Source organism: Salmo salar, chromosome 09, assembly GCF_965601325.2.
Source record: "Salmo salar chromosome 09, fSalSal1, whole genome shotgun sequence".
Taxonomy (NCBI): domain Eukaryota; kingdom Metazoa; phylum Chordata; class Actinopteri; order Salmoniformes; family Salmonidae; genus Salmo; species Salmo salar.
This window is the reverse complement of record NC_138299.1, coordinates 127,744,558-127,865,806: the sequence shown is the minus strand read 5'-3', so window position 1 is coordinate 127,865,806 and position 121,249 is coordinate 127,744,558. Positions and strand designations below refer to the sequence as shown.

General features: G+C 43.3%; 4 protein-coding genes across 5 annotated transcripts; 3 read left to right on the top strand and 1 right to left on the bottom strand.

Moving 5' to 3' along the window:
* Positions 1-36,784: 36,784 nt before the first annotated feature.
* On the top strand, positions 36,785-48,010 carry LOC106612582 (vitamin K-dependent protein S). 2 transcript variants are annotated; one of them, XM_014213870.2, is made up of 9 exons: positions 36,785-37,094; positions 37,532-37,588; positions 37,752-37,867; positions 39,062-39,251; positions 41,745-41,906; positions 42,925-43,090; positions 43,986-44,134; positions 44,935-45,160; positions 47,416-48,010. In XM_014213870.2, the coding sequence occupies exons 1-9, from the start codon at positions 37,014-37,016 to the stop codon at positions 47,553-47,555; spliced, it is 1,287 nt and encodes a 428-aa protein (XP_014069345.1). In that variant the 5' UTR covers positions 36,785-37,013; the 3' UTR covers positions 47,556-48,010. The 2 variants fall into 2 exon arrangements, with proteins under 2 accessions (XP_014069345.1, XP_014069346.1); XM_014213871.3 differs by lacking the exon at positions 37,532-37,588 and having other exon boundaries at positions 36,787-37,094.
* A 1,200-nt stretch (positions 48,011-49,210) lies between these two features.
* Positions 49,211-83,325, bottom strand: fa70b (FAM70B). Its single transcript, NM_001141443.1, has 9 exons — positions 83,177-83,325; positions 81,935-82,077; positions 80,519-80,581; positions 68,485-68,574; positions 60,981-61,061; positions 60,720-60,805; positions 54,600-54,759; positions 50,506-50,622; positions 49,211-49,679 (listed from the first exon to the last, which is right to left on the bottom strand). Exons 1-9 carry the CDS (start codon positions 83,235-83,237, stop codon positions 49,584-49,586), a joined length of 897 nt encoding a protein of 298 aa, NP_001134915.1. The 5' UTR covers positions 83,238-83,325; the 3' UTR covers positions 49,211-49,583.
* Positions 83,326-107,351: 24,026 nt separating this feature from the next.
* rbx2 (RING-box protein 2) lies at positions 107,352-108,961 on the top strand. The gene is given in 3 exon segments (NM_001140739.1): positions 107,352-107,577; positions 108,070-108,117; positions 108,536-108,961. Coding segments are annotated over 3 exon segments (333 nt in total). The 5' UTR covers positions 107,352-107,411; the 3' UTR covers positions 108,655-108,961.
* Positions 108,962-109,497: 536 nt separating this feature from the next.
* Positions 109,498-119,879, top strand: LOC106612581 (rhodopsin kinase grk7a). Its single transcript, XM_014213869.3, has 4 exons — positions 109,498-111,001; positions 113,269-113,706; positions 117,577-117,854; positions 118,049-119,879. The coding sequence occupies exons 1-4, from the start codon at positions 110,408-110,410 to the stop codon at positions 118,383-118,385; spliced, it is 1,647 nt and encodes a 548-aa protein (XP_014069344.3). The 5' UTR covers positions 109,498-110,407; the 3' UTR covers positions 118,386-119,879.
* Positions 119,880-121,249: the final 1,370 nt, after the last annotated feature.

Below are 121,249 nucleotides of genomic sequence, written 5' to 3'. Positions count from 1 at the left end.
TGGACCTGATAGTACAGTACAATACAGGCCAAGACATGTTTTGAAGGTGAGTGGCAGTGATTTTGGTTGCTTTCATTAGGGCATGTGTGAAAAACCCCTTTGTCCAGATAGTTCTTAGTCCAGGTAGTTCTTCCCTGTTACAGTTCCTTCGTTTTGGTGTCTAATAAACATGACCCTGGTGACATTAGCTCAGCAGGCATGCCAGGGTAATTCTCACCATGTTGGCCAAGGCTTATCTTCCATTAGCGACCACGTAAGCGACAACAATCACTATCTGAGCTCAACTCGTAATGTACTGCGGAGGGGAGAGTGAGTGCTCGCTGGTATTTTTTTGTTTGTTTTTGTTCTCTCTGCCTCTCTCTGACACTTCCGAAGGCTAGGCAGCAGCCTTCACCACATCCGACCTGATAAAGACTTTGAGCGTTGGTTCACATGACAGCAAGCTGTGGCTTATCACACACCCTGATGCACACACAACCACTACTAACCTGAAGCCACCATAGAGAAACACTGGGGAGGTTAGAGGAGTCAGCCTTACTCATATCCACCACTTTAGAATGAACGTTTAACTCATTCATAGAGTAGGCTGCACTATGAATGTAACCTAACCTCTAAAAGTCAATTCTAAACATATGTTCAGAGAGGACACCTTTAAACCAGGCCTCTCTTTTGTAGTACCCGTTGTTACAGCAGCCATGGCTTATTTAGAATGTCTTGTGAATAGATTAATATAATAGATTAATTTTACTCATTTGGTAACTTTGACTTGCAAAATACTGTGCTCCACCTGTACCTCTCCCTCTGTGAGTGAATGAAGGAATGGGACACACCTACTCACCTTTTTTTCCCCATTTTCTTTAAATATTTTTTTATTTTTTTTTTTCATACAGTACTCATTTGCATAGGATCTGGCATTTATCACCAATGTTGATAGGAGAAACACTGACGAAATCCTGTTGACTTTTAGTATGCTCTGATATCGTGACGTCTCTCCTCTCCTAGGGAAAGGTCCACCTGGAGATGCGTCTGAATGAACTGATCATAGAGAACGGCTCCATGTGCCAGCAGCTACTGGTCCGGTGAGTATACTGATCCAGGGTCAGATTGGTTTCTTCTCCCTAGTGGGTAAGGTTAGGATGGGGGGGGTAATATAATCTGATCCTAGATCTGTGGTTAGGGGCACCTACTACCTCAAGAAGCATTGGAGGACTTTAACCCAAGTACATAAACATATGTGGACTTTCTCTATGCAGTCTTATTTGCTGTCAATATAGCCTTTTGTTTCTGGCTTTGTCTGGGCTAGATCACCCAACGCCATAAAGCCTCCCAGTCAGGCACCAACAGGCTCTAAGGAGCCAGAGCCCAGAGACCCAACCACGGTTTACCCTCTCTTCCCTTCCCTTACCGCAGCTGTTTTCTCCTACTCTGGAATTCACCTCTGCTGTGTTCATTTCCAACATCCTCCAGTCCACACATACACACACTGTACAGACCCACAGCTCTCACAAACAACCTGTGTCTCCTCTGTCGGAGTTTGACGCTGCATCCTACTGTAGTGCTGTCCCTGAGCACTACCTTTGGCATTGCGTGTATGTTTGTGCATTTCCAAGAGATCGTCATCTGGTGTGTGTGTGTGTGTGTGTGTGTGTGTGTGTGTGTGTGTGTGTGTGACAGTGGATGATGTTGTTGCTCGTCGGCACTCATTCAAACCGCGGTGAGCAGGTTAATGAGGAGGAAGTGATGGCATCTCGACAGGAAACTGCTCTAGCACTGCTCCCACCTCTGTGGCCGCTGGTGTCTCAGAACCACGGTGTGTCACCGATACCTCTTCAATGTTAATGGCCCTGTCTACCCTGCCCTGTCACTGTGGGAGGATTAGGGTTGCAAAGCTAACGCTCATTTACCAAAGTTACCAGAATCTTTGGTAATTGCCATGTATTTTCTGTTAATCTATGGTAACTTGGGCAATTTATACTTGAATAACTTTTTATTTTTAAGTATTCATTGTTAATATACGCTGAGTGTACAAAACATTCAGAATACCTGCTCTTTCCATGACAGACTGACCAGGTGAATCCAGGTGAAAGCTATAATCCTTTATTGATGTCACTTGTTAAATCCACTTAAATCAGTGTAGATGAAGGGGAGGAGACGGGTTAAATAAGGATTTTTAAGCCTTGAAACAATTGAGACATGGATTGTGTATGTGTGCCATTCAGAGGGTGAATGGTCAAGACAAAATATTTAAGTGCCTTTGAATCAGTGGAGGTTGTGAAGGGGAGGACGGCTCATAACGATCAAATCAAATTGTATTTGTCACATGTGAATGGTAGAGGTAGACTACCCTCTCGGCGACGGATCCTTACAAGGCACCCGGACCTTCATCCTCGATACCTCTTTCTCCTGCGAATGACTTGGATGAGGGCCTTGTCGTACATCTGAAGTAAGTCCTTCCCGTCTGACTCGTTGAAGAAAAGGTGTTCCTCCAGTACGGTGTGAATAATCACTGTCCTGATATCTAGAAGCTCTTTTCAGTCATAAGACACAGTGGCAGAAACATTATGTTCAAAATAAGTTACAAATAATGCAAAAAAAAACATGCACAATTGGTTACAGGATCGCAAAATGGCAGCCATCTCCTTCGGCGCCATTCTAATTTTTCCCAGCAGTGTTGGTACGGTGAGAATGGAATGGCGTCAAACACATGGAAACCATTGTGTTTGATGTATTTGATTACCATTCCACATATTCCCCTCCAGCCATTACCACGAGCCCGTCCTCCTCAATTAAGATGAGACAACAACCTCCTATACTTTGAGCGGGGTATGGTATTTGGTGCCAGGGCGCATGGGTTTGTGTCAAGAACTGCAACGGTGCTGGGTTTTTCACGCTCAACAGTTTCCTGTGTGTATCAAGAATGGTCCACCATCCAAAGGACATCCACCCAACTTCACACAACTGTGGGAAGCATCCCTGTGGAATGCTTTTTAGCACCTTGTAGAGTCCATTCACTGACGAATTGAGGGGGGGGGGGGGGTGCAACTCAATATTAGGAAGGTGTTTTTAACGTTTTTACACTCCGTGTGTGTCCATGAGTTTCTAGTGGATAGACCACATGGTTCAAGAGAATATTGCCTAATCACTGAAAAGCATCTAATCAACTATGGCATTATTTTCAATGTACTCTGCAACTCTTCCAGCTTTTGACTTTTTTCACAACTGCCACCAGTTTGATGGCAAAAAATGTACTAAACAAATACATATTGACATAGTGAAATAAGTGTGTAAAATATACTGCTCAAAAAAATAAAGGGAACACTTAAACAACACATCCTAGATCTGAATGAAAGAAATAATCTTATTAAATACTTTTTTCTTTACATAGTTGAATGTGCTGACAACAAAATCACACAAAAATAATCAATGGAAATCCAATTTATCAACCCATGGAGGTCTGGATTTGGAGTCGCACTCAAAATTAAAGTGGAAAACCACACTACAGGCTGATTCCACTTTGATGTAATGTCCTTAAAACAAGTCAAAATGAGGCTCAGTAGTGTGTGTGGCCTCCACGTGCCTGTATGACCTCCCTACCACGCCTGGGCATGCTCCTGATGAGGTGGCGGATGGTCTCCTGAGGGATCTCCTCCCAGACCTGGACTAAAGCATCCGCCAACTCCTGGACAGTCTGTGGTGCAACGTGGCGTTGGTGGATGGAGCGAGACATGATGTCCCAGATGTGCTCAATTGGATTCAGGTCTGGGGAACGGGCGGGCCAGTCCATGGCATCAATGCCTTCCTCTTGCAGGAACTGCTGACACACTCCAGCCACATGAGGTCTAGCATTGTCTTGCATTAGGAGGAACCCAGGGCCAACCGCACCAGCATATGGTCTCACAAGGGGTCTGAGGATCTCATCTTGGTACCTAATGGCAGTCAGGCTACCTCTGGCGAGCACATGGAGGGCTGTGCGGCCCCCCAAAGAAATGCCACCCCACACCATGACTGACCCACCGCCAAACCGGTCATGCTGGAGGATGTTGCAGGCAGCAGAACGTTCTCCACGGCGTCTCCAGACTCTGTCACGTCTGTCACGTGCTCAGTGTGAACCTGCTTTCATCTGTGAAGAGCACAGGGCGCCAGTGGCGAATTTGCCAATCTTAGTGTTCTCTGGCAAATGCCAAACGTCCTGCACGGTGTTGGGCTGTAAGCACAACCCCCACCTGTGGACATCGGGCCCTCATACCACCCTCATGGAGTCTGTTTCTGACCGTTTGAGCAGACGCATGCACATTTGTGGCCTGCTGGAGGTCATTTTGCAGGGCTCTGGCAGTGCTCCTCCTGCTCCTCCTTGCACAAAGGCGGCGGTAGCGGTCCTGCTGCTGGGTTGTTGCCCTCCTACGGCCTCCTCCACGTCTCCTGATGTACTGGCCTGTCTCCTGGTAGCGCCTCCATGCTCTGGACACTACGCTGACAGACACTGCAAACCTTCTTGCCACAGCTCGCATTGATGTGCCATCCTGGATGAGCTGCACTACCTGAGCCACTTGTGTGGGTTGTAGACTCCGTCTCATGCTACCACTAGAGTGAAAGCACTGCCAGCATTCAAAAGTGACCAAAACATCAGCCAGGAAGCATAGGAACTGAGAAGTGGTCTGTGGTCCCCACCTGCAGAACCACTCCTTTATTGGGGGTGTCTTGCTAATTGCCTATAATTTCCACCTGTTGTCTATTCCATTTGCACAACAGCATGTGAAAGTTATTGTCAATCAGTGTTGCTTCCTAAGTGGACAGTTTGATTTCACAGAAGTGTGATTGACTTGGAGTTACATTGTGTTGTTTAAGTGTTCCCTTTATTTTTTTGAGCAGTGTATATATTTTATATATTAAACACCAATGCTATTAAAGGTTATGGTTTATTTAGGATGAATGTTTTACAGGATTGTCATTCAATTTTTTGGGGTTTATTATTTAATTGTTTTACATGTGATAAGGCCACACAGGGCCAGAGATAATTACACACGTGTGATAATCTGAAGTACCCAAAAACGCCACTAAATGTCATTTTATAAAATTCCCCCCCAAAACTTTCAAGTTAACAAAATTCTGGTAGTTTACTGGTAAACTTAGAAAGTTTACAGTAATATACCCTCCCTTTGCAACCCTAGGGAGGACACACACACACACACACACACTGGCGTCACTTTGTGCACTGTTGTTGTCTGTGTCACTGCTACACACACTGACTGGGCTATGGCGACGTCATTCTTACAGCATCATAGAGAGCTGTTCATTAGTCTCATGGCTGAGTGAGTGGGTAGGGAATATCGTCATGACACCCTAGACAAACCATTCCTACACTTCCTGCCTTTCTGCCTGTCTCTTCTCTGACAGTTGCCTAATTTGTTATTCATTTGTTCATTCATTCACACTTTTGGTTGCGTCCTGTGCTACTAATTTGCATTGCATCCTGTCTAGTGTTTACCTAGCCCTTATTCTGGAAATATGACCTGCCAAGTCAGGATGTGCTGCTACCCTCAATCGAGATTTGTTTTGTCAGTTGGATACTTGTTGTAAAAGTGTACTAGCCTTACTTAAAAAATAAAAAAACAATAGGGATAACTTGACAACTAAACATCTCCTGCACCAGCAGAACATCAACATACACTATATACAGTGCATTCAGACCCCTTGACCTTTTCCACATTTTGCTACGTTACAGCCTTATTCTAAAATGAATTAAATACCCCTTCATCAATCTACACACAATACCCCATAATGGTAAAGCAGAAACATGTTTTTAGAAATTTTTACAAATGTATAAAAAATAAACTGATCACGTTTACATAAGTATTCAGACCTTTTACTCTGGACTTTGTTGAAGCATCTTTGGCAGCTGTAACTGCCTCGAGTCTTCTTGGGTATGACGCTACAAGCTTGGCATGCCTGTAATTGGGGAGTTCCTCCCATTCTTCTCTGCAGATCCTCTCAAGCTCTGTCAGGTTGGATGGGGAGCGTCACTGCACAGCTATTTTTTAAGTCTCTTCAGAGATGTTCGATCTGGTTCAAGTCCGGGCTATGGACATTCGGAGACTTGTCCCGAAGCCACTCCTGAGTTGTCTTGGCTGTGTGCTTAGGGACGTTGTTCTGTTGGAAGGTGAACCTTCACCCCAGTCTGAGGACCTGAGCACTCTGGAGCAGGTTTTCATCAAGGATCTCTCTGTACTTTGGTCCGTTCATCGTATCCTCGATCCTGACTAGTCTCCCAGTCCCTGCCTCTGAAAAACATCCCCACATGGTGCTGCCACCACCTTGCTTCACCCTAGGGATGGTGCCAGGTTTCCACCGGACGTGACACTTACATTCAGGCCAAAGAGTTCTTGGTTTCATCAGACCAGATAACCTTGTTTCTCATGGTCTGAGGTGCCTTTTGGTAAACTCCAACTGGGCTGTCATGTCTATTTTTACTGTGGCGTGGCTTCTGCCTGTCCACTTTACCATAAAGGCCTGATTGATGGAGTGCTGCAGAGATGGTTGTCCTTCTGGAAGATTCTCCCATCTCCACAGAGGAACTCTAGAGCTCTGTCAGAGTGACCATCGGGTTCTTGGTCACCTCCCTGAACAAGGCCCTTCTCCCCCGATTGCTCAGTTTGGCCGGTCGGCCAGCTCTAGGAAGAGTCTTGGTGGTTCCAAACTTATTCCATTTAAGAATGGAAGCCACTGTGTTTTGGGGGACCTTCAATAGTGCAGACATTTTATGTTACCCTTCCCCAGATCTGTGCCTCTACCAAATCCTGTCTCGGAGCTCTACGGACAATTCCTTTGAACTCATGGCTTGGTTTTTGCTCTGACGTGCACTGTCAACTGGGATCTTATATAGACCGGTGTGTGCCTTTCCAAATCATGTCCAGTCAATTGAATTTACCACAGGTGGACTCCAATCAAGTTGTAGAAACATCTTAATGATGATCAATGGCAACAGGATGAGCCTAAGATCAATTTCGAGCAGTGGTGGGAAAAGTACCCAATTTTCATACTTGAGTAAAAGTAAACAGCTTTTTAAAAGAAAATGACTCAAGTGAAAGTCATCCAGTAAAATACTACTTGAGTAAAAGTATTTGGTTTTAAATGTACTTATGTGTAAAAGTATAAATCATTTAAAATGTCTTATATTAAGCAAACCAGACAACACTTTTTTGAGAGCCAGGGGCACAGTTCAACAGTCTGCCAGATCAGAGTCTGTAGGGATGATCAGGGGTGTTCTCTTGATAAGTGTGTGAATTAGACCATTTCTGTCCTTGCAAGTATTCAAAATGTAAGGAGTACTTTTGGGTGTGAGGGGAAAATGTAAGGAGTAAAAAGTACATTTAGTTTCTTTAGGAATGTAGTAAAGTAAAAGTTGTCAAAAATAAATGGTAAAGTACAGACCTAAACAACTATTTAAGTAGTACTTAGTATTTTTACTTAGGTACTTTACATCACTGATTTCTAGTCTCAAAGCAAAGGGTCAGAATATTTACACTACCGTTCAAAGGTTTGGGGTCATTTAGAAATGTCCTTGTTTTTGAAAGAAAAGCACTTTTTTTTCTCTCTCTATCAAATTGATCAGAAATGCAGTGTAGACGTTGTAAATGACTATTGTAGCTGGAAACAGCTGATTAAAAAAATATATATATATATATATATATATATATATATATATATAAAAATGTTTTTTAAATATCTACATCGGCGTACAGAGGCCCATTATCAGCAACCATCACTCCTGTGTTCCAATGGCACGTGGTGTTAGCCTTTTTAAAATGATAAACTTGGATTAGCTAACTGATCATTAGAAACCCTTTTGCAATTATGTTAGCACAGCTGAAAACTGTTGTTCTGATTTTAAAGAAGCAATAAAACTTTAGACTAGTTGAGCATCTGGAGCATCAGCATTTGTGGGATCGATTACCGGGTCAAAATGACCAGAAACAATGCACTTTCATCTGAAACTCATCAGTCTATTCTTGTTCTGAGAAACGAAGGCTATTCCATGTGAGAAGTTGCCAAGGAACTGAAGATCTTGTACAAGGCTGTGTACTACTCCCTTCACAGAACAGCGCAAACTGGCTCTAACCAGAATAGAAAAAAAGAGTGGGAGGCACCGGTGCACAACTGAGCAAGAGGACAAGTTCATTAGTGTCTAGTTTGAGAAACAGATGCCTCACAAGTCCCCAACTGGCAGCTTCATTAAATAGTACTCGCAAAACACCAGTCTCAACGTCAACAGTGAAGAGGTGACTCTTGGATGCTGGCCTTCATGGCAGAGTTGCAAAGAAAAAGCCATATCTCAGACTGGTCAATAAAAAGAAAATATTAAGATGGGCAAAGGAACACAGAGGGACTTACTGTTGACGTTGAGACTGGTGTTTTGCGGGTACTATTTAATAAAGCTGCCAGTTGAGGACTTGTGAGGCGTCTGTTTCTCAAACTAGACACTCTAATGTACTTGTCCTCTCGCCTTCAAATTAGTGGATTTGGCTATTTCAGCAACACCTGTTGCTGACAGGTGTATAAAATCGAGCGCACAGCCATGCAATCTCCATACATTGGCAGTAGAGTGGCCCGTACTGAAGAGCTCAGTGACCTTTTCAATGTGGCACCATCATAGGATGCCACCTTGTCAACAAGTCAGTTCGTCAAATTTCTGCCCTGCTAGAGCTGCCATGGTCGACTGTATGTTCTATCATTGTGAAGTGGAAACGTCTAGGAGCAACAACGGCTCAGCTGCAAAGTGGTAGGCGACACAAGCTCACAGAACAGGACCCCTGAGTGCTGTAAAAATCTGTCCTCGGTTGCAACACTCACTACCGAGTTCCAAACTGCCTCTGGAAGCAACGTCAGCACAAGAACTGTTCGTCGAGAGCTTCATGAAATGGGTTTCCATGACCGAGCAGCCGCACACAAGCCTAATGCGCAATGCCAAGCATTTGCTGAAGTGGTGTAAAGCTTACTGCCATTGAACTCTGGACCAGTTTTAACACGTTCTCTGGAGTGATGAGTCACGCTTCACCATCTGGCAGTCCGACGGACCAATCTAGGTTTGGCAAATGCAAGGAGAACGCTACCTCCCTGAATGCATAGTGCCAACTGTAAAGTTTGGTGGAGGAAGAATAATGGTCTGAGCTGTTTTTCATGATCCGGGCCCCTTAGTTCCAGTAAAGGGAAATCTTAACGCTATAGCATACAATGACATTCTAGATGATTCTGGCTTCCAACTTTGTGGCAACAGTTTGGGAAAGGCCTTTTCCTGTTTCAGCATGACAATGCCCCCATGCACAAAGCGAGGTCCATGCGGAAATGATTTGTCGAGATCGGTGTGTAAGAACTTGACTGGCCTACACAGAGCTCTGACCTCAACCCCATCAAACACGTTTTTGATGAATTGGAACGGCGACTGCGAGCCAGGCCTGATCGCCCAAAATCAGTGCCCGACCTCACTAATGCTCTTGTGGGGCTGAATGGAAGTCCCTGCTGCAATGTTTTAACATCTAGTGGAAAGCCTTCCCAGAAGAGTGGAGGCTGTTATAGCACCAAAGGGGGGGACCAACTCCATATTCATTCCCATGATTTTGGAATGAGCAGATTTTGGAATGAGCAGGTGCCCACATACTTTTGGTCATGTAGTGTAAGTGAAAATTGCACGTTTCTATGTTTTGTAGTTAAAAAGATTGAGGAAGATAAGTGTTTCCAATGACTTCCTCAACCGATGTATTAGATCATTAATAGATAATGACTACTCATAATTGGTTGAAATCACACGATGCATTGGAAATGTATCTTTTTTTACTACCAAACACAGAAATGTGCCATTTTCACATGTTGCTTTTGGGGTGGTGCTGGAGGTGATAAATAGGAAGTTTAAAAATTGTGACATTTCCCTTTTTAATGAATATACAAAAATGTCATGTGCGTGTTTACAGTTTCTGTAGCATGCATATTTCATCTATGTGGCACATTGTGAGTGGTAGGTCAGATAGTCAGAACACCGTATATTGATATGAGAAACACTAATGTCAATCTTCTGTTGCTTTTGTCTCCCCCAGGATAATAGAATGCCAGGGCTTGCCTCTGATCAGTGGACAGAACTGTGACCCGTATGCCACTGTCTCGCTCGTTGGGCCTGCCAGGTAAGACTCGACTACCATCCTCTGCAGTGGAACATTATTATGGGCTCACTTCAATTTGAGGCATTATTTTATTTTTTATTCTTTCATATAGACCCCCGTGAGAAAGGTTTGAGTATATTTCTGACTCTTCTGTCTCCTTAGGTTTGACCAGAAGAAAACAAAGGTGAAAAAGAAGACCAGTGACCCTCAGTTTGAAGAAACTTTTTACTTTGAGGTAAATGTAATTTACATCTGGCAGCTCATGGCATCTCAGTTTTCTTCCAAATTGAAGAAAACTGACTGAAAATGGGAAGGGACTACCAGGACTTGTCCAATAAGAAATGCTCACATTAGTTTTCCATTCCAAAAACATTTCAACCATTTTCCGTTGCATTCCTTAATGAACGCAACTTACGTGTCTGGCTGATTTTTGACGGTTCATGAGTTGTTATTTGCTGGAGAGGACTGATGTAAATTCCATCTTGTTGTTGTCACCAGGTCACAAGGCCCAACAGTTACACAAAAAAGTCTCATTTCCAAGTAGAGGAGGAAGACATTGAAAAGCTGGAGATCAAGTGAGTGTGCCGTCTCTTCTTGTTTCCTCTTTTCCTTCATCTCTTGTTTTCTCTCTTCTCTTTCCTCTTTCTTCCTTTCTCCAATTTTCTCTTCTTTTTCCCCTCATCTTTCCGCTATGTTCGCTCTTTTCTTTTTTTCCCCTGTTCTCTTCTTTCTTTTTCTTCTCTTTTTTCCTCCATTTTCCTTCCGACCTTTTGACAGAACATCTGTGGGTTGGTTTTTCCCCACACTGACAAACAGACCACCATACCTCCATCTCTCTGGAGCGACTTCTCATCGGTAGTCGGGAGAGGGTTTTCAGTGTGTTTTGAATTAAACCAGATTTGATTGTAATTGTGTTTGTCACAACAGGTGTAGTGTGTAATGCAAAGATGGTGGTTAAGGATCTGTGGGGTCTGTGTCTCTGTTTGCATCACTCACAGCGGACTGACACATAGCTCACTGGGTTTACAGTGGGGTAAGACTAGGCTGGGCAGAGAGGTAAACACGCATGCATGACTTTCAGGGTTGGATTTGAGGTGATTTTAATCGCATGTGTATTTTTCAAGTGTACTGCAATTTGTATACTTCACACAGGTAAAGACCAACACTTCAGTGTATTTTGTGTTTGTGTTAAGATATATATGGGGTTGTGTTTTCCATGAGTGTGTCAGTCAGCCAATGGTGAAGTGGTGTGTTTGGAAAGGGAAGGGGCATTGGTCCCTTATTTGTAGATTTATTTATTTATTTTTATTAATTTGTTTTAATTTTTTTTTTAGGTGTATTTGCAAATATCACATTCAATTAGAATGTGTGATTTTGAATCTCTCTCTCTCTCTCTCTCTGTGTGTTCTTCTGCAGAGTTGACTTGTGGAACAATGGGAATTTGGCACAGGATGTTTTTCTTGGGGAGACGCGGGTATCTGTCAAGATCCTGCGAAATGACCACATTCACAGGGCCTGGTAAGAACAGTGACATCGCAGGTTCACCTCGCACATTTGTCTTCCTGATGCTTCCGCGCCAGGTTTCTCACACCAGCTTGGGAGATTTCACATACTGACACACCAATATGCAAAGGTGCACGTAGCATTTGCGTGCCCATAGGAGCCCACCGCTCTAACTTCTAACTACACACTCAAACGCACTGATTGCATCCTAAATGGCACCCTATTCCTTATGTACCGCACTACTTTGTACCAGGGCCACATAGTTTGCTAGGAAAATTGGGTGAATTTACACACTTTTCTCTCACATGGACACGTTGTGCACTCACTGCACGCAGCCACACGCCTGTTGCTGCTGCTGATCCCAACCTGAAGAATGTAATCTGACTGCAGCGCTAGCTAGCTATCTGACATGAATGGACTGATTAGCAGATGACAAGGACAGATACTGGGACGTGACACAGAGGCTCTTACGTACTCCGCTGCTGCTCGCCGCGTTTTATCAGCCGCCAGAATCCGACGCTCCTACGTCACACCCCTCACAGTGCTGAGTTTCTTTCCGCGTTAATCCATGGATGCTAGATCAGATCTGCACATTGTGGGGCGGCTGTTAAAGAGCTGGGCCAATACTCAGAAATAATCTGGGTAGGAGTACTGCTGATCAGGTCCCCCCCCCGTCCATATAATCTTATTCATTATTAAACTGATCAAAAATATAAATGCAACAATTTCAAAGATTTGACTTGGTTACAGTTCATATAAGGAAATTAATATAAAAATAAATAAATTAGTCCCTAATCTATGGCTTTCACATGACTGGGGGGCATAGGCCCACCCACGGGGGAGCCAGGCCCAGCCAATCAGAACGAGTTTTCCCCCACTAAAGTGCTTTATTAAAGACAGAAATACTCCTCAGCACTGAATGGCTGTAAAATTCTCCTATTGATTTCTCCTGCCGGAGCGGAATCTGTTGTCAAACTGGGAAAACTGTTCTGGCTTTGTTATCTAGTGGACAACTACAAATACCTGGCTGTCTGGTTAGACTGTAAACTCTCCTTCCAGACTCACATTAAGCATCTCCAATCCAAAATCAAATCTAGAATCGGCTTCCTATATCGCAACAAAGCATCCTTCACTCATGCTGCCAAACATATTCTCGTAAAACTGACCATCCTACCGATCCTCGACTTCGGTGATGTCATCTATAAAATAGCCTTCAACACTCTACTCAACAAATTGGATGCAGTCTATCACAGTGCCATCCGTTTTGTCACCAAAGCCCCATACGCTACCCACCATTGCGACGTGTACGCTCTTGTTGGTTGGCCCTCGCTTCATACTCATCGCCAAACCCACTGGTTACAGGTTATCTACAAGTCTCTGCTAGGTAAAGCCCCGCCTTTTCTCAGCTCACTGGTCACCATAGCAGCACCCACCCGCAGCACACGCTCCAGCAGGTATATCTTACTGGTCACCCCCAAAGCCAATTCCTCCTTTGGCCGCCTTTCCTTCCAGTTCTCTGCTGCCAATGACTGGAACGAACTGCAAAAATCTCAGAGCAGCTCACAGATCACTGCACCTGTACATAGCCCATCTATCTACCTACCTCGTCCCCATACTGTATTTATTTATTTATCTTGCTCCTTTGCACCCCAGTATCTCTACTTGCACATTCATCTTCTGCACATCTACCATTCCAGTGTTTAATTGCTATATTGTAATTACTTTGCCACCATGGCCTATTTATTGCCTTAACTTACCTCATTTGCACTCACTGTAAATAGACTTTTTGTTTTCTTTTGTTCTACTGTTATTGACTGTATGTTTTGTTTATTCAATGTGTAACTCTGTGTTGTTGTATGTGTCGAATTGCTTTGCTTTATCTTGGCCAGGTCGCAGTTGCAAATGAGAACTTGTTCTCAACTAACCTACCTGGTTAAATAAATAAATAAATAAATAAATAAACTAGTGGAAATCGCTCTGTCATTCCCTGGTTGCTAAAATTCGATACTGTTAGCTCAATTTCATTTTATTTGAGAAAACAAGCACTGAATAGTGTAGGGAATCATTGTACCATCTAAATTGTAACACAACAAATATAGTTTTTACAGCTGTTTGAAGCTGGTAGACCAAAACCGAAAGTTGCTTTCGGTTTTGGTCCACCAGCTTTAAACAGTGGTTTCAAACAGCTGTTTTCAAAATGATAAACAATTCCGTGTAGCACCTGGAGATGAACCTGTGCCAGATCCTATCCCCCGGGCTAGCAACTATACATCTGTGTTAACTTTTCTGACCGGTTCCTTCCTTTGTGTCCTCAGACTGCTTTGAACACTGCGATGGTGGTGTTCCGTAAACAGTGTGTGTGCGCGCATCTAGGTGATAAGGGATTATGCAGATACCGATCTATGCATTTGGCACGAGGGCCTTGACTAGTGTATAGAGCGAGGGAGAGAAGGGGAGGGATGATTGTTACATGCACACTGTAACATACAGACCCACAACTATACAAATATTTAGCAGATGTTATTCCGGGTGTAGTGAAATGCTTGTGTTCCTAGCTCCAAAAGTGCAGTAGTATCTAACAATTCACAAAAATACACACATCTAAAAGTAAAAGAATGGAATTAAGAAATGTATAAATATTAGGATAAGTAATGTCGGAGTGGCATTGACTAGAATACAGTATATACATATGAAATGAGTGTAGCATCACTAGGGTTGTGATATTATGGTAACTTTGCCCAAATGTGCAACCCTAATCACCACTGTCAAAAACAAATGTTTCGGTTGGCCATCACTCTGTATAGATGACTGGGTGTGTTTTTGTTGGGTGTCTTTCCCCTGGTCCACAGGTATCTCCTCCAGCCCAAAGGGAACGGGAAGTCCAAGACAGACGACCTGGGCTCTCTGAGGCTCAACGTAACCTACACAGAGGACAATGTGCTGCCATCCGCCTGCTACACACCGCTCCGCACGCTGCTGCTCAAGTCCCCAGACATTAAGGTACTAACCTCAGACCTGTCTGTCTGTCTGTCTGTCTGTCTGTCTGTCTGTCTGTCTGTCTGTCTGTCTGTCTGTCTGTCTGTCTGTCTGTCTGTCTGTCTGTCTGTCTGTTACATTATGCTCATTAAGGAACTTAAAGGAATTGCTAGCTGATAGGCTTCCAGTCATTGCACTAACGCTAGTTAGCATTGGCTCGTGAAACTGCCTCTAACTTCCTTCATACTGGACATAAAAATGTTATCCACAAGTTCATCTGACTCTGGGGAAGTAGATAAAGGGCATCATTGCCAAAATCCCGAAGTATCCCTTAAAGGAAGAAAGTTGTGAGTGTACAATCGAGGACGCATAGGGCCGTCAATCGGTGAAAACTGTCAGTGGCCAAACATTGCCCACAGTCCCCACATTGTATTCCACACCGTTGCCAGTAGTTTGTCGTGAGTGGAATTGCAGTCAACCAATAACCATTAGTGGATGACCAATCATCGCTCACAGTACGGTGCCTTTATCTCTGTCTCTCTTTATCTCTCTTCTCCCTCTCAGCCCATCTCGGCGTCAGCGGCCCACATTCTGGGGGACATCTGCAGGGAGAGGTATGAGGCGGTGCTGCCCGTGGTCCGCCTGCTACTCCACCACAGCCGCCTGGTGTCCTTCGTCTCCGCCATCGCTGCCCTGGAGCTGGAGAACACTCAGTGAGTACCGTAATTTCCGGACTATTGAACGCACCTGAATATAAGCCTGAATTTTTAAACAATTATTATTTTGAACATAAATAAGCCGCACATGTCTATAAGCCGCAGGTGCCTACCGGTACATTGAAACAAATTAATTTTACACAGGCTTTAACGAAACACGGCTTGTAACAAAAAATAAAAAATGAGCAGTAAGCTTTAGTTGTCTTTTTGCACTGAGTCAATTCCTCACGCTGCTGTTTCCAACGTCTTATCATCGACTCATTAAGACCAAGCTCCCGTGCAGCAGCTCTATTTCCTTTTCCAACAGCCAGATCAATCGCCTTCAACTTGAAAGCTGCATCATAGGCATTTCTCCGTGTCTTTGCCATGATGAGGGTGACAAAATGACTACTGTAATCAGAATGATGGGAAGTTTGAGAGCGCTCGATTTAATCTAAACAGTAAATAAAAAAGTTGTTTGACCTTAACCCGTTCGGCAATTTCATTGGTCTAATGAAAGCTTCATGCCGCCAAAAAACTGAGCACGTCACAGAATGTGTTTTTTTGGAGAAAAAAAAAATGTAAGCGGGAAAAATCCATATATTAGCTGCGTCATTGTTTAAGCCGCGAGGTTCAAAGCGTGGGAAAAAAGTTGCGGCTTATGGTCCGGGAATTTACGGTAGTACACACTTCTCCTAGGCCCTATGGGCTCTTGACAAAAGTAGTGCTCTATATAGTGAATAGGTATCCTGACCTCTGAACCCGGTCTTGTCTGTCTAGGGAGGCCAACACCATTTTCCGTGGCAACTCCCTGGCAACACGCTGCATCGACGAAATGATGAAGATTGTAGGGCGGAGCTACTTGACGGTTACCCTGAAGCCTGTATTGGATGAGGTAATGTACATCATATATTACCTAGGTAATGATGTGAGCAAATTGATTATATCATAGATTAACACCGATCCTAAGAAGTAAGCCGTGCTATGAACCACATCATAAAAGATCATTAACCTAGGAACAACATGTTTGAAAATGCATTCAAAACTCAGCATAACATCTTCAGTTTCTTTTGTAGATTTGTGAATCAAACAAAACCTGTGAGATTGACCCGATCAAACTGAAAGAGGGAGATAACGTTGAGGTCAACAAGGTACAGTATACATTTGTCCGGTGCATCGCGAGCTTGCTATCAGTGTATTGTGTAGTGGTGGGCTGGTATACAGAATGAAGTGTTAATAAGCGACGTGTGTGTTCACAACATGTGTGTCCGTCCTCTCTCCAGGAGAACCTGCAGGGGTACGTTCAGAAGGTGTTCTCGTCCATCACCCAGTCCAGCTCCAGCTGTCCCCCGCTCATGTGTGACGTGTTCCGCTCGCTGCGTCAACTGGCCTCCAAGCGGTTCCCAGGTGAGCAGGGCATCACACGCATCTTTATCCTCTCTCCTCACCTTCATCCTACCTCCTCATCCTCAGCAGGATTTCAACATTTCGGAAACCTTTCCAAAGTTCCCGGGTTTAAATAAAACTCAGTTTGGTGGTTTGCCGAACTTTCCGGGAAAGTTTCTAGAGTTTTGTAACCCTATTCCTCAGTCACAGCTCTCTCATCGATACTTACTGTGCCTCATCACATTAGAGAGAACGTCCACTAACCACAAAAAAATAATTCTGAGATGTTTTCATACCGCAAATATCGAGTTGATCTTGTGTTGATCCTGTTATAAGCATTTGTGTAGAAAGGTCCAGGTTTCTATCCAAAGGAAAAGATGATAGATTGGATACAGAAATATTATGCCAGTCTTTCCCAAGTATTATCTAGTTACTTTATCAGTCTTTTTTTTATAAAGTATCTCCCATCAGTAAGCAGTATGTTGTAGAGACCATGTCCACCATGAGGTGGAGCCAGAAGCCTGACTAAAGTGCAGGAGGTTGTCTCGTAGTATGTATTTTTATTTATTTCACCTTTATTTAACCAGGTAGGCAAGTTGAGAACAAGTTGACAGAGGCCCTTAAAGTAAAAGCTAGTGTTGGAGCTTGGTACTAGTCATGTTCTCATAAACCACCATGCTTATACGAATTGGCACCTTTTTTAAAGGGATAGTTCACCCAAATAAAAAAAACACATCCTTTTTTGTTCTTACCATTTGAGCAGTCAATGGATAAGGACAGGGAGCAGTCCGAGCTTTGGTTTTCTTTTTCCTTCACCCGTCTCCCCGTTCTCCCCGTTCTCCCCCTTCCTCCTCTCCCCTGCAGATGATCCTCATGTCCAGTATTCGGCGGTCAGCAGCTTCGTGTTCCTGCGCTTCTTTGCCGTTGCCGTTCTCTCGCCACACACCTTCCAGCTCCGCCCACACCATCCTGTGAGTACGCCCATATGCCTATATTTTTTACATTTGTGTCACATAGGAGGTATCCCTTGTGTTTACACTGTAGTGATATGGTATAGCTACTTAGAAGTGAAAGTTCTCCCCCTATATTCATTTAGCAGAGATGCCTTGCTGCTGCTAAATCGTTGCCTAAAATATTTGTAAAAAATGATTTGTATTTTTACAAAATATTTATTCAGAGATGTGCTTTTAAGATAGTGAGATATTTTTCAATTAAGCATATTTTCTACTTACCCAGAGTTAGTGCAAGATTCTCGTGGATACTATTTTTAAGTCTGCATGTAGTTTGAAGTTAGCAATTGCTAACTAGCATTAGCACAGTGACTGGAAGTCTTTGAAAGCAGCTAGTTATAAGAACAGCTAGCAGCAATGGCTAGTTAGCAATGGCTCGTGAAACTGCCTTAAACGTCCTTCAAACTGCACACAGAGACAAAAATGGTTTCCATGAGTTCATCTGACTCTAGGTAAGTTGTAAAGGGCATTTCCAAAATCTTGCACTATCCCTTTTCATGCATTTTGGAGTAAGATGTTCTTTAAAAAAAAAAAAGACCTCAGTCATTCTACAAAAAAAAAGAATTGAACATCCCAAATGAGTTGAAGATCCCAAATATCACACTCTTCCATGAATAAATCGCTCCAGTAGTGACCACGGCAGCAACAAATAAAAACTTTGAAATCCAGGAACACCTTTGTAAATTAGGCTAGGTTACAAACAATGGCTAAACCAGGCGCGAAACATTAGTCAACTGTTTTCTAATAAAGTTGCACTAGGCCTAGCCTACTACCGAACTGAATTGTTTGCTAAGTTATTCTAATGAATCCCATGTGCCTATGATATTATTGTGTTGATCTAATTATCATTTTACCATGTCATTTATTAGTAGTTGTACCTGTACTGTAGCCTAAATGTTAGAATTTGGTCCTACAGGTGATGGGCCTATTTTTTTGTGCAAAATCCCAGGACAATCCTTTCACTTAGATTACTGCAGTAAACCCATACCCGAGCTCTCTTAAGGGATCTGTGGTTGACCATGAGCATCGCTCAAAGCATTTCAGACCATTTAAATCCAGTAAGAGTCTGTGAATGGTATTTACTCCAGAAGTACATGCTCATTGGTCCTTAAAAAGGACATTTAGAGAATCTGTAATCCACATAGAAGGTGCGGTGAGGGACCAGAGGTGTGTGTGTGTGGTACTACTCTCTAATCCGCCAGCCAGTGGTTGCGTATGAAGTGTTGTTGATGCTGGAGACTATTAGACCTCTGAGGAGATGGAGGTTTGCCTTCTATCATTCCTAGAAGGTCATCTACAGATGGAGCTGAAGGGAGCGGTTGGATCCTTTTGTAACGGGGAGAATTCTGTGGCGAGCTGAAACTCCTTCGAAACCAGGGCTGATTAAAAAGCATGCAAAGAAGCTATTTAGCACAGCAGAACGCAGTGGCTTTACCCAAATGTAATATGTTTGTCAAATATTTGTTAGTAAAATAACTGTTCCAAAAATAAGAGATGACAAAGGCTGAACAAGACAAAAATGCTTAGTAATTCTTGAATCTCAAAAATGGCATATTTGGAAGGGTAGATTACATGGGTGTTTCTGATTCAATTCCTGGGGTATGCTCGGGGAGAGCACATTTTTATTCTAACCCAGCGATTACACACCTGATTAGAATACTCAACCTATCATCAAACCCTTGATTTATTGAGTTAGGAATGTTTAGTACTGGGTTAGAACAAAAATGAGGGTCCCCATGATTGATTTGAGAAACTTGATTAGATTCCAAAAATGTTTTGATGCATATTCACCTAAGCTGACTGTTTTTACACTGATTTCTGAAAAATGTGTTTCCCAATCATCATTTAGCAGTGGTGCCCACTGCTGTGCTGTTGTGATATAAACTGGGTCATATTCATTAGGGCATGCAACGGATAGATTAAAAAAAAAACATTTTGAAATGGAAAATGAGAACAAGTGTTTGTAATTGATAATAAGTTATTGGACAAGCACAGCTAGTCCCTCCCCGTTAATTTTTGATTTATTTTTTAAATGTATTCTGTTCGGTGCCTAAAACATGACCCTGGTATTTGACGTCTTTTGTACACTCATCTGTCAGGACCTAGAGGTCTCCCGAACACTCACTCTAATCTCCAAGACCATCCAGACTCTGGGGAGCTGGGGCAGCCTGTCCAAAAACAAACTGGTATGTATTCATGTATGTCTGTCTTATCAGCCTGTCAACATGCCCACCAATCAATTTATCAGTCAGTCAACATGTCTATCATATCTTTCATTCCCACTGGGCACAGACATCAGTTGAAGGTCTGTTTTTGATAAACATTTGGTTGAGTTGTCAACTAATGTGAATTCAACGTCAAATCAACAAAACATTTCACCGTGTCATTGGATTTATGTTAAAAGTCAGCAAATAAAAACACAATGCCCTTATTGATGACTTTTTGCAAATCCAATTAGTTTTCCATGTTGATTCAACATCATCATATAGATTTTTTGGGTTGAAATGATGTGGAAACAACATTGATTTAACCAGTTTTTGCCCAGTGGATTGTCTGTAGGTCTGCTCTTAGCAAATGTAACACTTTTTGTGTCTGTTTTTGTCTTTAGTCTAGTTTTAAAGAATCCTACATGTACGATTTCTTCAAATCATTCCAAGAAGACAAATGTATTGGAAAAGTAAAAAAGGTGAGTTGTTGGTTGTGAAGCGACCTTCCTATCACATTTAGATTTTGTAGACCACGTGTCAAAACTCAAAGTTTTACCAACCAGTTTTCCATGTTATTTTTTTTTTGCATTGCTGATTTAGCATGGTGTTTCCCTCTAACATTGTGTGTGTGTGTCTGTGTGTGTAGTTCCTAGATGAGATCTCCTCCAACGTCAGTAAGGAGTCCAGCGGGGTGGAGGACTCTGTGGTTCTCAAAGAGGGGTGAGTGGCTCACATCCAGCTGACACTAAGACCGCACTCAACAAGCTGTATAAGGCCATAAGCAAGCAAGAAAATGCTCATCCAGAAGTGGCGCTCCTAGTGGCCGGGGACTTTAATGCAGGCAAACTTAAATCCATTTTTACCTAATTTCTACCAGCATGTCACATGTGTAACCAGAGGAGGAAAAAAACTCTAGACCACCTTTACTCCACACACGGATGCTACGCTACAGGACTGTTTTGCTAGCACAGACTGGAATATGTTCTGGGTTTCATCCAATGACATTGAGGAGTATACCACCTCAGTCACCGGCTTTATCAATAAGTGCATCGATGACGTTGTCCCCACAGCGACCATACGTACATATCCCAACCAGAAGCCGTGGATTAAAGACAACATCTGAACCGAGCTAAAGGTTAGAGCTGCTGCTTTCAAGGAGCGGAACACTAATCTGGACGCTTATAAGAAATTCCGCACGGCTCTCAAACAGGCAAAGCGTTAATACAGGACTAAGATTGAATCCTACTACACCCGCTCTGACGCTTGTCGGATGTGGCAAGGCTTGCAAACCATTAGACTAAAAAAGGGAAACCCAGCCGCGAGCTCCCCAGTGACACAAGCCTACCAGATGAGCTAAATGCCTTTTTTATGCTCGCTTCGAGGCAAGCAACACTGAAGCATGCATGAGAGCACCAGCTGTTCCGGGCGACTGTGATCACGCTCTCCGTAGCCGATGTGAGCAAGACCTTTTAAACAGGTCAACATTCACAAGGCTGCGGGGCCAGACGGATTACCAGAACGTGTACTCGGAGTATGCGCGGACCAACTAGCAAGTGTCTACACTGACATTTTCAACCTCTCGCTGACCGAGTCTGTAATACCTACATGTTTCAAGCAGACCACCATAGTCCCTATGCCCAAGTCCCTGTAACCTCCCTAAATGACTACCGCCCCGTAGCACTCATGTCAGTAGTCATGGCTCAAGTCAACACCATCATCCCGGAAACTCTAGACCCACTCCAATTCGCATACCGCCCCAACAGATCCACAAATGACGCAATCTCAATCGTACTCCACACTGCCCTTTCCCACCTGGACAAAAGGAACACCTATGTGAGAATGCTGTTCATTGACTACAGCTCACCGTTCAACACCATAGTGCCCACGAAGCTCATCACTAAGATAAGGACTCTGGGACTAAACACCTGCCTCTGCAACTGGATCCTGGACTTCCTGGCGGGCCGCCCCCAGGTGGTAAGGGTAGGCAACAACATCTGCCACGCTGATCCTCAACACAGGGGCTCCTCGGGGGTGCGTGCTTAATCCCCTTCTGTACTCCCTGTTCACCCATGACAGTGTGGCCAAGCACGACTCCCAACACCATCATTAAGTTTGACGACACAACAGTGGTAGGTCTGATCACCGACAATGATGAGACAGCCTGTAGGGAGGTCAGAGACTTGGCAGTGTGGTGCCAGGACAACAACCTCTCCCTCAACGTGAGCAAGACATAGGAAATGATCGTGGACTACAGGAAAAGGAGGGCCGAACACACCCCCATTCACATCGACGGGGCTGTAGTGGAATGGGTCGAGAGTTTGAAGTTCTTTTGTTGTCCATATCCCCAACAAACTATCATGGTCCAAACACACTAAGACAGTCGTGACGAGGGCACGACAACACCTTTTTCCCCTCAGGAGACTGAAAAGATTTGGCATGGGTCCCCAGATCCTCAAAGTTCTACAGCTGCACCATTGAGAGCATCCTGACCAGCTGCATCACCGCCTCGTATGGCAACTACTCGGCATTTGACTGTAAAGCGCTACAGAGGGTAGTGCGTACAGCCCAGTACATCACTGGGGCCAAGCTTCCTGCCATCCAGGACCTATATACTAGGCGGTGTCAGAGGAAGCTGTCTTATCTATGCATAGTCACTTTACCCATACCTACATGTACAAATCACCTTGATTAACCTGTACCCCTTCTCATTGACTCGGTACCGGTACCCCCAGTATATAACCTCATTGTTATTTGTGTTACTTTTTTAAATATATTTTTAAACTTTTGTTTATTTTGTAAATATTTTCTTAACTATTTTCTTAACTGCATTGTTGGTTAAGGGCTTGTAAGGTCTACACCTGTTGTATTCGGCTCATGTGACAAATCAAATTTAATTTGGGTTTTGGCTAGTGGGGTAAAGATTTTGTGCCTGTTTCCTGGACTGAAAGTGCTTTTTAGTCCAGGACTAAATCTTTAAACTTCATGTAAAAAGTTGGGTGACTTGAGTTTGAGCTGACCAGAGGGGTTTGTCATTAAGAGGGATCATTAACTTAGATTTTTCTGGTTCATAAAGAAAGCTACACATAAAAATGGGTTGTTGGCTGTAAAGTTAAACTTACCGTGCCAATGTCAAGTCTATATTTATTTTACTACAGGGAGGTACAGAAGCGGGCCCAGGGAAGGAAACGCATCGGCAAGAACTTTAAGAAGAGGTGGCTTAGAGTGACCAACAGGGAGCTCTCCTACCACAAGCACAGAGGTGAGGCATGCACACACACACACACACTCACACAGATACACCATCACAACCACACACACACACCACAACCACAGAGTCCCCCATAGGGGGCAGTGTTGGACCAGATCCCTCCATGGGCCAGGTTAGCCAGTTGTTTTGAAATTGTAGATTTTCTAGACATACAACATTGTTTGGAACAAGGCTCTTAGCTTTTATCTCCCAGGGGAGATGATGAATATATGGAGCTCTATCCACAGGTATCTATTGATGGGCCACCGGCCTCCCACAGAGAGGGGGAGGAATGCAGGAAGTAAGCTCTGTTCATTATAATGAGAGAGCCAGAGAGCGGCAGAAGAGGAGGAAAAGTGAGAACCCTGGTCATTATAGTGGGGCCTACCTGGCGGGTGTCCAGTACTCTACTACTCAGCTCACCTCAGTGGAGCACAGCCACACACACGCACGCTAGGCTCCTGTAGTTCTTGAAGAGAGGGTGGCTATGAGACGCTGGGGGCTGCTGCCATAGCAGTATCGCACATACACCAGACCTGCCAACCTGCTCACTTTGCGTACCATGCACGCAATTTGAGGTCAAAGTATGCTGGTATGAAAAATGACCCTACAATTACACAAAAAATAGGCTTCTAGTTGGCACATTTGTGGCTTTTGGCTCGACCGTCTGAAGTTGAAGCTGAGCAAATCAGAGCGCTTAATCTCTAGCTCTCTGCTTTGTTCACAATGACAACAAGGCATGTTGAAATCAAGCCTAGTAATCAGACCTAACTTGATGGATGGAGATCTGCAATAAGCTCATATAGGCCTAGTTCATTTGTTTCATATTCCAAATAGCCTACAATAAACTAGACTACAAATGTGTGTCATTGAGACCACCTCAATTTAATTTGGGATCATACACAAGACTTCACAAGACTTTGTTGGCTACATAGTTTGTCATAATTGAAGACTAGGTTTCAGGAGTAGTATACCTCCAGTCCAAGTCAAGTATACCTTGCCTCCTTGGGGTCTGTCAAGTTGGGTGTACAAAGCCAAACTATGTTCAAGTCGAGTCTTCTGATCTGCTTGGACTTTGTCAGACCTCTCCGATCTCTAAGTCCAATGAAAGCCAATAGCAGCCAGACTCTTCAAGCCATATTGTACATGGTGTGATAGCCTAGACCTTGCATAAACGAGCCGAAGGTCTTGTGTAACACTGTTTTTCCCCCCCCCCACTCTTGTTGAAATGTCAAGTCATTTTTTTCAATCAGTTACGTAAGTTGCTTGGAACAGGCCCCAGCCAAATCCAACCTTCCGTTAATTTACTGCTGCTCCCAGGTCCATGGCACACTCCTCCAAGACTGTTCCCTCAGCACTCTTCTCAACAATTACCAAGACTCATTTCTTCATCCACTCTGTTGTGTCAGTTTTGGTGCGTGTCAGGGGGCTAGGGAGATGTGTGTAAGGTAATATTCATCATTTGTTTTTTGTATCATATGTACCAGTCAAGTTTGGACACACCTACTCATCCAAGGGTTTTTCTTTATTTTGACTATTTTCTACATTGTAGAATAATAGTGAAGACATCAAAACTATGAAATAACACATGGAATCATGTAGTAACCAAAAAAGTGTTAAACAAATCAAAATATATTTGACATTCTTCAAATAGAGACTGTTGACCAATAGCATTACTGTTCAGTTAATGTCCAATCACATCATCAGACCTACATGATGTTACCACAACAGCACCTACTGCTTCACAGGGGTGTGACAGAATGGTTGCCTGGCTACCCAGACTCCTTGCTTTGGCCAAACGCCACGCCCACTGATGTTAGTTTTTTTCTCCGCAATGACTCTGGATCTGAGTACGTCCCTAACCCTTCACCGACTGCGAACACATTTGGGCTGTCTGATTGGTCCAGAAACCGTTGGGTTGGGCCAGAGCCAGAACACACATGGGTAAAGCAGGTTGGAAAATTCTTCATTGGCTTTGGTACTCTGATTTGGTTATACACGATCCAATCGCTTATTACTTTTTGTACCATGCCCCTCATTCCCCTTGTCACCACAAATGACTTCAATGACAGAATTTAGTGTGAGTATGCAGGCTAACAGAATGGAGGATGTGGAGAGCAACACAGAGGAGGCTGTTGAGTGTTGATAAAAGTGAGGTTGAGGGTTGGGCCTACCTACACGTGTGTATCTGCTTGCAGCTGTATGTGTGTCAGTTTGTGAATGTTATTGTTAGAGTAGACCGACAGACACAGAAACTATCTTTTGAAAGTTTGTTTCATGTAAATCCCGGCCTCGACTCAGGGCAACGGGCCCTACAGCTCCAGCCACTCCTTCTCCTAGTCCTTCTCAAGTCTTGGAGCAATGTAAACTCACATGAACTCTTTGAAGAAAGAATCCAGTCTAGATCCATTGGTCTCCGGAGGGTGCCCCCCCCCTCCCTTTTACTGCCATGTCAACGGTCATTCTTGACACATTTCATTATCCATTTATTTTGTTTTTGTTGGAATGTGGAAAACCTGCTGTCGGCGTGTGCATCAATATTGAATTCCATATTTAGTTAGCTTGGTTTAACTTCATAATTTCATTGACCGAGGATGCACTTCAGAACATGGTTTGAAAAGAAATGTGGGGCATGCAAACAGCTGCAATTTAAACAATGTTTATTTGATAATCATCAGAAAGTACATGTTTGGTGAAGGAGCCAACTTCCTGATGTTAATTTATCAAGTTTTAGTATTGGGTGTGTAGGTTTGGGAGATTGTAGATTGTATTCTGTAATCCCACAACATTTGATCATTCCTCCACAACCACATGCCTTAGATAAGCATAGATGTTGTTACCCATGTGTGTTCATCTGTGTGTGTTTTTTGTGTGTGTTGGAGTGGTCTCTGGAGCTGTGCCCTGCCACTACAATGCTGGCTCTGTTACAGCAGAACAGGCAGACAGATGGGGCCACTAGATTGGTGTCACTCTAAATTGACAGTGACAACCGGGTTTGGGCAGTGCAGCTGAAGCACCATGACAGCAGGCAGCACTTGGTGGTGCTGTTTTGGGGGTTAGTAATAGTCGGTGCTAAAAAAGTTTGAAAGGCGTTCAGGAGGTTTTGAACTAAGTCTCATGTTGCTGTGAGTGTTTGCTGTCTCATAAGTTTTTATTTTGTATATGGGTTTCAATTTGTAATGGAGGGGAGAAGGACAGGGTTCGAGTTTCCAGGGATCATGATCGTTTGGTCTGAGCATTTTCATGATGATCCCTGCAGATGGAACTAACCACTAGGACTACGTCTCAAATGGCAACCAATTCCATAGAGCTCTGGTCAAAAGTAGTGTGCACTATGTAGGGATGAGGGTGCCATTTGGGACGCAGCCTAGTTGTGTGTCGCCTTCGGCTGAAGTGTGTCTGGGTTCACTTTCAGACTAGTTTGTGTGCATGATTTTTTTATTTATTTTTATATATTGGCAGGAGGTTTCAGTAAAATTGTGAAGAGAACCATGGATCAGAATGTTCAGATGTGCATCTGATTGCCTAGACATAATGCTTCTGGCAACAATGCAGCACCTTGAACATTGCATTGTAATAAAGTGCATTTCTCATTGGGATTTAGATCATTAATGGAGTCTAGCTCTGCTCTAGATTTGGGACTCCTGTTGGATATTGGAGCAGCTCAGAGGTACAACATGGATAATGTACCAGAATGCAGTAACGTAGCCAGAGTAGTGAAGATCTGTGTTTACAACTTAAGTGATTTGTAGCCTGCTGTCCGGAGATGAACTGAAGTGTGTGTGTGTGTGAGCACTGAACTGGAAGGCAGGAGATATGCAGAGAATCTGATGGTGCTGGAGGTATGCGTGGCGGGGTCGGGGGGGATCCGTCGGACTGGCAATGCGGAGGAAGAGTAAGGTGGCAGGCAGAGAAAAAAGCTCCCTCTTAAATGAGAGATTGATACGGCAACATTCATCACACACACCCAATGCACCTTGATTCACATATTTAAGGGAGAGAGAAGGAAAAGGGGGGGGGGGTGGTTGTATGTGAAGTATCATCAGTGGATCAGACACCTCACTCTATCAGCTAGATGAAGGGAAGGAGTGTGAGCTGATAGGTGGAGACTGAAGAGAGACCAATAGCAGGAGCTGATACTGAGACTGCTTTTATAACTGTGTATGGTTTGTGTGTTTTGGCCCGGGCTTTTGTCAGACACAGCGCAGGAAATGGTGGTCTATCAAGTGTAAAAAGAATGTTTTCTCTTTGTATTTTTGTTGGATGAGTTTGTGTGAAGTGTAATGCTGCATGTCTTCTAGTAGTCAGGGTCACATGGTGCAAGAACTCGATGTTCCTCCTAGTGATGTAGCTTGACCAAGACGACATGGGTGGGTTCCACATTATCCTTCAACAGTTGAAGAATATTACCATATAATTTATCCAGAGACGGGATTCTTTCTGTTGTTGAGACTAGCTACTATCCTTGTAACTTGTTACAGTAGCCTGTTTATATAAGGGTAAGAGAGTCCAATGTAGACATTTTGTGTGCGCGTATATTTACGTTTATTTTTCTTTTTGTTTTCCAAGGGAAAGAAGCACTCTGCATTATGCCTGTGAAGAATATCCGGGCTGTGGAGAAACTGGACTTAAGTGCCTTTAACCGCAAAAATGTAAGCAGGACTTGGGACCCCCTCAGCCTGTCTCATGACTGTCTATTGTGGTCTGTTTAGAGCCAAGAGTTTTCCCTGGCCACCTACCTGACCAGTAAACGGTAAAGCACAGTTATACTATAGGCTAATGCAAGGGCTCAGAGGTTTTCCTGGTCAGGTCAACAGATCAGGAAACTCCTGTGGTCCTATGTAAGTTCTGAGGGAAGTTCTTTGAGTTTACGCAGTGAATTTGAACAGATACATATGTGGACTATGAGTGTCTGTTACTAAATAAAATAACATCTTAATTGTGTGCAAAGGACAATTAATTTTCCACCATATTCACAGCCTATCAGATATTGTATGTAATGTGTGTGTGTTATAGACAGCTCCTCTTTCCTGTCCCCTTTTTAGATGTTCCAGGTGCTCCACAGTGAGAAGCCGCTGTACGTACAGGCAGGGAACTGCGTGGAGGCCAGTGAGTGGGTGGAGGTGCTGAGCCAAGTGAGCCGTTGTAACCCGGACCGCCTGGGCACCTTCCACCCCTCGGCCTACCTGGCCGGAGCCTGGCTCTGCTGCAGGAGCCTGAGCGACAGCCAGCCGGGCTGTAAACCCTGCACACCGTGAGTACTCAGCTCTGAATCTCAAACCAACCTCTACTAGTCCCTAGATCAGGGTGCCCCAATAAATGTTTTCCAATAACATTTTATTACACTTTGTATAATCACCAGGAAATAACCTCAAAGTGATTTTAATTGAGGAAATCTGTTCCCAAGTATCACCACCCATAAATAGAGAGGCATACAGTGAGCTCCAAAAGTATTGGGACAGTGACAAATGTTTTCTTGTTTTGGCTCTGTGCTTCAGCACTTTGGATTTGAAATTCTACAATAACTATGAGGTTAAAGTGCAGACTGTCAGATTCAATTTGAGGGTATTACAGCACTTTGTGTACATAGTCTCCCCATTTTTACAGGACCAAACGCTTTGGGACAAATTCACTTATGTGTATTAAAGTAGTAAAAAAGTTTAAGTATTTGGTCCCATATTCATAGCATGCAATGACTACATCAAGTTTGTGACTGTACAGCATTTGCTGTTTGTTTTGGTGGTGTTGCAGATTATTTTGTGCCCAATATAAATTAATGGTAAATAATGCATTGTGTCATTTTGGAGTCACTTTTCTTATAAATAAAATGGAATATGTTTCTAAAAACGTCTACATTAATGTGGATGCTACCATGATTTAGGATAATCCTGATTGAATTGTGAATAATGTTATTTGTGAGTTATTTTTTTAAAAGTCTAATTTACTCCTGGGCTACAGCACCCAGACTCATTTATAGAACTTAGTAAGAGTTGAGCATAGAGCCTTTTATATGGTTCATAGTTCTATCTTGCACTCTGATCGACCAGGTGACATTTTCTTGTATTGGTGCTATCCTTCCCTCTCAGATCAACACAAGTTCCTAGGAGATAGCGACTGCTTCAACAAAGAAATTGACCATACCGTAATCACTGCCTACTTGTATCAGACACCAGAGTCTCATATCAGTCTAATTTAGTACGGAGCACTGTAGAGAAATTGGACAAATCCAGGATGCGTTATTGGACATTTTCTGTTTTGTTTTTGGTGCCTAATGAACATGACCCTGTTTCCCCTCCCAGTACCTTGCTGGCTAACCTACAGCTGGACATCGACTGTGACCGCGAGACGGAGAGAATCTTCTCCCTCTTCACCTCCAGCTACTCCAAGCTACAGAAGATGGAAGGCAAGAGGGATTCTACCTGTCAATCGCCCAACTTTCACACAAATTAATATAAAACGTATTCTTATCACAGTAGATTGTTTCTGTAGTGGCTTATTGCATGAGGCATTTTCTCTGCATCAATGTGTGCTTGTGCAGCATGCATGACACTTTGATACTTGATTCACACCTGAGCCGTACCCTGCTGGCTCGGATATTTTCTTTTCACATTGTCCTTTCCAGCTCGGTTCCAGCAACTATTGTGTATGACTAACCAGGCCAGCCCAGTACAGCTCTGATTGGCTTGGCTCAGTTTGGCCCTTTTTAGTGATAATCTGGCAACAGTAGCTTGCTGTGATAGCCTGTGATGATGACCTCATGTAACTGTCTCCTGTGGTCAGATGCGTGTGCCAGCATCGCTGTGTACCAGGGTCCTCCGAGGGAGCAGGACGACTACTCCCTGTTCACCATCCAGGACTCCAAGGAGACATTCCACACAGTGAGGCAGATCACACACATCCTGAAGGAGCTGCAGAGCGAGCATGACACCCGCAGCGGCACCGCGCAGTATGGCAGCCAGTAAGTATACACACATGCCTATACACACACATGCATATGTCTATACTAACACACACTTGTACACACATGGATATGTCTATACTTACACACACACACACACTAATAGACAGCCACGTAAATATTTATCCTCTTTGTTTTTCTGTGTCTTTCTAGAGAGAATCCGATAGTTGGGAAGACATCCTAACGAGTCTAGGTGGGTCTGTCTGGCCTGAGACAGCCATTCCAGCAAATGGCAGTATGCCACCTGCCACAGTTCTACACTGGAGCCCCAGAGTGGCACAGTCGGGATTGGCACTGAGAACGCTGCCCGCCTCACGAGGACCAAGAACCCACACACCCCCAAGGTCGCGCTCTGCCCCCGCTTCCCCCTCCACCACGTGTGACTGGGACGGACGGTCCAATAGCGGAAGTGTCACCTGAACCTGGTCAGAAGCTCTCATTGGTTCAGAAGAGGAGAACCTTGGTTGAGTTTTATTCTCTAGCTCTCCCCGTCTGTCTCCATCCTTCTCTCTTTCTCACACCCCACTGCCCTAATCAGAGGAATATGTGCTTGCTCTCGTCTCCTACTTGATTTGCACAAAGACCATACAACATCATTAGTTGGGGTGTGTTTGTGTGTGTGAATAGGCTGCTAAAATACTCCATTTTATTCACTCAATGTTTTCAATCTCGATCGTCAACAATCAAGATGATGCTCTCACAATCTCTTGGGGCTTCACTGTTTGACGTCAGTTTACGACTAAACAGCAAGCTGACTTTGTTTATCTCATTTTCTATCAAAGGGTCAACTTAACTGTACTCTCTTCTTCCTCTATCCACCTCTGTGCTTTGAACAAATGCAGGTGTTTCAGAGTACAGTTAAGTGGATGAAACCGATCTGCCTTATTTCTCTTAACGGATGTATGTGTAAGAATCTCTCGCATCCTCGAGTTAGGGACTAATGCCCAAGCACTTTACATATTTGGAATATTCCAGATGGCATCATTTTAGATACGTGGTATCAGTATACCCCCCCATATCGATCAGTTCAATGATCTCGAGTACGTTCTCCTTTCCATTCCTGTACAATAACATTTATAGCCTGTAGATTTTAATAGCTAATTTTCTTACACCAAAGACGACAATATCGTAAGGTCGACTTGGAAAAAAAGGGTATAAATGTATTTTGAATACAGACTTTTTTTTTAAATGGAGAGAAATACAGTATATATTACGTTCATGTACATTTTGGTAACTGCATTGTTCCTCTTTTTAACGATTTAGACGATTTGATTGAGTAACCTTATAATGTTCTCTGGAAATTCCGAGGGACCATGGTCGGTAGTCTAGAAATGTCTGTGACGACGATGTAGTGATGTCACTGCAAATCAATCACAACAAGCTAGACAATCCCCCTTCACTTGCCAATCTAGCCCCTTAGATCCTCATCACTGGCCCACATTAACTGGTAGTCAAATGTGATTGGATAGATCTACAATCAGGAAAACACACATAGCGTAAATTCCGGACTATAAGCCGCAACTTTTTTCCCACGCTTTGAACCTCGCGTCTTAAACAATGACGCAGCTAATATATGAATTTTTCCCGCTTTCAATTTTTTTTCTTCCAAAAAAACACATTCTGTGACGTGCTCAGTTTTTTGCCAGCATGAAGCTTTCATTAGACCAATGAAATTGCCGAACAGGTTAAGGTCAAACAACTTTTTTGTTTACTGTTTAGATTAAATCGAGCGCTCCCAAACTTCCCATCATTCTGATTACGGTAGTCATTTTGTCACCCTCATGGCAAAGACACGGAGAAATGCATATGATGCAGCTTTCAACTTGAAGGCGATTGATCTGGCTGTTGGAAAAGGAAATAGAGCTGCTGCACGGGAGCTTGGTCTTAATGAGTCGATGATAAGACGTTGGAAACAGCAGCGTGAGGAATTGACTTACGCTGCTGACATGTGCGGCTTATTTATGTTCAAAATAATATATATTTTTTAATTCAGTGGGTGCGGCTTATATTCAGGTGCGCTTAATAGTCCGGAAATTACGGTATATTAGTTAGATCCCATTCATTGTTTTGTGTGTTTTAGACTGAGGACTATTGCTGTGTTCATAGCCAAGTGGGAAGGTGGTAATTACCAGTTGTGAAGTCGTAAATACCGGTTAGATGCATTCACGTGCTTTGAACTAGTGGAGAAACGCTAATTGGCTAATGTGCAACAAGCTGCGTCAACCATAAAAAAAAAGTACAGCTGTCATGCTTGTAAACAAATGATAGTGTTCAAAAAACCATATAAATTGATTGCTTTTTAGAAATAATGTTTTGTTACGTTTAACTGCCAAAAACGCTGTTATCAAGGTAATTTCCTTAGTAGGCGACATCAGAGGTCACCATGTAGAAGAAGTCTGAGCTCAGGGATGATAGATGAGCTTCCCAATAGTATACTGAACAAAACATAACCGCAACAATTTAAAAGATTCTACTGAGTTACAGGTCATAAGGAAATCAGTCAATAGAAATAAATTAATTAGGCCCTAATCTATGGATTTCACATGCCTGGGAATACAGATACGCATATGCTGGTCACAGATACCTTAAAAAAAAAGGTAGGGGTGTTGATCAGAACCAATCAGTATCTGGTGTGACCAACATTTGCCTTGTGCAGTGCGACACATCTCCTTCGCATAGAGTTGATCATGCTGTTGATTGTACCCTGTGGAACCATATCCCCACTGCCACCATGTGGCACACGTTGACATCAGTAAACCGCTCACCCACACAACGCCATACACACTGTCTGCCATCTGCCCGATACAGTTAAACCGGGATTCATCCATGAAGAGCACACTTCTCCAGTGTGCCAGTGGCCATCGAAGGTGAGCATTTGCCCACTGAAGTCTGTTACGACGCCGAACTGCAGTCAGGTCAAGACCCTGGTGAGAATGACGAGCATGCAGATGAGCTTCCTTGAGACGGTTTCTGACAGTTTGTGCAGAAATGATTTGGTTGTGCAAACCGAGTTTCATCAGCTCTCCGGGTAGCTCGTCTCAGACCATCCCGCAGGTGAAAAAGAAGGATGTGGAGGTCCTGGTCTAGCGTGGTTACACGTGGTCTGGGGTTATGAGGCCGGTTGGACTTACTGCCAAATTATCTAAAACGTTTTGGTAGAGAAATTAACATTCAATTATCTGGCAACCGCTCTGGTGGACATTCCTGCAGTCAGCATGCCAATTGCATGCTCCGTGGCATTGTGTTGTGTGACACAACTTTTAGTGGCCTTTTATTGTCCCCAGCACAAGGTGCACCTGTGTAATGATCATGCTGTTTTAAACAGCTTCTTGATATGCCACACCTGTCAGGTGGATGGAATATCTTGGCAAAGGAGAAATGCCCACTAACATGGATGTAAAAATGAGAAAAATAAGCTTTTTGTGTATATGAGAAATATCTGGGATCTTTTATTTCAGCACATGAAACATGGGACCAACACATTACATGTTGTGTTTATTTTTTTCATTGTAAATACGAGTTGGTGGGGCAGTCAAGTGGATTTTCTTCCCAGTCGTATGTGGTAAATATCAAAGCTTTGATCAGGGAGGTTGAGTTTGGTAATGAACTCAGCATTAGTCCACATAGTCGCACCGTTCTTTATATTTGTATCTGTTAACTCGTAGGAACGACAGTTTGTAAAAACAGATGCCTAGAAACTTGAGCTTGGATCAACAACAAGAAGGGAAGGTGTAACACAGTTAGTACAGGGTTAACCATGTTTCGTATATATTTCTGTTTGGCTTATGGAAATATTCCTGTCAGAAGTTGTCTTTGGTCCGTCATACATTTCTTTCATGCATGTCCTGTATATTTAACAGTATATTTTTTTAGAGTACCTTTTGTATGTATGTTTTTTAACACGGCAAAAAAATCTGTGTTGGTGCGTTACGGTACCTTGTTCTTTGTCTTCAGTGGTACTAGGAAGCTTGCTGCTTTTCTTCATGTCACAGAGTCTATTGTATGGTAGCGTGCTGCGGAGTCTGTCTATAGCTTATGCAACGTTACGGAGTTTAACTTTGTCTAGAACACCAGGGTCATGTTCATTAGAGCACGCAGTGGAAACTTTTTGCAACGGGGGAAAAAAGGAGCCTCTACCTGTTTACAGTCAGTTTTCTTGCGTTTGGTGCCTAATGAATGAGACCCAGGTTAGGTCCCACCTGACTTTGTTTGTCAGTGGTTTTGCTAAAGGCTCTCAGGCCTCATGGTTCTTGTCCTTTGTCATTCTAATGCGTAGGTAAAGATGTCATCATGAGTGAGCTTGTTAGTTCATTAGTTTTCTTTCACTAATCTCAAACGTTTTTCAATCATAAGGGAATTTTCTCTTCACCTTACCTCTGACAGTCAGATGTTTTATCATAATGTCTTTTAATGTTGTCAGAACCTTTTTTTAGACCCATGAATCCAAACGTGCAGTGGCCTTACTAACCCACCCACACCCAAAGAGAACTTGGGGTGACACAATTGTACAATGTACAGGTTGGCTTGGTCAAATGGGATGGTACTGTACGTTCTAGGGTTTTGTTGCTTTGATCACAGTATAGGTACAAGTGACACTGTTACCAGTCAACAGGGAACTTAAATCAGAAACATTTCGTGTGTGTGTGGCCCAGTCATTTTTAAAGTTAGATAATTTAACATAACATGGGAAGTCAAGAGTTATGGTTAGCAGTCGATCCCTCGACAGGCCTTCATGTGAACAGTATCTGTGAAGTCATCGCCATGACATCAGCAGCCTTTCGAATGTTAAAATCAATCACTGCAAAGAGAATCTGTTGTTTTCATATTTCAACCCCATGAACGTATCATTGCATACGGGACTGGAGTACATCTTTTTGTTGTTGCTTTTGTTATTTAAACATTTTTGGATTATTTTTCACAACCAGAAAGTCAAATCTTATCTCCTGTCTTTTATTTGAAATAATTTACAATAAACATGTTGCCAACCCTTTCACTTCAGGTGTGTGGTCTTTACTAAACGTAAGCTCTAGGGAAGGCGGAGGAGAGGAGAAACATTAGCCTAGTCCCAGATCTCTTTGTGCCGCCTTACCATTTCCTATGGTAATTGGAGTTGGTAAGATGGCACAAACGGATCTGGAACCAAGCTATAAAGACATTGGGGGAGTACACAAGAAGGGGCTATATTATTTAGCAGGTTGCTGTTTAATGGGATGAGTCTTGTCCTGGAGGCAGAACTGAGCAATTTCCGCTAGTTGGGCCAGCTGCAAAGTCGAAATTGTCTATATTGTCAAAATTCATGAAAACAAAAATGAGCTTTTTGGATGTAGTTTAAGGTTTGGGTTCAGATTGTATGACTTTGTGACTGTGGCAGCTACTGACCACTGCAGAGCTGCCTGCAGAACAAGATTCATGATGAAAAATCCTAACCTGCTATCCTTTTCATTAGATTGTTCGAAAGCTGGGGAGTCACCCAGCCAACTCTGATGTATAAACAGTTTTATTCAGTTTTGGGAAAGGGTTTTACTATTGGCAGCACTTCACATGGAACAACTAATCATCCACAAACCAATAAAGCTATTTTTACTCCCCCGTAAAATTGCCTCTGATGCCACTTCAGTGGAATCTTCTCAATAAGAAGGACTTGAACATCTGTGGCATCTTGGATTTAAGCCTCTTCCCTAGAATTTCTTTGCATAAATCAGTGCCCAAACTTTTGGGCTTGAAAAAACCCCCACAAAAAAACCATTCCTCTGGCAAGCCAAATCTAATTTCGTCCGGGGCCATGTTTGGCCCGCAGGCCCCACTTTGGACGGCCCTGCTGTAGATAAAGAAGAAGCGGGAGAGGGGAAGAATAGTGTGACAGCCCGCCTCCCCTGTCCTCCTAACCGAGGACTGCACCTGTGCACAACATTATATGTTATTGTTTAGCCCTGGTACCACTTTCAAGCACCAGCTGCATTCTCCTGAAGGCACATATTGGACTCGTACTTTTTGGTCATGGAAGTTATCAAAAGTTAATCTTAATACATTCGTCAGTGTAAAGACAAAATACCATTCTCTTTCATCACACCATTCTCTTTACACAACAATGTTGTGATTTGAAATGAAGTCTCCATTTAAGTCAGAACATTATCTGGTTAAGTTTCTTGATTTGTTTTGTCCCCATCGTCTGACATTGCTTTGATGTGCTACTTAGATGTCGAGCACCTAGCGTGAGACTTCTCAATTTCTACCTGCAGTTCACACAGTCTACCCTGCTCCTGCAGATTGGTATAGTCTTTCTTTTCAAATGGAAGGAAGCATGTAATATCAAAAACATGTAAAACAAATCTCTTTAAGATGCCACAGCATGGCTTACGATGGATTTGGAAATGACTTGAATTTCTACTACGCCATCTTTTTTCTGTCAAGCAAATTAGTTAAATAGAGCATTGCTTTAAACAACAAAAAAAATGGAACCTGCCAAGAGCAATGACTTTAAAAAGTGAAAATGTTCCCACTCTGTGTTTGGACCAAATAATTACATAATAGGATATCTGTGGTTTGGACACTATCTGAAACACAAACACTCACCTCCTTGACCCAGACAGTGACCTCCCCATCATGATTTATTGTGTTGTCTCGTCTCCATTCGTATCTGCTGTTGTGTCTGCTACGGCCAGGTTTGTGAAACTCTGGGAAAGAGACCGATTTCTTAAGACTTCTCAGACTCCCTGTAGCTCTTGCCTCATCAGCTGATGCTCCAGCCCAGTACAAAGCCTAGAGGGACAAGGACCAAAGAATCACACCTGACAAGTATAGAACATCAACCCCATAAGGAACGTCTGGTTAAGAGAAGCAAGCACCCCGAAGGACAGTGAAAAGAAGTAGACCTTAGTAGATCATGTTTGCATTGAAGAGGTTTGTGGTGGCTCTGCTGACCCTAGGGATTTGGGTTCATCCAACGCTTGAACGGACACTGGAGGTAAGAGGCGACACAATGACGTTATTTTACTATACGGTTCTACTCTAACACAGGGTTGGGGAGTAACTGATTGCATATATATAATCTGATTACAAAACGGAATCAGTTACGTTACCAGAAAAAAATATTTTAATCAGATTACAGATACTTTTGAAAAACTAGACTTACTTCTTAGATTACTTCAACAAACAAAAATACATGACTCTTTTCTGTTTTCTCAATGACATTCAGTTGAGCATTGAAAAAGTGTGCAAGTTTAACTTTGTTCCACTTGAGCGAGTGTGACCACAAATCAGACCACTAGGATGACACCAAATGTATTTGATGGATCTTTTTTGTCTTCTAATGCCTCTTAAGGGGAAAGTAATACAAAAGTAGCAAAGTAATACGTTACTGAGTTTGGGTAATCCAAATACTTGGTTACTGATTTTGGACAGGTAACTGGTAACCATAACGGATTACATCTAGAAAGTAACCCCGCTAACACAGTTACTGTGAGTACACATGCACAGGTTTTTCCTCCATATTCTAATTAGTCCAGCAATTCTTAGAAATTGTTTGGTTATTTAAATGTCTCTCTTGTTGGTTTAGCTAGCTTTTCAATCATCACAATGTTTGCCTACATGAACAGTATTTTGTGTTGTTTCAACCCCATAGCCATCACCGGAATGCTACTCTTTTGTCGAGTCCAGGTCCTCACATCTCCTGTACACTGGGAACAGCTCTGTGGGGAATGTCCCCATTCTGGAGTACAAGGTCACAGAGTTGACCAGGTAGGCTATAGAGATCATGACACCAATGAGCACTCCCCTTTCAGAACATTTAACCAGCCGGGGCACATCCGGCTGAACCACACTGATTGAACCAGGTCCCACGTAGTCTCTCATTTACATACAGAGTGTACAAAACATTAAGAACACCTTCCTAATTGAGTTGCACCCCACTCCCTTTGCACTCAGAACAGCCTCAATTCGTTGGGGCATGGACTCTGAAAGGTGTCAAGCATCCCACAGGAATAGTTTCCCATTGTTGACGCCAATGCTTCCCACAGTTGTGTCAAGTTGGTTGGATGTCCTTTGGGTGGTGGCCCATTCTTGATACACACAGGAAACTGTTCAGTGTGAAAAACCCAGCAGCGTTGCAGTTCTTGACACAACCGGTGTGCCTGGCACCTACCACCATACCCTGTTCAAACAAACTTTCATTTTTGTCTTGCCCATTCACCCTCTGAATGGCAAACATACACAATCCATGTCTCAATTGTCTGAAGGGTTAAAAATCCTTCTACACTGATTTGAAGTGTATTTAACAAGTGACATCAATAAGGGATTATAGCTTTCACCTGGATTTGCCTGGTTAGTCTTTTTCATGGAAAGAGCTTTTTTTTTTTTTAGGGGTGTAGCTTTAATACTACAGATTGTAGCTTCCATCAATGTAATTGTCTGCATAATTTCCAGTCCCCCGTATATTTGTGTGTGTGTGTGTGTGTGTGCTAATATCTTATTTAAATATATTTTCCTTTATTATTTTCCCCTAACCCTACCCTCCCTTTAATTCAAATAAACTAATGGACAACAACACTTAGGCTTCTACTTCCAGCTTATACATACTATATACATTTTAAGGACACTATGTATTTTACGATAGTTATCTTTTGTTTGTTTTTAATCTCATCCTTTAGCTACCATCGACCCCTCCCATCTATCTCTGAAGACCATCCAGTTTGATTTCTATTTTGTAATGTACTTTTAACTGTGCTGTTTCCCAAAAGTGCTGAACCTATATACATTTTACAGGCACAGTATATTTTACATTTGTTACCTTGTTGGAATAAATCCCGTTCTTCAGCTCCACTCAACCCCTCCCAGAGCAATGTTTTGTACACTCAGTGTATGCTCAATAAGATGTAATGCTGTTCTGAGGATCAGTGTGTTTTGACATGTCTGTATCTTTCTGTCCATCTGTAGCTTTGACTCTGAGTTTGAGTTGCGTACTCTGGACCCTGAGGGGGTGATATTCTTTGGGGACATCGGCGGGCAGCAGAACTACTTTCTGCTTGCTGTGATCCATGGGAACCTGAGCGTCCAGACGAGCTTCGGGGATGGACAGATCCTCGTCACCTCTGGGCCCCAGATCAGTGACGGGGAGTGGAAGAAGGTGAAGTCCTGAACCGTATCTTCTAAATTACTTTGTGACAGTAGGCTATGCTATACAGTGCCTTGCAAAAGTATTCATCCCCCTTGGCATTTTTCCTATTTTGTTGCATTACAACCTGTAATTTAAATTGATTTTTATTTGGATTTCGTGTAATGGACATACACAAAATAGTCCAAATTGGTGGAGTGAAATGAAAAAAAATATACTTGTTTCAAAAAATAAACTGAAAAGTGGTGTGTGCGTATGTATTCACCCCCTTTGCTATGAAGCCCCTAAATAAGATCTGGTGCGACCAATTACCTTCAGAAGTCACATAATTAGTTAGATTGCACACAGGTGGACTTTATATAAGTGTCACATGATCTGTCACATGATCTCAGTATAGGTGTATGTAAATATATACACATGCGCAGGGTTTTCCTCCATATTCTAATTAGTGCAGCAATTGTTAGAAATTGTTTGGTTATTTAACTGTCTCTCTTGTTGGTTTAGCTAGCTTTCCTATCATCACAATGTTTGCCTACATGAACAGTATTTTTGTGTTGTTTCAATGATCTCAGCATATATATGTACATACACCAGTTCTGAAAGGCCCTAGAGTCAGAAACACCACTAAACAAGGGGCACCACCAAGCAAGCGGCACCATGAAGACCAAGGAGCTCGCCAAACAGGTCAGGGACAAAGTTGTGGAGAAGTTGGGTTCTAAAAAAAATAATATTCTAAACTTTGAACATCCCACAGAGCACCATTAAATCCATTATTAAAAAATGGAAAGAATATGGCACCACAACAAACCTGCCAAGAGAGGGCCGCCCACCAAAACTCACGGACCAGGCAAGGGCAGCATGAATCAGAGAGGCAACAAAGAGACCAAAGATAACCCTGAAGGAGCTGCAAAGCTCCACAGCGGAGATTGGAGTATCTGTCCATAGGACCACTTTAAGCCGTACACTCCACAGAGCTGGGCTTTAAGGAGGAGTGGCCAGAAAAAGCCTTTGCTTAAAGAAAAAAATAAGCAAACACGTTTGGTGTTTGCCAAAAAGCATGTGGGAGACACCCCAAACATATGGAAGAATGTACTCTGGTCAGAGGAGACTAAAATGGAGCTTTTGGGCCATCAAGGAAAACGCTATGTCTTGCGCAAACCCAACACCTCTCATCACCTGAGAACACCATCCCTACAGTGAAGCATGGTGGTGGCAGCATCATGCTGTGGGGATGTTTTTCGTCGGCAATGACTGTGAGACTGGTCTGAATTGAAGGAATGATGGATGGCACTAAATACAGGGAAATTCTTGAGGGAAACCTGTTTCAGTCTTCCAGAGATTTGAGACTGGGACAGAGGTTCATCTTCCAGCAGGACAATGACCTTAAGCTTACTGCTAAAGCAACACTTGAGTGGTTTAAGGGGAACATTTAAATGTCTTGGAATGGCCTAGTCAAAGCCCAGACCTCAATCTAATTGAGAATCTGTGGTATGACTTAAAGACTGCTGTACACCAGTGGAACCCATACAACTTGAAGAAGCTGTAGCAGTTTTGCCTTGAAGAATGGGCAAAAATCCCAGTGGCTAGATGTGCCAAGCTTATAGAGACATACCCCAAGAGACTTGCAGCTGTAATTGCTGCAAATGGTGGCTCTACAAATATTGACTTTGGGGGGGTGAATAGTTGTGCACGCTCAAGTTTTCCGTTTTTTTGTCTTATTTCTTGTTTCACAATAAAACAATATTTTGCATCTTCAAAGTGGTAGGCATGTTGTGTAAATCAAATACAACAAAATAGGAAAAATGCCAAGGGGGGGTGAATACTTTCGCAAGCCACTGTAACCATAATAACATAATTATAATGTGGGGCATGTATAAGTAACTGCCAAAATAAAGGAAACACCAACATATAGTGTCTTTGTAGGGCCTAGGGCCACCACGACAGCTTCAATGCACCTTGGCATAAATTCTACAAGTGTCTGGAACTCTATTGGAGGGATATGATACCATTCTTCCTCAAGAAATGTCATAATTTGATGTTTTGTTGATGGTGATGGAAAACGCTGTCTCTGGCGCGTTCCAGAATCAGATGGCTCAAAGTGTTCAAAGCAAACTCGGCTCCATCATTTATTGAATCAGATGGCTTATTCATCTCTAAACCCACTGATATTGCCAATTATTTAATAATTTTTTTATTGGCAAGATTAGCATACTTAGGCATGACATACCAGCAACAAACGCTGACACTACACACCCAAGTATAACTGATCAAATTTTGAATTCTGTAAAGTGAGAGTAGAAGAAGTGAAAAAAACTATTGTTGTTTATCAACAATGACAAGCCACCAGGGTCTAAGAACTTGGATGGAAAATGACTGAGGATAATAGTGGACGATATTGCCACTCCTATTTGCCATATCTTCAATCTAAGCCAACTAGAAAGTGTGTGCCCTCAGGCCTGGAGGGAAGCAATCTAAATCTTACCTGTACATTGTCCATGGATGCAGATTGCAGTGATGAAACATGAGGGAGCTGTGGCTGTGCGCGTTGGCTCGGAGGCAGCCGTCACAGTGCAGCAGTCTGCTGAGAGCCAGAGGGCCGAGATAGGCAACGGCGTCCTGAGAATCTCTATCGGAGACCTGCTCCCAGATAGCGGAGTTACCCTGGGGGTGAGTCTAAGTCCTGTTACCCCCCACCAGACTGACAGGGAGCAGAATGGGAGCATGTGAGAGGACCAATGGGAAGGAATGTTGGTCTTTCGAGGGGTTAGGACCTAACAGGGACACAGCAGGGTTACAGACAGGCTGGAAGTGGGGGTGAGAGATAATTAGAATGGGTAGTACTAGCATGTTGTGAGATGTTTTTGAAGGTTTTTGGGTCTGCACAGTAATGGTTAGGACCTTTACATTCCATGGTTAGGAGCAACAGTAATAAAACACAGGGTTGCAGATGGGGTGGAAGTGTGGTGGGGCATGGAGAGAGCGAGTGAATGGGGTAGAATTTGAAGAGGGAGCTTTATGGAGGAAGATGTGTGTCTGCAGAAGGCATGGGAACCATTGTAATAATTACATAGGGGTTACATCCCAAATTATTCCCTATTTAGTGTACTACTTTTGACCTATAAATGGAATAGGATGCCATTTAGGACATATCCTGGGTTGCAGAAGAGGAAGGGCATGGGGAGGAACATTGAAGGCTTGCTAGTGAGACACTAACTATATTGGAGAATGTGAGACTGTCTGTGGAGATGGGAGTTAACCATGAATCTGGCTGGTTCTCTTAACGTGAGATTTGCTTATCTAATCCGTATGCAATGATAACCACTGTGCTCTCGCCAACTCTAATAATGATTTTCACAGCTGGACCGCACATCCTGAGACAGTTTTCTGGCACACCAACTTTCTCACCATGATAAGAACAACAGATCAAAGCACAGCTCAGAGTTCAACCACCCCTGAGGGAGCAGGAACTGCAGTTCTTATCATGTTACTATATTTTATACCCAACACAAACAGCACGTGTCTGTTCTTCGAATGCACCCACTGTCCCTCATCTGAATTTGACTATTTTGCAATGGACAAATAAAAACAAGAAAGAGCAGTGCTATGTAGTGAAGGGCAATCACATGGGGCTTGTTTTTCTATACAATTTCTGTCTTTCTGTCTGTCTGTCTGTCTGTCTGTCTAGCTGAACCCTCCTCTGGATGGCTGCATGCGGAGCTGGGACTGGGTCAGACAGGACTCCAGCATCCTAGAGCGGACCCTGCAGGATTCTGAGGTGCAGAGGTGCTGGGAACATATTGCCCCCGGGTCCTACTTTACTGGAGTTGGCTGTGTTGGTTTCAGCTCTCTAGGTAGGCCACCTCACTTCCCCGTCACATGACAAGTGACAATATATTTTTCTGTCCACGCACCCTGACAGGGAAAAATTCTGGGCCCTATATTTTAGGTCCCTGGAAACATTTAGTGGTAGTTTACCTTAATATGAAACAATGAAAACTTGGGGCTGAAAACTGTTGGAAACAGTTGTTTCAAAATCGTACATATTGCAATATTGTCCACAATATCACTCCAAAAGACATGTGTTGGACTTAGAATGAAAGATTTTGTTAAAGAAGTTTTCAACTTATAGTTTTAGTTTTTCATAGTTTTTATATTCCCCTACCATAAATCTTTTTATTCACAGGGCTTTCCGTAGAGCCTGTATTTGAATTCTAAGAAGAACACAGAACTCTTGTGGGAAGAAAACAATTAAGATTGGGGTAAAAATGTGGAAACCTACCCCTTTTAAGAATTAATCCCTGGTTAACTCCCATCTCATTTTCATAATTTAGCAGATGCTCCTTTCCAGAGCGACTTACAGGAGCAATTAAGGTTAAGTGCCTTGATCAAGGGCACATCGACAGATTTTCCACCTTGCATGCTCGGGGATTTGAACCAGCGACCTTTCGGTTACTGGCCCAATGCCAGTAACCGCTAGGCTGCCTGCCGTCTCCACAGACAGTCTCACATGCTCCCGTACTGTAGCTACTGTCCCATGGTATTGCCTTCTTGCCATTACTTCAATAACATCTGAAGCTGAAGTTTAAGTACTTGAATCTGGTGCTTTCCTTGTTTTGTCAGTAAAGTAAAAAGCGTGAAGACATTCAATGGTCTGTAAAAGGAACACTGCATTGTTGTATGAACAAGAAAGTGCACCGGTTAGGGTGCAGAGTGATATCTGTGTTATGTTTGCCTTTGTGTCTGCAGTGTTGCTGGGAAACTCTTCAGACGGTGCAGACTGGACTCTCTCTGTGGAGCTAGCTCTCAGAACGGTTTCAGCCAGAGGCTTTCTCTTCATTCTGGTTGACACTCAGAACGACTACATCCTCTCCTTGAAACTCAACCACCCTTCACAGGTAACACACCGGAACGATACAGCCTCACGGCCCAACTGGTCTGGACCAGCTCTTGGTTATGTTATAGTCTCTATCTTCTCTCATTCCTTCACTATTACTGCTTTGGAATCTTTAAGAATGGCACAATGGCAAAGACATGGTCAACACACGCACGCACGGACACACACACACTCATACACGCTCATTCACACACAAACTCACACGGGTCACTCAAACACACACCCACACATACACACATACACATACTGTACAGCAGCAGATCACAAACAAGTCACACTCACACACTCCTGCCTCCGTTGAGTCTGGGACCTGACTTGATTAGCCCAATGATCACATGTTGTGATGTCATGCAAAATGCCAAGCAGGAAGAGGTCAAACTTTCCGAAAGAGGCTTTGTTGAAATTGTCACTGTCAGCATGCCATACTTTAAGAGGATTTAACTACTGGAAATCCCCACAAATATCTATGTGAACAGATCTCTGTTGGCCTATAACACATATTCTTTGTGCTGTGTGGAACAAACCCTGACTTTTACCTTTTACGTCTGTCTAGGGCACAAACAGACATGTTGCTGCTTCCTGTTGCAGATTGTTCTGTTGATACCGATTGTTGATCTGGCATTTGCTGCCACTCCTTATGATATTTGTTTCCATATGACAATGTGTTGACAATTTGTCCGGCCAGTGGAGGTCTTTTAAAACCCTAAACGAAGCATTAACTTATGGGGTGATATAATGCAAAAAACAATCTCTCCTGGATAAGTTTGGATTCATCCATGGTTTGGGTATCCTGTGCCCTAGGAACTGATGCTGAGTTTGAGGGGGACTCTATTCTGGTCGGGCAGCTACCCCCAGACCCTCTGCTCAGGTGAGAGTCAGTTCCTGCAGCTGCAGGTGAGGCCAGGCCAGCTGGTATTTGGCATGGGTGTAACCAAGGCAACCATGAGGTTGACGGATGGGGACTACAAGCTCCTGAAGAGGGTGATGAGCCAACCAGGGAGCAGGGTGTACCTGGGGGGCGGGCCAGGTGAGCACTGAGTCTCAAATGACACCCTATTCCTTGCTACTTTAGGCCTGATACTTTTCTCCTCCAATCTTATCCGTGCTGTCTTCCCACATCAACTGATCCTAATCCTCCCCACATCAACTGATCCTAATGCTCCCCACATCAACTGATCCTAATCCTCCCCACATCAACTGAACCTAATCCTCCCCACATCAACTGATCCTAATCCTCCCCACATCAACTGATCCTAATCCTCCCCACATCAACTGATCCTAATCCTCCCCACATCAACTGATCCTAATCCTCTTACTCATTCACTATTCTACTCGTACACACGAAAGCCGCGAAGCCGAAACGTTTGTGTAAGCTATCCCTGATGCAGTGAAAATAATAACATCTAAAATGAAGTAAGCTTAATGCAACATGTTTTTAAGTGTGGACCCATCCCAACTTTTTACTATTCTACTCTTCCCACACTCTCTCACCCTCAAACATTTCTCTTATTTTCAGCTCTCTCCTTCGTTTCACCTCATTCTTCTTTTTTCATTCTTTTCCACAAACCATGTCCCAGAATCATCTCCTCTCCATGTATTGTCCACTATTAATTGTCCTCTATATTCATGTTTCCTGGATCACCTCAAATCCGATAAGCTAATTTCACACTGTATATAGATTTTTTTCTACGTTTCTTTATTCCATGTGTAACTCTGTGTTGTTGTTTGTGTCGCAATGCTTTGCTTTATCTTGGCCAGGTCGCAGTTGTAAATGAGAACTTGTGCTCAACTGGCCTACCTGGTTAAAATCAATTTTTATGCCATTTTTCTCGTAAAAAAGCGATAATATTCCGACCGGGAAAGCGTGTTTACGTTCAAAGAGAGAGAAAATAAAAACATGGGGTCACCTCGTGCACGCGCCTCAGTCAGATTGTCCTCTGATAGACCACTTACCAAAGGCTGTAATGTTTTTCAGCCAGGGGCTGGAATTACATCATTCAGCTTTTTCCCGGGTTCTGAGAGCCTATGGGAGCCGTAGGAAGTGTCACGTTACAGCAAAGATCCTCAGTTTTCAATAAAGAGAGTCAAGAATAACAAGAACTTGTCAGACAGGCCACTTCCTGTAAGGAATCTTCTCATGTTTTTGCCTGCCATACGAGTTCTGTTATACTCACAGACACCATTCAAACAGTTTTAGAAACTTTAGGGTGTTTTCTATCCAAAGCCAATAATTATATGCATATTCTAGTTTCTGGGCAGTAGTAATAACCAGATTAAATCGGGTACGTTTTTTATCCGGCCGTGTAAATACTGCCCCCTAGCCCTAACAGGTTAAATAAAGGTGAAATAAAAATAGAAAATAAAATAATTTCCACATTTCACCCAAGAATGACCATATGCTTCCAGGTCATATGGCAACATATAGCCAATAAAAATGGGTGACAACATTCAGATGTAAAACATTTCAGAGCGTTCCTTCCTCCTTTACATTATGATTTCATTTTAGGGAAATTAAACTCGAAATTCAAAGTTTCTCCGACGTTTTCAGGTTGTGTAGATCCAGCTATGTGCCTCCTCGACCTCAAATGAATGTAAAAGATAAGAAAAACAAATCTGGAAGTTACATGGAGCTTATCTTTTCCATTTGATATAGCTGAATCTACAAAAGAAGACCTGGGACATGGACTTGTCCCAGTAGAAGACGTCTGAGATCTGAAACCATAACTCACTTTAAGTACACTATACGTGTTTAACACCCTATTCCCTATATAGGAGTGGAGGTGAAGCCTCTGTTGAGGACAAACACAGCAAGAGATAGGAGTTGTGTAGAGTAGCAGAGGTATCAAATTACAGGCAATTTCCCAGATGATATATCATGATGACTCCTATGGACATATGGTGTCAAGATGAAACAACAGTGTGAGCCGGTAGGGGTGTGGGCCGGTAGGGGTGTGGGCCGGGAGGGGTGTGGGCAGGTAGGGGTGTGGGCCGGGAGGGGTGTGGGCCGGTAGGGGTGTGGGCCGGTAGGGGTGTGGGCCGGTAGGGGTGTGGGCCGGTAGGGGTGTGGGCCCGGGGAGCCGTTAAAACTTTACGAGTCTTTCTTCTGCTATCACTGTTTTTCTGCTATGAAATCGTGCAAATACTGCCACAAAGGGCTGCCCTATGTGGCCTGCACCTGTCCAGTCATGTCTCATCAGTGATTACTTCTAGGAAGGGAGGAAAGAAAGAAGCACAATTCAATCCCTTGAACTGGGCCTATCTCTGACCTTTGACTGTGTCCAGAGGGTCTGTCCAGCTTCCACGGCTGTCTCCAGGCTAAGATCCAGGGTGTCAACGTTGACCTTGACCTGGCAGAGGTCAAACACGGGGATGTCCGCTCTCACAGCTGCCCTGCCGCCCTCAACATCCGAGATGGGAAGTAAAGGAGCCGCAGTTACACCCGACACTGCTTATAAGACTACACAAGGCTACACTGTTTTCTGTTTGGCTATTGTCTGTCTCTCAGCGTTTTACTGTCTCATGTGGCTATCTATGTAACAAGATGTAACACAGTACTGCAGAATGCAGTAATATTGTATTTTCTATTTGTATTTGTATTGAAGCATCTGACATGTGAGGGATGTTTATTTGAAGAACAAGAGAAGGATTGCGTTTTCTTTGTGTAGATCGTTTTGCATACATTTTTGGCCAACTTTTGTACGTCCCTGTAAAACCATAACATGGCCTCTTTCACTTTATTTGCTGCATATTGTTTCTGTAATTTCCAGCAGAATTCCCCTATAAGCAGGTGAAGCTAAACAGTACAGCTGAATTACCATGTCCACTCTTGTTAAGTCTGTGCGAATGGCAATAAAGCATTTGCTGCTTTTTATAGCAATTTGACTAGCATTGCATTTTTTACATATATGTTGTAACTTCCCCCAAAGCTGTCCAAGTGGTCAAAAACATTGCATTCTTTCACACACTGATAAGTTCATGAACCATTTCATAATGTATTGTATGAATGCTATGCAAGTTCGATCTCTGTGTATTACGTTATACTTCCATTGAAAATAACTTAATAAGCAAGACAGAAGAGCCTTAGAACAGTTACTCTATAATCATCATTGACATGAGGGGCATGAACACTAAAACACAAGGAGTTCATCATCATCTTACCAGACAGAAGCTCTCACACAGTTGCAGACTTGGATTCAAATGCAATTTAAAATGCTTTAGCTGAGCTTGATTGAGCTTGCCTAACGCAATAGAACAGTCGCAAAGGTGCAAAGCCTGCCGATCTGGCACTCGAGACAGGCTAAAGGAAACGTGCAAAGTATTTGAAAGATTTCAAATAGTATTTGAACCCAGATTTTCACAGTTGCCTGAGAAAGAGGAGACTAAGCCAGTGTTCTTGTGGTTTATTTTTGTCCTGTGAAACTCTTTGACCCCTGGTGAGTTTTTGTTAAATCTGGTGTTTTACTTAAAAAGAAACTCCAGATAATTACGCCATCTTCTGTCTTGTACATTTCCACAATTGTTTCAAGTTTAATTGTGCAAGCAAATTACTTTTGGGTTTATTGGTTTTTAGCCCTCACGAGTGGAAGGTTTTGGGAATTTGTCTTCGCTCCTTGAAACAAAAAAAGTGTGTGTGAGGAGCTCTGTCAGTCGGAGGAGACATCTTAGATGATGTTGGGGAATTGTCTCAGCTCTGTACCCTTGTGTTTCTGTAACCAGGGGAAGCACATTGCGAACATGTTTTATAAAAGGAAGAAAAAACCACACAGAAGTTTGAGGTATGCATTGTCTGGCCAGGAGCTCGATATTTTTGTACACATCCCCCTCTCTCTCTGCCTATTGAGTTCCATGAAAGAACACATTTCTTATTGCTTAATGAGTTTTGGGCCCAAACGAAATGATCCTGGGGTAGATTACTAGTGAGACCAATGGTAAACAATGTTAAGGCAATGAGGAGGCCAGGCAGGCAACATCAAGCAGCATCTCTATTGAATACGAGTCTGTGTGGGCAGCGTGGCACAACAAAAAACAGTAAGTCAATTTGATGAGAAAAAAATGACTTAACCACTTAACCCTTATTAGCAGATACAGTTGAGTTTAAGATGTAGAATAAAAAGTAAATGTATTTTGTCAAATTGTACATTTCAAAAAAGGTCTTAAATAATTAACCTTTTCCTAGATAGTAGAAGCATGTCATAAGCCATACATTTTCTGGGCAAATCAATCGAAATTGCTCAAAATATTTACATTTCATATACAGATATTTTACACCATACATAACTCTTACAAAACAAACTCCAAAATACGAATCCCCCTGGATGTCATGAGACTTCTAGGGACAGGAGAGTCTGGAGGAAACTCCTGGCTGTAGTTGTATGACAAGTTGGTAATGGAAAGCTGGAGTAGGGAGGTTAATTCAGACAGAAAAGCTCTGTGGTTTGTAGGGCAGCAGGTTATAGAGAGGGGTTGGGGTCTGGACGGGGGTGTACTGATGAATCACTCTGGGGGAACTCCGTCTCCGCTGCTGGGACAAAGTATTGGGAGGCTCTCTGAAAGACAGAACAAAAACAGAAAACACTAAGATTAGTTGGATTCAGCTAAACAGTATTCACATTTTGCTAATTTGTTCCAATTATAACTAATCTACTTCTAGGTAAAGAATAGTTACAAACATAAACCATAAACCATAAACCATAACCATAAACGTAATATATCCCAAATAAACAAACACAAAACAAACAAAGCTTAGTTTGATTCAGCTGAGCAAAGAGCGGAAAACAATATTGTCCCATTTGTAACTACAACTCTACTTGGGAATAATTACAAATAGCAGACTGAACATCACTTACGTGAGTGGATAAGCAAATAAAAGTTTCCAAATAAAATAGATTCGAAATGGAGGAAAGGCCTAATGTTTCTCAGACAACTTATTTTTCTCTGGGGGTTTATTGGTTGGAGGCTGTTGTTTGGTCTACTGAGGCATGTACCTGGCATGATCTAATAGGGCTACTTGGTGCTCTCTGTCTTTCTAGCAGCCAGTAGTTAAATAGTTGTTTTAATACAGAGGGAAAGGTAGACAGTGGGCAGATGACGGCAGGGCAATATGGGATGGCAGAGGGAGTCCTCCCAGAACATCTGTGAGTTTCCATACAATGTACAGTATCTCACCCCTTTCTCTCTCCTTTGGTTTTACTAGACCAATTACCAATAACAGGACTTCTTAGGCCCAAGACCGAAACAGAGGTTGTTGTTGAAATACATCTTTGGCGTCCTGGAAAAACCTTGTGTGGGCTCTATTTTTGGCTGCCGTTAAGGCGTTAGTGAGTGTGTGAGAGACTGACCAGGTAGAGACAAGTGAGTGTGTGTGAGACTGACCGGGTAGAGGTGTTTGTGTCCTGTGTTGGTGTTGTCCATCAGCAGGGGGGCAGTGGGGGAGAAGCGAAATCCCCCCTCGGAGAAATGCGATGACGACAGGGTCACTGAGCTGCTCCTCTGTAAAACAAACACACACACACACACTTTTGGTTTAGTGTTAATTCTTACAAGTAAGGAGTGTGTTGTGATCCTCTTGTGTGTATTAGGAAACAAAATGTGATCACAAAATATACACACACACACAAGGCATTTGCTGGATATCTAAAATGATGTCAATACAAAATAATTCAGCTTTCATCTGCCAAACAAATGTACTTGGATTGTTTGGGAGACGAAGATGGCGTGAGCAACAACCTCATAAATTCAACACATTTCTGGTAGGCAACTATTCAGCCCTAATATCTTGTGTGATCTCTAGTCAATAGGCTTCCTCACTCTCTTTCCCAGAAGAGAGCAAATCCCAGGCCTGGCCTGAGAGAGGAACCATGTGGCCCAATGTGACCACGTCAGCGGTCTGCCACATGGATGAACACACATCCAACTCTGACCACAACCGTCCCATCACCGGCGCTATCTAGCCATGCAACCAACCCCCCACATACACAGCCGCTTGTTCACGTACACTGACGCGTTGTTCATCAACCAGAAGTGGTGGGGAGAGAGAATTATAGCGATGCCATGGTATTTGGATAAAACAAGAAGGTATGGGGGATCTCAGATATATATACACACTGCTCAAAAAAATAAAGGGAACACTTAAACAACACATCCTAGATCTGAATGAAAGAAATAATCTTATTAAATACTTTTTTCTTTACATAGTTGAATGTGCTGACAACAAAATCACACAAAAATAATCAATGGAAATCCAATTTATCAACCCATGGAGGTCTGGATTTGGAGTCACACTCAAAATTAAAGTGGAAAACCACACTACAGGCTGATCCAACTTTGATGTAATGTCCTTAAAACAAGTCAAAATGAGGCTCAGTAGTGTGTGTGGCCTCCACGTGCCTGTATGACCTCCCTACAACGCCTGGGCATGCTCCTGATGAGGTGGCGGATGGTCTCCTGAGGGATCTCCTCCCAGACCTGGACTAAAGCATCCGCCAACTCCTGGACAGTCTGTGGTGCAACGTGGCGTTGGTGGATGGAGCGAGACATGATGTCCCAGATGTGCTCAATTGGATTCAGGTCTGGAGAACGGGCAGGCCAGTCCATAGCATCAATGCCTTCCTCTTGCAGGAACTGCTGACACACTCCAGCCACATGAGGTCTAGCCTTGTCTTGCATTAGGAGGAACCCAGGGCCAACCGCACCAGCATATGGTCTCACAAGGGGTCTGAGGATCTCATCTCGGTACCTAATGACAGTCAGGCTACCGCCGGTGAGCACATGGAGGGCTGTGCGGCCCCCCAAAGAAATGCCACCCCACACCGTGACTGACCCACCGCCAAACCGGTCATGCTGGAGGATGTTGCAGGCAGCAGAACGTTCTCCACGGCGTCTCCAGACTCTGTCACGTGCTCAGTGTGAACCTGCTTTCATCTGTGAAGAGCACAGGGCGCCAGTGGCGAATTTGCCAATCTTGGTGTTCTCTGGCAAATGCCAAACGTCCTGCACGGTGTTGGGCTGTAAGCACAACCCCCACCTGTGGACGTCGGACCCTCATACCACCCTCGTGGAGTCTGTTTCTGACCGTTTGAGCAGACACATGCACATTTGTGGCCTGCTGGAGGTCATTTTGCAGGACTCTGGCAGTGCTCCTCCTGCTCCTTCTTGCACAAAGGCGGAGGTAGCGGTCCTGCTGCTGGGTTGTTGCCCTCCTACGGCCTCCTCCACATCTCCTGATGTACTGGCCTGTCTCCTGGTAGCGCCTCCATGCTCTGGACACTACGCTGACAGACACAGCAAACCTTCTTGCCACAGCTCGCATTGATGTGCCATCCTGGATGAGCTGCACTACCTGAGCCACTTGTGTGGGTTGTAGACACCGTCTCATGCTACCACTAGAGTGAAAGCACCGCCAGCATTCAAAAGTGACCAAAACATCAGCTAGGAAGCATAGGAACTGAGAAGTGGTCTGTGGTCACCCCCTGCAGAACCACTCCTTTATTGGGGGTGTCTTGCTTATTGCCTATAATTTCCACCTGTTGTCTATTCCATTTGCACAACAGCATGTGAAATGTATTGTCAATCAGTGTTGCTTCCTAAGTGGACAGTTTGATTTCACAGAAGTGTTATTGACTTGGAGTTACATTGTGTTGTTTAAGTGTTCCCTTAATTTTTTTGAGCAGTATATATATATATCTCTGACGTTGATGTGTGTCTCCAGTGCTATGCCCTGCTGTGTCTCCCAGCTCTATCGTGCTGCAACACAGAACATATTCCCCTTCTCCCGCCCCGCCAGCTCCTCTCCACACATCCCTAATTCAATCAGGACCGGTTAACTGTTTCTCCTGGGGACATTCAACATAGGATGATCGCCAGAGAAACATCTCTCCTCTTTAGTGAGTCGTGACATTTAAAATCTGGATTGCTGGGAAACTAATATACATTTTTCTATTTGTTTTGATCTGGAAAGTATGAATATGCCTTACCTAACAACCATCCACCCCTTCAAGCTTTGCTCGGATATTATAGCAGACAGACCTGGGTTCAAATACCAATACCAATAAATACTTGATCTGTGCTTGATTGAGCTTGCCTGGCTTAATGGAACAATAAAATATTCCCAAAACAATCAACCCTGCACTCCAGGCAGGCTAAAACAAACACTGGCAGTATTTGTACGATTTTATAGCAGAAAAACAGTGATAACAGAAGAAAGACTCAAAGTTTAAACGGCTCCCCGGGCCCACACCCCTACCGGCCCACACCCCTACCGGCCCACACCCCTACCGGCCCACACCCCTACCGGCCCACACCCCTACCGGCTCACACTGTTGTTTCATCTTGACACCATATGTCCATAGGAGTCATCATGATATATCATCTGGGAAATTGCCTGTAATTTGATACCTCTGCTACTCTACACAACTCCTATCTCTTGCTGTGTTTGTCCTCAACAGAGGCTTCACCTCCACTCCTATATAGGGAATAGGGCGTTAAACACGTATAGTGTACTTAAAGTGAGTTATGTTTTCAGATCTCAGACGTCTTCTATTGGGACAAGTCCATGTCCCAGGTCTTCTTTTGTAGATTCAGCTATATCAAATGGAAAAGATAAGCTCCATGTAACTTCCAGATTTGTTTTTCTTATCTTTTACATTCATTTGAGGTCGAGGAGACACATAGCTGGATCTACACAACCTGAAAACGGAGAAACTTTGAATTGCGAGTTAAATTTCCCTAAAATGTCCCTATAATGAAGAACAGTATGACCTTGAGTCAATCCGTAGAACTGAAGATCTGTGCTATAGTGCAATAGAAATGTAAAGGCAATGTTCACACGTTCGCAGAGACTGCCTTCAAGGTAAACACCACATATGTTGGTTCAATCGAAAATTATCTTTAAATTTCAATCAAATCAAATTTTATTGGTCACATGCACATCTTTAGCAGATGTTATTGCAGGTGTAGTGAAATGCTTGTGTTCTTAGCTCCAACAGTACAGTAGAATCTAACAATTAATATCGTGCTACAGCTCAGATCTTCAGCGCTACAAATTGAATCGAGCTCTGAGAATGAGCCTATATAAATAACGGACCAAAGTACTCCAGAATCACGGACAGCTACCGCTAGCCAGCGCAGGGAAATGACGCTTCAGCACCACAGCAGTGGAGAGCGCCACTACAGACGGGTTATGCCCAGCACCCAACATCGCTCATAAGGAGCTGTCGCCACAGACCTGTAGTCTACTGAGAAGAATGTTTGGCATGGGGAGGAGAGCAGCCCTGCAGGGCAAGAGAATACCACCTTGATTTTGATTATTTTTCCCAATCCCTTTGCCTACATTTATTTCAATATGGAATAAGACCTGGATATGATTGAACTGCAAGTACTGTTCAAGACTCCTGATTATACACCACAAACCTTTAAGTATTGCACAAGTACATTAGCGTGTAGTTTTTGCCGCAGCCTGTGTCTCTCACCTTGTCCTTGATGCTTCCCAGCACGGCGGTGGTAAGGATACCCAGGAAGAAAGCCACCAGGTTGAGGCTGGTCAGCACCCAGATCAACACGTACAGGGACAGCACGTCCCCGCAGCTCCGCACACCCACAAACTCATAGTAGTTGTTTATGTAGCCCCCACTACAAGACAGGACAATAGAATGTCACTAACAACCAATCCTATAACAATATTATTATAGTTATGCTACTTTATAAAGCTATACTATTAAGGTAGTATGATATGAGTTGGGCAGGCCCAGGAGTTCTTCCAGACCAATCAAATGTATTTATAAAGCCCTTTTTACATCAGCAGATTTCACAAAGTGCTATACAGAAACCCAGCCTAAAACCCCAAACAGCAAGCAATGCAGGTGTAGAAGCACAGTGGCTAGGAAAAACTCCCTAGAAAGGCAGGAACCTAGGAAGAATCCAAGAAATGAACCAGGCTTTAACCTTTATTTTGACAGGGAAGTAATACTGAGACTGGGGTCTCTTTTACAGATGAGTCCTGAATAAATACATCAAACACATACAATATACAAAATTACAAAACATTAAGAAAACAGACATTTATCAACATAGAGGTCTCCGGTCATGACTCTGAACTGACCAAGAGAGACCAGAACATCTCATTTCAGAGAGCTCTGGAAGTTGTTCCACATAAAGGGCGCAAAGAGACTAAAAGCAGCTTTACCCACAGTGTTATTCAAGCCTGAGGCCAGGTATGGTCATTTGTAAGTCTAAATTTAATGAATGATGATAGATGATTAGGAAGTTTCTGCATGAGTGCTTTGTAGATAAACACAAGAAAATGCTGCTCTCTCCTTACATACAAATAGAACTAACCCATTTTACAAAACACAATGATCAGTTCTATAACCATCACCAGTAATAACAGCACAATGGAAAACAGCATCTAGTGGTTTAATTGTAGATAGATAATATCCCCATAATCCAAAATAGATATAAAAGTGGCCTGGACAATTTCCTTCCTATTAACAAAAGTCGGACATGCATTGTTTCTATAAAAGAAACCAACCTTGAATGTAAACTTCTTCACCAGCTCAGTGACATGTTTTTAAATGACAGTTTGTCATCAAGCCAGATATTTGTAGGAAGGAACTCGCTCTATTTGTGTACCGTTCAAACTAGTCATTACAAATTAATTTCATCTGAGTTTTGGGACCTAGAAAAAAACATGCATTTTGTTTTGTTTGCACTAACTATAGATCCAATAGTGACCTCTGAAGTGCTTGAAAATCAAACTTCAAATATGAAAAGACTTGGCCAACCGATTGCGCAACGAAATACAACACTGTATCATCGGCACACAAAATATATATATATATATTTTTTTATTTTTTATTTTTCAGCATTACCAATGTTATTTATATAGATTGTAAACCGTAGTAGGCCGAGTTTCGAACCTCCTTTATGTAACTCAAGGATCTCCGATTTGTCCCCATCTACCTTGATGGCCTGAGTTCATTGAGATAATTATGAAACCATCGGCAAGCATCAGTACCCAACCCTATCGAGGATAACTTATTCAACAGAATAATATGGTCTTCAGATGGCACCGACAGACATGGCAGCTCTGCTTCATGCTCCTAAGCAACTTTGCAGTATTTTGTTTTTTTGTGTGTTATTTCTTACATAATTAGCCCAGAATTTTTTTTGTGTTATTACATACAGCCGGAAATAACTTTTGGATATCAAAGCGGCAGTAACTCACCAGCAATACGACCAGGAATACGACTTTCCCGAATTGGATCCTATGTTCGTACACCCCAGGGCAATTGAAATTATCCCAGAGGCCGCTCCAAGATGCCAATGCCACATGTACTTTGTGCATGACACTAGTCATTTTTCCAACAATTGTTTACAGAGATTATTTCACTTATAATTCACTGTATCACAATTCCAGTGGTCAGAAGTTTACATACACTGAGTTGACTGTGCCTTTAAACAGCTTGGAAAATTCCAGAAAAATATGTCATGGCTTTAGAAGCTTTTGATAGGCTAATTGACATCATTTGAGTCAATTGGAGGTGAACCTGTGGATGTATTTCAAGGCTGACCTTCAAACTCAGTGCCTCTTTGCTTGACATCATGGGAAAATCAAAAGAAATCAGCCAAGACCTCAGAAAAAAAATTGTAGACCTCCACAAGTCTGGTTCATCCTTGGGAGCAATTTCCAAATGCCTGAAGGTACCACATTCATCTGTACAAACAATAGTACGCAAGTATAAACACCATGGGACCACGCAGCCATCATACCGCTCAGGAAGGAGACGCATTCTGTCTCCTAGAGATGAACGTACTTTGCTGCGAAAAGTGCAAATCAATCCCAGAACAACAGCAAAGGACCCTGTGAAGATGCTGGAGGAAACAGGTACAAAATAATCTATATCCACAGTAAAACGAGTCCTAGATCGACATAACCTGAAAGGCCGCTCATCAAGGAAGAAGCCACTGCTCCAAAACCGCCATAAAAAAGCCATACTACGGTTTGCAACTGCACATGGGGACAAAGATCATACTTTTTGGAGAAATGTCCTCTGGTCTGATGAAAAAAAATAGAACTGTTTGGCGATAATGACCATCGTTATGTTTGGAGGAAAAAGGGGGAGGCTTGCAAGCCGAAGAACACCATCCCAACAGCGCCTCTTCAACCTTGGATGCTGAAAAAATTTGACTTGGCCCCTAAGACCCTCAGTAACCTTTACAGATGAACAATTGAGAGCATCCTGTCGGGCTGTATCAGCGTCTGGTACGGCAAGTGCACCGCCCGCAACCGCAGGGCTCTCCAGAGGGTGGTGTGGTCTGCCCAACGCATCACCGGGGGCACACTGCCTGCCCTCCAGGACACCTACAGCAGCCGATGTCACAGGAAGGCCAAAAAGATCATCAAGGCAATCAACCGCCCGAGCCACGGCCTGTTCACCCCACTATCATCCAGAAGGCGAGGTCAGTACAGGTGCATCAAAGCTGGGACCGAGAGACTGAAAAACAGCTTCTATCTCAAGGCCATCAGACTGTTAAATGGCCATCATTAGCCGGCTACCACCAGGTTACACAAACATGCACCTTAGAGGCTGCTGCCCTATATACATAGACATGGAATCACTGGCCACTTTAATAATGGAATACTAATCACTTTAATCATGTTTACATAATGCTTTACTCATCTCATATGTATATACTGTATTCTATTGTATGTATTTTAGTCAATGTCACTCCGATATTGCTCGTCCTAATATTTATATGTTTATTAATTCCATTCTTTTACATTTAGATGTGTATTGTTGTGAATTGTTAGATACTACTGCACTGTTGGAGATAGTGAAATGCTTGTGAAATGCTTGTGTTCCTACACCCGCAATAACATCTGCTAAATATGTGTATGTGAACAATAAAATTTGATTTGATTCAGTATCAAAAGCTTTTGACAAGTTTGGCAGCACAATTCTTTCTATCATCTAAGGCAATTGCAATATGATTTACAACAAGCTTGGTAGCCGTAGTGGTGCTATGTTTAGGTCTGAATCTGGATTGATTAACATTATGAGTACAATTTACAGATAGAAAATAACGTATCTGTTGATTGACCAATGATTCTAGTATTTTTGCAAGACAAGGGAGCCTGGAAATGGGTCGATAGTTAAAGATCCCTACCATCTCTGCCCTTATGGAGAGGTAGCACAAAAGCTGCTTGCCACACTTTTGCAATATTTCCTGATACTAAAGTTAAATAACAAATGACCACCATTTCTTTCAAATAGGAAAGCAGCTGAGATAAAATGCTGATTTTCAGTCATTTTTGCAGGAGTCTAAAACTACTTGCTTAGGCGGGAAAGTAGAGAAATTAGAGGGATCTCTAACAGTCTGTCATAGCGCTAAGGAAGTCGTTTGATTTGACCTGTTTAACCCGAGGTAGTGCACCTATTTCTCAATTGCCTAAATAGCTGCCAATCAGCTAACGAGACAGTTTGTCTAGCCTTGGCCCAGGCCTGATTTCTTATCAAGAGGTCTGCAAGTACAGGAGAGTACCATGGGTTAGTTTGTGGGGTCTTTATCAGCCAGAGGTAAAACTGCATTAGAAAAATTCAAGTACCATAATAGGGTCTGGTATGCAGCTAGTAGAAGAAATGTTTTTTTCAAAATAATATAGATCATGAAGGAGCGCCAGGGTCAAGAATTAAAATAAATTCTCTTCACAATTCTACTATGGTCAGAGTTTTTCGATTTGGTGTTTGTAATGCAAGCAATAGGGCAGTGGTCACTGATATAATTAGCAAAAACCACTAGCCAAATATTTATGGGGATGGTAAAATCAGGATAAGGTCAATCAAGGTTTTTTACATTTATCCGAGTGGGTTTCATTATAATCTGAAATTATTTATAACCCTATCTGGTTGTGGCTGGGGTAGCGGTAGACTGCATCAATAAATATATTATTTTTTTGGCTTATGGACATAACCAGTAGCTCACATATTTTGGGGACAGAAATGCTAAGAGAGCATGACGCCATAAGAAAAGATCTTACAAAAATAGCCAGCCCTCCCCCTTTTTTGGTCTATCACATCTGAAAATGGTGTAGTCCGCAATGGCTACTTCCTTATCCATAATGAAATTATTCAGCCAGGGCTCTGAGATAACCAGAACATCAGGGCTAGTGTCATGCACCCAGACACCCAGAAAGTCCAGTCTAGACATCAGGCTTCACACATTTATATGTAACAGTCCAAGCCCTCTGTGAGATTTGAAAACAGCAGGAGTATCCATGTTGACACAAGAGTCAATAGAACTGGATGAGCTAGCCACAAAAGGCTTCCTGATTGGATTTAAAGTTGCGGAGCTAATAGTGGAATTCAGGTAAATATGCACAAAACAAACTATTGACAATACCCGTATGGGTATGAGCACATCTAGAAAAATGATAGCTTGATATAAAACTATTAATAGCGTAGGTGACGTTAACAGTGGCTTCCTTGTGGGACTTCCACGGCGAGTGACGTGCCTCCATGGCTGGTTGGCAGGGTCAAGAATAGGAACATCCACTAAGTCATCTAGAGGCATCCTACTAATTAAATTGGATAGACGACACGGAGGCAACACTCCCACCAGGCCAGAGCAGCGTCCAGTTACTGGAGTAGAAGAGATAGTAGGCGGACGTGGATTCCCCAGTAGCTTGTGTAAGTTCTCTACGTGTTTGCTAAGAGTAGACACTTCGCCTCTGTACTCCTCTGCTACATTGAAAGTCCGGACAGTCCATATTGTCCCGGAATAGAGCAAAATAAAACCGTTGAAACCGTTCGTTAGCGACCTCCATTTGAAACTACAGACTAGCTAAAATAGGCAGGCTAACTGGGCTTCCGTGTCTCTCTTGATAGAAATGTACTAAAAGTTTACTATTAGCTACAGTGGGTTTGCACCCTGCCACCTGAAACAAGCACAGCCTGTGAAATGGAAAACGCACAAGCAACACAAACCTGAGTCACACACCAGTATGGAAAACGGAGGACTTGCTCACTGTATGGATACTGCCTACACATACACTATACGAGCGGGAGATGACCAACTTGGTTCTGTAGAAGCAAGCAGTAAATTGTGGTGCAGTGAGCCAAAACACCGGTCAAGAAGAGACAGGTGGCAGGAGCATTTGCTTACCAATGAGCAGCATGGTGTGAAGGAGCAGTGAATGCTGGGAAGTGAGATGAGTTGGTCTGTACACCATGTGACCTGGCTAGGACAAACTCTGCACTCGTTTGAGCCTACTTCAGCTTAAATAGGTCACAATCGCTCCACACCTTATCATTGTGATAGCTAATGTGTGAAGAACATTCTGACACCAAATGCCTTCCAAGCATCACACAAGTGGGTGGGTGCAACACATTGCTGATGTGAGGGGTGAGTTACCACACATACTGTATATAAAGTTATTTTAGCACTGCATTTGTATTACTGGTTGGATGTACCGCTTATCAGGCTTGCTTCCAATAAGAATGACAGATCTATAACATTTCCATCAGAAATTTGTTGGGTAGTACACAAAGCTACATGATGGACCTTTTAACGTTGGTGTATCTTTGACTCACTTGGCACAGTCATAAAGGTCGCAGCAGTAGCAGGTCCCACTGCGTACCTTCATCTTACATGACTCCGTGAGACCCTGGCATGGCACCTGCAAGAGGAGGCAGACACTCCAATCAACAGTATTGAGTGACAGGTACAGTACAAGCAGAGATTAGTCAAAGGTGATTTCCCCCTGCCAGACAGCATGTACCACATGTATTTTCTGAATTGGATAGTATAGCTGACACAGTAAATCATATTGCTATGAGTGCAGTTGTACTTACAGAGGCATAGTAATTCTCATAGATGTAGCTGTTTCCACTCGTGTAAAACTGGCATCTTCCTGCTTTCAGAGGACGGACATCCTGGTGTAGGAAGGGAGGGAGAGAGACAGACAGACAGACAGACAGACAGACAGACAGACAGACATGATATCTTAATGCATGAGAGAATTGAATAGACTGCAGTTGTATAGTCTAAAGACAGTTGCAATGACTCCATCCATTTCCAGCACACACCTTTTGAATAGCATTACCAATTACACTCCAAATCGTTCTGGCATTGTAAAGTTCTCCAGTAAAACAGAAGACGGATATAATATATATATATATATATATATATATATATATATATATATATATATATATATATATATATATATATACAGTGAGTGTACAAAACTTTAGGAACACCTGCTCTTTCCATGACATAGGCTGACCATGTGAATCCAGGTGAAAGCTATGGCCTCTTATTGATGCCACCTGTTAAATCCACTTCAAACAGTGTAGATGAAGGGGAGGAGACAGGTTAACAAAGGATTTTTAAGCCTTGAGACAATTGAGACATGGACTGTGTGCCATTCAGAGGGTGAATGGGCAAGATTTAAGTGCCTTTGAAAGGTGTATGGTGGTAGGTGCCAGGAGCATCGGTTTGAGTGTGTCAAGAACTGCAACGCTGCTGGGTTTTTCCACGCTCAACGGTTTCCCGTGTATCAAGAATGGTCCACCACCCAAAGAACGTCCAGCCAAATTGATACAACTGTGGGAAGCGTTGGAGTCAACATGGGCCAGCATCCCTGTGGAACGCTTTCGACATCTTGTAGACTCCATGCTGCATCAGATGACCTGGCCTCCACAATCACCCAACCTCAACCCAATTGAGATGATTTGGGATGAGTTGGACCTTAGAGGGAAGGAAAAGCAGCCAACTAGTGCTCAGCATATGTGGGAACTCCTTCAAGACTGTTGGAAAAACATTCCTCATGAAGCTGGTTGAGAGAATGCAAAGCTGTGTTTAACACTTTTTTGGTTACTACATGAGTCAATATGTGTTATTTCATAGTTTTGATGTCTTCACTATTCTACAATGTAGAAAATAGTAAAAATAAAGACAAACCTTGGAATGAGTAGGTGTGTCCAAACTTTTGACTGGTACTGTATATGTTAAAAGCAGAACGGTTTTGCTAAGGGGTTGTAAACAGATAGTAGTTATGTACTACGCTGTTCAACACATACTGCAGATAAGTATTTATAGCAACTAGATGGACACTATGTTGGAACTAGTCAAGTTGACATCTGTAAATACCGAATACATATAAATGTAAGATCTTAACTTGATCACCCTGTTGTAGAATAACTTTCCTGCAATGCAAGAAATGTAAAACTTGTAGTGTATTTGAGGTTTTTAGAAGGCTTCTGAGGTTTGTAATTTCCACTTTGAAATTTCAGACTTGATTTTCACTTATGAAACATTTATCAACTCCTTCAAAAATGCTGATTAATTATAATCTACAAAATAATTGACATTTCCTGTTGCTGCAGGATTATCTTCCTGCTTTAGCAAACTTGCTCAAATTAAGATCCTACATCTGTACAGAGCATTGGAATGTTTCTGTGACAAAATCTAAGCATAAGCGTTGATAGAATCTAGAGACAGACATCTAAGCCAGATGACTGTATGGACTTGATTTGGCCGGTTGATAATTGTGAACAGAACTATGGCCTAGTAATATTGACAGTATGAGGAAAGGCTAAACATTTAAATGTCAAATTGCTACACTTCTCCTTATAAAGGGATACAAATGAAAATCTATAACATTTATGGAAAAAAATCGATCCTTCTTTTTCACTTTAATACTAATCCCTTCCAGGGGTCAAATCCTACTTGGAATCAAAAATACAAATAAATGTCAAATGAGTGGTGTGGGGGTTGCTTACAGATCAAGACTTATTGGGAAACAGACAACCAGTGGAGTCTAGTGCCCCTATTCCCAAAGTGGTCTCATAGCATTTCATATTATTCTGTACGTAAATCCAAGACACTGCTTTTAGTATGATGTGTTACATTTCGTATGGTATACAGTGCATTCGGAAAGAATTCAGACCCCTTCACTTTTCAACATTTTGTTTTACGTTACAGCCTTATTCTAAAATTGATTAAATTGTTTTTTCCTCTCTCATCAATCTACAGACAATACCCCATAATGACAAGGCAAAAACAGGTTTAGAAATGTTTTGCAAATGCATTACAAATAAAAAACTTAAATATTACATTTACATAAGTATTCAGACCCTTTACTCAGTACTTTGTTGAAGCACTTGGCAGCGATTACAGCCTCGAGTCTTCTTGTGTATTGTTACGGCTGTCATAATGACCAAAGCGCAGCGTATGTATCGTTGCACATTTTATTATAACTGTGAAACTATGCAAGACATACAAATAAACTAATGAACAAAACAACAAACCATGACGAAGAGGTGCAACATACACTTACTCAAAATAATCTCCCACAAAACCTAGTGGGAAAACCAACAACTTAAATATGATCCCCAATTAGAGACAACGATTACCAGCTGCCTCTAATTGGAGATCATCCCAAAAACAACAACATAGAAATACAGAAACTAGAACCCCACATAGAAATACAGAAACTAGCCAAAACCCTCAACATAGAAAAAAGAAACTAGAACCAACATAGAAATAAATAAACTAGACAAAAAACCCTGTCACGCCCTGACCTACTCTACCATAGAAAATAAAAGCTTTCTATGGTCAGAACGTGACATGTATTATGCTGCAAGCATGGCACATCTGTATTTGGGGAGTTTCTCACATTTTTCTCTGCAGATCCTCTCAAGCTCTGTCAGGTTGGATGGGGAGTGTTGCTGCACAGCTATTTTCAGGTCTCTCCAGAGATGTTCGATCGGGTTCAAGTCCGGGCTCTGGCTGGACCACTCAAAGACATTCAGTTACTTGTCCCGAAGCCACTCCTGCATTGTCTTGGCTGTGTGCTTTGGGTCATTGTCCTATTGGAAGGTAAACCTTCGCCCCAGTCTGAGGTCCTGAGCACTCAGGAGCAGGTTTTCATCAAGGATCTCTCTATACTTTGCTCTGTTCATCTTTCCCTCAAACCTGACCAAAATCAAATCATATCAAATTGTATTAGTCACATTCTCCAAATACAACAGGTATTTGTATTTCACCTTACAGTGAAATGTTTACTTACAAACCCCTAACCAACAATGCAGTTTAAAAAATAAAAACAAATACCAATAAGAATAAGAAATAAAAGTAACAAGTAATTAAAGAGCAGCATTAAAATAACAATAGCGAGACTATATACAGGGGGGTACCGGTACAGAGTCAATGTGCGGGGGCACCGGTTAGTCGAGGTAATTGAGGTAATATGTACATGTAGGTAGAGATATTAAAGTGGTATGCGTAGATGATAACAACAGAGAGTAGCAGTGGTATAAAAGGGGGTGGGGGCAATGCAAATAGTCTGGGTAGCCATGAAGAGGGAGGTGTTTAATCCCAGGGTCCTTAGATTATTGATGAGCTTTGAGGATACTATGGTGTTGAACGCTGAGCTGTATTCAATGAATAGCATTCTCACATAGGTGTTCCTTTTGTCCAGGTGGGAAAGGGCAGTGTAGAGTGCAATAGAGATTGCATCATCTGTGGATCTGTTGGGGCGGTATGCAAATTGGAATGGGTCTAGGGTTTCTGGAATAATGGTGTTGATGTGAGCCATGACCAGCCTTTCAAAGCACTTCAGGGCTACAGACGTGAGTGCTATGAGTTGGTAGTCATTTAGGCAGGTTACCTTAGTGTTCTTGGGCACAGGGACTATGGTGATCTGCTTAAAACATGTTGGTATTACAAACTCGGTCAGGGAGAGGTTGAAAATGACAGTGAAGACACTTGCCAGGTTGTCAGTGCATGCTCAGTCCTGTAGCTTAGCATCTGCTTCATCTGACCACTTTTTTATTGATCGAGTCACTGGTGCTTCCTGCTTTAATTTGTGCTTGTAAGCAGGAATCAGGAGGATAGAATTATGATCAGATTTGCCAAATGGAGGGCGAGGGAGAGCTTTGTATGCATATCTATGTGTGGAGTAAGGGTGGTCTAGAGTTTTTTTCCCTCTGGTTGCACATTTAACATGGTGATAGAAATTTGGAAAAACGGATTTAAGTTTCCCTGCATTAAAGTCCCAGGCCACTAGGAGCGCCGCCTCTGGGTGAGCGTTTTCCTGTTTGCTTATGGCAGAATACAGCTTACTGAGTGCGGTCTTAGTGCCAGCCTCAGTCTGTGGTGGTATGTAGACAGCTACGAAAAATACAGATGAAAACTCTCCAGGTAGATAGTGCGGTCTACAGCTTATCATGAGATACTCTACCTCAGATGAGCAAAATCTCGAGACTTCCTTAGATATTGTGCACCAGCTGTTATTTACAAAAATACATAGTCTTCCGCCCCTTGTCTTACCAGACGCCGCTGTTCTATCCTGCCAATACAGCGTATAACCAGCCAGCTGTATGTTGATAATGTCGTCGTTCAGCCATGACTCCGTGAAGCATAAGATATTACAGTTTTGAATGTCCCATTGGTAGTTTAATCTTCCACGTAGGTCATCGATTTTGTTTTCCAAAGATTGCACGTTTGCTAGCAGAATGGAAGGCAGTTGGGGTTTATTAGATCGCCTACGAATTCTCAGAAGGCAGCCCGCCCTCTGGCCCCTTTTTCTCCGCCTTCTCTTCACGCAAATGACGGGGATCTGGGCCTGTTCCCCTTGAAAGCAGTATGTCATTCACGTCGGGCTCGTCGGACTCGTTAAAGGAAAATAAGGATTCTGCCAGTTCATGGTGAGTAATCACAGTTCTGATGTCCAGAAGTTATTTTGGATCATAAGTGATGGTAGCAGAAACATTATGTACGTGAAATAATGAACAAAAAAACACAATTGGATAGGAACACGTAAAACGTCAGCCTTCTTCTCCAGCGCCATTTCAACACTATTCTCCCAGTCCCTGCTGCTGAAAAACATCCCCACCACCATGCCTCGTGGCGATTGGCATTCAGGCCAAAGAGTTCAATCTTGGTTTCATCAGACCAGAGAACCTTGTTTCTCATGGTCAGAGAGTCTTTAGGTGCCTTTTGGCAAACTGCAAGCGGGCTGTCATGTGCCTTTTACAGAGGTGTGGCTTCCGTCTGGCCACTCTACCATAAAGGCCTGATTGGTGGAGTGCTGCAGAGATGGTTGACCTTCTGGAAGGTTCTCCCATCTCCACAGAGGAACTCTGGAGCTCTGTGGAGCATCGGGTTCTTGGTCACCTCCCTCACCAAGGACCTTCTCCCCTGATTACTCAGTTTGGCCGGGCGGCCAGCTCTAGGAAGACTCTTGGTGATTCCAATCTTCTTCCTTTTAAGAATGATGGAGGCCACTCTGTTCTTGGGGACCTTCAATGCTGCAGAATTGTTTTGGAACCCTTCCCCAGATCTGTGCCTTGACACAATCCTGTCTCGGAGCTCTACGGACAATTCCTTCAACCTAATGGTTTGGTTTTTGCTCTGACATGCACTGTCAACTGGGACCATATATAGACAGCTGTGTGCCTTTCCAAATCATGTCCAACCAATTGAATTTACCACAAGTGGACTCCAATCAAGTTGTAGAAACATCTCAAGGATGATCAATGGAAAAAGTATGCACCTGAGCTCAATGTCGAGTCTCATAGCAAAGGGTCTGAATACTTATGTAAAGAAGGTATTAATGTTATTTATTTTTAATACATTTGCTATGTCATTATGGGGTATCATGTGTAGATTGATGAGGATTTTTTAAAATTCATTTTAGAATAATGCTGTAACGTAACAAAATGTGGAAAAAGTCAAGCGGTCTGAATACTTTCTGAATTGACTGTATATTCATTTGTGGATGTCCATCATCCATTTCGTATGATGTCTTATGAATTACAATTCTTATGATATGTTACGAATTGCAAAACGTACAATATGTTACGAATATGATATGTTACGTATTCCAATTTGTTGTGGCTAACGTTAGCTAGGTGGCTAAGGTTAGGAGTTAGGTTGAAGGGTTAAGATTAGGGTTAAGGGTTAGTGGAAGGTTTAGCTAAAAGGGATATGGTTAGGGTTAGGGGAAGGGTTAGCTAATATGCTAAGTTGTTGCAAAGTAGCTAGAAAGGAGTAAGTAGTTGCAAAGTTGCTAATTAGCTAAAATGCAAAAGTTGTCCGTGATGAAATTTGAACACGCCACCTTTGGGTTGCTAGACGGTCATGTTATACGCCCACACATCCACCCCGACCAACCATCCTTCTTTCATTTTTGCTTTAAGTAACCTATCTGTAACCATACCAAACCTAACATATCATACTAATTTGGGTGTCAAGGACTTACATTTACTATGTTACGTCTAATCTATGAGACCAGTCTGCTATAGCCAAAGACTTATTTCTGTCTGCTTTTACTTTCTTGCTCACAGTTTAGAGAAAAACAGAAGAAATGCATAATTTACATAATGAATCATTGCATAGAAAAAAGAATAAGAAAACACTCACTTAGATACATAATACATGGCATATTGTCTACCTTGTTCATTTGGGGGTATTATTGGTGCTTTGTATTTTACAATTCACTTTTGGTTTCTTTAGATTTTTTTAATAGGGCTTTGATAGAGAGGCAAACATTCCTAGCTGAAGCTTTGCGATCACTGGTCTAATAAAATAACTTGCTTGCTGGGTTCCCCAGCCTTCCTCCCACTACATACTAACACGGACAAAGATGCCCTGCACAATCAGGCAGGCATGTAGACAGACAGACAGGCAGGCAGATATACTGTGTAGGCACAATTCTGGACCATGGGTCCTTTGCATCTTGCCATTTCCCTAGAAATGTACACATTAATATTATCTTGCATTGTCATTGTGTAGCTTTGCATTGTTCCACTTTGAGATTTAAATGTGTTTTAAAGTTTATTGAAAGTATTAACGTTTCTGTATATTGTGCCATTTGGCATGGTAAATGGAACATTTGATCTTGTGTGAAATTTTCGGTTGGGTTAACACATTGAAATGGGAGGAGAGGACGCTCTCTCACCCAAAAGTTTCTCATGATCTCACTCATCCACAGGGAGTGAGGCTCCATCAATCTGCTGTCAACATTACAGACAGGGTGGGTCAATCTCCATCCACACACATTGAAACACTCATGCATGAACACTAATATCATAGCTATGTTTACAAACACTCTCATGCATGACATCGAGATCAGAGACTGGGGAAAGAGAAACTGAGATCAAGCCTACTGCCGACAAAATAAATGAAAAACAAATGAGTTGTTTTCCTCCTACTATTGCTATTTTCACTCTGAATGAGAAATACATTTGTTTTAGATTCGATTTTCATTTACGGTCACAATTGTCTTAAATACCATGTGATACAGTATGTTGAGCTGAAAGACACACAGGGAGCAGCAACGTGACTCACCATCTTCAAAACGATGAAGACGCCATCCACCACCAGACACAGGAAGGAGGCAATGATTCCGAAGCTGAGGAAAACAATGGCCGCCACAAGCTGGAGAGAAAAGGAAAAATACATTATTCAAAAAGATAGTAACATACACACATGACTGAGCACATGCTAGTAGGACTAATGTTTAACAACAAAACTAGGAAGACAGTACACTGCGTATATCCTTCCAAGTGGGTTGTAGCAATCCCACTTGCACAGACGTCAATTCAACGTCTATTCCACATTGGTTCAAGGTCATTTCATTGAAATGACATGGACACAACTTTGATTCAACCAGTGTGTTCCCAGTGGGATGTTTAAAGCTTTCAATTTCATCTGATGAAGAGAGAGTGAGAGAGAGAGGATATGAAGGAGCTGTGGCCGCCAGCAGACAAAGAGAAACAGATGCGGGAAGGGGTGGGGGGGGAGTTTGTGGACCTGGGGAAGCTTGCTCTGGGACGTGTTCATTACCCACTGGGAAAGAATTGGTTGCATCAACGTTGTTTCCACTTAATTTCAACAAAGAATTCAATCTGATGATGCTGGATCAACGTGGAAAACTGATTGGATTTGCAAAAAGTCATCAGCGTAAGGGAATTTCATATTTTCTTACCCTAACTTTTAACTTAAATCCAATGACATGGTGGACTTCATGTTGAAGTCACATTAGATGACATCTCAACGAAATGTAACTCAAAACTAGAAGTTGAAATGATATCTGTGCCCAGTGGGTAGGCACTAAATTGAAGAAAACTGCCAGAAACAGGAAGGGACTACAGTACATTGACTTCCCAATAAGAAATGCCTTTTTCCACAGTTGCAATTTTTTTTTAAAGTTTTCCATTACATGCCCTAATACCTAAACTCTTTTGGAAGAAACTAGCTAGCTAACGAAGAACAACAAAGAATATCTAGTTAACAGAAGAAAAGAAAGAGAAAATCAGGACAGAAGAAAAAGGATATCAAAGTGAAACAGTTCTCTAAAGACACAAGAGACAATAATACAAGAAACAACACTTCTGTAGCTTGTCAACTATGTGTCTGTCTATCCCTGTTCTCTCCCCTCTGCACAGGCCATACAAACGCTTCACACCGCGTGGCCGCTGCCACTCTAACCTGGTGGTCCCAGCGCGCACGACCCACGTGGAGTTCCAGGTCTCCGGCAGCCTCTGGAACTGCCGGTCTGCAGCCAACAAGGCTGAGTTCATCTCAGCCTATGCTACCCTCCAGTCCCTAGACTTCCTGGCGCTGACGGAAACATGGATTACCACAGATAACACTGCTACTCCTACTGCTCTCTCTTCGTCTGCCCACGTGTTCTCGCATACCCCTAGAGCATCGAGCCAGCGGGGTGGTGGCACTGGAATCCTCATCTCTCCCAAGTGGACATTCTGTCTTTCTCCCCTGACCCATCTGTCTATCTCCTCATTTGAATTCCATGCTGTCACAGTTACCAGCCCTTTCAAGCTTAACATCCTTATCATTTATCGCCCTCCAGGTTCCCTTGGAGAGTTCATCAATGAGCTTGACGCCTTGATAAGTTCCTTTCCTGAAGATGGCTCACCTCTCACAGTTCTGGGTGACTTTAACCTCCCCACGTCTACCTTTGACTCATTCCTCTCTGCCTCCTTCTTTGCACTCCTCTCCTCTTTTGACCTCACCCTCTCACCTTCCCCCCCTACTCACAAGGCAGGCAATACGCTTGCCCTCATCTTTATTAGATGCTGTTCTTCCACTAATCTCATTGCAACTCCCCTCCAAATCTCCGACCACTACCTTGTATCCTTTTCCCTCTTGCTCTCATCCAACACTTCTCACTCTGCCCCTACTCGGATGGTATTGCGCCGTCCCAACCTTCGCTCTCTCTCTCCCGCTACTCTCTCCTCTTCCATCCTATCATCTCTTCCCTCTGCTCAAACCTTCTCCAACCTATCTCCTGATTCTGCCTCCTCAACCCTCCTCTCCTCCCTTTCTGCATCCTTTGATTTTCTCTGTCCCCTATCCTCCAGGCCGGCTCGGTCCTCCCCTCCTGCTCCGTGGCTCGACGACTCACTACGAGCTCACAGAACAGGGCTCCGGGCAGCCGAGCGGAAATGGAGGAAAACTCGCCTCCCTGCGGACCTGGCATCCTTTCACTCCCTCCTCTCTACATTCTCCTCTTCTGTCTCTGCTGCTAAAGCCACTTTCTACCACTCTAAATTCCAAGCATCTGCCTCTAACCCTAGGAAGCTCTTTGCTACCTTCTCCTCCCTCCTGAATCCTCCTCCCCCCCCTCCTCCCTCTCTGCGGATGACTTCGTCAACCATTTTGAAAAGAAGGTTGACGATATCCGATCCTCGTTTGCTAAGTCAAACGACACCGCTGGTCCTGCTCACACTGCCCTACCCTGTGCTTTGACCTCTTTCTCCCCTCTCTCTCCAGATGAAATCTCGCGTCTTGTGACAGCCGGCCGCCCAACAACCTGCCCACTCGACCCTATCCCCTCCTCTCTTCTCCAGACCATTTCCGGAGACCTTCTCCCCTTCCTCACCTCGCTCATCAACTCATCCTTGACCGCTGGCTACGTCCCTTCCGTCTTCAAGAGAGCGAGAGTTGCACCCCTTCTGAAAAAACCTACACTCGATCCCTCCGATGTCAACAACTACAGACCAGTATTCCTTCTTTCTTTTCTCTCCAAAACTCTTGAACATGCCGTCCTTGGCCAGCTCTCCTGCTATCTCTCTCAGAATGACCTTCTTGATCCTAATCAGTCAGGTTTCAAGACTGGGCATTCAACTGAGACTGCTCTTCTCTGTGTCACGGAGGCTCTCCGCACTGCTAAAGCTAACTCTCTCTCCTCTGCTCTCATCCTTCTAGACCTATCTGCTGCCTTTGATACTGTGAACCATCAGATCCTCCTCTCCACCCTCTCCGAGTTGGGCATCTCCGGCGCGGCCCACGCTTGGATTGCATCCTACCTGACAGGTCGCTCCTACCAGGTGGCGTGGCGAGAATCTGTCTCCGCACCATGCGCTCTCACCACTGGTGTCCCCCAGGGCTCAGTTCTAGGCCCTCTCCTATTCTCGCTATACACCAAGTCACTTGGCTCTGTCATATCCTCACATGGTCTCTCCTATCATTGCTATGCAGACGACACACAATTAATCTTCTCCTTTCCCCCTTCTGATAACCAGGCGGCGAATCGCATCTCTGCATGTCTGTCAGACATATGAGTGTGGATGACGGATCACCACCTCAAGCTGAACCTCGGCAAGACGGAGCTGCTCTTCCTCCCGGGGAAGGACTGCCCGTTCCATGATCTCGCCATCACGGTTGACAACTCCCTTGTGTCCTCCTCCCAGAGTGCTAAGAACCTTGGCGTGATCCTGGACAACACCCTGTCGTTCTCCACTAACATCAAGGCGGTGACCCGATCCTGTAGGTTCATGCTCTACAACATTCGCAGAGTACGACCCTGCCTCACACAGGAAGCGGCGCAGGTCCTAATCCAGGCACTTGTCATCTCCCGTCTGGATTACTGCAACTCGCTGTTGGCTGGGCTCCCTGCCTGTGCCATTAAACCCCTACAACTCATCCAGAACGCCGCAGCCCGTCTGGTGTTCAACCTTCCCAAGTTCTCTCACGTCACCCCGCTCCTCCGATCTCTCCACTGGCTTCCAGTTGAAGCTCGCATCCGCTACAAGACCATGGTGATTGCCTACGGAGCTGTGAAGGGAACGGCACCTCCATACCTTCAGGCTCTGATCAGGCCCTACACCCAAACAAGGGCACTGCGTTCATCCACCTCTGGCCTGCTGGCCCCCCTACCTCTGAGGAAGCACAGTTCCCGCTCAGCCCAGTCAAAACTGTTCGCTGCCCTGGCACCCCAATGGTGGAACAAGCTCCCTCACGACGCCAGGACAGCGGAGTCAATCACCACCTTCCGGAGACACCTGAAACCCCACCTCTTTAAGGAATACCTAGGATAGGATAAAGTAATCTTTCTAACCCCCCCCCCCCCCCTTAAAAGATTTAGATGCACTATTGTAAAGTGGTTGTTCCACTGGATATCATAAGGTGAATGCACCAATTTGTAAGTCGCTCTGGATAAGAGCGTCTGCTAAATGACTTAAATGTAAATGTAATGTAAGCTCAACGTTCAACACCATAGTACCCTCAAAGCTCATCACTAAGCTGGGACTAAACACCTCCCTCACACCTCCCTCTGCAACTGGATCCTGGACTTCCTGATGGGCCACCCTCAGGTGGTGAGGGTAGGTAGCAACACATCTGCCACGCTGATCCTCAACGCTGGAGCTCCACAGGGGTGCGTGCTCAGTCCCCTCTTGTACTCCCTGTTCACTCACGACTGCATGGCCAGGCACGACTCCAACACCATCATTAAGTTTGCAGACAACACAACAGTGGTAGGCCTGATCACAGACAACGACGAGACAGCCTATAGGGAGAAGGTCAGAGACCTGGCCGTGTGGGGCAAGAATAACAACCTGTCCCTCAACGTAACTCAGGACTCAGGAGATGATTGTGGACTACAAGAAAAGGAGGACCGAGCACGCCCCCATTCTCATCGACGGGGCTGAAGTGGAGCAGGTTGAGAGCTTCAAGTTCCTCGGTGTCCACATCAACAACAAAGTAGAATGGTGCAAACACACCAAGACAGTCGTGAAGAGGGCATGACAAAGCCTATTCCCCCTCAGGAAACTAAAAAGATTTGGCATGGGTCCTGAGATCCTCAAAAGGTTCTACAGCTGCAACATCGAGAGCATCCTGACTGGTTGCATCACTGCCTGGTACGACAATTGCTCGGCCTCTGACAGCAAGGCCCCACAGAGGGTAGTGCGTACGGCCCAGTACATCACTGGGGCTAAGCTGCCTGCCATCCAGGACCTCTACACCAGGCGGTGTCAGAGGAAGGCCCTAAAAATTGTCAAAGACCCCAGCCACCCCAGTCATAGACTGCTCTCTCTACTACTGTATGGCAAGTGGTACCGGAGTACCAAGTCTAGGACAAAAACGCTACTGCGACTCTCTGTTCATCATATATGCATACTCACTTTAACCATATCTACATGTACATACTACCTCAATCAGCCTGACTAACCGGTGTCTGTATGTACCCTCGCTACTTTTTATAGCCTCGCTACTGTATATAGCCTGTCTTTTTACTGTTGTTTTATTTCTTTACTTACCTATTGTTCACCTAACACCTTTTTTGCACTATTGGTTAGAGCCTGTAAGTAAGCATTTCACTGGAAGGTCTACCTACACCTGTTGTATTAAGCGCACGTGACAACTAATCTTTGATTTGATAAAACTCTAACTGTTTTAAAGTCACCATTGGCCTCATGGTGAAATCCCTGAGCGGTTTTCGTCCTCTTGGCAACTGTATTGATACACCATCCAAAGTGTAATTAATAACTTCACCATGCTCAAAGGGATATTCAATATCTGTTTTTTTTGTGTGTTTTGTTTTAAATCTATCAATAGGGGCCCTTCTTTGCGAGGCATGGAAATACTTCCTGGTCTTTGTGGTTGAATCTATTTGATATTCACTGCTCAACTAAGGGACCTTACAGATAATTGTATGTGTGGGATACAGAGATGAGGTAGTAATTCAAAAATCATGTTAAACAATATTATTGCACACAGAGTGAGTCCATGGAACTTATTATGTGAATTGTTACTCCTGAACTTATTTATGCTTGCCATAACAAAGGGGTTGAATACTTACTGACTCAAGACATTTCAGCTTTTTATTTTTCATTCATTTGTAACAATTTCAAAAAACACAAATCCACTTTGACATTATGAGGTATGCGTGTTGGCTAGCGACCAAAAAAATCTCAATTAAATTCAGGCTGTAACACAACAAAATGTGGAAAAAGTCAAGAGGTGTAAATACTTTATGAAGGCATTGTAGTACACTACCAGTCAAAAGTTTTAGAATACCTACTCATTCAATTTTTTATTTTTTTATTTACTGTTTTCTACATTGTAGAATAATAGTGAAGACTTCAACACATATGGAATCATGTAGTGAACAGAAAAGTGTTAAACATATCAAAATATATTTTGTATTTGAGATTTTTCAAAGTAGCCAGCCTTTGCCTTGATGACAGCTATGCAAACTCTTGGCATTCTCTCAACCAGCTTCATGAGGTGGAATGCCGCCGCCTTCTCACTCTCTTTCTTGCAATCTCTCTCTGTCTCTTTTTATCTACATTGAAGTATCATAAAAATTATTCTTTAACATTTATTGTGATTTTAATTGGAAATACTCTTGTTTTCTTATACGATTACAAGAACCGTAACGAGACAGAAATGAGCAGGTGAGAATAATTAGCTGCAGACTCCTTTATTTCATATTACAGCCTCACTAATGTTTACAGTTTTTCTAAATTCCAAGAAAACTGTGGTAAAATGTATTGATAACAGAACAACAGCTAACAAATACCCATCTGGCAATATTTTCTAAGAATCGACCTAACGAGTTGCTTTCTGTTTATACACTCAGTATCTGCCTCCTTTTTCACAGTGTTTTCTTCTACTGGATAAAATGAGATGGTATGGTATGGGGCAGCCTCACATGTACTCATCAATATCCTTATCCACTACACACACACATGCACGTTGTCACAGAATATGTCGTACTCGTTGCTGAAAATGTCATACTGGATAGAGAAGGACCAAGGCGCAGCGGGATTGTGGATACTCATTTTCTTTTAATGGTAAAAGGCAAAGCATCCGCCGGAAAACAAAACAATAAATGATACTCACAATATGGACAGTCTTACAGGCTATGCAAACGCAGTGCAAGAACAATTCCCCACAACCCCAAAGACAAACACACACACCTATATAGGACTTCCAATCAAAGGCAACTATACACACCTGCCTTCAATTGGAAGTCCCAATCACCAACACAACATTAAACAAACAAACCACCTGCCACATCCTGACCAAGACTAAGCAATACGCCCTCTGCTGGTCAGGACGTGACACACGTGCACGTGCACACACACCCACACATATTACTCTGTCCATCTTCTCTAACTTGTTAATGATTAGTCCTGCTGTATGAGCTGGAGAGTCAACACAACAGAACAGAGAGTACCATGGGTGTCACACCCTGATCTGTTTCACCTGTCTTTGTGATTGTCTCCACACCCCTCCAGGTGTTGCCCATCTCCCCCATTATCCCCTGTGTATTTATACCTGTGTTCTCTGTTTGTCTGCTGTCAGACAAACAGCCTACCAGCGTTTTTCCCTTGCTCCTGTCTTTACTATAGTTCCTGTTTTCTTGTTTCCCGGTTTTGACCATTCCTGCTTGCCCTGACCCTGCCTGCTGTCCTGTACCTTTTCCCTACCAATCTGGATTACTGACCTGGGGCCGATGAGAGCTTTTTTGGACTCTACCCTGGCTTCCGAGCTGGGCATCCCCACTCAGCCCCGCTCCATTCCCATGGACGTTAGAGCGCTGAACGGGCGCTCTATAGGCTGGGTCACCCACAACACCACTCCCATCAACCTACATGTGTCAGGGAACCACAGCGAGTCTATCCAGTTCCTGCTCATTAAGTCTCCTCAGATTCCTGTGGTATTCTTCGGGCTCCAGCGACACAATCCCCTAATTAACTGGTCTACTGGAGCCCGTTCTGCCACGCCCATTGCCTGAAGTCAGCACAACCTGCCCCGGGGTGTCTTCCTGGGGGCTCGGAAGTCGCCCCGGACCTCTCCGCCATTCCCGCGGAGTACCAGGACCTCCGGGACGTGTTCAACAAGGCCCCGGCCACGTCGCTTCCGCCGCACCGACCTTATGACTGCGGGATTGACCTGCTCCCTAGCACGACTGCGCCCCGGGGACGACTGTACTCTCTGTCAGGACCAGAGACCAAGGCGATGGAGACCTACATTGGGGACTCCCTAGCTGTAGGATTCATCTGACCTTCTTCTTCTCCCGCCGGTGCAGGGTTCTTCTTTGTGGAGAAGAAAGACAAGACCCTGCGCCCGTGCATTGACTACCGGGGTCTCAACGACATAACGGTGAAGAACCGCTACCCGCTACCCCTCATCTCCTCGGCCTTCGAGCTGTTCCAGGGGGCCACTGTGTTTTCGAAGCTGGATCTACGTAACGAGTGGAAGACTGCCTTCAACACGGCCAGAATGTCAAGCCGGATGCGCTGTCCCACCGCTATAGCCCCACAACTACGGCCCCGAACCTGAGACCATCCTTCCCACTTCGTGTCTGGCGATGGCACTTGGCTGGGGAATAGGGAAGCAGGTTCGTTAGGCGCAGTGTACCCAGCCCGGTCGGCCCTCCTCTAGACAACCTCCAGGTATTGACGACAATCGGATCGCCACCGGACCCCAGCTCCCCGGGATTGTCTCGGGCAGAAAGTATGGCTGTCCACACGGGATCTGCCCCTCCGGGTGGAATCCCGTAAACTCTCCCCCTGGTTTATCAGCCCATTTCCTATCTCCAAAATCATTAGCCCCTCTGCTGTTTGTCTTCTGTTGCCCTGTATCCTTCGTATACATCCTACCTTTCATGTGTCCAGAGTTAAACCCATGTCTCACAGCCCTTTGTCTCCGGATGTGGTTTGGACTGGAAAGACACAGCATTGGCCATGCTGAGTCTGTTAGCCTGAGCTTGTTGAAGATGGTTGGTGTGTAAAAGATTGGGATGCTCAACCCGGAATTCTACCCTAGAAACAGTATCTTTGTTTGCAGCAATTATAAGGCCATATGTTTCACTTCAAATATCAGCTGCTTATAATTATTTCTAGACATAGATCGGACATGACGTCTTGCTTCCAGACAAGCTAAACAGCTTCTTCGCCCACTTTGAGGATAACACAGCGCCACCGACACGATCCGCTACCAAGGACTGTGGGCTCTCCTTCTTCGTGGCCAATGTGAGAAAGACATTCTCAAGGCTGCTGGCCCAGACGGCATCCCTAGCCACGTCCTCAGAGTATGCACAGACCAGCTGGCTGGAGTGTTGATGGACATATTCAATCTCTCCCTATCCTAGTCTGCTGTCAAATCAAACCAAAGTTTATTTGTCACGTGCGCCAAATACAACAAGTGTAGACCTTACAGTGAAATGCTTACTTACAGGCTCTAACTAATAGTGCAAAAAGGTATTAGGTAAACAATAGGTAAGTAAAGAAATAAAAAGACAGTGAAAAACAGTAGCGAGGCTATATACAGTAGCAAGGCTATAAAAGTAGCGAGGCTACGTACAGACACCGGTTAGTCAGGCTGATTGACGTAGTATGTACATGTAGATATGGTTAAAGTGACTATGCATATATGATGAACAGAGAGGAGCAGTAGCGTAAAAGAGGGGTTGGCGGGTGGTGGGTGGCAGGTGGCGGGACACAATGCAGATAGCCCGGTTAGCCAATGTGCGGGAGCACTGGTTGATCGGTCCAATTGAGGTATTATGTACATATGTACATGAATGTATTGTTAAAGTGACTGTGCGTATATGATAAACAGAGAGTAGCAGCAGCGTAAAAGAGGGGTTGGGGGGCACACAATGCCAATAGTCCGGGTAGCCATTTGATTACCTGTTCAGGAGTCTTATGGCTTGGGGGTAAAAACTGTTGAGAAGCCTTTTTGTCCTAGACTTGGCACTCCGGTACCGCTTGCCATGCAGTAGTAGAGAGAACAGTCTATGACTGGGGTGGCTGTGGTCTTTGACAATTTTTAGGGCCTTCCTCTGACACCGCCTGGTGTAGAGGTCCTGGATGGCAGGCAGCTTAGCCATCCTGGATAGCAGGCAGGATAGAGTTGTGGTCGGATTTACCAAATGGAGGGCGAGGGAGAGCTTTGTACGCGTCTCTGTGTGTGGAGTACAGGTGATCTAGATTTTTTTCCCCCACTTGCTTCAAGATGTCCACCATTGTTCCTGTACCCAAGAAAGCAAAGGTAACTGAACTAAATAACTAAATGACTATCGCCCCGTGGCACTCACGTCTGTCAATATGAAGTGCTTTGAGAGGCTAGTTAAGGATCATATCACCTCCACCTTACCTGACATCCTAGACCCACTTCAATTTTCTTACCGCCCCAATAGATCCACAGACAATGCAATCGCCATCACACTGCACACTGCCCTATCCCATCTGGACAAGAGGAATACCTATGTAAGAATGCTGTTCATTGACTATAGCTCAGCATGCAACACCATAGTACCCTCCAAGCTCATCATTAAGCTCAGGGCCCTGGGTCTGTACCCCGCCCTGTGCAACTGGGTCCTGGACTTCCTGATGGGCTGCCCCAGGTGGTGAAGGTAGGAAACAACACCTCTAATTCGTTGATTCTCAACACAGGGGCCCCACAAGGGTGCATGCTCAGTCCCCTCCTGTACTCCCATGACTGCGTAGCCACCCATGACTGCGTGGCTACGCACGCCTCCAACTCAATCATTAAGTTTGCAGACGACACAACAGTAGTAGTCCTGATTACCAACAATGACGAGACAGCCTACAGAGAGGAGGTGAGGGCCCTGGGAGAGTGGTGCCAGGAAAATAACCTCTCACTCAATGTCGACAAAACAAAGGAGCTGATTGTGGACTTCAGGAAACAGCAGAGGGAGAACGCCCCTATCCACATCAACAGGACTGCAGTGGAGCAAGTGGAAAGCTTCAAGTTCCTCTGCGTACACATCACTGACAATCTGAAATGGTCCACCCACACAGAAGTGTGGTGAAGAAGGTGCAACAGTGCCTCTTCAACCTCAGGAGGATGAAGAAATTTGGCTTGGCACCTAAAACCCTCACAAACTTTTACAGATGCACAATTGAGAGCATCCTGTCGGGCTGTATCACCACCTGTTACGGCAACTTCTCCACCCACAACCACAGGGGCAAACTACCTGCCCTCCAGGACACCTGCAGCACCCGATGTCACAGGAAGGCCAAAAAGATCATCAAGGACAACAACCGCCCGAGCCACTGCCTGTTCACCCCACTGTCATCCAGAAGGCGAGGTCAGTACATGTCCCTCAAAGCTGGGACCGAGAGACTGAAAAACAGCTTCTATCTCAAGGCCATCAGATTGTTAAATAGCCATCACTAGGCGGCGTCCACCCAGTTACGTAACCCTGCACCTTAGAGGCTGCTGCCCCATATACATAGACTTGAAATCACTGGCCACTTTAATAATGGAACACTAGTCACTTTAATAATATTTACATATTTTTGCTTTACTCATCTCATATGTATATACTGTATTCTATTCTACTGTATTTAGTCCATGCCAGTCCGACATTGCTCATATATTTATATATTCCTCAATTCCATTCTTTTACTTTGAGGTTGAGTGAATTGTTGTGAATTGTTAGATATTACTACACTGTTGGATCTAGAAACACAAGCATTTCACTACACCTGCAATACCATCTGCTAAACATGTGTATGTGACAAATAAAATGTGATGTGATTTGATCAATACTATTATCCAATGAGTTTTAGGGGTTTTCCTTCAATGTTTTACAGGCCAGACCATATTTCTGTCTTTTACACCAAACTGAGGCTGTGGTTGTGACTTGGATACCACACCACTCTCTATTGTTAATCACTCCCACTCTCTTTGACAGATAAAAAAGACAATTAACTAAAAGATGCAGTATGGAAACACACTGAAACCAAAACTCAACCCCAAGTAACCTCTTTTGAAACTACTCCTTTGGTCATTAGCCCTGTGAATACTGTGCATCAGGGGCGAGCAACAGCAATGGGGTGTGCATTCCTTTTTAACAAATGGTCCAATATCAGCTAAATCAGTTGTTAAAGTGTTGGGCTGGGGAAAAAAAGCCTGCACACAGCCTGGAGTTACCCAAATCCATCTCTGCTGTGCATTGCTGCAACTTAAACCAAAAGGATGAGAGAGAGATGGATCAGGCAAGAACATGATGAGATAAGCAGGGGAATAGAGAGAGACCATTCAGATGGAAGAACAGTACAAATATGACAAATGAGTGAGAAGTATTATGTACCAGCTGTTTTCGGTTTTCCTCCAGGCAGAGTCCAAGAACACCCAGGAAGGATCCAAACGCCAACTGCAGAGATCAAATAGAACAGCCACTGTTAGAGAGATGCCAGAGGTTGGCTCTTACTGTTGAGAACTTTATGCACTATTAAAAGTCATATAACTGATGTTATTGTTATGGAAAGATTATTCCCTGGTGGACTACTACTACTACTACAGAATTGGGAGCGTCAATGAGCTGTGCAGTTGAATCACTCCACTAATGTTACCCCCAAATCAGAATAGAGTTGCAGTGATCCAGCGTGGACATAATAGAAAATGTACCTGCTAACAACATGGCTGTGTCTTATCCATGTCAATTTAATATTACAATTTATAGAGGTGGATAGAGGGCACACTTGCCACAAAGCCTGTTTTAGCATGGGCAGCGCCATTGGAGATTTTCACAATTTTCGAATAGTCAATTGGGTGGGACTTCCTATTGGTTGAGAAAAAGAAATTGACTACTTTAAAAACGGATAAGAACCAATAGCGCTTACTATGATGTCACAGAATCGTGGACTCTCTTTCCAACTATGATGCCACTACAAAACAGAATCAAACTTTTATTCAATATTCTCTATCTTAAATGTAGTAATCTCTCGTGGACAGTTCTACGTAAAAATAACTGCTACGGAAAGGAATGGGATGTGTGGGATAATGAGCCGCAGTAGTTCCAGCGTTTGGGTTTTTCGTCACTGGTTATTTGGACAAATGACAATTTCGCAGTTGTTAGCATATTTCGAATTTCCGAAGGGAAGGGGACATTCGGACCGTAACTTGCAAAGAGAGAAGGTGGAGCACCTCGTTCTACCATCTCTTGATCCAATTTGTTAATACGTATGGACCCATAATGTATTGAGCAGCTGACCAATTGCACAAGACTTTAGTTCTGGGTTAACCGAGATTATACACTTAGAAATAATCAGTCTTCAAATGTGTATAAAATCTACTGGAAAGATTTACTGACTGTGGTGTGAATAACAGCTGAAATATATGTTGTTTGTCTGTCATGTGCTATAATAAGATGAGGGTTTGTTCCACAATGGGAATGATGACAGCTCTCACGACATTTATGAGATTTTAATTGTCATGATTTGGAAGACATCTTGTTTTGTGGACAACGACTCACAAACCAGTTTCCCTATCCATCAATAATAGACCTGCCTTCTTGGCATTGCAACTTCTTTATTTTTAAGGTATGTGTAGTTTTTTTATGACAAAAAGAGAGAACATTTGAGAAAATGTGGTTGTTGTTAATAGTTCATTTATATGTATAGTGAGTAATTTTCACTAAAATGGCAGATTAACATAATGATGATTATGATGATAATGATGGTTTTAATAATAATGAGGATGATGATAATGATGAAGATGTACTTACAATGACTCCAGAGGCATATCCAGTGATGCTGAGGCTCTCTGTGCGAGTGGTGGTGTAGATCCCCAGAATGACCAGGACCAGGGACAGACAGAGCATGCCCAGTACCAGCCATATCGCCATCCTGTTCCTCCTCTTCATCAGCTCTGAACCCACAAATGCATATTCAGTCACAATACTATTTCCCTGTACAATGTATACTTAGCCCAGGTGGATTAAAGAAGGGTTAACACTTGGGGCCCCACAAAGTTTTGTCCTCAGAATCCACGTTGGCCCCACATGTGATTGCCATGTTGGGCATTATGTGGGCTCATTTAGGGCTTCATAACCACATGTGGGGCACTTTGATACTGAGGACAAAACGTTGTGGGTCCCTGACTCCCTGTTGGGTTTCCCTCATGGGGCCTGTGGAACAGCCCTTCATTAACCCATATGGGCCCCACATGGAAATGTTGGCTGGGACCATTTATGATTTTTTTTAAATAATAAGAAATTACATGTTTTTACTGAGAACTCTGGCACAGAGAGGGAGCAGATATGCTCCAGTCCATGATTTATTATTTTCAAAATAATAAGGATTATTAATATGATGGTAATAATTACATTTAAGATGTATTAAGGGCTCATTTATTGTGCGGAGTGTCATACTGAAAGGACAGTATAGAGAATACATATGAAAAACCCTCAGACAGAGAATAACTCCACATCTGCAAAACAGCTTTACCAAGTTTGCAAATTGATAATTAGACAGTATAATAACCACAATGGGCCGAATTCTAATTTGCGATCAGAGATCGAGATCCGTACATGAGTTACACGTCAGTCAGAGTTCTTTCCATTGGCAGGTCTCAAATTAGAATAAGGTCCAATGCAGAAAATCGTAGTAAATCTTTAAAAAAGACAGTTAAACCTGCAAATAAATGTAATATATTTCTTTATTTGATTAATGATTAGGCTAAACTACTTTGGAGATTATAGGTTATGTCAAAATGCTGTACAAATAATGTTTTTAAATAAGCATATAACTTGTATAGCCTTCATGTATACAGACAAAAATCACTTGCATTTTACTTGCCCAAAACGAAATCCTTTCAACTAAGCTATTTAATTGATGCTGTCATAATTTACAAAGCATAATATGGTTAAACAGTAGGCCTAATTCAAATACAGTAGACTACACTAATTCACAGTATAGGCTAAACAGCCAAATAAACACGCATTGAATGATTGAACTCCATAGCCCACCGGCTTGACTGAGAGGGGGCTTCTCCCGATCCGCTGCGTCTCGAATGGCCCCGTTTGTCATGCTACCCAAACGGATGCTCCACGGAGTATAATATCCACAATATCCCTGAGTGAGCCAAGGGGCTGCGTCGGCTGTGCTAATTTCAGAACACCTCCGTAGGGTCTGTTGCGCATGGAGCTCTTCAAATGTTTTATAAGAGATCTGCGCGCACGGTTGGCAAACTTGTTCCCCAAATAAGCACGCATAAGATCCCTCTTCTAGTAGTCTACAACTGCGAGGATGCGCAGGAACGCTAGGCGTTTTCTTCGTAAGTCATTGAATCTTAGCGTGAATGCTTTTCTTGTTTATTCAGTTGGCCGGTTAAAAAAACAAACGCTAATCTTATGATAAATTGTATAGGCTACTTTTACAATCCTACAGTACTATACCTTGAGATGTTTAACTAAAATTAAGAATAACCTACATGTGTTTTAGATTAAACATCATGAATCTATTCATCATGGATGTAATGTTTTTTGTGTTTTAATTATGAACGTGACCCACTCCCTCTCCCACTTTCCTCTGTGGTTCTGCTTAGAGTCTAGAGATCAATATTATTGTATATAATGTATATGTACTCGTGTGTAACATTATTGGATATTAATCTTTCAAGAAAATCACTGGTTTAGAGGTGATATGATAATGTACAGATGTAGCACATGGAAAAGGTGAGAGTTGTCATATATACACTACCATTCAAAAGTTTGGGGCCACTTAGAAATGTCCTTGTTTTTGAAAGAAAAGCTAATTTTTTTGTCCATTAAAATAACATCAAATTGATCAGAAATACAGTGTAGACATTGTTTATGTTGTAAATTACTATTGGAGCTGGAAACATCAGATTTTTTTATGGAATATCTACATAGGCGTACAGAAGCCCATTATCAGCAACCATCACTCCTGTGTTCCAATGGCACCTTGTGTTAGCTAATCCAAGGTTATCATTTTAAAAGGCTAATTGATCATTAGAAAACCCTTTTGCAATTATGTTAGCACAGCTGAAAACTGTTGTTCTGATTAAAGAAGCAATAAAACTGGCCTTCTTAAGACTAGTTGAGTATCTGGAGCATCAGCAAATATTGTTGAGGGTTAAAATGAGGAAAACATGGGACGGTAGAGCTAACGTAGGCTAATGCAATTAGCATGAGGTTGTAAGTAACAAGAACATTTCCCAGGACATGGACATATCTGATATTGTCAGAAAGCTTACATTATTGTTAATCTAACTGCACTGTCCAATGTACAGTAGCTATTACAGTGAAAGAATATCATGCTATTGTTTGAGGAGAGTGCACAGCTATGAACTTGAAAAGTTATTAATAAACCAATTAGGCACATTTGGGCAGTCTTGATACAAAATAATGTGTTATTCTCCTACATTAATTTCACATTTCCACAAACTTCAAAGTGTTTCCTTTCAAGTGGTATCAAGAATATGCATATCCTTGCTTCAGGTCCTGAGCTCCAGCCAGTTAGATTTGGGTAAGTCATTTTAGGCGGAAATTTAAAAAAAGGGTCCGATCCTCAATTAAGACAACATGGTTGTTCCAATCTGAAAACTGGACAAACTGTTAAATACATGGACAGAGAAAGAGGTATTCCACATTCCGTCACTGGACGAGCAGGAAAGCCAAAGGAACAGAACTGGTACACTTGCAATACTCTGAACCAAGTACACTTTCTGGTACAACAGGATCAGCTGACCTGTCATTTGTAGATAATCTCAGATTTGAACCAATGGAAAATCGAGAATAACAGAATGACATTCAAAATGATGATGTACTTGAAGCAAAGGACATGTCATTTGACTCAGCTAAACTAGATAATTGGAGGAAAAATTTTGTGTTTGAGGAAGTCAAAGACATTGGCCAAAAATGTGTCTCAACAAGGTGGGTGTGTACCCTTAAAGCATCCTTAACTGGAATCATGCCGAGAGCACGTCTAGTGGCTAGAGGTTTTAAGGAGCTGGCTGCTAAAGAACTCACGACATGTACTGTCGTGAGTTCTGACAGTGATCTGCCAGAAAAAAAATGAAACTTTATTCAATAGACATGAAATCTGCATTTTTGCAGGGAACAGAGCTGTCGAGGAACATTCACATCCGACCTCCCCTGAAGCTAAGAGCAAAGGAACACTGTGGAAACTAAAAAAGTGTTTGTATGGCCTGGCAGACGCATCATTCTACTGGTACAACAAAGTCAAGGCAACAAAGGAAAAATGTCACAAGTGGATCCTGCAGTCTTCTATTGGCTTGATCAAGACTGCAATGTGACTGGAATACTTGCCTGTCATGTTGATGACTTCATCTGGGGTAGCTCACAGACCTTTGCTACAACTGTGATTCCACACCTCAAAGCTGTTTTACAGGTTGGTCGTGAGGAGCATGATAGTTTTTGTTATGCTGGCATAGAGTTTATTACAGTTGACGGAACAATACTGATGCAACAGGAAAGCTATATCAAGAATCTTCAACCCATCCACATGGATTCTTCAAGAGCCATACAAAGGAATTCCCCACTGTGGAATTGAAGATGATCAATTTTGTTTTATTCACTGCCTTAGCACACTCTGCCAACCCAGATGTCCTAGCCGTGTCTGAATCCTGGCTTAGGAAGACCACCAAAACCCCTGAAATTTCCATCCCTAACTATAACATTTTCCGACAAGATAGAACTGCCAAAGGGGGCGGAGTGGCAATCTACTCCAGAGATAGCCTGCAGAGTTCTGTCATACTATCCAAGTCTGTGCCCAAACAATTCGAGCTTCTACTTCTAAAAATCCACCTTCCCAGAAATAAGTCTCTCACCATTGCCGTTTGCTATAGACCACCCTCTGCCCCCAGCTGTGTCCTGTACACCTTATGTGAATTGATTGCCCCCATCTATCTTCAGAGCTCGTGCTGCTTGGTGACCTAAACTGGGACATGCTTAACACCCCGGCCATCCTACAATCTAAGCTTGATGCCCTCAATCTCACACAAATTATCAATGAACCTACCAGGTACCTCAAACCCCAAATCCGTAAACACGGGCACCCTCATAGATATCATCCTAACCAACTTGCCCTCCAAATACACCTCTGCTGTCTTCAACCAAGATCTCAGCGATCACTGCCTCATTGCCTGCATCCGTAATGGGTCTGCGGTCAAATGACCACCACTCATCACTGTCAAACGCTCCCTAAAACACTTCAGTGAGCAGGCCTTTCTTATCGACCTGGCCCGGGTATCCTGGAAGGATATTGACCTCATCCCGTCAGTAGAGGATGCCTGGTTATTCTTTAAAAGTGCCTTCCTCACCATCTTAAATAAGCATGCCCCATTAAATAAATTTACAACCAGGAACAGATATAGCCCTTGGTTCACTCCAGACCTGACTGCCCTTGACCAGCACAAAAACATCCTGTGGCATACTGCATTAGCATCAAATAGCCGCCATGATATGCAACTTTTCAGGGAAGTTAGGAACCAATATACACAAGCAGTTAGGAAAGCTAAGGCTAGCTTTTTCATATAGAAATTTGCATCCTGTAGCACAAACTCAAAAAAGTTCTGGGACACTGTAAAATCCATGGAGAATAAGAACACCTCCTCCCAGCTGCCCACTGCACTGAGGCTAGGAAACACTGTCACCACCGATAAATCTACGATAATTGAGAATTTCCACCTTTCCACCTGGCCACCCCTACCCTGGTCAACTTCCCTGCAACCCCCACAGCAACTCGCCCAAGCCTCCCCCATTTCTCCTTCACCCAAATCCAGATAGCTGATGTTCTGAAAGAGCTGCAAAATCTGGACCCCTACAAATCAGCCGGGCGAGACAATCTGGACCCTTTCTTTCTAAAATCATCTGCCGAAATTGTTGCAACCCCTATTACTAGCCTGTTCAACCTCTCTTTCGTATCGTCTGAGATTCCCAAAGATTGGAAAGCTGCCGCGGTCATCCCCCTCTTCAAAGGGGGAGACACTCTAGACCCAAACTGCTACAGACCTATATCTATCCTACCCTGCCTTTCTAAGGTCTTCGAAAGCCAAGTTAACAAACAGATCACCGACCATTTTGAATCCCACCGTACCTTCTCCGCTATGCAATCTGGCTTCCGAGCTGGTCATGGGTGCACCTCAGCCACGCTCAAGGTCCTAAACGATATCGATAAGAGACAATACTGTGCAGCCGTATTCATCGACCTGGCCAAGGCTTTCGACTCTGTCAATCACCACATTCTTATCGGCAGACTCAACAGCCTTGGTTTCTCAAATGACTGCCTCACCTGGTTCATCAACTACTTCTCTGACAGAGTTCAGTGTGTCAAATCGGAGGGCCTGTTGTCTGGACCTCTGGCAGTCTCTATGGGGGTGCCACAGGGTTCAATTCTCTGGCAGACTCTCTTCTCTGTATACATCAGTGATGTCGCTCTTGCTGCTGGTGATTCTCTGATCCACCTCTACGCAGACGACACCATTCTGTATACTTCTGGCCCTTCTTTGGACACTGTGCTAACTAACCTCCAGGCGAGCTTCAATGCTATACAACTCTCCTTCCGTGGCCTCCAACTGCTCTTAAATGCAAGTAAAACTAAATGCATGCTCTTCAACCGATCGCTGACCGCTGGACGGTTCTGACCTAGAATATGTGGACAACTACAAATACCTAGGTGTCTGGTTAGACTGTAAACTCTCCTTCCAGACCCACATTAAGCATCTCCAATCCAAAATGAAATCTAGAATTGTCTTCCTATTTCGCAACAACGCATCCTTCACTCATGCTGCCAAACATATTCTCGTAAAACTGACCATCCTACCGATCCTCGACTTCGGTGATGTCATCTATAAAATAGCCTCCAACACTCTACTCAACAAATTGGATATCACAGTGCCATCCGTTTTGTCACCAAAGCCCCATATACTACCCACCACAGCGACCTGTACGCTCTCGTTGGCTGGCCCTCGCTTCATATTCGTCGCCAAACCCACTGGCTCCAGGTCATCTACAACTCTTTGCTAGGTAAAGCACCGCCTTATCTCAGTTCACTGGTCACCATAGCAGCACCCACCCGCAGCACGCGCTCCAGCAGGTATATTTCACTGGTCACCCCCAAAGCCAATTCCTCCTTTGGCCGCCTTTCCTTCCAGTTCTCTGCTGCCAATGACTGGAACTAACTGAGAAAAAAAAAATCTCTGAAGCTGGAGACTCTTATCTCCCTCACTAACTTCAAGCACCAGCTGTCAGAGCAGCTCACAGATCATTGCACCTGTACATAGCGCATCTGTAAATAGCCCATTCAACTACCTCATCCCCATACTGTATTTATTTATTTATTTTGCTCCTTTGCACCCCAGTATCTCTACTTGCACATTCATCTTCTGCACATCTATCACTCCAGTGTTTAATTGCTATATCGTAATTACCTCGCCACTATGGCCTATTTATTGCCTTACCTCCCTTATCTTACCTCATTTGCACACACTGTATATATACTTTTTTCTCTCTACTGTATTATTGACTGTATGTTTGTTTATTCCATGTGTAACTCTGTGTTGTTGTATGTGTCGAACTGCTTTGCTTTATCGTGGCCAGGTCGCAGTTGTAAATGAGAACTTGTTCTCAACTAGCCTACCTGGTTAAATAAAGGTGAAATAAAAATTAATAAATAAAAAAATTGAGGTCAAAGATAGGTCAAATTCCATGGGTTGCTAGACAGAGTAGACCTGATGTAATAGTTGATGGCTGCATCTTAGCATCCAACACAAAGCACATCACTGTATAAACCATTCATGAGGCAAACAAAGTTGTTCGTGACCTGAAATCACAACAAGTGACTAAAGTTTCAGCATGTTGGAAAAGATGAGTCTCTGAAACTAGTTGTCTACAGTGATGTTTCCCTAGGGAACCTTACAGATGGTGGCACGCAAGGTGGACATCTAATCGCGTTAATGGATGAAGAAGGAAGATTCTCACCTATCTGTTGGCAGTCAAAAAGGATCAGAATGGCTGTCAGAAATCTTTCTGGCACCTCTGTTCTCAGAGCTTACCACTGGTGAGACAAAACGGCACATTCTACCTGCAGTTTGTCACTGACAACTGCTCCTTAGTTGATGCTGTCAAGTCAACCAAGTCTGTCACAGAGAAAAGACTTCGTCTTGAGATTAGCAGCATCAAGGAATTTATTCAAGCACAGAGAATCCAGTGGATTATGGGGTCGGACACAAAGGAACAGTTTGCTGACTGTCTCACTAAAAAGGGAGCATCCGGTCTTGTGCTCCTACAGACACTCAGTAATGGAAAGTGGTAGCTTAAGTAATAAAAAATATACATTTTTTAGTCAATACATGGATGCAGACCTCCATCCTTCTTCACAAAAAAGAAACTCGAAGAGACGGGTGACATGGATGGCCGAATGTATCCCTGTCTCAGAGATTCAGTGATATGTCTCCATAGCCATTGTCTCCTCCTGTGACAAGGGATACACGTGACTCCTAGGAAGTGCAGCGTTAACCTGGAGGTCTATCGCACAATCCCTTCGTCGATGAGGTGGTAATTGGATCGCCCTCTTTTTACAGAAAGCGATAGCCAAATCGGCATATTCGGGGGGATGCGCACAGTGGAGACTTGGTCTGGACTCTTCCCCGTCGTCGCACCGATGGAAACACCTAAACACCTACCTGAGCACTCCTCTGACCACCCCTCTAGAGCCCCCTGTCTCCATGAAATTTTAGGATTGTGATCAGCCAACCAGGGAAACCCCAGCACCACCAGAAACGCAGGAGAGTCAATGAGGAAGAGACTAATCCGCTCCTCATGCCCCCCTCGCGTCACCATGTCCAGTGGAACCGTGGCCTCCCTGACCAGCCCTGACCCTAGTGGTCAACTATCTAATGCGTGCACGGAGAAGGGTTGGTCCAACTGAACCAAGGGAATCCCTAACTTATTAGCGAACCCACGATCAATAAAACTCCCCGCTGCGCCTGAATTCTACTAGCGCCTTATGCTGGGAGTGAGGGGAAAACTCAGGAAAGGAAACATACACATACATATTACCAACAGGGAGCTCTGGGTGAGTCTGGTGCGGACTCACCTGGGATGTTCGAACAGCGCTCTGCCTGCCCTCTCAACTCCCAGACGAGCTCCTCCAGCAGCGGTCAGCAGTGTGTCCTCTACAACCACAACTGGTGCAGGAGGAGGCTCCTCCTCCGGTCGGCCTAGCGGTAGCACTTTCCAATTCCATGGGGATCGGAGCAGGTGGGCTGGGAGGTGGAACGAGCAGGACCCAATCCGGACGCCCACGGGCAGCCAGCAAGTTGTCCAGTCGAATGGACGTCTATAACTGTTCCAAGGTACGGGAGGTGTCCTGACAAGCTAGCTCCCTGCGGACATCCTCTCCTAGGCTACACCTCTAATGGTCTATCAGGGCCCTCTCATTCCGCCCCGCGCCTGCAGCCTGCGGCCAGGGTCCGGAACTCCAGCGCGAAGTCCTGTGCGCTCCTCGTCGCCTGCCTTAGATGAAACAGACGTTCACCTGCCGCTCTACCTTCAGGCGGATGGTCGAACACAGCCCGGAAGCGGCGGGTGAACTCTGGGTAATCCTCCCTCGCTGAGTCTGGGCCTTCCCAAACTGCGTTGGCCCAGTCCAGGGCTTTCCCCGAAAGGCGGGAGACGAGGGCGTTAACACTCTCCTCTCCCGAGGGAGTTGGGCGAACGCTCGCCAGGTAAAGCTCTAATTGGAGCAGGAACCCCTTGCACCCGGCAGGGAGAGGAGCCACCTTCGGTGGAAGTCGTGACACCATGAGATGGTAAATCATAAAACAAACCCTGCCTTTCTCTTTCCCAGAGAGTTCTTTCTTCCTGTCTGTGCAATGGATGAAGAACCCCTTTGGCTGAATGGATGGGGACAATATGTTAGTCTCTGATCGAATCAAATGTAATTGATTTATAAACCCCTTTTTACGTCAGAAGATGTAAAAAACTGCTTATACAGAAACCCAGACTAAAACCCCAAACGGCAAGCAATGCAGATGTAGAAGCACGGTGGCTAGGGAACACTCCCTAGAAAGGCAGGAGCCTAGAAAGAAACCTAGAGAGGATTATGAGTACATCTTGTCATCTAATATGAAATATTAATTGGCAAAAACGTACACGGAACCAAAATGTACACGGACATTCCAGGTTAGTCTACTTCGCTGATTAGACTACTCCATTTTAATGCAGGAAAGGAACTATCTAATATTATAAGATAAATAATGTGTATTTGCTGTTGTATGTACAGTACAAAGTGTACAAAACATTAAGAACAGACTGACCAGGTGAATCCAGGTGGAAGCTATGACCCCTTATTGATGTCATTTGTTAATTAAATCCACGTAAATCAGTGTAGATCAGGGATGGGCAACTGCGGACCACCCCTTTTGAAGGCCCTCTGATCTTTTTCTTTTTTTTAACTCATTCGGGGTCTCAACTTACTGTTGCGAGTTAGAATAGTAGAATACACAAAGTGCAATTTCAAAATCTGGTTGTGCATCAGCAGTTTTACTCTTGTTATGTCAGTCAGTGATAGTCGGTCAATTAGCCCATGTCAGCTAACATTCTTTTAATCGCTAAGTTAGTTTAGTGGCCTGCTATATAAACGTGTTATCATGGTCAAATTACCGGCCTGGGAGCCTCCATTGATTTTGTTAGTCTCACTCAGTTATCATATATAAACAAACAGTTCCTCTCTGCGCCATGGCAAAATGAGTAGAAATGCATTACAGTGCATTCGGAAAGTATTCAGACCCTTTGACTTTTTCCACATTTTGTTACGTTACAGCCTAATTGTAAAATGGATTTAAAAAACATATCACTCTACACTCAATACCCTTTTACATTTTTGCAAATGTATAAAAAACAGAAATACCTTATTTACATAAGTATTCAGATCCTTTGCTATAAGATTTGAAATTTTAGCTCAGGGGCATCCTGTTTCCATCCTGTTTCCATTGATCATCCTTGATCAACTTGGTTGGAGTCCACCTGTGGTAAATGCAATTCATTAGACGTGATTTGAAACCTGGCATCATCATTATGGTGAAGTAAGGTGGTGGCAGGGACTGGGAGACTAGTCAGGATCGAGGGAAAGATGAATGGAGCCAAGTACAGAGAGATCCTTGATGAAAACCTGCTCCAGAGCGCTCAGGACATCAGACTGAGGTGAAGGTTCACCTTCCAACAGGGCAAGTCTCTGAATGTCCTTGAGTGGCCCAGCCAGAACCCGACTTGAACCCGATCAAACATCTCCGGAGAGACCTGAAAATATCTGTGCAGCAACGCTTTCCATCCAGCGTGACAAAGCTTGAGAGGATCTGCAGAAAAGCATGGGAGAAACTCCACAAATACAGGTGTGCCAAGTTTATAGCATCATACCCAAGAAGACTTAAGGCTGTAATTGCTGCCAAACGTGCTTCAACAAAGTACTGAGTAAAGGGTCTGAATACTTATGTAAATGTGATATTTCAATTTTATATTTTTAATAAATTTGCAAAAATTTCTAAAAACTGTTTTTGTTTTGTCATTACGGGGTATTGTGTGTAGATTGATGAGGGAAAAAACATAAAAAATGTGGAAAAAGTCAAGGGGTCTGAATACTTTCCGAATGCATTTGATATAAAATTGTAACATTTTATTTAAAAAATATATAACATTGCAGCAAACTTGCTTTAAAAGTGCAACATTTGCTCTACACCCCATGACAAAATGTGTAGAATTGCACAAAATTAACTTTAAAGCATTTGTAAAAGTCTCTCTACCATCAAGAGGGGGCCACTAAGATGTGGGTACTCAGACCCGCAAGCAACTGCAGCCCCTCATAATGAGTTCAGATTTTTTGTGGCCCCCACCCTGATCAAAGTTGCCCATCCCTGGTGTAGATGAAGTGGAGGAGACAGGTTAAAGAAGGATTTTAAGCCTTGATACAATTGAGACATGGATTGTGTATGTGTTCCATTCAGAGGGTGAATGGTCAAGACAAAATATTTAGGTGCCTTTGGGTATGGTAGTAGGTGCCAGGCGCACCGGTTTGTGTCAAGAACTGCAACACTGTGTATCAAAAATGGTCCACCACCCAAAGGACATCAGCCAACATGACAGAACTGTGGGAAACATTTAAGTTAAGATGGGCCAGTATCCATGTGGAAAGCTTTCAACACCTTGTAGAGTCCATGCCCCGACAAATTGAGGGGGGGGGGGTGCAACTCAATATTAGCTAGGTGTCCTTAATGATTTGTATACTCAGTGTATGTATGTATGTATAATTTTTATAACTAATTACAAAGGAATATTTTTATTGGGCCTGGGTGTTTCCTTACCCAAGACCATGTCCAAATCATCCCAGCTTTAATGTGTTATTAACTTTTAACACCATATGTATTGGGCTTGGGTGTTGCATTAACTAAGACCATGTCCACATCGTCCCAGCTTTGATACTTTTTGGTTTTCTTTACTTTTTGATTCAAGATGAAGGGATGTGGTTGTAGGCCTACAATCATTATTGTTAGGCATACAATTGGTTATAGCTCTCATGACAAAAATAAAAAAAATCAATGGCTCATGCATATACTGTACTTCTCTCTTCACTCAAAGTAAGACATTTCAGAGAAACCAAGGCAAAGGAGACCCAGCCGAGGAGAGTGTTGGTTCATCACGGTCCCAGACATCAACCAAACATTCACCAAACACGACCCCTCTGGCAGACTGAGAAGGCTTCTGAAAGACTTACGTGCTGCTCTGCACAGAGACCAACAACCGAGCCAACACGCCATTGGTACTTCTCCAGAGCATCAAAAGACGACAGCTGTTGACCAAGCTGTGTCTTAGGCTGTATTTAGTTACCACTAACACAATAATATTCAGGCCTTGGCCTCATCCAGTTCATCAAACGCCAAACATATTGCACACCCTGTTAGTATGAAAGCGCTTACAACTGTCAAACTGAATTATGTTTTGTACTTTTGAAAGAAACAAGCTTTTGGGGCAGCAGGTAGATTAGTGGTTAGAGCGTTGGGCCAGTAACCGAAAGGTAGCTAGATCGAATCCCCGAGCTGACAAGGTAAAAATCTGTTGTTCTGCCCCTGAACAAGGCCACTGTTCCAGGCTGTCATTGTAAAAAAGAATTTGTTCTTAACTGACTTGCCTAGTTAAATAAAGGTTAAATAAATAAATAAGCTTAAACAATGTATAGTTGAAGTTGGAAGTTTACATACACTTAGGTTGGGGTCATTAAAACTCGTTTTTCAACCACTCCACAAATTTCTTGTTAACAATCTATAGTTTTGGCAAGTCGATTAGGACATCTACTTTGTGCATGACACAAGTCATTTTTCCAACAATTGTTTACAGATTATTTCACTTATAATTCACTGTATCACAATTCCAGTGGGTCAGAAGTTTACATACACTAAGTTTACTGTGCCTTTAAACAGCTTGGAAAATTCCAGAAAATGATATCATGGCTTTAGAAGCTTCTGATAGGCTAATTGACATAATTTGAGTCAATTGGAGGTGTACCTGTGGATGTATTTCAAGGCCGACCTTCAAACTCACTGCCTCTTTGCTTGACATCATGGGAAAATCACAAGAAATCAGCCAAGACCTCAGCCAAAATTTGTAGACCACCACAAGTCTGGTTTATCCTTGGGAGCAATTTCCAAATTCCTGAAGGTACCACGTTCATCTGAACAAACAATAGTACGCAAGTATAAACACCCTGGGACCACGCAGCCGTCATACCGCTCAGGAAGGAGACGCGTTCTGTCTCCTAGAGATGAACGTACTTTGGTGCGAAAAGTGCAAATCAATCAAAAAGGGGGAGGCTTGCAAATCGAAGAACACCATCCCAAATGTGAAGCACATTAGCACAGCTGAAAACTGTCCCGATGAAAATATTACATTTTTTCGCTCTCTCGCCATTGCCCCATCATGACATCTCTGTTGTAACATCACAAGGCTTGGACCCCGGCCCAATGGGCCCATGTGACCCTACACAGCTTTAAATGAGCTGGACTTCATTGAACCCACGCTTGAGCTCTGCTACCCGACCGTGCCTGACGGGTCCCGACATTATTCATCGGGTAAGGGCCGGGCAGGACCTGTTTTTTCATCAATAACTAGGGTACGGGTAGGGCTCGGGTATCACTAAATTGATCACTAACATTTTGAAGCTGAGCCATTTGCTCATGCACTGCTGCGCAGACAGTTATATCAGCCTAAGATCATAACATGTTGTCAGAAGTGCTTCAACCTCGTCAAATATAAAACAGGAGAGATGATTTCATAGAAATCAGTTTAGAGTGACGAAAAGTAGCCAAATGCTCACTGCTCCCTCATGTCTCCTCATTGAGACATGAGAGAGCGGAGTCGTTGCTATGGATACTCACCCACTCAGAGCCACCATGAGCCGAGTGCATGCAGAGCGAGCTACCTGAGCGCAGGGACCGAGTTATGGACAGAGAGAAGCCATTAATGGCTTCACTAACGGAGGAAGTTATTTCTGATTTCGTGTTTTGGGCAGGGCCGGACTTTACATTTGGCAGAAGCAATCAGGCCTGGGTAAAGTAGGGCAGGGAATGTCGCAGGCATGGGTAGGGCTTAAAAATCATGTCTGCCCAGGGCTTTAACTCACACTGAGTTCCAAACTCCAAGTTCCAAGCTAAAGGGTGCTCGCTACGTATATAAACAGTGCAATGATTAATATGGACTGGTGGGTGTCTGACAGGTATTTTCTTCTCACAGAGACAGCAAATCAAACAGGAGCGGTGCAGGAAGATCAAAGGCAAAGACCAAAGGTAGTGTTGAAGAATCCCCACAGAACCCCGTTTCTCCTTGATAACACAACATAGGGCTGGGGAGCTGGATCGCATCAGGGTCAAAGATATGAAAAACAGTCAAACCTACATTCTGTTGTGATTACAGCTTCATAGCATTACATGATGGAAAAGTTCAAAGGGTTTATATGACTACACTTATAAAACACTTACAAAACAATACACACCTGCACGCGACACATGCACACACATTTACTTGATCACAAAGTCGAGTGGAATAGGAAAAACTTGATCTCTGTCATCCACTTCTAAAGCCACTGATCAGGTTATCCAGTAGCAAGTGCAGATGAGCCAGAAACTCTTGCCCTTTACTCAGGACTATCAGTGTGGTTCTCTCTTATCATTCATCAAATACCAAGCTATATTGTATGCAAAAAAGCGGACAATTATATTATTTTATACTAATACAATTGCTCAGAAATAAATAAAAGCATCTAAAAAAGATTTTATAAATTGAATGAAACAAAATTAAATCTGCATTAACATTCTACTTTTTAAAAATGTATCTTAGTTAGAATCCTTAATTGAAACAATAGCAAAGTGGTTACCCTGCATCTGTTTGGGTAAAAATCTGAGGGATGTGCCTGGAGAAACATATCCAATCTCAAATTCATAGACAGAGCTATCGATGCAGGGACTGAGCATCCATGATATCAAATGTATAGTTTTAACCATCTTTTGAGGCTATACAGTGTGTGTTTACAAACATTGGATTAAAACAAGCTTATATTTTGGGTTCTGATGGGGTACAACAGTTGAATCAAGCTCATGAGGCATTTATAAGTTATATTCTTACAGAAACAATGGGTATATATGGTTAATTTAAAGTCAAAAAATGGATGTAGCAATTAAGGATTCTAGCTTTAAGGCAGTGTTTCCCAACTCCAGTCCTAGAGTACACCCAACAGCACACATTGTTGTTGCAGCCCCGGACAAGTTTCTTCCGGGGCTATACAACAAAAATGTGTGCCGTTGGGGGTACTCTAGGACTGGAGTTGGGTAATACTGATTTAAGGAACTGTATTGTGGCCTTCCATGGCTTCCTGTTTCACTGTGGTATGAAAATTAGGTATTATAAATGTTCAATTATCCCTTTGTCATCACAAATGAAATGAGACAAATGGTTGTTGACTTTCATAAATCAGGAAATAGGTACAAAAAAAGAGAACCAAATATACCACAGGTGTGCAGGTGTTTCTTCTTCTTTTGTCCACTTAATGCTACTTTTTTTCTGCTCTGGTTGTACTCTGTTGCTTATGTCATTTTTTTCTTCAATAGAGAAATAGCGTGCAAATATTTCCCATGACAGATGGGTTTTGTGTAAATAGTGCTCATGTGTTCTGGGGAGTTTTGAAGCCGCTGCATCCTGTTCCCTGCCCCTCCTCCGGAAAACAGCGGGATCATCCTTAAATCCTCTGGAATCCTGTCCAAACAACCCAACCCAGGTCTTTTTGGCTATTCCTCATTTTCCTCATCTGGAGAAATCCAGAGGAACAAAACAACAGCATCATTCACGGTCTTGCCTGAAGACCTTAACTGCATCATTTTTATTTCCCTCCTCCATCCTTCCACCTCGCTCTGCAATCATCTGCATCTCCACACCGGGTGCACTCCTCTGTGCTCCAAGAACACTAAAACCAATTTACCTCCACTCCACTCTAGTGTTCTTACAGGACATCAAATGTCTGATGCAATTAATCTGGTATGTTCTTGTTGCAATCCAGACTTTTTCCTTCCAACAGCAGGAGATTAAGCATTCTCAGGGCACTCATAGCATGCTCTGCAAATGGCCCCTATTCCCAGAGCATTTCTCCAATGTGTTATTTCTTATGGCCCCAGCTGCAGCACATGGATAGAATCTGCACACTTATATCAATCTAAGGCTTCTGCTGCTGCCACGTGCACAGATAGCGCTCTACCTGTGCAGAGCACATGCCCCTTTGCCCTTCCAGTCTCCAGTGTCCTTTTCGGTGGTGGTATAATTTCACCAAAAATGTACTTTAAAAAAATAAATAAACAGTTGTCGTTAAATTCTCAACCACGCTTCAGAACCAAAAAGTTGAGTGTCTTGATGGTTGACCAATGACCAGTCATCAGTATTGGGTGCGCATATCCAGATTAGTGACCAGAAATAACTTGTTTACCTGCCAAAAACCGAGTAGGCATACGCTTGTCATCGTTACCTGATTGACCATTTTAATTCTCCAGATAGGCCTAGTTTGGGTGGCTACTGGTTATATGTCGAACGATAAGCAGCTGTAACATCCCACTGCCTTTAATATTATGGGATGAAGATATTTGGGAAAAGTTATCACGATATGCATGAGGAATAACAGGGCTACTCAGCTGGTAATGAGCACTCTGCAGGCAGGCTGCCCTCCAAAGTGACGGCGCAGTGCCGACAGAACATGCTTTCAATCCAATCCTGCAACCTCCACTAACAGTTGGCCATATTATTTTGTTTGCTCTGGACTCCAGAGAAGTGACATGATAGGGCTACACTGAGCATACAAAACATTAAGAACACCTGCTCTTTCCATGAAATAGACTGACCAGGTGAATCCAGGTGACAGCTATGATCCCTTATTGATGTCACTTGTTAAATCCACTTCAATCAGTGTAGATGAAGGGGAGGAGACAGGATAAAGAAGGATGTTTAAGCCTTGAGACAATTGAGACATGGATTGGGTATGTTTGTCATTCAGAGGGTGAAATGGGCAAGGGAAAAAATGTAAGGGCCTTTAAATGGGGTATGGTAGTAGGTGCCAGGCGCACCTGTTTGTGTCAAGAACTGCAACGCTGCTGGGTTTTTCACGCTCAACAGTTTCCTGTGTGTATCAAGAATGGTCCACCACCCAAAGGACATCCACCCAACTTCACACAACTGTGGGAAGCATTGGAGTCAACATGGGTCAACATGGGGGGTGCAACTCAATTTTAGGAAGGTGTTTGGTATACTCAGTGTATATCCCCAGTTAATATTGTCTGCTACCATGAATGACTTTCAGCTCCCAATGCAGGTGAAAACAGTTTATATCTTGCGTTTTTAAAATGCACCACCGTTTATGGCTGTAATGGCAGGCTACATTTGCTCAGCAATTGTGTGCTCATGTTTGCGTGTGCGTGCTTGGGGGTCGCAAGTGTTGTACAACTTTTTGTTGTCGCGGATCAAAACGTTTGAAATCCACTGGGATACATGATAGTGGTAACAAATGGAGTTGGGTTGTATATACACTGCTCAAAAAAAATAAAGGGAACACTTAAACAACACAATGTAACTCCAAGTCAATCCCACTTCTGTGAAATCAAACTGTCCACTTAGGAAGCAACACTGATTGACAATACATTTCACATGCTGTTGTGCAAATGGAATAGGCAACAGGTGGAAATTATAGGCAATTAGCAAGACACCCCCAATAAAGGAGTGGTTCTGCACGTGGGGACCACAGACCACTTCTCAGTTCCTATGCTTCCTGGCTGATGTTTTGGTCACTTTTGAATGCTGGCGGTGCTTTCACTCTAGTGCTAGCATGAGACGGAGTCTACAACCCACACAAGTGGCTCAGGTAGTGCAGCTCATCCAGGATGGCACATCAATGCGAGCTGTGGCAAGAAGGTTTGCTGTGTCTGTCAGCGTAGTGTCCAGAGCATGGAGGCGCTACCAGGAGACAGGCCAGTACATCAGGAGACATGGAGGAGGCCATAGGAGGGCAACAACCCAGCAGCAGGACCACTACCTCCGCCTTTGTGCAAGGAGGAGCAGGAGAAGCACTGCCAGAGCCCTGCAAAATGACCTCCAGCAGGCCACAAATGTGCATGTGTCTGCTCAAACGGTCAGAAACAGACTCCATGAGGGTGGTATGAGGGCCCGACGTCCACAGGTGGGGGTTGTGCTTACAGCCCAACACCGTGCAGGACGTTTGGATTTTGTCAGAGAACACCAAGATTGGCAAATTCGCCACTGGCGCACTGTGCTCTTCACAGATGAAAGCAGGTTCACACTGAGCACGTGACAGACATGACAACGTCTGGAGACGCCGTGGAGAACGTTCTGCTGCCTGCAACATCCTCCAGCATGACCGGTTTGGCAGTGGGTCAGTCATGGTGTGGGGTGGCATTTCTTTGGGGGGCCGCACAGCCCTCCATGTGCTCGCCAGAGGTAGCCTGACTGCCATTAGGTACCGAGATGAGATCCTCAGACCCCTTGTGAGACCATATGCTGGTGCGGTTGGCCCTGGGTTCCTCCTAATGCAAGACAATGCTAGACCTCATGTGGCTGGAGTGTGTCAGCAGTTCCTGCAAGAGGAAGGCATTGATGCAATGGACTGGCCCGCCCGTTCCCCAGACCTGAATCCAATTGAGCCCATCTGGGACATCATGTCTCGCTCCATCCACCAACGCCACATTGCACCACAGACTGTCCAGGAGTTGGCGGATGTTTTAGTCCAGGTCTGGGAGGAGATCCCTCAGGAGACCATCCGCCACCTCATCAGGAGCATGCCCAGGCATTGTAGGGAGGTCATACAGGCACGTGGAGGCCACACACACTACTGAGCCTCATTTTGACTTGTTTTAAGGACAGTACATCAAAGTTGGATCAGCCTGTAGTGTGGTTTTCCACTTTAATTTTGAGTGTGACTCCAAATCCAGACCTCCATGGGTTGATAAATTGGATTTCCATTGATTATTTTTGTGTGATTTTGTTGTCAGCACATTCAACTATGTAAAGAAAAAAGTATTTAATAAGATTATTTCTTTCATTCAGATCTAGGATGTGTTGTTTAAGTGTTCCCTTTATTTTTTTGAGCAGTATAGTAATCGTAGGCTACAGTATTTCTTACAATCTTGTATTTTGACTGGAAATGTGTTGGTCATTGTTAATGAGTGCAGCATTTATTCCAGTTGAAAATAGTTAATTTACTCATCAGATTGTGCTGTTTTCCCCTCTTCTTATAATAATTGCTCAGAGTCTGTGGCCATGGGTTGTAGAATTTGTTTTGGGGGGTGCTCTTTTTTTTGGCATGTCCCTGTTCTGCTGTGTCTTATTTGTATTGTGTTGCTGATATTTACATTGTTCTATACGCGTGATTTAAATCTTGCTGAGAGCACTGATATTGTTCACATGTTAAATCTTTAGATTCTGGGCTAGTTTCCTCAACCCAGATTAAGGCCATTTCTGTTCTTCAAACTGTTTATTTGTATTACCCTCTCACTAGTAGGATGTGAGTACACGTACACCATGTTTTAAGTAAACGTTACATACCATGTACTTTTATAGTTCGTTATTATTTATTCTAGGCTAAAGGCAAATTAATGAGTGAAACTCTATGGGAAGAAGTCCAAGGGACCGAGGCAACAGGAGACTTCAAAAGCACAGTGCACGACAAAGTCCTGTGGTACTCTGCGATTGAGTAAAAGACTTGAAGGATGATGGGATGCGATTGCCTCAAGTATACAACCCTGTGAACCCAAGACCTGACTCAGCTGTACATCAACATTCCTAGTCATGCTATGTTTGGGAAAATAATCAATTGGCTTATGGCACATACTGTACATATGTGCATCAGGATGGAGTTTTTGGGGGGGATGAGATTGCAGTTGATTGCCTTCTGTTTACGTTTTTTTTGCAAAAGTGCAACTGAGCAACAGTAGCCATAGTGTATAAAATACAAAACACACAGCAAAATAGCCAGAACAGAAGGGTGCACAATAAACAATAAGCTACCTTGAGGAGACCTAGAGTGAAGAGGTTTACCTTAATTCAGATATAGAAACTGTCAATGCTGGAATAAGAAGAGCAATAGTTGGGGCTGCAAGGCAGGTGATTCCTATGGGTACGGGGGGAGAAGCAGTGAAGGGTAGGAACAGAGCTTTCAGAATGTTGAAAAGGTCCCGTAATTACCAGCACCTGATTCAGTATAAACAAGCAGTAGTAAGGAGGATCATTAGGACAGCTAAGTGTGAGTATTGGCGCCGGTTCTGTGGAAACATAGGCAGGACCACTCCTGTGGGAGAGGTATGGGGGATGATTAAGAGGATGAGTGGGGACAGAGGAAATTGGGATCTCCCTGTGCTAAAAAGTGGGGAGATTGTTGCAGTGAGAGATGGAGAAGGCAGAGATGTTAGCCCAGGCATTTGTGAAGGTGCACAGCTCCGAAAATCTGACAGAAGAGGGGCAGAATGGGAGTTAGAGGGTCAGAGGAGAACATCCGGGGGTCCTGGATCAGAGAGAGATGGTGGAGGATATATTGAACTGCCCTTGTATACGTTGGCTGAGATGAAGAGAGCATTAGCTAAAGCTGGGGTAACATCTCCTGGGAAGGATGAGATGTGTTACATCATGATGGCTCGTCTCAGTTACACTGCAATGGGGAAAGTATTGGGCCTTTACAATAAGGTGGGACAGGAGAGGAAACTGCCTGGAAGTTGGAAGCAGGCGGTAGTGATGGCCCTACTAGTCCTTCAAGCTATAGGCCGATAGCATTGACGTCTCACCTATGGAAATGTTTGGAAAGGATGATAACGGAAAGGCTGACTTACTGTACTTTCTGGAGAGTAGAGGACTAATGTCACCAGATCAAAGTGGGTTCAGGAAAGGCAGGGGAACGATGGATCCTGTACTGCCTTGAGTCAGTCATATGGAAAGCACTGGCAAATAAGGAGGCAGTGGTAGCCATTTTATTCAATGTAGAGAAGACCTATGATATGATGTGAAACGAAGGCCTACTTATCAAGCTGGATAACATGGGGGTAGGAGGAAGGGTTGATAACTGGATAAAGGATTTTCTTTTTGGGCAATCAATACAAGTGAGGGTGGGGAGCTCTATGTCAGAAAGCCATGAGGTAGATAATGGTACCCCCCAGGGAAGTGTCATTAGTCCTTTGTTGTTCTCCATTATGATTGATGATGTATTCTCTCAGGTGAGACCTGATATTGGGAGGTCATTGTTTGTGGATGACGGGGCACTGTGGAAGAGAGGGAGAAATATTACCCATACAGCCAGAAGAGTTCAAGAAGCGATTAGTGAAGTTGAGCAGTGGTCCCTCAGGTGGGGCTTCAAGTTTTCAGTTGAGAAAACACAGACGTTTTTTTTTGTAGAAGGAAGGTTGGGGAGGAAATATACTTGAAGTTGTATGGAAGGAATCTGGAGAGGGTGGGAGTGTTTAGGTTCCTGGGAGTCTGGTTTGACACTCGAAGGACATGGGCGGAGCATATTAACAGAGTAGTTGTCAAAGGAAAGAAAATATTGAATGTGATGCGTTGCTTGTCAGGAATGGAGTGGGGGTAGATAGAATGACGTTGAAATTATATATATAGCACCGTTAAGGTCATCAGTGGATTATGGAAGTATAGCATATGGATCAGCAGCTCAGACATCTTTTAAAAAAGCTAGATGTTATCCAGGCCCAAGCCCTAAGAATATGTTGTGGAGCCCTTAGGACCTCTCCGGTGGCAGCGATGCAGGTAGAGTTGGGAGAGATGCCGTTAAAGTTAAGTAGACAACAGCTAGTTGTATAATGGTGCCGGGGGAGGTGGCTGCCGATTTACGGGCTCCTAACCAACTGTCCTATTTTGTTCGTTTTTTCGCTTTGTTTGTAATTTATTTTAAACTTATTTTGTGCATAATGTTGCTGCTACAGTCAAGAAAAGAGCACCTGGACACCGAAACAGCGATTTCTCACCTCGAACTGGAAAAAGTGTTTTTCTATAATGAGTCCGACGCGAAGGATATACTGCTTTCTCGAGAACAGGCCCAAATCCCCGTAATTTGCTTGAATAAAAGATGGAGAAAAAGGGGGCGGAGGTCAGGCTGCCTTCTGAGAATTCGTATGCAAGTGAGTAAACCTCCACTACCATCCATTCTATTGGCCAACGTGCAATCCTTGGAAAACAAAATGGATGATCTACGATGATTAAGACTATCCAACCAACAGAGTCGTGGCTGAACGGCAACACGGATAATATAGAGCTGGCTGGGTTTCCTGTGTATCGGCATAACAGAGAAGCTATGTCTGGTAAGACGAGAGGCGGGGGTGTGTGTCTATTTGGCAATAACAGCTGGTGTGCAATGTCTAATATTAAAGAAGTCTCAAGGTATTGCTCGCCTGAGGTAGAGTACCTCATGATAAGCTGTAGACCACACTATCTACCAAGATAGTTCTCATCTATATTATTCGTATCCATCTATTTACCACCACAAACCGATGCTGGCACTAAGACCGCACTCAACGAGCTGTATAAGGCCATAAGCAAACAAGAAAATGCTCACCCAGAAGCGGCGCTCCTAGTGGCCGGGGACTTTAATGCAGACAAACTTAAATCTGTTTTACCTCATTTCATCCAGTATGTCACATGTGCAACCAGAGGGGGAAAAAAACTCTAGACCACCTTTACTCCACACACAGAGACGCATAGAAAGCTCTCCCTCACCCCCCATTTGGCAAATCAAAGCAGGGAGTACCAGTGACTCGCTCAACACGGAAGTGGTCAGATGACGCAGATGCTACGCTACAGGACTGTTTTGCTAGTACAGACTGGAATATGTTCATGGATTCATCCAATGGCATTGAGGAGTGTACCACCTCAGTCACCGGCTTCATCAATAAGTGCAACGACGACATCGTCCCCACAGTGACCGTACATACATATCCCAACCAGAAGCCATGGATTACAGGCAACATCCGCATCAAGCTAAAGGCTAGAGCTGCCGCTTTCAAGGTGCGGGACACTAATCCGGACGCTTATAAGAAATCCCGCTACACCCTCAGACGAACCATCGAACAAGCAAAGCGTCAATACAGGATTAAGATTGAATCCTACTACACCGGCTTTGATGCTCGTCTGATGTGGCAGGGCTTGAAAACTATTACAGACTACAAAGGGAAGCACAACCGCGAGCTGCCCAGTGGCGCGAGCCTACCGGACGAGCTAAATGCCTTTTATGCTCACTTCGAGGCAAGCAACACTGAAGCATGCATGAGAGCACCAGCTGTTCTGGATGACTGTGTGATCACGCTCTCCATAGCCGATGTGAGCAAGACCTTTAAACAGGTCAACATTCACAAAGCCACGGGGCCAGACGGATTACCAGGACGTGTACTCAAAGCATGAGCTGACCAACTGGCAACTGTCTTCACTTACATTTTCAACCTCTCTCTGACCGAGTCTGTAATACCTACATGTTTCAAGCAGACCTCCATAGTCCCTGTGCCCAAGGACGCGAAGGTAACCTGCCTAAAATATTAATGATTGCCGGCATGTCGGTAGCCATGAAGTGCTTTGAAAGGCTGGTCATGGCTTACATCAACACCATCATCCCAGAAACCCTAGACCCACTCCAATTCTCATACCACCCCCACAGACGACGCAATCTCAATCGCACTCCACACTGCCCTTTCCCACCTGGACAAAAGGAACACCTATGTGAGAATGCTGTTCATTGATTACAGCTCAGCGTTCAATACCATAGTGCCCACAAAGCTACACCTGGACTATTTACATTGACCCCCCCATTTGCTTTTTCACTGCTGCTACGCGCTGTCTATTATCTATGCATAGTGACTTTACCCATACCTTTTTTACATTTTTATTTGATTTAACCTTTATTTAACTAGGCAAGTCAGTTAAGAACAAATACTTTTTTACAATGACGGCCTACCCCGGACCTACATGTACAAATTACCTCGACTAACCTGTACCCCCGCACATTGACTCGGTACCGGTACCCCCTGTATATAGCCTCCTTATTGTTATTTTATTGTGTTACTTTTTACTTTAGTTTATTTTGTAAATATTTTCCTAACTCTTGAACTGCATTGTTGGTTAAGGGCTTGTAAGTAAGCGTTTCACAGTAAGGCCTACTACACCTGTTGTATTCAGCGCATGTGACAAATAAAATGTGATTTGATTTGATTTTATCCATGACATATTGGGTAAATCTACAAGGACATACGGTTACACATCCTACAAAAAAAAAGGTGCTCCTAGAGTGAACAAAATCTGAATACAAGCTTTGGGTTGATAGGCAATTGCATGGCGAGAGAGATGGGGTTGTTTGGGAGGGAGTTTAGTCCCTCTGTGGTTCTTCCTGCTATCCGACCTTGGTTTCTCCCTCAACCAGTGATAGATCTAGGGTTGCTTGAGAGGGTAAGAAATGTTAAGGAGTAGATTCAGTTGTAAGTGAACATTTAAGGACACAGTACTATGCTTTCCTGAATATATTCACAGATGGATCTAAGGACCCTAAAACAGGGAGGACAGGTGCAACTTTTAGTGTTCCTGAGTGTAAGCTGGCAGTGACAAAAAGAGCAACGGATAATTTATCTGTTTACACAATGGAGTTGATGGCCATACTATTGGCTGCAGAGTGGGTGGAGGAGGTGCGGCCAGACAGAGTAGTCATCTGCTCTGACTCCTGTGCAGCACTGATGAGCTAAAATTCATGTGTGTCTCAGAGCAGACAGAACGTATTGTATGAGGTTTTGCAGTGTTTGTATAGGGTGAAAGAGATGAGGTATTTGTGATGTTCCTCTGGGTACCAGCTCATGTGTGAGTAGAGGGGAATGAGGAGGAGGATGTTATCACCAAGCAGGCTCTTAAACATCCTAATGTTGAGACGGAATTGTCCATCAGTAAAGTAGAAGCCAAGAGATTAATAAGAACAGTGGTTAAAAATAAGTGGTAAGAGTTGTGGAACAGGGAGCGTAAGGGAAGACACGTATAAAAGCCAGGAAAAGGTGGGGGCAGGAAGGTCCTCGGGCCGAGAGAGAAGGGAGGAAAGTGTAGTCACAAGGCTGAGACTGGGACACAAAAGGCTAAATAGTACATTGGAAGTGGTGGGGAAACATCCGACTGGTAGGTGTGATCATTGTCAGGAGGAGATGGAGACAGTGGAACATGTTCTATCTATTTCAGTGCCAGAAATATGTGAGAGAAGGGGGGTGATTGTTATTAGATTTGAGGAGTAATGGGGTTGAAGTGCCAGAATTAAGTGAACTGCTGGGGAAATCTTCAGGGGATGTAGTATTTAATATTGTATTTCGTTTCTTTAGGGAGACGAGATTATTGGGTAGGATTAGACCTTCACTGTGCACCATAAAGTTGTTTGCCAATCGCCATATAAAATCCCCAGAAGCAGAAGAAAAGAAGACGGGTTTTACACAGTGGGCTACTTTTTAATCTTTGGCTCCGCCATCTGTTCGTTTGGTAGTACTGCAGGTGTGTTATAGCGCACGAGCGCCCCCTGGTTTGTTTGCTCTGCTGGTTAAAAAATCCTAACACCACGGACTAACTAGCTAGCTTCTTTCGTCCATTTTGTTTTGCTGTTAGCTAGTTTATTGCAGAGATGGAAGACGGTGAAGAGCCGGGTTTAGTTCACTCTCACAGCTCTACTTCTGGGTCAAAATCGAGCAGTGACAAGATGTTTTCTCTCAAGAAATGGAATGCTGTTGCAATGTGGAGCTGGGATGTGGAGTGCGATACATGCGCCATTTGTAGGGTCCAAGTTATGGGTAAGTTTGTTTGTGATTTAGCTAGTAAGCCAGCTAACAAGTTACAGCAGTAATGTTACACCCATAGCCAACTCTTGATGCGCATTAAGCTAGCTAACAACAAGCTAAATACAATAGCTTAGTGGTCAGACAGTCACCTAAACTGATTAAGGGATGGATGTTCATCTTCATGGGCAGACAGACTGAGAATGCTTCCTATTTGGAGAGCTTAGTTTGTTAGCTCGTACGTAGTTAGCAAATAGACAACTAATGTTAGCTTGCTAATAAGCTAACGTTAGGAGGTTAACGTTAGAATTCTGAAAACATGGCTCAAGTCATTGCAAGGAATGAAGCTAAATTACCTAGCTAAACTTGCCTGGTAGGACGGAATTGCTAGCCAGCTGTATCAGTCCATGTGTCACAAATCAGGAATGGTCAGCGATAGCTGTGCACCGGTTTAACGTTAAGTAGCTAGTTAGCAAAGTTTCCTTGATATGTACCTTCTTTCCGCAGATGCATGCTTGCGGTGTCAGGCTGAAAATAAACAAGAGGACTGTGTCGGTAAGCCACTTTAAACGTCTTAGCCCAACATGTATATAACACAACAGTATTGTTTTGTGTTATCAGACCAACGGCAGGTATGACCCTGGGTCTGCTCCAGTGTTGGGTGAAACCTGGATACTCATTTTATAGATCCAGAACTTGGCGACAACTCATACTGGTCTCACAGCAGATGTGCATGTGGCAGATATACCTGGGTTCCTAGCCTGGTATATTGGGTTAAAATGTGATAAAGCCAGTGTATCTAAACCTTGGTAAAGCAGAGTTTGTCCTGTGTATGCATTAAGATAAAACATATTGGTTGTGTGTGTACCAATATGCTTTACCATGTATTCTGCTCTTCTGCTGACATGCTGAATTTGAAAATACCATGTAGCACACCATTTCATAGTCTGCTTCTGTCTCCCCTCTTTCACAGTGGTATGGGGAGAGTGCAACCACTCTTTCCACAATTGCTGCATGTCTCTCTGGGTGAAGCAGAACAATCGCTGTCCACTGTGCCAGCAGGACTGGGTCGTGCAAAGAATCGGCAAATGAAGTGCCTCTAACTTCCCCATCCTTCCACTGCAAGTTTGGACAGGAGACCGGACTGAATACTGCAACCTTCTATGTACATTGTGTGTGCATGCTGCTGTCATTCCTTCGATGCTAAGATATAGATTGAATGGCCAATATCCTGGTGAAGACGTCCTTGCCCCGCTCTTTGATGGAAGTGTCGGCAGGTGCAGGGCGATGCTGAAGAACTGAGGATAGGTGCTGCGCTTGGTGTCATGGTTAACTTTTTTGTGTCGTCCAAGATGTTTTTGTGAGAGAAAAAAAGTTAGTTATTAAAATAAGTCTAAGCATAGCTTTGTTATTTCTTTCTTTGGCATTTTAATGTGGTGGTTTATGGTTATAGTTGCATCCCCTCAGAAGTCTGAACTCAGATCATGAGGTGTCTGCCTGCCTTCCTTGCTACCTGTAAGAGCACATTTCATACTTCACCTACTAATCAAGAGAATGATTACAGAATATCTACTATTGTCTCTGCATCATGTGTAGGCTATTGGAGTTTGGATCCATGGTGCTGCAGGGACTGTATTTAGTCAGAGAACTTCCCAGATTGCATAATTGGGGAATGTGGGAATTGAACCCACAACCCTGGTGTTGCAAGTGCCATGCTCTACCAACTGAGCCACAACTGAGTGCAAGATGATGTAAATACAGTCTGAAAACAAGGCTGTAACGTAACAAAATGTAGAAAAAGTCAAGGGGTCTGAATACTTTCCGAAGGCATAAAGTTATAATCCTGCCCGTCTTCTGCTCATCAGCCAAAGCACACCCCTTTTGGCACAACAGAACTTTAAATAGACCCAGCTTACCTACATGTTTTATCAGACTTTCCTACTCCTCATGGTTTTAGGCAACTATACTTGGCACTGATCTTGTCAAAGGGCTATTTTTAGGGCTCACTAAATGCAGCTCTCTTGCTTTTTTAGCTTTGCCCCCAATCCCAGGTCAGGACTGTAGCTCGGCGTAACAACAATCTTTGTGGAAGTCATCCATGACTTCTGCCTAAATCCTGACCTGTGGCCTAACCTTTACTAGACATCTCAGAAAGCAGAATATGAAGATAATGAAAAATGCTTTTCTATTACAAGTCTAATAGAGTCTGTGTAAATGAATGTGTTCTCATAACTGAATAGAAATAGCCTCTAGCTGAAGTCATTATTCTAGGGAGATCTTTCACTACTTCTTGACAGAATTGAATACACAGTAGCGTAGGCCTATGTCTGTTATTAAATCCATTCATCTCCTAAACCAGACATTGTCTTCACAAACTGAATTAATAGTCTCTCATCGCCTCAATGTGTAGCCTTTAACTCTTTGTTTACGTCTTTCTATCCATAATATTATGACAGTAAGGCCAGCACCTCACTACAGTTATGCTGGCATTGTCCCCATCTAAGTTGGTAGCTCGCTAAATATAGACCGACAAAAGCTTCTTAAGTAAGAAGCCACATAAGTTCCTTTCCGTGAGCAGCGCCCATGAATGAGCACACAAACACTTAAGAGAAAATCCCTCGTGCTTTTTAATTCTAGTTGAAGCATTACGTGATTGAGTCAAAGAATGTCTTCTGGTGTGGCGCAGATGTCGGAGCTGCTCAGTCACACCAGGGACCTGGAGAGAATTGGACACACTACAGGGAAAGAACATAGTCTTAGCACCCTCTTCCAGCACCTTAGTAGCCTTAGCTCCCTGCTCAGCCACACGGTGTAGGAGGGACAACCCAACACAGCAGCAGCCAACATGTGTGACATGGGGGGACTGGATAATCTGGTGGCGAACACGGCCTACCTTAAGGGGGGCGACGAAAAGGAGATGAGGAAGAGGCGGCGCAGCCTGTCCCTTCCCAAGCCAGAACAGTGCGTGTCCATCCGCGCCGCAGTGGGGAAAGAATTTGAGATGCTCTGCGAGAGGCAGCCCATAGGGAAGAAGTTCTTCCGGAAGTTCCTCCTGGAGTCCAACCCGCAGTACGTGGCAGCTGCAGAGTTCCTGGATGAGCTAATCGACTGGGATCTGGCGGAAGGCGCTGGCAAAGATAAGTTGAGGACTAACATCATCAACAAGTTCTGCAAGGCTGACTCCAAGAGCTTCCTGTCCTACTTGACAGGAGAGGTAGCGGACAAGTGCAAGGCCGTGTCAGACAAGGATTTTGAAGACGTGATGATGGGCAAGGTGAAGGATGCCACACGGGAGTACCTGAAGGAAAAGCCCTTCACAGAGTACCAGACCAGCCCTAACTTTGACAAGTTCCTGCAGTGGAAAGGGTACGAGAAACAGAAAATCACTGATAAGTATTTTCATGAGTTCAGGACCCTTGGAAAGGGAGGCTTTGGAGAGGTAAGTCCACAAAAAGTTTACAGTGCAGCTGCCTAACTGACAACAGTAGTGAAATATTACAGTTCTAAAATGTAAACTTGAACACTGTTTTAAGGGTATGCAACAGTTACAGTGAGAATTGCGATGGTACAAATACTAATGATAAGGCATGATAAAGAAGTCCCTAAAAGGGATAATTGTTTGTACCTCATCTAACGACATACTGCCCAGCTAACACATTTGGTTCCTTGGAAGTTGTGGAAATGTTATGTTTTTGTTTGCAATTGGTTCTGAGAACGAAGCCATAACTTTCCTGACCGGTAAAACAATGTTTTTTAAACGTTCTGAGAACGCAATTTAAAATTTCACCTCTTCTGAGAATGTACATTTTTAGGTTGCAGGGAGCTTCTGAGAATGTTTTACTATGGTTACATGAAAGTTTTCCTGGGAGGTTTTCTTAACATTCTGAGAACATGTTTCAATAATATTATTTGTATTTTATTTATATTTTACACCCTTTTTCTTCCCAGTTTCGTGATATCCAATTGTGTTCGGATTACGATCTTGTCTCATTGCTGCATCTCCCCAAAGGGCTCGGGAGAGGGTAAGGTGGAGTCATGTGTCCTCCGAAACATGACCTGCCAAACCACGCTTCTTAACACCCTTCCGCTTAACCCGGAAGCCAGCTGCACCAATGTGTCGGAGGAAACACCGTTCAACTGACGACCGTAGTCAGCCTGCAGGCCCCCGGGCCGCCACAAGGAGTCGCTAGAGTGTGATGAGCAAAGTACAGTCCCCCCGGCCAAACCCTCCCCTAACCTGGACGCCGCTGGGCCAATTGTGTGCAGCCCTATGGGCCTCCCGGTCACAGTCAATAAGACTTTTAATAACACTGCTAGCTTAGTTTGGATTAACTTTTTCGGTCTCCAAGCACAGATGGAAGCACATGGAAATGCCTTTCCTTAGGCATTAATCATGCAAACACGTTTATTTTTTATTGTGGCACAGCATCAGTGAGATTCTTCTGTTTTCTGTCCATGGAATTAGTCTACTGTGCCACCAGGATAGAGCTAGCATGCCATGTTTTTTTTGAATTCATACAAAGCTGTTTAAATCTATTCAAAGATACCCCATTTCAAAGGAAACAAGCACTCATTAAGTTCAGGTGTTGGACAATTAGTGGGCGCGGGCAACACACCTAAACACACTTAACAAGATAGAGGATAGAGTTTTTTTTATGCTGAGAACGGAATGTATATGTTTTTAAATAACATTCTTATAATGTTCTCTGAATGTTACTAAAGTTATCTTAACGTTCTGAGAATGGAATATATATTTTTAAATAACATTCTTAGAATGTTCTCTGAACATTACTAATATTTTCTTGTGGTTTTTATGGAAAGTTTTCTTAACGTTCTCGGAACAATTTGAGAACTTGACTTTAAATAGAATCATGAGGAATATTGTAGGAAACGTTATGCTGTATTACTGAAACTCCCACAGAAGAACGTTGTTTCTTAACGTTCTCTGAACTATTTGAGAAGCTTCCCAATGTCAAACCAGTTGGAGAACGTTCTTAGAACATTACCAACATTTTAATTAAATGTTGCAATGTTTGAACTTTTAGGAAACATTCTGTTAAAGTAATGAAATACCAAGAAAATATATTTTTTGTCAAGTTCCTTAAAGGTTGACTTTGGGCAAAAATGCTAAAATAACATCTTTAAACTGCATAACTGATCAATGCACCATCCTACCAGGCCATTTAAAGCTTAAAAACAAAATGGAGGAATAAGATATTTGGCTACAGAAATGCTATTTCTTACCAATCTCTACAACTTCCGTCCAAAAACAAATTCTGTGAAATGACCTCAACACATACTGGAGGAGTTCCTGGCAAGCTAAAGTGGCTAGCTTAGCGAACGAACTAGCTACATCGGTCGCTTTGTGCAAAAAAAACAATGACACATCGACAAACCACCAAAGGCACACCCCATTTCTGCTTAAGAAATGTTGCAAGGGCGGAGTTGGATAATTTTTTGTGCCCATAGTCGACCATTAAATGTGCTGAGAATGTTCCAAAGCCAAGCATCAATCCTGCACCATTCCCAGAAAGTTGTGGGAAGGTTGTATGCTAAATAACCATAGGACAACCACACTCTCACCAAGCTCTAAGAAACATGTGGTTCTCAGAATGTTTTGTGCTAGCTGGGTTATGTGATAGCTTGGGGATCTTATCATACATTTATCAGACATATTAGTTTCAGTCCCTCTCTCTCTCTGCATAGGTATGTGCCGTGCAGGTGAAGAACTCAGGGCAGATGTACGCCTGCAAAAAGCTGTGCAAGAAGCGTCTGAAGCAGAAGAATGGTGAAGGCATGGCACTACTGGAAAAGCAGATCCTGGAGAAGGTCAACAGCCTGTTCCTGGTGAATCTGTCCTATGCCTACGACTCTAAGACCCACCTGTGTCTCGTCATGACCCTGATGAATGGTGGCGACCTCCGGTACCACATCTACAACATTGGCGAAAAAGGCCTAGAAATAGACCGCATCAATTACTACATTGCGCAGGTCACCACAGGAATCCTCCACCTGCACGCCATGGATATAGCATACAGAGACATGAAGCCAGAGAACGTGCTACTGGACAGCTTCGGCCAATGTCGACTCTCGGATCTGGGGTTGGCCGTGGAGCTCCCTGGCGAAAAGACCATCAATCAAAAGGTAAGGGCTCTGATAGGCTGAGATGAACTCCTCATCCTTGTTGTTTAATGACTCTACATTAACAACAATGATTGAGTTTTTTTTAGAGTAGGGTGACATGACATGGTATTATTGATAAGGATTTATCCATGGTTAGGGATCTATCCATAACCAGGGTTTTACATTATTACCATCCCACTGGGCATAAACTTGTTGAATCAATGTTGTTTCAACATAATTTGTCAACCTATTGTGATGTGGAATCTACGCATAACATTTACATTTAAGTCATTTAGCAGACGCTCTTATCCAGAGTGACTTACAAATTGGTCGATTCACCTTATGATATCCAGTGGAACAACCACTTTACAAGAGTGCATCAACATTTTTTAAGGGGGGGGGGGGGTTACATAAAATACATTAGATTTGAAAAAAGTCATCAACTGTTGTTTTGAGGGTGACATTTCAACCACGGGATTATGCCATCATGGAAACCAAATTTCTACATAGACAAACCATGTATAAAATATGTTGAATTTGTAGCTTTAAAACAACTTCAGATCTTCAACGTTATGTCCACTATCAGAATAAAAACATTAGGCTGGGCAGCACCTCCTACTGGAGACTTGATCTGTCTACAGCTAGGCTTTGGTCTCCCATCCAGGGTTTTAACCAAGCCCAGCTATGATATTTGTCACTGACTTTTACCAATGTACTATCTTGGGAATGACTGTACACTGCCCTTCCTGCATTATGTATGAGGTTCACTCTCAATTAGCAACCTCTGTATACACACACACACACACACACACACACACACACACACACACACACACGACACACACACGCACAAACACACACACACTCAATTAGCAACCTCCGTATTAAGAGAGCTCCACTTAAAAACTAGATAGATTAACTGTTGCTATTGAAGTCATTCCAAAGGGTATATGTTTAACAGAGCAAATTAAATGTGACCATACTTTATTACTCATATCACGAATGATGCTATGTAAGCCTATATAGTATTAGGAAAGTCATCAACAGTCATTGTTTCAATTAAACTCAGAATTCAACTAAAAATAGATAACACAATAGGCCTAGGGTTTCAGGCTCTGGTTGATTTCAAATTGTATGTTATTTAGTGATATTGAATTGTGCTTTGTTGTCAACTTAACCAAATATCACAATTTGAAGGAGATGTATCTTCTGCTTGGATAATTCCATTTTTGCCATTGACTTAGTCTGGCTGTAATTCCAGTTTGGCAAATGAATCATTTACATGTTGGATTCTCAAACAAAAATCTAAGTTAAAGAATAGGACTAAATGAAATCACACTTTATTTAAAGTGCATTTAAAGTTTGATTTGATTTATTCCTAGTCTTTAACTTTGGTTGTTGGTTGATATGGAGATGTGAATCCATACATTCGTAGACAAACTGGAATTAAACTATCCAATAAGAAGATACATCTCTGAAATACAACAAATAGCCTATTAACTTGTTAACAAATAATATGTTGGATTCACGTTTCCAACTCAACCAAAAATAAAAGTTAAAGAACTGGATAAAGCCAGTGTGTAAGAGGTGCGTAACTGGCTGCAGGGAAGTCAGGCGCAGGAGAGCAGAAATGGGTAACAACCGGAGCACTTTAATAAGGCAAAACAAACTGTACCCAGAACAACAAAATACGGGTCGAAATAACCCGTCCCAAACCATTCTAGAGTGCACATACACTTTACAACAAACAATACCACACAGAGACATGGGGGGAACAGAGGATAATTTACACGTAGAGTAATGAGGGGATGTAAACCAGGTGTGCGGGAAAACAAGACAAAACAAATGGAAAATGAAAAGGTGGAGCGGCGATGGCTAGAAGACCGGTAACGTCGACCGCCGAACGCCGCCCGAACAAGGAGAGGGACCGACTTCGGCGGGAGTCGTGACACAATGGCTCAGATGGAGCTATTCAAGCAGGAACTATCCTTTAAATGTTGATATTTGGTTGCATTGTCAACCAAACACAATTCATTATTACTTTTGGAATACTGTAAATAGCCTAATATTAAGGCTTTCTTACAAGTTAATGTAACATTCAACCTTAAAATGAATAACCTATCCATGGCCACGTTTTGAGGTGACTGTACCTATACATTTCTTCTTATGTAATCATATAGTCTGCATGTTCAAGATATCATGCATATGTGGAGATCTTCACAATCTCAAATGGAATTGATCTCTTGCACCATGTACTTTTGTTATCTCTACTGCAATCCAGGTCATTTGGTTCTGTTATTAGATTAAGCACAGTGATAACACATGAATCTGTTGCATAAAAAAAACGAAATATCTGTCACAACTTCCGCCGGAGTCGGTCCCTCTCCTTGTTCGTTCGGCGGTCGACGTCACCGGCCTTCTAGCCATCACCGATCCACTTTTCATTTTCCATTTGTTTTGTCTTTGGTTTTTACACACCTGGTTTCAATTCCTCCATTTAACTGTTCATTATTTAACCCTCTGGTTTCCCCCATGTTTGTGTGCGTGTTTGTTTTATTGTAAGGCTGTATCTGACGGCTAGTATATTGTTACCGGGTTTTGTATTTACGCCTGTTTATTTCGTGGTACCGGTATTTTTCCAGCACCATAGTATTGTGTTTATACTGGTGTTTTCTTGAATGAAATACCTTGTCCACGCATCTCAGCTCTCCTGCGCCTGACTCCTTTCACCAGTTACCCACAGCCTTGACAATATCTGACATTCTGTTCCCATTTGAACTTTGGTGTGCTTTTAAACGGTTGAAAAGTGCAGTGACATTTGGGTGTCAACTAAAAATTTAAACATTGTTTCTCCATTGGAATTTGGTTGTACTTTCAGGTGGTTGAAAGCATAGTGATAACACATTGGAAATTCAACTAACTTTTGCCTGTCTTTTTGAGTGGGTGAATATAGGTTGTAATCTCAATGATCAACATCTCAACCAAAAATTCCCCAGTTATCCACATTGAAATGACGTGGTGTGCCCAGCAGGATGTGACCTGTTCCACGTTAGTTACCGTCCATGACATTGACTTCTCTTTCACCCTCTATGACTCAGGCTCCCTACTGAGCCATAGGAGGGACACTTCTATCTACACTCATACTGTATACAGTCAACTCCTGATTAATGCAATGACATACAAATATCTGAGGAGCCAATAAAAGGGTAGGCCTATATTTTACTTGGAACTGGTCCGTGAACTACAACACACTTCACTCTCATTAACCTGCAGTCACTCACTCACTGTTAGGTGGGAAATTGGCGCCTAAAACAGGCTTGTCCATTGGGATTTGCCTTGACCAGGAGCTCAGTGCATTAGCCCCCAGCCCACTAATCTTAGCATAATTCAGAGGTGGCTGGGATCTGTCTGCGAGGAGAGGCTCAGTCCCACTAGGTATCCACTTAATGGAGAGTGGTGCAGCCCAGGGGGGGCTCAGGTCAGGAGATGGCCAGGATAGAGTGCTTACTGGAGGCTAGTGCAGGGGAAACCTGGTGCAGGCATGTGGTGCTGATGTTACGAAAGAGCTTTAGTAGAATTTAGGGATATAAGGTCCCTGATAAGGGGCATGGTGAGCATAAGGGTAGATTGGCATATGTAAGGGTTGAATCAATTAATCAATCAATCAGAAGTTGTGCTATGCCACAACCAATTTGCCACTGATTAGCTCAACTATGTGAAGTATTGTGCTGTAGTCCACAGTTGATATAACACAGAACATTTTGTTGCTATGGTATGGAACCCTAGAACTAGGCCTAAGCAACCCCTCACTTCTCTTTCTCTGTTTCCTTCTCTGTCATCACACCTCTCTCCTCTCCACTCCTCTCCTCCTCCCGTCCTCCTTCTCCTCAGGCTGGCACAAGTGGCTACATGGCCCCAGAGATCCTGAAGAAAGAGCCTTACCGGATGTCAGTGGACTGGTGGGCACTGGGCTGCAGTATCTACGAGATGGTGTCAGCTCGCCTGCCCTTCAAGGACTATAAGGAGAAGGTGCAGAAGGAGGAGGTGGCACGGCGCACCCTTGAGGATGAATGCAAGTACGAGCACAAGAACTTTGACGAGGGCACCAAAACCATCATCGACCTCTTCCTCAAGAAGAAAATTGATGAGCGTCTGGGATGCAGGACCAAGTAAGAATTGAGCACAGTTTCGGCCCGGAGATATTCCTGAGTACATGGGCGAACCAGGAACAACTCTAGGGCCCTCTAGAGGTTTTTCTGGTCAGGTCACATGTTCAGGAAAAACACCTGGTTCTAGGTATCAGGTCAGGTGGTTTTGGGGGGAATGTATATTTCTCTGACTTCAGTGTGTTTCTCTCATCCAGGAACGAAGACCCAAGGAAGCATGAGTGGTTCAAGAGCATTAACTTCCCTCGACTGGAGGCGGGGCTGATCGACCCACCCTGGGTTCCCAAGCCCAACGTGGTCTACGCCAAAGACACGGGGGACATCAAAGACTTCTCAGAGATCAAGGGCATTGTGTTTGACGACAAAGATGACAAATTCTTCAAGGAATTCAACACGGGGGCGGTGCCCATTGCTTGGCAACAGGAAATGATTGACAGCGGACTTTTTGACGAGCTGAACGACCCCAACAGGAAAGAGTCGGCTGCTGGATTTGACGACGAGGAGAAGAAATCTAAATCCTGCACGCTTTTATAAAAGCCCCTCTATACTATAGTTAGGACTTTTGTAATTTTCAAAGCTATCTCATTAAGAACATTGTGACAATAATCGTATCCACAAAAAAGGTGTGAAGTGGTAGTAAAATCCAGGGCCAGGTCAAGAAACATATTTCCACCACTTCACACCTTTTTTTTGTGGATATCAAATGTATTTATAAAGCCCTTCTTACATCAGCTGATATATCAAAGTGCTGTACAGAAACCCAGCCTAAAACCCCAAACAGCAAGCAATGCAGATGTAGAAACATGGTGGCTAGGAAAAACTCCCTAGAAAGGCCAAAACCAGAGGAACCAGGCTATGAGGGGTGGCCAGTCCTCTTCTGGCTGTGCCAGGTGGAGATTATAACAGAACATGGCCAAGATGTTCAAATGTTCATAAGTGACCAGCATGGTCAAATAATAGTCATCACAGTGAACAGGTCAGGGTTCCATAGCCGCATGCAGAACAGTTGAAACTGGAGCAGCAGCACGGCCAGGTGGTCTGGGGAGAACAAGGAGTCATCATGCCAGGTAGTCATGAGGCATGGTCCTAGGGCTCAGGCCCTCCGAGAGAGAGAGAGAGAAAGAAAGAAAGAAAGAAAGAAAGAAAGAAAGAAAGAAAGAAAGAAAGAAAGAAAGAAAGAAAGAAAGAAAGAAAGAAAGAAAGAAAGAAAGAAAGAAAGAAAGAAAGAAAGAGAATTAGAGAGAGCATACTTAAATTCACACAGGACACCGGATAAGACAGGAGAAATACTCCAGATGTAATAGACTGACCCTAGCCCCCGCAGCATAAATACTGGAGGCTGAGACAGGAGGGGTCAGGAGACACTGGCCCCATCCGATGATACCCCTGGACAGGGCCAAACAGGCAGGATATAACCCCACCCACTTTGCCAAAGCACAGGGCCCACACCACTAGAGGGATATCTTCAACCACCAACTTACCATCCTGAGACAAAGTATAGCCCACAAAGATCTCCGCCACGGCACAACCCAAGGGGGGATATGATTCTTCCTGCTCTCCTACATTGCAATTATCATGATAAACCACAGCACTTACGATGATATCAGCAATTGATAAGGTGCTATAGGTCATTTTGCCTATATCATTGGGCAGAGTCAGTGTCTGTGGTATAATCAACAGCAAACAGCTAGACTAGAGCCAGAATGGGGACTGTGCTTTACAGGCACTGTCAGAGTTGCAGTAGCAGGCTTCTACCACAAGGTGTCCTCAGATATCTAGATATGTGGATATTCACAAAACCATCTTCTCTATATTGACCTGTGTGTAACATCTTGCCTTTTTTAAATGCTTATGGTAAGATCACCTGTTACCTTTTTTGTGAGTTGTGGTGTTGTTGGATTTCAATGCTTTGACTCTTAAAACCTTAGAGAGCATTAACTCTCACTCCTTCACAAGTCTATCCCAATGACCAACAAACTCCCAAAACATATTTTAACAAATGTATAAATAAATGGAAAATGGATCTCACTGTGTTCAGTCTTATAAGCTATTTTTAATAGTATTATGTAGGGATTATTTCAAGTGCACTATAACAATGTATATGCTAACTTATTTTCACCCATTAGTTACATATAAAGGCCCAATGCAGATGTTTATATATCAATATGAAATTATTTCTGGGTAACACTTATGTACCTTACTGTAATAGTATTACATTAAAATTGACAAAAATAGCATTTTAGCAAATAACTATTTCTCAGGCAACAATGTTTGCTAGGACTGTCTGGGAGATGTCTGAGAGGGGAAAACTGAAAATTAGCTGTCATTGGCAGAGAGGTTTGGAACTCTCTTTGTTATTGGTGAATTCTTTAATTTATCGCCTGGTGATGTCACCGGGAAAGACAAAACTCCTGCCTTTGCAAACCTGCTAATTAGGTCCTGTGTAGATTTGTATTTTCAACAAGCAACTATCAGGAAATAACATTGATTAAATTGTGTTAGTTTCATCAGCCGTTGTACAATATGACACAAAACACTGGAAAAACATACTTTTGAGTGCACTGGGCCTTTAAGAATCTGTGTGCACCATAATGCACCTTTCTAATTAAGTATGTTAATTGAATTAAGAAACTGAGATGATCATAGAGGATTTCAGTGTCTGTATGGACAGTTTATTATATTCTGTGTATGAGTTGAATGGATCTCACAAGAATGTTAAATCAAAAGCTGGTCCTGTTTTGTGCTTGTGTCTTTGTTACGTTGAGTTTCTCGAAGTGACATTTGATTTGTAATTTTTACAGTGTAAATCTCTATTCCTTTTTTTAAGGGATTGGGGATGCTTGTGGTATGTGTATGCTGAGTGGAAAGGTGATATGTGCAATAGGAAATTGTTGAAAATCAAAGAATATATATATATATTTCTTTGAGAATGTTTTTTAATTTCCCTGTATAATCTGTGTTAAAATCAGTTTAAATTTAACCTCAAGTGCCCCTTTTCTCTGCCTGAATTTCTCCCACTTGATTTGAGAACCAGTATGGTTGTCACAGTATTTTGCCCTAGCGAATTCATCTCCAACCGCCTCAATACTCACAATACAGATATCATCAACCCATGCTAATTACATCTACCTTCCCTCATTCAACACTCAGATCAGATGTCCAGCAGTTTATGTTTACATAACATATTACTGCCAGGGCTCCATTTTTAATCTGATAAATATCCTTTACTAATGGATTGAAACCCAAACTCTGGCCTGTAAGTCTTACATTTTGGCGAAACACAGACACATTTGTGAACAGGTTTTTAATGTGTGGGACATAAACATGTGCGGTGCTAAATCCTGAGAGAGGCGACCTAACAGGACTGAGATGTTCTGTTGGCTGGTGTCTGTTGTGGG

What these genes read in the sequence shown, in the direction of transcription:
- LOC106612582 (XM_014213870.2), top strand. Translation starts at nt 37,014, where the DNA reads ATGTTTGCATTGAAGAGGTTTGTGGTGGCTCTGCTGACCCTAGGGATT. An exon ending in AAGGTCACAGAGTTGACCAG is followed by an intron (nt 37,868 to 39,061) that starts GTAGGCTATAGA and finishes GTCCATCTGTAG; the next exon opens with CTTTGACTCTGAGTTTGAGT. An exon ending in AACTCAACCACCCTTCACAG is followed by an intron (nt 44,135 to 44,934) that starts GTAACACACCGG and finishes CCTGTGCCCTAG; the next exon opens with GAACTGATGCTGAGTTTGAG.
- fa70b (NM_001141443.1), bottom strand. Translation starts at nt 83,237, where the DNA reads ATGACAAACGGGGCCATTCGAGACGCAGCGGATCGGGAGAAGCCCCCT. An exon ending in AGGAAAACCGAAAACAGCTG is followed by an intron (nt 68,575 to 80,518) that starts GTACATAATACT and finishes TTTTCTCTCCAG; the next exon opens with CTTGTGGCGGCCATTGTTTT. An exon ending in TCTTCATCGTTTTGAAGATG is followed by an intron (nt 61,062 to 68,484) that starts GTGAGTCACGTT and finishes TTCCTACACCAG; the next exon opens with GATGTCCGTCCTCTGAAAGC.
- LOC106612581 (XM_014213869.3), top strand. Translation starts at nt 110,408, where the DNA reads ATGTGTGACATGGGGGGACTGGATAATCTGGTGGCGAACACGGCCTAC. An exon ending in AAAAGACCATCAATCAAAAG is followed by an intron (nt 113,707 to 117,576) that starts GTAAGGGCTCTG and finishes CCTTCTCCTCAG; the next exon opens with GCTGGCACAAGTGGCTACAT. An exon ending in CGTCTGGGATGCAGGACCAA is followed by an intron (nt 117,855 to 118,048) that starts GTAAGAATTGAG and finishes TCTCTCATCCAG; the next exon opens with GAACGAAGACCCAAGGAAGC.